The 144,179-nt window shown below is 33.7% G+C and overlaps 1 protein-coding gene across 3 annotated transcripts; it reads left to right on the top strand.

Annotated features, from left to right (window-relative positions):
* Positions 1-58,243: 58,243 nt before the first annotated feature.
* MSR1 (macrophage scavenger receptor 1) lies at positions 58,244-128,123 on the top strand. Of its 3 annotated transcripts, XM_019738014.2 has the most exons (10): positions 58,244-58,390; positions 67,877-67,983; positions 70,456-70,569; positions 76,154-76,563; positions 81,037-81,223; positions 87,875-87,955; positions 96,004-96,093; positions 99,910-99,963; positions 116,721-116,909; positions 127,031-128,123. In XM_019738014.2, exons 2-10 carry the CDS (start codon positions 67,881-67,883, stop codon positions 127,162-127,164), a joined length of 1,362 nt encoding a protein of 453 aa, XP_019593573.1. In that variant the 5' UTR covers positions 58,244-58,390; positions 67,877-67,880; the 3' UTR covers positions 127,165-128,123. The 3 variants fall into 3 exon arrangements, with proteins under 3 accessions (XP_019593573.1, XP_019593575.1, XP_019593574.1); XM_019738016.2 differs by lacking the exons at positions 116,721-116,909; positions 127,031-128,123 and adding an exon at positions 110,110-112,413; XM_019738015.2 differs by lacking the exons at positions 116,721-116,909; positions 127,031-128,123 and adding an exon at positions 110,115-112,412.
* Positions 128,124-144,179: the final 16,056 nt, after the last annotated feature.

Below are 144,179 nucleotides of genomic sequence, written 5' to 3'. Positions count from 1 at the left end.
TATTTATTGAAACAGCAGTCTGCTATGCACAGTCTCCTCATGCTCTGTCATTTCCCTCTACATTCTCAGAAACTATTTCTTACTTCTCCATCCAAAACAGTAAACTTATCTAATAATCTTTCTCATGCTCCCTTTCAAAATATGTGTTATGAATGAACATAGGATAAATTTTCATGTCCACTTATAGCCTCCCTCCTTCAGTTTCAGAGGATGGGCTATTTAAACACTTGCAAGTCATTTACCATAAATTCTCTGGCAGCAAGATCACATTTAACCTCTCCCCTTTCCTCCTTATTCACTAATCAATTTTCAACTTTTATTAAAGCACGTACCTAATTTCCTTGATTTTAATGGAAAGGCAAAAACTGCAAAAATAGCTCTTGAAAATCTATGTGTTTTTGTTGTTGTTGTTGTTTGTTTGTTTGTTTTTTAGAAAGAAAAGATTTGCTAAAAGAGATTTCTTGCATGCAGTCTCCTCTGCCTAAGAAGTATAAGAGCAACTAAGTGGCTGATCAGAGATATACCTGAGAAATGTGAACTCCAGTTAGTAACTCAGATAGGTCAAAAGCTTCAGTCTAAATTGGCGGCTCAGGCTATTAGAGAAGGTCAGGCTATTTCTTTGATTTATCAAAGGAATTTTCTCTCAGTTTACTATAATTTGGAAAACTGGTATAGCACATGATTTATAACAGATTTGAAAGAAATGATGAAACTTGGATAAGTTTCTTTCTTAGACTAAAGAATCTATGTATTTCCTCCTTTAACAATCCTTTTGATTTCTCCTAAACAAGGATATTTCATAAAATAAGTAATAAGGGAGATTTTATATCCTATAAATCTTGGGGAGATAACAATGGCAATTTTTGTGGAAATTATGCTTGAATAGACTATTCAATCACATCAATCTAATAGTTAAAACAGAAAAAGAAGACAGCTATTTCCCCACTAATAATGTTTTTTTCACTCTTAGTTTTTTTTTTCCATTTTTCCTCCCCCTGCATAAGTATTTCAGTTTTTCTCAGTAAATGTTTAATATTGTTACACTGATATTAATAGATTGATTTTAAATCCTGGTTTTCTGTTTTTGTTCTCCTGGCCCTTCCACCAAAATAGACCTTTAAGTTGAAAGGACTGATGATGAATAATATTTTTGTCTTTGAGAACCAAAATAAATTCTTGAAATTCATAGCAGAGGAAGTAATCTTTAAATTACAAGACTTTAACTTTCAAGAGTACTACATTAAATCACAATAGCGTAAGCTAAAGAAAAATCAAGGAATCATGTGGACCACATAATCAATAGGTCCAAAAGGGTATGAATATGGAAAGAATAGTAGTCATTAAATTCTAACCACTAACTGGTTGTATATTTACTTGAAAAGTGCCCCCACACTAAATAAAGGGATGGCAAAAGATGTTCCTTAGCTGTGAAAGGTAGAGAAAGAGACCAGAGAAAGGATGTATTGGATTTCTTTTCTTATGGGTGAATCTATAACAAAACCAATCTTATTTTCTTTATGAAAGATAGTTTCTTCTGTTCACTATGTGAATATTAAATGGTTGTATTTACATGCTATATAGTTGAATTTTGTTGAAACCCAACTTGACAAAATACAGTTTTTGGTTAAACCAACTAGTGCAATCATTCTGTGTAACTGGAATCTCTTTCCATCACTTGTCAAAAGCACAAGTGTTTGATTTTATTTAAATAAATCCACTTGGAGCTATTTTAAAATGCTTTAATTATAAATGATTTAAGTATATCATGAATGAGAACTGAACAAATTAAATTGTAAAAAATAATTTTCAATGATTTCTGCTTTGTGATTCCCTTGAAGCTAGGTATTTTCCTTGAAATTAGGACCCTGAACATAAGAGATTACATATCCTGAGATTCTTTGCTTTCTCTCTGAACAATTGTGAAGAGGAGACGACCTATTTTAACCAGATACTTAAATTCTTTCACAGAATAAGATCTCTGATCCTCATGAACTATGAGAAGTGATCTCAATGTTATGAGATTATAAATGTCCTTCACAATTAGGTTAACATTCAATTAATCAAGTGCTGTTCTCATTTTCTTTTAAACTATTATGCTAGAAAATGCATTGAACTCTGCCAATAATTTTCCAAGTATTTAAGAGTAATCAAACTTATAAAGTGCACTTAGGATGCTCTAATCTATACTATCTCAAAAATAGCTGCATGAAAATGAAGTGTGAGGATCCATTTTTATATTATATAGGATTTCATAATTTATCATACTATAGATAGGTTAGCATCTATCTTAAAAATATATTAAATATTTGAAAGATGGAAAAATATTTTTTGCTAAGTGATAAGTATATGCTTAGAAAATTAGGCTCAACTTGCTTCATAATGTTTTCCAAATTAGTAACTGAGCTAGATTTTTCAAGGATATAATTGTCACTTTATAAACTCTAAACTAAAGGGCCTCCTGAAAGAGTTAAAACAGCTTCTAAAACTGACTAATTTACTCCCAAGTTACAGCTTCTGCCTTGGGAAAAGGCTGCACCACGATGCACCCTAGTCACTAAGTTACACATTACAGAGCCAATGATGAGTAGTTCAAGTTCCCTGTCTTTTCTCAGCATGGCTATGTGGAAAGAAAACTGGGAGAAAAAACTATCAATGACTCAAAGATTGCTTTTTTACAAACAATAAAAAGGTAAAAATATCTACTGACCCATTTTCCGTGTCCAATGTAATAAAATCAGATTTCATCATTCTTACTATATTCTGCTGATCCTTATAATTGAAGTGTCTATAACTGTCTATTTTGTTGAGAATTTATGTGATGCCTTATACAATAGTGAAAACAGTGTGTAAAAGAATTTCATTTCTGGTTTCACATTTCATGGTAAAGGATCACCGCAGTAAATTATAGTTAAAGTTGTAATTCCAAGTGTACAGTTGTCAACTGCCGTTACATTTTGATGGTGATGATTATAATGATAGAGAACTATTTTACAGATATTGTCTTATCTTATAAGATTTAAGTTAAATTCACCTCTAATTTAAATGTATAGTAATTAGCTATGATATATAATAGAATATAATACTCACAAGTAAATGAAGTCTTTACCACTTGAATCAACTGTTTGTAACTAATTAGGAGAATTCAGATTCAAAATATATTCATAAAAACATTATGGATTAACCAGAAACTGAGAGCTGAAAATATGGATACATTTTTAAAGAGTACCTTTTACAACAGTAATCAAACACACACACACACACACACACACACATTAATACCTAGGAATAAATTTAATAAGATATATGCATTTAATAAATACCTTTATGGAGAGAGAGAGAGAGAGAGAGAGAGAGAGAGAGAGAGAGAGAGAGAGAGAGAGAGAGAGAATATTATTTATTTTACTCATGGAATATACTAAAACAATTATAAATATATTAAATGTTCTGTGCAGGACCTGAAGCAACACTGTGTAATATTCTGGGGGAGAAAATATTCCCATCTAAGGACAGGGCTTCAGGTAGCAGCTTTGTATGGATTTTGCTGCCAGAGAGATTTTGATATCATCCATGTTCTGGCATATTACAGCTATATGACATTGAGCAAATTAACTGCCTTTTCTGAGCATTATAGTTCATCAGTACAATGAGAATATCCTATCTTCTTTCTAGGTTCCTTGTGGGAAAGAACTGAGCTAGCAGATACAATGTGCCTAATACAGTACTTGGGACACAGTAATACTGAGTTGTAATTAGTGCCAATCCTCTTCTTTTTAGCCTCATAAGACCAATGTGAGTTTTCTATGTCATTTGAGAAAATGCAATTCTGGTAGGAAAAAACTGGAAAACAAACCGAGACAGATACAAAATGTTAAATATCCTAAGTAAGTAAATAGCACGTGAGGGTAGATGGGATTCATGACAGATGATATATAAACAAAATAATGTTGTAGCTGGTAAGATATACTAAAGATAGAATACATGAGCAAATTAACCTGAAAATTAATAAATATCCTGAAAATTCTAAAATGTATACATTAGAACAAACAAAACTTTCATTCCAGATCAAAAGAGATAAAAGACTAAATTACAACTATGTCACCTCTGGGTCTCTAAATCAATCACCTGTTGGTAACAAAGAACATGGTTCCTTTTGGCTCCGTATGTGCTTTGCCCAAAAAGTGTAGATAAAATACCTGCCTGTTCTGCAGGTCAATTAGCAACTCTGCACTTTTATTAAGTAGAATTGCCCCTATAAATTCTCTGATAGAGAGAGGGCAAGTGTGTTTTGGCCACATGCATGTTCCTTCTGTTGGGTCCGCTTCCTCAATTCTGGCCCCTGCAGAGCATATTCTTCGATGTATTAATGGTGGAGAAATGCAAGATCAGACCATGGCCTCTTTCTGCTCCAAGCCCTAAGAACCACAGGGCATGCCTGAATGAGGGAAATGGTTAGAGCTTTAAATATGATACCACATTTCTAAAATTTAATCTGAGAAATTTAAAATGGAGTATTTATGGGATTGAAACTACCGGGGATGCCCCAAAAAATTGTATACACGTGACTTGTATTCATCTTTTGCTATTGGTATATATTTAATATTACAATTTTGATACAGTTTTTTTCCCTTTCTTAAAATGTGTGTACATTTTTTTTGGCACCCTCTGTATATGCTGTTCAGAGACCAAATATCCAGCAGTGAAGGGAGTATCAACATTACACATTTGAAAATAGCAACTGAGAAATAAATAGAACCTTTTCTTCTTTATACGTAAGGAGCTGAGTCTCCTCTAATCACCAGTTATGCAGGTAATAAAACCATGATTAACCAAAGAATTAACAATAACTGTAAATGTTCTCAGAAGCTTGTGAATAAAAGCAACAAAAGCTATGCACCATAAATAAATTCAGACAAAATTTTCCCAGCTTTTGTTGAAAATGAAGTAGCTGTTTTTGTTTTTTTTTTCGTTTGTTTGTTTTTCTTTAATATTGCTGATCCAGTTCGGAAGAAAGAAGAAAAGTTAAAATATTATTGATTATTGGATTCTTTAGTTTCTATTCATTTTCCTGTACATCTAAAACTAGTTTTACCAACTTTTAACAACATGATTTTTAAAAGTATTTATAAACTTGGTAAGGAATAACAGTGCTTGAAGGCAAGAAGAGATCTTGTAGGCAAGAAAAAAGCTCTTACTGATTCTCAAAGCTGATTATTTCTGGGAAACTTGTTCTTTGAGCATTCCAGCTGCCCTGCTGTTTGTTCTTTTCTGTCTGTATACCAATTCCATCATTTATATTGAAGATAGGGTTTATCAGAAAATATAATAGGCACATCTTTTATAGATTTGTTTTCTAACCACCAAATATCGCAACATTATACTGAAAATTCTAGGATGTTTTAGAAAAGTACAGATTGTCTGATGTCATAATAGATTTTTTTTTTTTTAAACCATATGTCCTGTGTTCACTTGTTATTTGGCAAAAGTAATTTCAAAGTGCCCATGATATAGATAAAGCTTTTTGATGGATTTAAAAACCTAATTCCAGGCATATAGAGGAAGGCTGTAAAATAAAATATTATTTATTATTAATGGATAACCTAAGCAGGTTTTTTTTCGTTTGTTTTTGTTTTGATTTTTAAATGGCATTTTTTCTTTATCTAACTGTACATGTGTTCTGTCCTAACTCTATAAAGAACAAAAATGTAGTAGTAGTTTGTGGTTAATTTCTCAGTGTTTATCAAAGTCAACATGAATTAGACGAGACTTTAGCTCATGTAGCATTTTTACCTATAAGGTACAGCGTATGGGTTTGTAGGTCAGAAGTAATTAAATATTAAAAAACTCCAAAGTTGCTGCTTCTGAGGAACTATAGTAGCATCCATGTTTGCATTTAAGGGGAATCTTTTTTGCGACTTCAATTTAATGCAAAATCTACTCTCCAGTCATAGGGAAGAGAACATTCTACTTTTATTATCACCAAAAAAAAACTAGGGAGTAGTGTAATGGTGGCAAGCAGAGAAAACTCAAGACTGTGCTAGATTTAAGGGCCTCATAAAGAACACACCTCCTGCTTTACTGAAAAGTGAGAAAAACAGTAGTGGATTTTGCAGGCCATATTGAAATAAAGCTAACCTCATTCAGAACTTGATTGATGGTATCTCAGTTGCTTATGATCTGAGCTTTCAGTAATTACAAAATGTAAGATGCTGTGAGGTGGTAAGGAAAAGAACAGAATGAAACATACAAAACAGCCTCAATGAGAGACAAACTGTCAAAACACACTTGGCACAATGAAAATGGTCTTGCCTTACACCCCACTCCCACTCTATCCCCAAAATGACAGTAGGCCCAGCATAAGAAAATACTTTCTATTTTGTTCTAAATCCTCAGGAAAACTTTCCTAGTTATCTTAATGAAATGGCTTACTATCCCATCACTTCTCATCTGGTTTCTTTTCTTGAGCCAGTTCGTTTGCATACTTTGTCTCTGGTTCTTTATCCTATTTTTGCCTTTGTATTCTTTTCTTTCCACTCTCACTTTTTGCCCTCAGAAAATATATTCTCCATTCCTCATGACCAGTTCTCTCACATATCTCTCAATCCATACTTGGCATCTAGAGAGTGAAAGCTCCGGAATTCATATAGAGCAAGGGTTCAAACACTGCTTGCTAGAGAGAGATTGACCAGTAGCGACATTGTTGTGGGTCAAATTCTGGACTAGAGATGAGACAGTTTTTGTCTTTCACCTAAGGTTTTCATAAATTTCAGGTCTACTTACCTTATAGATGTTTATATGCACTTATGCCTAAAATAAATGGATAATAATTTTAAAGAAATAAATGTATATATCAACTCTTTTAAAGCTTTTGTTTATTGTAAAATATAACATAAAGAAATGCACAAAATAAAAATGCGTTTAACTCCCCACAAACTCTTTCAGAGAACAGAAAGTGAGGAATTATTCCACAACTCATTTATGAGGCAAGCATACATTTGATACTAAAACCAGACAAATAGAAATAAAAGGGAACATCATTAATACGGTAAATAATATGAACAAAAAAATCCTCAACAAATATAATGTTTAGTGGTGAAATATGAAAAGCTTACCACTGAGACTGGGAATAGACCAAGACTGTGTTGTTTCACCACTTCTATTCTTCATTGTATCAGAGATCCTCAGAAGCACGATTTTTTGTTTTGTTTTTTTGTTATGTTTTGTTTTGTTTTAATATAAGGATGGGAAAGAAAGAAATTAAACTGTCATTACTGCACACAGTATCACTGTGTTATATAGAAAACTCAAAATATTCATTAGGCTTATTTCTCTTATTCCTATTTTGCCAAGAAGTTAAAGGTTTGAGATAGTATTATTCATTATTATTATCCACAAATGTATGTGGTGGATCATACCTAACTATTACAGCTAAGAATCTGATGCCCAGAGGGGTTAAGCAATACTCATTTATATTATTTAAATGCTAATCTTATTTTTGCTTTGGAATGCAAACCATTTTGAAATCTTGTGACAACAAATGGTTTCATTTAGTTTTTATCCCTTTCGTAGGGAGAAGAAGACACTATTCTTAAGGTAGGAGAAAATTAGGCAAAGAGCAGTGACTTGATCTGCAATAGTCAGCCTGACTGAATTTATTTGTTTAACAACAAAACATTTCACTAATTCACAATGAAAAATGGAATTGTCATGGGCATTGAATGAAACAAGTCAACGTGATCAGCACATTCTGTCTTTACCAGTAGGTTATATAAATTCATTGATGAGAACAGATTTAGAACAAAGGAAGTTAGAGGGATGAAATAGTAAGTGATATAAATGATAGTTAAAATAATCATATACTCATTTTAACAGTGGGAATGATATTGCCAACAGGACGGTATATAATTGTAGTGGATTATATATCCTCTGAGTATTGCTACACCAGAGACAATCTTGCTGTTGGGTCCATAAATATCCATACTCTTACTACTAAGTTTTCTTCTCCCATAGGCAAGGCTTAGAAGCATCCAGTGTTTGTTTCTGTTGCTCATGTAGCTATACTTCTGAAGATTGAACTACAGTATTTATTATTTATCCTTAATTCTTTAACCATAACTATTATACCTTACTTGCAGACTTTGATGTAAAATGGCTTTGCATTTTAAAGTGTAGGACACAGATTCTAATTAAAGTAACAGATTTGCTTTGACTTGTGCTTCTGCTGTCATGGTTGGGACTTTCCAGTCATGATCTCTTTAAATGCAACAGGACAGGTCAGCCTACGAGAAGCTGTAACCTAAATTTAAATAGTCTATTAGAGACTGGCAGAGCCTGAGTAGAACTGGATATATTGTCAATATTGGGGAAAAATGTTGTTGTGATACTTAGAACATGATACCAGAGGCACATGAGTTGATGATCAATCCATTGGAGTTGGTCACAACTGATGAAATTTCTGTAAATGACTCAATCTGAAAATGACTCTTCCTCATTTTTGATGAGAGAATGCTAAAAGTACACTTGCTCTCCAAACGTGAATGCCACCAAGCCCAAAGAAAAGTATTAAGGAACAGGTTCAAAATGAAGAACAGGTATCCTAATAGGAATAGGACACCATCAAGGGCTATATGGGAATATATTTGTGGCAAATAGGAACTCCAGGGCAAGACATTTTTTGAGTTGATAGCTAGAAGGAAAGGAGTAGAGTCCATGGGATGCCAAATTTGCCAAATCACTCCAAAAACCCAGTATAAATACCTGAGAAAAATATTCCAAGACTAAAGCAGCAAAACCTTTCAGCATCTCAGTTATCAAAACTGACTCCAAATGGAACTGGAACCCTGCATGGTGACTTGGTAATAGCCCCTAGAACATTAACCTAAATTTAAATGTCAACTGAGCAGGGTTTAGTTTGCATGTTTGGATTAGACCCCATCTGTTTTTTTTAAGAAGGCTTTATAGGAATTTTGTAGTATAGCTGTGCAACTAAATAATTCATTTCTGTGACAAAGCACAAATATCAGCCAGTTTCCTTAACCTAGTAAATAAGTATGAATTGATCCAAACCAAATATCATGTGGAGAGAATACAAATCTAAAATACATCATCAAACAAAACAAAATAGTAACTAAACAAATGTCTGGAAAGCATCTACCTCCTCTCACTATAAATATGTTTTTCTGAAAATATTAAAATATTGGATGAATTCCATTATATATTTTAAAAACATTTTTTAGTGAAGACTTCACTATAGAATATTAAAAATTCGTATGTGAAAACAAAACAGTATTAAATAAAGAAACAAGTTTATAATTAGGTGGCATTCATGTGGCAGGTGTATTTTGAACAGAAAATACCCTTCATAATCAGAAGTATTTGTCCTAAACAAAGGAAAAAAATTGGAAATTTGTGCCATGTATATAATGTCCAATATCTTAATGTACATAATAAAAAAAGCAAATACCAAATTAGAAATATCATCAAAGAACTCTGAAAGGCTATTTTAAGCAAATCACAAATAACAAAGAATATATTAAAGATTTTGAACTGGATTAGTTATAAGATATATAGAATAGAAAGAGTACCATCAGGAATATAAAATTAGCAAATATAAGGAATAATGATAATACCCATGTCAAGGTTTGGGCTTCTGGAAAATTCTTAGCACAACCTTTCCATTTGGCAATTTGGAAATGAGTATCCCAAGTTAATAAAATAAATTAAAGCAATTGAACATCTGTAAATGTATACTAAGAAAATAATTAAAATAAAAATAGGACTACTCACCACAGATTTTTTAAATTATATGATTTTCAATTACTTGAACATTGAATAAATTGTGGATTGGTTAAATAGAATATTTTCTTTCAATCGAATACTATGCAAGTAATACAAACGATATTATAGAAGTTTATTTTGCTATAGAAATACTTGATTAGAATGTGTTTTTTTTTAAAAAAATAAATGTATTATGATTTTATTCTATGTTAATCTGCATAGTAGTCTCAACATATTAGAGTGATTATTTTTTTGGTGGTAAAATTATAAGTAATTATTGTTTTCTTCTTTCTATGTAACTGTGCCTGATTTGGGTTTTTATAAAATGTAAATCATTCTTTTCCCCATTAATTTTTTACATGTTCTATCACATACCAAATTTTTACCCTTAAATAGTTTTTAGGCTTTCTATTCTAATTTTTAAAATTTCTTGTCTATTTCTGAGCAAATAATATCAAGTAAAAAAAAGACTTCATTATTTTTCATTTTAAAATATGTTTTAAATGGTTTGAGGTTCTTAATCTTCCAGATAACTTTATGATTACTTCGTGAAGTTTTAAGGAAAACAAAATATACAAACAAAACTTTCCATTTCTAATCTGATTAGAAAAGCATTATAAGTATTGGCATCTTTGCAATATTTAATCTTTTCATCTAAGTACATGGAATACCTCCCTAATAATTCAATCCCTCTTTGAATAAATTTTGTGACTTTTCATATTTTTTCTAGAATATTTCTTATAATTTTATCATTAATTAAAAAATTGTTTCATTGAATTGTGAATGAAATAATTTGCTTTAACATTTCTAACTCATCATAATGGGAAATAGATTTGGCTTTAGCTTAAAAAGTTAAAAGAACAGTAGTTCAGGGCATTTTCTTAAAACTGGAGGGAGGCATTATGATAATTTAGTAAATATACTCATTTTTAAAATGAAGAATTAAATCCTAGAAAGTTATTTGCCCATAGTCACATATAAGTCATTGCTCACTATCAGTAAATCCTAAACATTTGCCACTATAATGTTTTGTAAAATAAATACAATCACTAATACATAACTAGTTTGTAATTATTTTTTTAAATGCTCTAATCATGTATATTTCCATTTATATGTATTCAATAATTTTTTAAGCAAACCTTGTTAATCAAGGAAATCTTAAGGTACTATTTCTAGTTTCATTAGTCTGAGGCTGTTATAAAAATGTGAAGAATTATTGTGATATCAATTTTAGGAAAAGAGAAATGCTTGACCAGAGGGTAGAGAAACAAAAAACCAGAAAAGGCAACAAATATGTTTGGCTTTCTGGCAGGCCATCCCTTCCTCCGCACAACCGATGAGCTGCCAGCAAGTGTCATAATGAAACATGCCAATGCCTCCCAGGACCTTAAGCTGCAGACATCTTTTTCATCCAGCTTTTCATGGAATTTTCAATAGACAGTTTGCAAGACACATTGTTTGGACTTTTATGTTTCTTTTTTATTGTTAATGTGATTGTTACATTTACAGAGAAGACCTTTTATATAACATTAAGCACTTTTTTGTACTTTCAACTAATGGTCTATTTGTTTTGAAGACAATTCATCCTAAATTGAATATAGAGAGCGTAGAGTTCACTTGAAAATATAATTTTGCCCAATTGCCAATTAATCAGGAGTTAAAAGCACTTGAGCAGAGAGTTGGCCAAATCCTCCAGTCAGAGGAAAGAAGGGACCTTCTTTATCATATAAATGAAGACATTTCCCATTGAAGAAAAAAGTCAGAAAATAAATAGGCATTATTGTCACATTACCCAGATCATTTAATTTTGTTTTCTCCTCTCTCATAAAATTTGTCACAGGACAAGTAGATGACATTGGATGTATGTGCACTGCTGCTGGTAACTTAACCCTTGGCATGATTTAGCGATTCTTTTATATAGCAGGCTGTATCTTTTCCTTTGATGCTTAAAAAATTCAAGCAGATTTTATCATCACCTCTCCTGAGTCATAGTCATTTGCAGTTTAGTCTTCTCTCCTTACTTATGCGGGCTTCAATTTAACAGAGATATAATTTCCAAGTTCAAGGAGAAGCAGTCTCTGTCAGGACGTGATTTTGCATTTGCATAGAAATAAGTTGATTTTAACAATTGTTCACGAGCACAACGAAACTTTGAGTAAAATGAGATGTCATCTTATACTACGGGATGAATGTAGCCACAATCTTATTATAATTCCAAATATAATTCATATTCTGCCTTGAACAGCTAGTGTCTTATCTGCCATTAAACTCTATTCTCATATAATCAAGAAAAGTGTATCTTTCCAGTGTCACAAAGACTGGAGTGACTTCACTTGTCTCTTGGGCACTTGAAGAATGTTGTTCTATTTAACAATTTTTTTTTGGAGAAAGTCCAAAGCAATGGGATAAAGGTAGAAAGTTTAATACCTTCCATACCCATGTCTCTTGTTTTCAGATTGTATGCTATAGATAACATTGCTGAGTATTTGCAGGTTTAGTCAAAAAAGGCCAGCAAAGGATGACAGGCATTTGTTTCAGTTGCATACAAATGCAGATAAATTTTGTTCTGTTATCAAACAAGTACTTAGAGTCTCCATTCTTTTTCTTCCTCTCCAAGATTTACTCATCTTGAACATCCAAGTTCTCTGATAGTTATAGGCTGTGTTGTTCTGTCTGCTACTCTTCTGCCTTAGCTTCTTTGCATTCCTTAAAACATGAGTTCTTATGAAAGGAAACACTGTATCTTGCTTTATAGCCTTCTGGGGCTACTTTTGTCCACCCTGTCTAAAGTAATTTCATTTTACCTGCAGTACAGCAGCTGTTTATGTATACTTTTGTCATCTGTCCTCCACACATTAGCACAGTTCTATATTTCAAAGGAATAAAAAAGTGATTTTACTGCTAATAAAAAGGCTGTATTCCAGGAATTCATTTGTAGGGAATCTACTTGAAACTTAAAAATTATTAGAACTGTGCTTACAGCTTATAAAAGACTTCTATGTTACCCTATTTTTTGCCATCATCATCATCATCAATGACATCATAGACATGTAATAGAGCAGTTAATTTTTTTTTCTTTTTGGCAGACACTGAACTAAGACATTGAGGGCTTTACCAGAATCATCTCATGTAATTTTCTCCCTCATAAAACAAACAAACAAACAAAAACATAAAAGGTGAGCGAGGAACAATGAAAAAAGTCATGATTAGAACACGTAAGTATCTTTCCTGGAGTCATAAAAATTAGTAAGCATATGGGACAAAACTATGTGCAGAATACTGAATCATCTTTTGAGTTGTTAGAAATACAAATAAAATTACCAGTTAGAGTCATACGTGTATGTTTTGTTTTCTGTACCTAAAATTCTATACCTAAAATTATCTTCTTTAAAATGCATATAATAGTAATGCTTTCCTCATATACTTGAAGATTCAAATGAATTAATATATTTAATATGCTTATAACATTTTCTGATACATAATAAATGTCATTGAATAATAAATTTGTATAATAATAAACGTTAGCTATTTTGAGGTTTAGTTTGGAATTTATAACTATAGTGATGTAGCTATCTTTCAAAGGAGAACACAAATCACTGTAATTTTCTCTAAGTAATATTGTTGCGGAAAACGGCAGAGACCAAGAGACTCAAACCACACACAGAGATCGGGGAGAACACAGCTTTATTATGCCTGTGGGCTCAGTGAGATTGTTCCCAAAGACTGAACACTTACTGGGGTCAGGCGCTTTGTTTTATAGGGTTAGGGCTTCGGGTTTGGGGGGGATTCGCGCTATTGCTATTGCGGTGCTAGGAATTGGTTAAATCTGGCCGGCATGCCAGGGAGGTCCGTCCCTAACAGCTGTGATCGCTCAATATGGGAAAGCCTCTAACTGCTGGGCTTGCAGGAAAACTGCTCCCATAAGATATCGGAGGAGGGAAGGGACGGGAAAGCTCCCAAGGCTGTGCTCGCAGGAAAAAAAACATCCCAACAATATGTTTTAAGTGTTATTATTTTTTTCCATTTGTTCATTTATTTAGTAGGCATTTTTGAGCGTCTATGATGAATTAAATATAAGTACAGAATTTTCTTATGAGTATACTAGTTTTCTACCTATCTTTGTGGTCAGGTTTATTTTCACTGTCATGAGCTCACCTGTATCTACAGAGTGGTGTATAATCTTGATAATGCTGCATTAAATAAATGCTGCAATGACCACATCAGCAACAATTGTCATATTATAGGAGAAGTTAAATGACTGATGAAAATGTGTGATCATCAAAGTCCTCATCAGGATTTAAATCAAATTACTTAGCATCTAAAGTAGCTTTGTTTTGACAGAGCACATAGATGAAATATTCTGAGCTTACATTATTCTGATTTATTTTGTTGGAAACAAAAAATGAACCAGATGTGAGTGAATTTGAATGGAGAGTAGTTTTATGATATATCAGCGTATAGCTTAGTTTCCTAGTTTGGTTACAAATTCCAGGTCTGCTGACAGCATCAAAAATTTTGATAACCCATACTGAATCAAATATGAATATTTATGTGGAAGAAAAAGTTACAATAACATAAAGAGATTATAAAACAGAACATTTTTACTGAGTAAAGATAAATTCTGTCTAATGGACAAACAATTATTCCAACAATCTTACTGTGATATATACCTTTTCTTTATAATAATGAAAATGAAATGCTAGATATTGATTCCTACAGAATCACGTCTATTAAGATTAAAATGAAAATATTACTTAAAACATTCATGGTAATCTTCCTTGCTAACCGTCATTTATGTTTTTAAACTACTTATATATTAATCTTTATACTTTGAATAAGTAATTGAGATAACAAGAATACTGCCATACTTAGATTGATGAATAATCTTTAAAATTTCATTTTTTCATGTGTTTCATCCAATAAATTGATAATTCAGATTTAGAAATAAAATTAGTTTAAACAATATGATTAAGGGACATTTCAGTGGTTTTGGAAAATTCTCAAGCATTTTCTTTTCGATATTGCCTCTTTCTGCTGAAACTTCACTAAGGTGGATGATAGACATTTTATTCTCAATAGCTATTGACATAATTTCCACTACTTTTCCACCTCATCCCCCTACTGAATTCTGCTTAATTTCTTCAGATGCATCTTTCTGTTCAATGATTCTCTGTTCAACTGTGTCTTATCCTATATTTAGTCCATCTATTGAAGTTTCATTTTTAATTTCAACAATTACATTTTTTATTTATGAAAGTTCTATTTCATTATTTTCATACATGCTTGTTCTTTCTTGATAATCTTTAATTGCAACCACATATATTACCTTTCTTTAATCATTTTATACATAGATATTCTGTGCAGCAATTGTGTATTCTTTGATATGTTCATCCTCAAAATTCTTTTGTAGGCCTAATCAGTTATTTAATAATTGTGCTGAAGCTCACTCTTGGTGACTTGCCTCACTGTGTTGTTGGGGATACCTGTGAACTCATATTTGCTTGTTCTCAACCTGTGCAAGTAATGAGTAGCTATATCAGAAATGTTCTCTTCCAGAGAAGTTTTATTGTTCTACTTTTGCTAGAAGAAAGTACAGGATACTTCAAGTCAGAATATTTGAAGGAGGATAATGGAAACACTTTATCCTTCTTCGGTGCCTTTACATAATGTGGGCTTTTAGGTTTAGTTCCCACTTCTGGCTACTGGCCCAAGGCTTGGTGTTTGGGTTGGAGCATTGTCAGCATTTGCCAACAGGTGATCTTAGTTCTCTAGCTTTCTTGTTGCTGACTGCTACCAATCCAATCTGGGCATATAGTTTGTTCCCTATTTTATTTACCATGGGAGGAGGTCTTTGGAGATTTTTTCCCTACCAATTATCTGTCTCTAAGAAGGGAGGCCAATGAAGGATTTTCTGGTCTCCATTTGTTAGGCAGCAAAATCCTTCTATAGTAACACACCCATTGGGTTAGGCCCATAAGTTCCCTGTCAACCTCTGGACACTGCACCCTCAATAAATGACTACACTGAAAAGGCAATTCCTTCTGCAGGACCAGTTTCTTCATGCCTTTTCTTGACTGTTTCCCTCTTTCTCTTTGTCCTAGCCACTCATATTTCCTTGTAACTGACACTGTGTAAGTCATGACAACAAACTATGCACTAGTAGAGACTACTATTTGCAATAATCATGGTAAAGCAGTATTTCTATTTGGTGCCATGCCATTGGTCCACCTTTCTTTGGAATTAGATTTTCAAAACGCATGTGTTATAAGCTTGATTTGCTGACATTGGCATAACATCACAATATCACCTTATAGTTCACACAAACCACATTACCTGCTCAAGAAAGTACAGGATATCTATTAATATTTAGTTTTGGAATACAGCAATACTTGAACTTTTATTTGGCTTATGCTCTGATTCAATCTGGATAGAAGGAACAGCATATATAAGGCAAGGATGAAGGGATGTTTCTAGATTTCTCATGTACCTATCTGAGAAAACTGAAATTAAATTTAATAAGAATATCATATTGATTTTCTGTTCAATCATATACATACTGATTTTATTGTTTTCTACTTTTCCATTTATTTGTAGCCCCATGGCAGAAAAAAGCAATTAATAAAATGAAAAAGCAGGCTCACTGAAGACTACCTAAAAGAAAAGCAATTATTTATAAACGTCTGTACAGATTTTCAGAATCCTCCTTTCTCTTTTTAATTTATCAAAGTTCTGAAAACATTAGTTTTGTAATATGCATAGCCTCTTGGTAAAATTAAGTTTAATAAAAAGATACATGATATATTTTTTCTGAGGAATGGTAATAAGTGGGATATAAGTTAAATGTTATCTAAGGATAAAAGAATAAATAGTTAAATACTTCTTAGAATATGAAGAAAATAAAAATATGTATTTTTGTAGTGATTCATAACAGTGTTGAATTAGTGAAAAATAGAGAATCAGCATTCTCTTTTAAAACAACATCCATGACACAGAAAGAGTGTAGACATTCATGTCTCAAATTGTCTTCTAGTATCTAAGCTATACAAATGCATCTTTTAGTCATATTCATATCCCCACTGGACATTTTCACAATTAACATCATAGCCATTTCATATTATTCACTATAAGACTGAAAGGTACTACTGGGCAAATACTATAGATTAATTTATTTCCTTGGAAAATGTGCCACCTCCCACCAAGTACACATTTCTTCCAATTACTTTTGATTTTACAGTTTAGTGGTTATTACCATGGGGAGACTGAACAATTATTGTGCTGTGAAAACCCGGAAAGCCAGAACTACATTTTATCCTTTCATCCCCAAGGAGTTTGTGGCCTGTAGATATAAGGTGACATTTTATTGTATGGATGCAGTTTAGTGCTATTAAAATGGATGAGAAATCACATGCACAGGGAAATACATAGAGAGAAAATCCTGAAAGACAGGTGCTTGAGAAACTTGAAATTGAGACATTAGATAAAGAATGGACTAGCAAAGGAGAAACACCAAAATTATTGATAAAACCATAGAGAATACAGTGTCACAGAAGTCAATAAGAGTGTTAGAAGTAGTGAACTGTGTGAAATATTCCAAAATTACAAATACAGTAATGACTAGAATGTTTAAGTAGGTTTTCGCTGAATATGGGCCACTGCTGACATTGACAAGAGGCATTGAGGTAAATGATGAGGATGAAAGCCAGGTAGCGGTGTGCTGCAGAGTGAAGTAGATGTGGGAAAGTAGAAAATGTGCCTGTGTCTTCAACTCTTCTAAGAAATTTGAATCTCAACTGAAACAGAAAAATAAGAGCATGAAAACAACAACAACAACAAAAATGCAGAGTTAACAAGAGCTTTTAATTTCATTTATACAGTCAACAAACACCACTTAGGTGTCTTCTGTTTTAGTCCCTCTTCCAGGTAATGGAAATTCAAGACTGAAAAAGGCTGTTTTCTCCTGGAGTTAATATTCTAGAGATGGGAGACAGAAAATTATGTAGATAATTGAGTAAAATATGTAATGTGTTACCTGGTGATAGGTACTAATGAGAAAAATGAAGCAGATGATCAGAGAAGGGTAATATGAAGTCACCATTGAGATTGCAATGATGTCTCACTGAGAAAGTGGCTTTTGAGGCTTTTGAGCTGAAGGATAAGTGAGAGAGATACCTGTGGATACTGGAGAGGAATATCCCAATCGCAAAAAATACAAGTACAAAGTCCCTAAAAAGGGCATTTTAGTAGGATTTAAATATTTATATTTATATGAATCAAAGACCATATTGACTTATACAATAGCCTCGTCTTAAAATTCCTCCAAATTTATGATCCTATGTAATATTTTAGGGCTTAAAAATTAAATTGTTGGCTTTACTTGAATCTGATCTCATCTCCTCATAGCAACATTGGAGTTCAAGTATGTGTATAAGTTTTTATAGACCCTGCTGAACAAAGCAGTATAATATCCATCTATCTACTCATTCATTCAACATTTCTTTGCCAAGTAACCAGGACATGGAGAGGCAGGTTAAGGGTGCCTGTGATTCAGCAGTGCACCATGCAGGCAATGGTTCTGACTTCATGAAGCCAATTTTAGAGGACAAGAGATAAAATATAAACAAATAAGTTGATGTGAAAAATACAATGAGCATTAAGTGTAGTGGAAAAAAATCAACACACAATGGGATAAATGGAGCCTGAGAAGTCACAGGTAAGGGAGTCTCTTCTGGTTGGGGTGTCAAAGATTCCTCATATTTGAGGAGACCTGAATGAGGAAAAGGAACATGCAAAAATGTGGGCGAACTTCAACTTGGACAGAAGGGATATGAAGACATGTGGCAAAGGTTAGCTTGGTAAATTCAAGAAATTGTAAGTGCCCTATGGTTAGAGCAGTTCGGGTGACAAAGTTAAGGTAAGGGAGGCACAAACAGAATGTACTGTGCTGTATAGACCTGGTTAAAAATTAGGAATATATCCCAGTTGCAGTGAGATGCCGTTGAAGAATTTTAAGTAGGGATATGATATGTGCAGAAGGAACTATTAAAGCACAAGGAAGGAAAAGAGTACTATTGTCACAGTTTGGGGAAAGAGGATCAGAGTGACAATGAATCCTGGTTTGTTAGGGGTCATCCCGGTTTTATCCATGCTGTGCCAGCAAAATTATTAGTATATTCAATGTGTTGGATAATACATTTTCTGGCCTTTACGTTATCAGTTTACATATTTATTAAAACATTGCAACACAAAATATTTTCATTTTATTCCGTTTTGCACAAGGACATGGAGGATAATTTTGATTAGGACAATTTAGGATTCACTCCACCTAGATATATAACATGATACTTTGTACTAGACCTCTTTCTCAATTTCACTTCAGCGTTAAGATTTTATGAATTACATTATCTCACATTAGGTTAGACTTATGAGACAGTTCTAAACCTGATTCAAGAAATTATTCAAATGGATTATAAATCATCTTTTTTATTATCCTCACAGTTGCTGCTAAATTGTTTAGATAGGAAAGAGGTATCAGACTTTTATTAGCTTGGACAAAAGTGGAAAAGCAATAAAATGTCCAGAAAAGTGCCACACAGGGACAATAAAGTTGTAATAAAAACGACTAAAATTTGTGTTTGCTCTTTGCCACCCAGTGCTCAGAAAGAGACAGGGGGCCTTATTTTATAGACAATAAATTATTCAAAATCATTGGGTTGTAAAAGGTTAAAGCACTGAAGTACTAAGTATTGTTTCTTTTCTGCTCCTTCTCTTCCCTACTTTCCTTCACTACTATGTAGCTAGGGCTGTAACTATTTAAAATGGAACCTGAGAAGGATGAGCAAATACAGCATTTAGTATTTGGAAGGCAACAAAACTCTAGGCATTAAAATCTAGAGTTTTAAAAAATCTCAGAAATCTAATCTAACTAAAATTTTCTAGGAACCAAGCCACATGCTTGCTCTTGGCAATTTTAGATGTTTTGCTATTATATATCTTGCAGTCAGAGTAACATAACTTTTCCTCTGAGTTTTTAATATTTTATTTATGTGGTAAAGAAGCTAAAATATAAAACTTACTGATGTAGGGACTTATACACAAGTTATATGGAAATAAATTGGAACACAATTGTAAATAAAAGGGAAGATATGAATGTCACACTCAGCTTGCACATCGTACAAATAACACCTGGATTTTACTAGAAATAGTTGTTCTATTACCACTTTTGATCCATTAGCACCACTATTTTCCTCCCAAGAAGGCACCTCTCTCATTTAAGCTCTGTGATTGCTTTACCAATAGGAAAATGACTGACTCTAAACTATTAGTTTTGGAGAAAGTTACCTGAAGTGGGAATTATCTTTATAGAACATTATCCCAATCATACTCCTTAAAAAAAAAAAAAAAAAAAAAAAAAATCCAGTTACCACAAGATAATACTTCTTAATCCATTATATATTATTAAAAATGTCATTTCACAGAACAGTCACTGTGTCTTTAACTTCCACCACTATCCCCACAATCAACTATACATTCAGAGTGCACTTTGAAAACACACTTTTGCTCATTTTATTTCTCTTGTAATGCTTGCTGTGTTTTTAAGACCATACTAAACATCCTCCTTAACCTACAAGACAGTGAACCCCAGAGGACACTGAATCTCTCTCCCTGCCATTTTTCACCAACATTCAGGGAAATGAAATAATCTGCTTTGAGCACTGTGCCTGGATGGTGGAATCTGCTCTGTGAGGGCATTAATCCTCAGAACCACTGTGTAGAGGAGATGCTGTTTCTCTGCCATACAGTTAGAGCCACTGAGACTCACAGAGACAATGAACATTCAAATAGTTAAACAGAACTGTTTGGAGGAGCCGTGATTCACCACCCGTTTCAACTGATTCCATACTCTGTCATTTCCATTGTGCAGTTCTATCCCATCACATTTTATGATGGTTGTTTTTCCAGTCACCTCAGTAGACTCATTTCATATTTGTGAGCACAAAATAAGAGGCCCACATATTTATGTCTGAAATATTTAAAATTCTAAATTATCTCCAATGTCCAGCTTAGGTTTCAACCCAAGGCCCTGAAGCCAGCTCAGCCAGCATCACCTTTGTCACCAGGCTAAAGCTAAAGTGGCCAAGTTCCATTTCTCTCCTTCCTCCAGTTCTATGCCCATGAGCCTGGGGCTGCCCATTATCTACTGGGGCAGGAGGGCTGGCCATAAATGAGCCTGGGCCCAGGACCAGATCTGCCTGAACCAGAGTGGGGGATTGGGGGTTGGGTAGTTTAAATGAGGAGCATAATGATTTGTGGAACAGTTCTGCTTAGCCACTGTGTTGGGAGATTTGGTGTGGCCAACTGTCATGCTTTCTCTGGGCCATGTTCCACACCCACCCAGGTATATCCTGATGTCCCTTCGCTCATTGCCCCATCTTCTTTCTGGGAGGGGGGTGGGGTTTGCTTTTGCTCACTTCATTTTCTCTTGGCTCCACAGATTGCTGAGCTGTCACATAACTTTCTCATAAAGCCAAATCCCAGTGGGGAAAAAGTATTCGTGTTTCAGTGTTTGTGGAAATGTGGCCTTCTAATGCAAAAGGCTCAGGGTGGGAGCCCCTGGCAACTGGCCGGATGGTGGCACTGCCCTCGGATAGACAGACATTTATTGCAAGGACTGGGCTTTCGTCATGTTTTTACAGTCCCTGGAAAAATGAGGAGCTGAAAGATTGTTTGTTAAATGAATTTTAATGAGGTAAAATATGTTTTCTATTTTAATCATCATTAACAGAGAAGCTGTATTACCTCAGGGACATATACATAACAGATGTATAATTTCAGAGAAGTGTAATAGTCAATTAAAAATTCACATGCTACTATCGCTGAATCATAGAACTTGTAAATTAATGGTATATTTTGGTCATTTCCTTCCTCTTTTTTCTATTTCTTTTCTTTTATATATCTTACCTATATGAATCTTAATTGAGATTGCACAAATCATGATTCCATATATCCAGAAATGTTTGTTACAAAGAGATATATAAGACTGGTGTACCTTTAAAAACTTTTTAAACATATGATTTCACAGCCTCCTCATACTTAGCCTTTGTTCATTTCTTCATTTAATCAATACTGAGTGCCTATTATGTGCTAGCCACTGAGAATGCACCAGTAAATAAGATAGTTTCCTAACTGATTTCTATCATTACATATTTCCCCCTACTCAGAGCAGCCAACATGGGATTTTAAAAACATAAATCAGGAAATGCCATTCCTGTATTTCAGACCTCCAATGGCTTTCTAACACATCGATGCAGGATCTTGGCCAACATTTACTAGGCCGTTCCTGATCCCTCATTCTTTCAGGCTCTGCTATATGTGTTACCATTTGTTCACCAGTGTCCAGATGCCCTGCTCTTTCTACCCTTTAATACAGCGAGTCTGTTCCTAACTGAGGGCCTCTGCATGTGAGGTTTCTCAGCCTAAGGGCTCTTCTCCCAAACTGTCACAGAACCCCAGGTCTCAGCCACAAAGTCTCCTCCTCAGAGACATAATATCTGATCCACCTTTCAAAAGTTGCTCTGCACAGAGAATCCTCGTTCCCTCAGTAACACGCCCTATGTTTTGGTAAGCAGGTATGTGTATATGACAGTATCTTATTATTTACAAATAATTTTATGTGACTGCCTTACAGTTTCTTCTATGCCTGCCTTGTTTCTAATTCCAAACAAAAGAGTCTTTGGCAGTGGAGCTATGGAATCTGCCATTGCCCTTGCTTAATAAATAAATGTTGAGGTGAAGTCCTCACATTGAGGCAAGATTAAGGGTGCCTTTTACAAAAATGTGCTATGATGCCACTACTGTAATTTCAGGTAATGACATTTTATATAGTTAAATGATTTCTGCTGATTAAAGATTCTCTGAAAATTTTTTTTTTTTTTTTTTTTTTTTTCCCTCTTGTAGTTCCTTTTGTTTTGGTCTTTGCCTTGAATTTTTAAATGCTTTTTTAGTTATTACTTGAGCAGGTGTGTGTGTGTGTGTGTGTGTGTGTGTGTGTGTGTGTGCATTTTGTATAAATACTTTTAAAATTTGTTTAGGACACAACTCAATATATATTTGAAATATCATTACCTAACATTCAAAATGCAGAACAGCCTGCGGACACTCTCTAGTATACATTTAGTGTTATCTGTTATGGTTTATTAAAGAAATACATCCTGAGGGAAGGTGGCAGAAATACTCAAAGGCACATAATGTGCTAAGATTGTAAAAGTGAAAATAGTTTCAGTGGTGTCCTCAGGAGTATGTTACATTTTTAATTTCATTGCCCTTGGTTACATTCTTTTCTTTTACTTTTTTTTTTTTCTGTTTGTAATCTTTAGCTTATGGAATGTTGTTTTTTTCTCTAAATGCTTTGCCTAAGTATTTGTAAGGAATTAGTTATGGATGATCCATATCTTCCTATCTAATCATGTCTCAAAATTTATTTTTGAATACTGGCCTTCATATTTTAGAGAAAGACATAAAAAGTAAAATAGTATATTTCAAAAAAATCGAAATATTTGCTAGCTTCCTTTTTTAACTGTTTATGTCCGAGTACTAGTGAAAATTTCTTTAAAAGAACAATATCATTTAAAACCTTCAGGTAAATGTTTATGTTGGCTGTATTAGTTTGCTAGGGCTGCAGCAACAATGGACCACAAACTGGGTGGCTTAAACAACTAAAACATATTGTCTCACAGTTCTGGAGGCTAGAAGCCTAAAATCAAGACATCCTCAGGGTTAGATCTTCCTGAAGACTGCAATGGAAGATCTGTTCCAGATCCTTGGCTCGTACATGACTGCCTTCTACCTATGTCTTGTCACATTGTTTTCCCATTTCTATCTTCAAATTTTTATTAAGGATTTCTGTCATATTGGATTAGAGCCCACCCTAATGACCTCATTTTAACCTGATTACCTCTATAAAGACTCTATCTCCAAATAAGGTCACGTTCTGAGGTACTGGGAGTGAAGACTGAGATTGTGAAATTTGGACGTACACAATATAACTCATAACATAAGCTTATTACAACGTTCTAATGTTTAACATCAGCTGACTTTTCTAATGATTACTATGATTATGCTACTTTAGAAATGTTCCAAATTAATTCATATTTTATTCCCTTCATAGCCTCAATTTGAAAATAGACACAAAATTTCTGCTAACACACTAAGTTTCTCTCTGGTTCTATGTGGAAAGAACCTTTGTTGAAATAAGAAATGTGATATGAACAGTTTAATCAGTGAGAAGTTAAGGTGTCCTTTCCGCTACTCAGATTGTTTCACTTCATTGCCCTTGTCTGTTCTTATAGTTATCTTGTCTGTTTTCATATAATGTCTTTCCTATCTACTTAGATTATGAAAATTCATGTGCTAGCTAAATTTTGTACAAAAAAAAGGTCTTATCAGTGACTGGTCGATGTTTAAAGATTTGGCATCAAATTCCTTTAATCAATTCACAAGGTTTTGTTTGGTTTTGTTTTTTTAATCACAAACTGAAGAAGTTTAATTTATTAGAAGGCAGAGCAAGCAACTTTAGATCTAACAGTTATGGTTCACCTAAAGTCATCTTACATCTCTTTTCAGGTTTTAACTCTTTCACAGAAAGACCTAATAAACACAATTTAATTTATTATTAGTTTTTAAAATTATTTTTATATATTATATGTTATTACGAATTATATATAAAATATGTATTTTTTTCTGGAATATTTTTCCTCTTTCAACATTTTACAGTCAATTTATAATTTAAAGGAATTATTTTGTTCTCTATCTTCTTTTCACTTAGAAACCTTCTCTGGTTTCTTAATTTATATTTTAATATTTTTAATGAAGCTGACTTAAATTTTATTTCCAAATGTAAAGGACAATATTAATGATGAAAGTTCACCCTACAAGTAAAAGAAGAAAGTTAAAATCATTCTAAATTAACTACCCAGAGGCAAATACTATTAACATTTGGATGAACATTAGTGCAGATATTATCTACTTATCTATTCTCTCTCTCTCTTTCTCTAGCTATATATCTAGTAAACTATAATAGCTAAGAATATGCTTTTGTAACTAGGCTTTTTCCCCTAACAATGTTCCATGAAAAATGTTGCATGTCAATAAATGTACACGCACATGCAAACATGTAGATAAATACATACATAAAGATATCTATTTTTATTTTAACAATTGCTATATATGTATATATACATATATGTACACACATACATATACAGACACACATATGTACACAGAGGCATATGTTAATAATTGGATAACTTATGAAATATAAAATAAATATGTAATATACATAATGAATAGAGTATAAGTAATAATAAATTATTTATATGCCCACACTCAATAACATAATAATTCATAATTGTCAAAAGTTGGAAGCAACCAAGGTGTTCTTCAATAGATGGATGAACAACTATAGTACATTCATACATTGGACTATTATTCAGTGATAAAAACAAATGGGCTATCAAGCAAAAAGCCATGGAGGAACTAGAAATGTATATTGCTAAGTGAAAGAAGCCAGTTTGAAAAAGTCATGTACTGTGATTCTAACTGTATGACATTCTGGAAAAGGCAAGACTATGTAAATGGTAAAATGTGTAGTAGTTCAGGGAGAAGAAGGAGGGATAAATAGGTGGAGCACACAGGATTCTTAGAGTAGCAAAGCCGTTCTGCATGACTGTGATGGTGGATACATGTCTTTATATTTTGTGAAAGCTCATAGAATGCACAACACAGAGTGAACCCTCGTGTAAACTTACGGACTTTACTTAATAATTCTGCATCAAAATTAGCTAATCAATTCCAACAAGTGTACTACACTAATGCAAGATGTAGGTAATGGGGGAAACTGAGGCAGTATAGCAGGAAGAGGGGCTTTATGAGAACTCTGTGCTTTCTTTTCAATATTCTATAAACCTAAAACCTGTTTTTAATAAAACCTATTAATGCAAAAAATGTGTATCACTATTATCTTTGAAATTCTCTTGTGTTTCCCAAGATAGCATGCTGAACTTGATCCATTTGTGATCCTGAATTTCGAGTTTAATTCACCTGTTTTACTTCATGGTTTTGCCAGTATCCTCCACAATAAATATTTAGTTTTTCCAGGCTTTAAAAGTTTTCGTAATTGAATCTATTTATATGTATCCATCTAGAATGAACATTTTTTTGCCTTACATATTCCTGAAATTAATTTATGCAGATTAGCTCTTGCTTATTCATTTTGTCCTTTTATAATAAACCATTAAGTCAATAGAGTCAATTTAGATATCCATTCTAATGTAATTGTGTTCCCACAGGCAGAAAAAATGGGGCTGAGGGGAGAGAAGGGAAGAAAAGGAAGGAGGAAGTGAGGGGAGACAAAGGAGGGAGGAGATGAGATCATCCTTAAGAAAAAGTGTTGCTACCATACCAGCCAGAACTAGGTACCAGCAGCCAAGAGTGGACCCAGAATGCCATCTTGTCACGTTAGGTGAACTTTAGCTAATTATAATGGACTATAATATTATTAGCATGGCAGCCAAGAAAAATCTCCACTCTCTGTGTCTCCATGACAGTTCCGATGAGAGCCAGATAATGACAAAAATCCCTCCTCTGGATAGGAAGGATTTATCAGCAAGGACCTGCCTAGGAACACCTATAATACCACCCCTAAGTCTTGACTATTTCATGCCCTTATTTTAGGAGTAATCAATTCCTAAGCGTCTTTGTTCTTTGGGATGGCTTGCTTGGCTAATTTGTTGCGTCCTTGAATTCTATCCTGCAACAAACTCTAAGAATCCATGTTTTGTCAGTTATCAATTAGATATTTGGATTTGTTGTTGTTTGTTTTATTTTAATGGATAATGCTACTTTTAGTAGAATTATGTATGCTTCTTCCTATCTGTCATGTTTTATATTTTCCTAACACTGTCTTTCAAAGCACAAACATTTCTAATTGTGATAAATTCCAGTTTGATAATTTGTTACTTTATGAACTGTTTTAGTTATCACATCTTAGAAACCTTTACCTCCCCCAAAATGTTAACAAACTAATTCAGCTACCTAATGACAAGTAAATTATTAGGAACAAAGTTTGGTTTACTCTAGGATTGCAAGGTTCTTTATCCTGAGAAAATTCATTAAACAAATTAATCAATTAAAAATTAAAGTGATAAATTCTATTATGTCAATAGACCCAGAATAATACCATTTGATACAGTTCAACACAGTGATGATAAAGACCATTTGCAAACTAGACACAGAGCTGAAACTTCTTAATTTCATCAAAGATATCTACAGATGCTCAGATAAAACATAAGTGTGAGATATCAAAATCATCCCCTCTAATACCAGGCACAAGTAAGGGTGCCTTCTATAACTACTTATGTTCAACATTGCACTTGTAGACATTGACGGTTCCCCAAACAGGATAAATGTATGCATTCTAAAATATTTTAAAAGAAGTAATGAAATTCTCATTATCCACAATCAATAAGATTTTACATAGAAAATCCAAAGAGAAAGAAGTAACAAAAAAATTTATTAAATCATTGGATATAAGTTCAGTACGTAAAAATTGATTTCATTTCTATACCAGGAAACTTGGTTACAAATGCTGTGGTTAAGGTTTTACTTGCAGTAACAAAAACTCAGATATGTTACTTAGGAATAAATCTAATGAAAGATGTGCCGTTTTCTATGGGGAAAATGAAAAGTTGGCTTAAAGACACTAAATAATTCCTAAGTAAATAAATGGAGAGGCATAGGAAGGCATGGGATTTTGAATGTGTTAATTTTTTCACTAATTGATCTATAAATTTAACGAGATTCTAGTTAAATTACCAATAAACCTTTTTTTTTTTTCCTAAGAACTTAACTCTAAAATGTATATCAGTGGGTAAAGAGCCAAAAAACAGCTACAATTTTCTTAAATATGCATCAAACTCAAAATAATTATGCTGAGTAAAAGAAGCCTAAAAAAATTCCATTTATATAAAATTCTAGAAAATGTTAGCTAAATTTAGTGACAGAAATCAGATCACTCTTGCCTGGTAACCAGAGACGGAGTAGGGAGTATGGAACAGGGCAGGAGGGAGGGATTCGCTAGGGACATGAGGATGTTCTGAAAGATGAATGATATGTTCCTTATCTTTATTGTGGTCATGATTTCATGGCTGTATATACAGGTCAAACATATCAATTTTGCACTTTATGTATTTGGAGTTTATTATATGTCAGTTATGCCTGATCAACATTGTTAACATAACTAACCATATATGTATGTTAAAGTGGATGCCCTCTTTTGCTCTTTGGCCTTTTTCTGTACAAAACCAATGGTCATGGAGTCATTAAAGCAATGCAAAAATTTTTAATGGCACACTAAACATACACCCCACTCTCATCCTCACAAGCTTGAAATGTGACTAACAGCACTTCTGTTTTTCAACAAGACCATCAAGAACTAAAAGCAACTACAGTTACCTGCTGAGCAGAGCCAGACCAAACTATAGGTAGCAGGGGAATCCATTGACCCATTGCTGATAGATCTGTATAAATATCAATGGGTAGTGACTGGAATCGATTTGCATTCTTATTTTGGATTTGCTAAGAGTTTTTATAGTAAGAAAAGTACATTCTTGAGAAAAACAGTCCTGCATTCTTAGCCTCTGCATTGGTTCAAGAAGGTAATCTGCTAGATGGCTGGTAGTCTGGATAATGGGTGTCAGGCAGTCTGGATACATGGACATTCTTTCCTTCATTCTTTGGGGGGTTAATCAGAAGATCATGGAGATTGATGTATATCCAGGCATTGACACAAGACTGGAAAGTTCAAAGGTTTACATTCTCAGGCTAGCTGAAACAAGAATAAAATTGTTTCCTCATGCCTCAACCTACTTGATTTTAGTAATTTAGCAGCTTGGCTATAGCGGCTTCATATTATTTCTTCGCTCTTTGCCTCAGGGTAAAAATTAACAACAAATGGAAAGAAGGGAGAAGTGACTGCTCTTGGAAAGAAAACCAATAAATAAAACGCCTACATTTACTTTATTTCTTGTGAGAGGCTGAAAATAAGAGACTGCTGTTATATTTACTGATATATTAACTTCACTGGGATGAAGGGAATTGCTTAAAAAAAACACACAAAAAACACCTGATTTTTTTGGGGGGCTGAAGTTTCAGCCTGGGCTCCAAATTATCTAAGAGGCATTCCATCTGGAGGCATCTATCTTTATGTGTCAATAACACTAACAACACCTTGTGAAAGAATGTTTGAAATAATTCTAATGTTGCTTCATCTACTCAAGGTCAATGGCCTGGGGTCACAGCAGCAAAAGCACAAGGAATGACTTTATTAGAGACTTATGGTCCTTCTAGCCTATACAAATTCATAATTTGACAATGTAATTTGCATAGGTGCTCTCAAGTTCTAGTCATTATATATATTCATATTCAATAGGGCAGTTAGTTGGAATTAGCAATCTATCAAACTTGACTAGGATTTACAAATGAGGAGAAATGGGCATTATTTAAAGATAAGGCCCATTGGCAATCCTTATTCCTACAACTTCATAGCATAAAACACAACAAATATCTATGCCCGTAAGAGATTTGCAATTCAAAATTAGCTGAAATTTCACTTTTGATTTATATCCTAATCCATGACATTTCTTAATGGGCAAAGGTTGCTTTTGTTGGGAAGGTTGATGAAACGCTATTACATTTAAAACTTACTAATTTTCTGATCTTATTTTCAATCATAATGCAACTGCTTTTTACCATAATATTAGTTTAGTTGATACAATTATATTGGATTGATAATATTGATATCAATGATCAGATGTAATGGAAGATTGAATTAAAACTTCTACATAATGTTCTTCTGTTAGAAGCTGGTTTGACAGAGGAGCAACTAGTCTTAGTTAATAATTAAATAATTATTTCTTAGTTAATCTATTTAAACCTTGGTCAAAATTCAAATTTTGATGGCAAAAAGAAGTAAAAAAGTTGTTAAATTTTGCAAGATTACAAACAAGTTTGGATTGAAATATTGGAAACAGAAATGTTTCTTTGAAGGAACTACAATTCATTGAGTAATATAAATACGTATTTTGGTTGTTCTTTGTCTTTTCTATTTTACAAAAGGTGCCCCAAAATGCAGAGAATATAATGAACAGTTTATAATTTTAAAAGTTTGAACATAAGTCAGAAATGGGGGATGTGTAAGGTGAAGTTATGTTACAGCTGGAATGAGGTAGCTCTATGCTCATCTTTGGAGATGCCTGGAATTCCGGTACTGCCCCTGGGACAAGATTAGGATGAGATGTGCTAACACGTGATTGAGGATGGGCAGTTTAAAGTTCAAAACGATCCTTGAGACACCAGGGACTAGCTTTTTTGTATTATGTTGGGATATGTGAAATAATGACTTAACCTTGTTTTACCAGTTTTACAGCATGGCTTGGCAATGTGACCCATGGGACATAAAGATCCCATTGGATAATTTTTGTCCAGGTGCTTCTGAAGCTAAGATTCCCAAGGCGTATCTTGGTGTTTCACAACCTGGCAATGAATCACATCTTGCGTGCCTAAGAAAGGACCCTGTGGGGCTGCGCATAAAAATCTCTCTGATTCCCATGTTGCCTTCACTCTTTTTCTTCTCCTCAGATCTATCTTTTGCCTTTATTAAGAGCCGTATATGGCTCAATACACACTGAGAAATCTGTGAGTCCTTTCAGTTATCCCGTCCGCTGTAATGAACACACTTCAGTACAACTATCTCTATGAAATTTTCTTTTTGTACTATATACAACTACATCCATCAACATCTTACAGTTTCTGATTTTGTTAATACTAGTCATAGCTCATATTTATTGAATATGAGAACTGTGTCAGACACAGTTCTAGACACTTTAAAAGACATTCATTTATTTGATCTTTAAAACAACATTGCATTCAGGTAAAAAAAAAAAATGTTTTATCATTCCCAATTTTCACATGAAGAAACTGAAGTGCCAACGTCCTGGGAGGTTAGTTCTCCCAGGACACTTTTTAGGTAAGATATGAACCAATGCCATTGGGCCCTAAAGTTTATGTACATCCCCTACATTTTTTTGCCTAATATGGTATTCTGGTATCAGAATTTGAAAGTTTTTCTCAATCCAACATTATAAAAATTATTTGTATATACATATATATTTTTTTCTCTTGTCCTCATTTATTTCATACTAAATTATTAGAAATTTTTTTAACATTTCGTATTTTTTATCACCACCTTATTTTGATTTTTTCTTTCCTTCTACACAGAAAACCTTTTTCTATCCCACAATTTCCTCTAATTTAATTCTGCTTGCTAATTAGTACTCTCCTCTCCCCATAGCAGTCTGAGCTGAGTGCACTCACTCTGCACTCCTATGCTTTAGAATTCTTAATGATAGATTTTAACCTTTTTTCTTGATATGGATATATATTTTCCTAAGGTGTACTTGAACCTCAAAATATAAGCTTCTGCAGTCGGGATTAGGCCTTACTTTTTACATCTGCATGGCCCAAAAAATTTCTGAGATTATAATAGTTCAATAAATAAGTAGGCCAAGGTTTATATTTTTGTGAAAAACAATTCTGTCCTTACCACAAGTTTTGCTGTTTACATTTATTTTTTTGCTCATTTGCTTTCCCTGACTTATACTCAATCAAATAATACCACTAGTTTATATCTGCTTTTCTTTATGAAGTTACAAACCACTGAACCGTAAACATTCACTTCATTTTTGTTTAGTAGAAACAAATGTGGTATACAATAATATATAAAAACGATTATCCTAAAAGGTTAATAAAAAAAAGCGGGACATTAATTCGTATCTAGTATATATTAAAATTGAAAGTTTTTAAGAGGTAAAAAGAGTCCACATGTCCTCCTTTGGAGGGAATGCTGAGCTTCTTTTTCTGTTCTAAACTCTCAGACGTATCTCTTTTAGTTCATTCCAAGAACATACACTTTGAATTTCCCAAAGAATATTGCCAGTGATCTCTTCTTTCAGAAAGGTAAAATGAGACTCTTAATGAATATAATTAGTGATATTAAGTACGTTTGATTTAGAATGCAAATTCTTGAAGAAATAAGTTAGAGATAATTTTGGACTGAGTTTAATCAATCAGGAAGCTAAAGCAATTTTAAACTTGTTTAGGAAGAAATAACCAGTGAGATTTTAGACCCTGCTGTCTTCCATAACATCCTTGCAGTAAATGGGCCATTTAACATGGAGTAGTCTCAATTTGGGGTAGGATTGCAGTTCTTACTGTACTATATTCATTCTGTTTGGGTACGACCCAATCCTAGTCTGCTAGCTTTGACTCTAATGGAAGCCACAAATTGGCCAAGGGAGCATGGCCAAGTCATGTTCAAGAGGACATTAGCATCACACTTGTCATTCTTATTTGGGTCAACAGGAAAAAATAAAAATAAAAAAAATGATTAGATCATAAGAGTTCTTTTGTCCTGTTCCAGGTGGGAGAATAGTGCTGCCTCTCTTATCCTTTGTACTCATACATAATAGGTGCCTTTGTTTTTTTACTCTTATTTACTTATTTTTTAACCCTGATTGCTCCTTAGTAAATATTAGCTATTATAGGAGCCATCCTTAGAATTTGGTAACTTCAATTTTAGTATGTCTTTCTTTTTAAAATTCCTCTCACTCTGTTTTCCTGACGCAGTGTTGGTCCCTAAATCAATGAGACTTCTCTGGACATACATGTTTGGATTCTTCCAAGCTGTGTCAGGATGCCTGGTCTCTCTTATGGGAGGGAGAGAGCCACACCATTAAATATCCCTGCTCATGAAATCTAGGAGCATTGGAGGCTCTGCCCTCAGTAAATACAGGATTCCATGGTGCAGCTTAACTTTCACCTACAAAAAATCCATCATAGAGCTGGGCTTCTTTTCTCCTGTGATCCAAAGTGCTTTTGCTCTTAATCCCTTCTGAAACATTTCTAAAGTTTCTGACTCCACTGGCTTCACTTTTAAAATCACTTCTGCCCATCTGTCAATGTACATCTCTTTCAAGAACACTTTCTTTTCTTGCCAGAGGTTCAAATCTTTGACTCTCGGTCTTCCTCTGAACTTGTTCACCCAGGCTGTCCCCTGCCACCATTGTGGTCATACCAATATCTGGATCCTCAGAGGCAGTGTAGCAAAATCCTCCTTGTAAGCTACTTCCCATCATTATCCCACCTCTTTCTGTGCTCATCTGACCTCATACAGCAGTAACACATATTTCTGGATTTTTTTTTATATACTCTTTGGACTCATTCACTTCTAGATAGACGAATTGCAAGAAACACCAGGGGAAGAAGGCTCTTTCTCTGTTCCGCCATCACTCTTAAGTGCCCCTCAAAGGATATCTAAAAAAGTGAGTCTAGCACAACTCCCATTATCTAGGAAATGGTAGAGTTTCAGATCAACTGAGACTTGAATTTATTTGCTCAAATGTATTTCTCTGTGACTTTTCCTCTGAACTAATACACAAGAGGAGAGTTTTAATCTTTCATTGCATTTCTTGCTAAGATGGGACTATGAAAGAAGCTTCACTAAAATTCCCACAGCTATTCAGAAGTTAATAATTTATAAGTAGGTCTAGAGTCACCATATCCCTGTTCCCCAAGCCATGTTGTTGTCTATGGGGTCCTTTCAGAAGTACATGTAGGACTTTAGGGAGTCACTGTAGGAACAAGGAAGATTTATTCTGATGAAAGCTCATTCCCTGAAGTCCTTGTCACAATTCCAAGGAGAGAGTTCTAGAAAACTTGCTCCTCAATCTAGAGATTGGAATGAAATTAACTCAGTTTTTCTGTGATAGGAATACATTACTTTATTAATGCTTGCTTTCTCTCCTGATCTTCCCCGCCCTACTCCTCCCTTCCCCGATCCAACCCAAGTAGGCGTTTGTATAGACTTACTTGTATGTTCAGGAACTATGTTAAACCCTCTATAGACAAAGTTCTAAAGGCCTCCTCCAAAAACTATTTGACTGATATTTTTAATACCTCTGTTTTAAAGATGAGGAAACTAATGCTTATAGAAAGAGTGTCTCCATTTTTTTAAATTCTAATTTCAAGTATAAAACATCATCACCAAGATATTAGAAGTGGACTGCATAATAGACTTTGTTTTTTCATTTTAGGGCACTAAACAGTACTACATTAGATGTGAGAAAAAATTACCATTATGAAAGAATTATGGATCATGAGATAAATTTCACTTTTTGCTTGCTCTTTTTAAGCTCTTGTCCTAGCAAATATTTGGGTTCCAGTAAACAGACTTGAAAGAAATTTATAAAATTTTACTTGATTAGTAAACTTTCCAGGAAAGGGATAGGATCAAATTTTTTTCTTCAATAATGGTAAAAATTTACACAAAGAGGGAGGTAAGACATCCAGATTTATTGACTACTTATGACTCAGAAATTTCATCAGTATTAATCCTGAAAACAACCATATTCCCTGCTCCCTGTCCATGTCTATAAGTCAGGAGAACCATTTGCCAAAATTTAGGGAAATTCAGTCCATGAATATCATTACCTCTGTTAGAGATGGCTGCATCGTGCCCAGCAGAAAATGCCATTGAGTGAGATGAAGAGATGATGGTTTTATTCTACTTACCAAAGTGTTTCGCAATGAGAAATCCAGTGATTGGGAAACCCAGTCTTCCTTGCCATCACCTTGATCTTTTGTTCAATTTTGTTTGTCTATTCCATAGGCACACATCACAACATGAACTCCCATATACCGAGAGAGACCTGGGCTTCCCTCTTACACGGCAGGGACACTGAGGCCAACATTTTCAGTCAGAATTACAAAAATAACTAGTCAAGGTTTTAATTACCCTTGAAAAGTAATCCTTATTTCAAATGATGCCATATCTTCTACAGAATTCAATGAAACTTTTTTTCCCCACATCTTCATTCATATAATCTAAAATATTCCCTCATTTTGATTTAACGTCAGATGGAGTTCAGCATTCTATAGACAGAAAATGTGGACTGATTGGCATCATTTAATGTGAGAAATACATCCATTTAGTTAGATTTTCTCATTTATCCTTAACATAAACTATATTTTCTTAAAGCTACAAATTTGAATAAATACTCAATTGATGAAATAATAGAAAGTCAAATTATGCTGCATATTTCCATTTTAATAAAAGTATGAAGGAGCAAATCCAGATTCTTCTATTCTTTGGATCACTTCGTTTTCCCAAATCAATTCTCTCAATCACCAATTGCTTGTTCTTGATGATAATGGGAAGTGAACATATAAAGTATATAATCCCACAAGATTGTCATTTTCTATGAACATGAAATAAAATTGCATTATAATTCACTTTTATTTGCTTCTTTGTATTTAGACCATCACACTAATAGTTTTCTAAATTATGAGGCAAAAACCTTGATGACCTAATCAAACATTAGAAGTTACAAAAAAAATTTAAATTGTGTATTCTGAAATTTAAAAAAAAAATGCATTCATTATTATGCAAAATAAATTGTCATTGTAAATTGGAATGAGATATTAGCAGTGAAAACCTCATGATTAACAATACATTTAAAGAGTATGATAAAAAGTCCAGTAAGATAGAACAAGAGCCCAGAAGCAGAACCATGCCTAGAGGGTCATTTGATTTGTGACATAGGTTACATTGCAATGCTGTTGGGAAAGGAGTGCCTTTTTTAATAAATTGTGCTAGGTTAATTAGGTATCTACTGAAAATGTTTAAAATCTTCAGAGAGATATAAGGAATAACATTCATAAAAATAAGATAGACAAGAAAATATGAAAAAAAAAATCCCAAATAAGGCCCATATGTATTTGTTTACTTATTTATCCCAGACTTAGTAAGGAGATAAATAAGTATGAAAAAAAGAATTAAAATTATATGAAAGATAGATTTAGAAATTCCAGTATAAGTTTAAAAATAGTTCCAGGAACAGGAACACGGAGTTTGAAGAGCTAAGTTAGAGAGTTCCAGAAAGAAGGATGTGAGTTTTACAAGAACACACCAAGTAATAAGAAGGATAAAAGAAAAAAAAATCATATCTAGATACATATCATCATCTACAAAACATCTAGAAAAAAAGAGAATGGTAAAAAAGCTATCAAGGACAAATTAAGATAACACCCCCCACCCCCCACTCCCCCAAAAAAGACTATGTATTAGTTGTTTGCATCATGGTCTCCTGTGATAACAAAATACAACAAACATTTATTTTTCACGGTTATCGAGGCCGAAAGTCTGAGATCAGGTGCCAGCATGGTGTGGGTTCTTGGTGACGGCCTGCTTCCAGGCTTGCAGATGGTTACCTTCTTTCTGTATCCTCACATGATGGAGAGAACAAGGTCTAGTGTTTCTTCTCCCTATTTAAGGACTCTAATCCCGTCTTGGCGATTAAACCAAACTCTTCCTATTGCTTTAGAACTTCCAGATTTGGAATAAGGGGAGGAGCAGTATACATTCTTCTAATTGCCTTTTTGAATAATTTGAGTTTTAAGACTAGGAATGAAATAAAATAAATTTTATATAGTTGATATATGTGAACTTTAAAAGTCTACTTTGAATCTTTACAAAGAAGTTAATTTTATAAAACAGTAGGCACAATGTGTAAGAAATCCAAAATGTATAAGAGAAACCTGGAAAAAACAAATAACCATTAATACGTGAGCAAAAATCAGAGCTTAACAATTCTATGACATAAAAGCAGGCTAAGCCAAAGCAATCCCAGAAGCTAGGGAATTAAAACCTGACTTTTGTCTTTTAATCTATGTGCACACATCTGCTAAATGTTGAGCAAATGCTATGGTGGTACCATGGGACACTGTCAATATTGATATTGCTTATAGATAAAGGGAACCCACACAGTAAAAACAGACTAAGCAAACCAATTTAACTATGTCAAAGAACTCCTTTTAAATCATTTTTGAGAATTACCCCACATGAATATCTCTTCACCATAAGTGTATTAAAAATCTGTCATTTTAATGTAATTATAAATTGTTTGATTTAAAAAAAAATATGTGTTTGCATTTAGGTTTTTGATCATGCTATTTCAGATCACAACTTATAAAATAATGCAATCTTACTGACACAGTTCAAACACTGTGAGTGTTTAAATAGAGTTTTCTTTCTATCATAGTCTGATATTTTAGAAGGAAATTGTCTGCAAATAATGTTTTCTTTGTGTAAATTGTCATTATCATAGCTTAATTTCTTTTATTTTTTCACAATATGTACAGATGACCAATTGGGTAAAACAGCATTTTACTGTCTTATAAAAACAGACACTTTAAATATAGGCAGTTCTCACTTTGAACGATAGTGTGGGACAATGAAAATGACTATGCCAGTTGAAAATAAGACAAGCAAATTTAGGCAATGATAAAAATTACAATCGTGTCAGTAACTTCATTAACTTAACAATTAACTTTTGTCCAAACGTTAGGAACTCTTTTACCATAAGTTATAAATGTATTGGTAAATGAAAAATAGTAAAGCTGTTATTTCTTTAATATACTGTAATTGAAAACATTAAAAACATTGAAGATTTAAATGTTTTACTTCTTTGTCAAAACATTACTTCTTTGCCAAAAAAATATATCAAGAGTAGATTCCATTAGTGCTTGCCTCCCTGCTGTGTAATATCATATAGAGGGAATCTTTCTGTTTTGCCTTGGCAATTTTTCATACTCTTTTCTACAATTAAATCACCTTTTAAATTTTATTCTTTTGCTTTCAAGTCTTGAAATGTCTCTGAGAGTTCTTTCAATGTGGAATTTTTGCCAGTGTTAATTTCTTTAAAACATTTTAATTATTTTTGTCACAACCACTTTCTAATTTTTGTTAATAAGTTTGCTTTCACTGTGTTCCTCTAGCTCCATATCTAGAGTCTCTTGAGTAATGGTAGTTTCAACATCCCACAGTCAGCTATTTCTTCTGTAATTCCATTTACTTTTGAGTTAATGTTCACTTCTATCATTAACTTATTTTTAGGAATAAAGAATTTCTTATTCCTTGTGACACTTCCATCTTTAAAATGCGCATATATCATGTATCAAGATAGGTAATACTTGGTACCATAAATGAAATCTCAATAAATTCGAAAGTATTTAAACCATACAGATATGTCCTGTGATGACAATAGCATTGAATAAAAAACAAACTAAAAATAATGTGATTTATATTTGCAAATATTTGGAAATTAAAAGCATACTATTGCATAACCCATGTGTCAAAGAAAATACCAAGTGGAAAATTAGAGAATATTTGGAATTCAGTAAAAATGAAAACCCATATCAAAGATTCATAAAATGCAGCTAAACAATCCTTAAAAATAAATGTGTAGCATTAAACATTATATTAGAAAAGAAACGCAAACTTAACCTTAAAAAAATTTGAAAAGTAATAATCAACTGAGACTAGAAATTAATAAATTTAAAAACAGAAAAACAGAAGAAATCAATCAAACAAAAATTGTGTTCTTTGAGAAAATGAATACAAGATAGTCTCGACAGACTAATCATTATAAAAAGGAAAAACATTAATAATTGGGTGATGAGGGTCAAAGTTACAAACTTCAAGATATAAAATAAATAAGCCATGGGGATATAATGTACAGCATGGTGACTATAGTTAATAATATTGTATTACATATTTGAAAGCTGCTAAGAGAGTAAATCTTAAAAGTTCTCATTAAAAGAAAAAAGATTGTAACCAGGTATATATGGGGATGGATGATAACTTGACTTACTGTGTGATCATTTTGTAATATATACAAATATTGAATCATTCTGTTGCATACCTGAAACTTATATAATGCTATATGTCATTTGTACCTCAATATAAAATAGAATTAAAAAGTCACTGGATACTTCATAAAAATACTTAGGCAAAATAACTTCATCAATTTTGCTTACAAAAAAAAAGGAAATATAAATTATCAGATTATTAGTATCTAGCATGATAGCACTTGAGATCATAAGGACCTGAAAACAAAAGAGGGAAATATTATGTATATCTTTATAACAATATATTTGAGAACTCATGATATTCAAAAATATGAATAAATTAATAATATCATGAAAGACACAGACTAACAAATTTCACACTGGTATAAATAGATAACCTGAAAAACCTTATAACTTTTAAAGATAGTTCATTGGTAGTTCAAAGCCTTCCCATAAAGGAGACCATTCACAAGTCTATACTATTGAATTCTACCAAACATTTTAGGAAGAAATCTGTCAATATTGCTCAAATTCTGTCAGAAAATACAAAAGGAGAAAACGCTGTCTCATTCTATGAAGTCAACATTACTCAATACCAGAACCAGAAAAACACACTATCAGAAAACTACAGACTAATATTATTCAAAAACCTAATCACAAAAATCCTCAACAGAATATTAGCAAATTGAACCCAGATGTATAAATAAGTGGGATAGACATAATTACCTAGTGGAGTTTATCCTGGGAATGCAAGTTTGATTCTAATTTTAAATATTAAACAATATAATTTGTAATATTAACAGACTAAAGAAGAAAAAACATATGTCTGTTAATAAATACAGAAACAGCTTTTGATAAAATTAAACCCCCATTCCTGCTAAAAATTCTCAACAAAAGTAAGATAGAAAGGAATTACCTTAAATTGATAAAGTACAATCACAAACAAACAAAATTACCACTAAGGGCGGACTTAATGGTGAAAGACTAAATTCTCTACCCCCTAAGTTTGGTAGCAATGCTAGGTTGTCCATCCTCATTACTTCTATTCAATGTCATACTAGAGGTCATGTCTAGTAAAGTATGGCAAATATATATATATATATATATATATATATATATACATATATATACACACATGTATATATATATGTGTATATATACATGTGTGTATATATATATTAGGAAATGCAATATATTAATGCTCTCTCTCTATATATATATATGGAAAAGTTTATTTACAGGATACATAATTATCTATAGAAAAAAACAAGTAAAACATGCAAAAACAGCTAGAACTAAAAACTGTTCATGGAAGTCAGCAAGATTATAGGATACAAGGTTGATATAGAAAAATTAAATGTATTTTTGTATATTAGAATGAACAATCTGAAACTGAAATATGAAATACTGTTTATAATGAATCAAAATGTGAAATACTGAGAGAAAAATTAAGCAGAGGTCGTACAAAACCTATGCATTGAAAACTATAAAACATTGCTGAGATAAATTCTAATATACATAAATAATTTGTGATGTATACCATGCTCATGGATCAGGAGACTTGATATTATCTCTTCCAAATAGATCTCTAGATTGAACAAAATCTAAACCAAAATTCCAGCAAGCATTTTTTTTTTTACAAAATTGGCAAGCTAAAACATACATAGGAAAGCAAAGTAACTAAAATATGTAGAACAATTTTGAAAATAAAAAAACAAATTTTGAATAAATAATAACTGTTATGACAAGATAAAGAATATAGGTATCTCAATCTACTTGGGATTCTGTAAGAAAATACCATAGACTGGATAGCTTAAATACATACATTTGTTTCTCACAGTTCTGCAGGCTGGAAGTCTAAGATCAGGATACGAACATGGTCAGGTTTTGGTGAAGGCTGTCTTTGTGGCTTGTAGACAGCTGCCTTCTTGCTGTGTCTTCACATGGCAGAGAGAGAGAAAACAAACAAGCTCTCTGGTCTCTCTTCTTATCAGGTCATTAATCCGGTAATGTGGGCCCATATTTAGAATTTTATCTAAATCTATCTCTCAAAGCCCTCATCTCTACATATCATAACACTTGGGGTTAAGGGTTTTGACATATCAATTTGAAGGAAAAACAATTCAGTCCATAGCAATAGACTAAAGTAAAATGTATGTATTTTTAGAAACTGGATTTATTAACAAATGTGAATGATTCCACTTATATCACTGTTAAGCAATATTTTGATGATATAAAAAAATATGTTTCACATTATAATTATTTTAAGAGAAGTATACACAAGGATTCATTTGTTGATTTCTCTATCTAAACATATATTCAAAATCACAAACAGATGCTATGGTGTTGTATTTAAGAATCTAGTCTCTGGAGCGGAACATTCCAGGCCTGAATCCAAAATCTGCAACCTAGTAACTGAATGAAATGACCTTGGACAAGTTTTATTAACTTCTCTCTGACTCCCTTCACTAATTTATAAAGTGAAAGTAACAATAGCACCATTCTGAAAACTATAATGAGTATTAAATAAATTCATATAGAGTGTCAGCTATGTATTACATCCTCAAATGTGTTAATTGACATTATTATAATTAATTGACATTATTAAATAATTATGAACATATATGTGCCAATAACACTGTGTGACTGGACATGGACATTAAATACACGAACTTGAAGCAAACAAAATTCAGTATCATTCTGGTAAGAATTTCTTCACCATGTTTTCTTCTTTCCTGTTTGTACCACTTGGGTTGCTCATTTTTAGTTATATATATCTAATATCTTTTGACTCTCAGATATGGACCAGAATTTTTTTTGTTTCATTTAGAACACATAGGTGAGTATTGCAGGAGGTTGATAGTATTGGTTGGGGAAATGAACATATACAATTTTCTGTATCTCAAGCCTATATTTTAAGTATTTATGTCAGGCATTTTCTGAGAATATTTTTTGGTACTAAAAATGTTATCTCTAATGTAATTCAGTACATTGCTTCCTTTTGTGATTTCTGGGTTTTATTTCTTGTTTTAGAAAACCTTCCCTAATCAAGACTAAAACACATATTCCTATTTCCTTATACAGCATTTTATTGATTAGGTTGATGTTTGCATTTTTGATTCATCTATAATTTGTTTATTTAAGTGGTAAGTGATGGGTTTGACTTAGCAATTTCTTACAAATGGTTGGGTATTTAAAGATCAATGTTTTTCTCTCTTTGTCTTGAAATGAAATGCTAATGCCAATATTTGGCTAGAGCACTTCAATGAAGGATGAAAACATTTACTGAGAAGGGAAAATGAGCAAGAATAAGAATTTTTTGGAAGAAGGGATAGAAATAATGTATCTTAGAGGTGTCATATTAAAGATACTACTAATCTAATCATTCTAGTTGAAGCCATCCAGTAGGCAATTGGATCTTCAATGAGGGCAGAAATGAAAATATAATTTTTGAATAGCAGGGGTTATAGGGACAAAATCATTCTCTGATACTAGGAACAAGCCTGATGAACCCAAGAGGAAAGTATACATGTTGGAGTCAGTAACTGGAGGAAGTTCAAACTTTTTATCACATATTTCTCAAGAAGGCATGCGATTAGATATTTTGCTGAGTGTAAAGGGAGAGACAGGTTTGATAGGAGCTTGAAAAGATTACCAAAAGCTTAAATTAGATGCCTAAGGGAAAAAAGTAAAGACCAGTAAAAAGACTGGCAGGTGATGAGCATTCAACCCAATTGGAAATGATGAATTTGTAATATAGACCTGTGTATCTTATGTACCCTACACCAGCCCTCACAGCCTGGAAAGCGAGAAAATGTGTATATTATAATGTCAGTGTTATATGGATATTTTACTTATGGATGATTTAATTGTGTGTCTCACCTATTGATGCATATGCTTAGATTAGTGTGTATGCTAAACCTGGTTACTATTCACCTTCTGACTTAAGAAACTTTATATTTATTTCTAATAGTGATACACATCATTATGACAACTGGAGGATACACAGCTATTAACTTTATGACTCCCAAGGTCACAGTCAGTTACTTTTCAGTGTGTTTTTCAGTTTTAGATCAATTTACAATTTATCCTAGTAAGATTTGAGTTTACTACATTGAGGTAACAAATGTAAAATGAGTTAGTTCTTTCTATTAATGAATTGCAGACAAAGTGAAATTATAAAAAAGAAAAATTTGGATTAATTGTTAAAGTATTTTGGTCTTAACCAGATTTATTTCTATATTTTAGAATTTAATAAGAATGCACAATATTTCTCATAATTCAAACTCTACCTGATTTATGATATACAATAAAATTTAATATGGTTTGATTCAATTTGCTTCAAATGCAGAACATTTTTAAAAAATATTTTCCTACTAACTTTATTAATATTAAAATATGCTAGTTGGCGTTCAATAGAAATTTAAAATAGATTATTTTCTTTAAAAAGACTCATATCTTAGTTCACTAGCTTCAACTTTGACATAAATGTTATCTCATTGTAATGATAGCACTTTTTTCTTATATCCTGATTTATTAACATTGAAATTCTATCCTAACTTAAAGGTTCACGACTTCTAGCTGAGTTTTTATTCTCAGCAGCAGCTGATAGGTTAGTACCAAAATATTACCATGGAATTATTTAAGTGAAACCTATTTTCAAATTGTGTAATTAAAATAAGGCAATTAATTCACTCTTTTCCTTCACTTAAAATGAATTTCTTTCATGTATACTAGATAGCCTATGGTGATAAAATATTAAATAAATTAGTGAATGATTTGTTTTATGTGTCCAGAATATGTTTTCAGTGAATATCACAGAAGTATGATTTCTTGGCTCACTACGAAAGTCACAATATCTGACTTCTTCATAGCAAGCATTGCATCTCTGAAATCTTTTCTTTTCATCCTAATATTTTGATGGCTCCTTTTACGAATGTCGATAACAGCCCTTTCAAATTTAATTATTGCATTTTTTCACAGCCTTATTTCTATATTCAATGTTTTCCAACTCATTATCTCTATATCTTTGCTTCTTTAGTTTCATTCTATCTTCGACTACAGAAATTCTACCTACTATGTTAGAGTCAATTGATCACGTTTCGTTCTAGTCTAATTATCAGTGACCTCCTCCGTAGCATGCCATGTGTCAACTAACCTGGCAATAATCATATATGTGTTAATCGTATAGAAATATTTGTAATAATAATAACAATATTTGTTTACTAAGTTGTCAAGGGCATTTACATGTTTTTTCTGATTTGATCAGAAGCCACTGCTGAGTAAAAGCTGTATGACGGTATACATGAACAAATAAACTATCGATGTCATCAATATTTAGAAATCAGTAAATATATACTATTTGTCTATATTCCTGTTCTTTTAACATAAGCTACAATAATGTTTAATGCAATCTAATACATTCCAGATCTAGTACCACTCAAAAGTAAACAGAGAAACAAAAATTACAAGGTCCAGTCCCTACCCTCCAAAATATCTCAGTAACTGAGGGTGAAAATCATGGAGCTAATCTTGGATTTAAACTCACTAAGGTCACCTGAGAACTCTTATGATCAAAAAAATACATTGTTTTTCCTCTCTGAAATAAAATTTCCCATTTCTAACATGATGTTACAAAATCAAGCAAAATAAAGGATCCATTCAAAATGCAGAACAGGTCAATATTTTTTAATGTAACTGAGTATAAAAAGTTTATTATTATGGCTTCAGATTCCACATGGGAATTTACTTTAAGAAACCACCACTTGTCAAATTTGGTGTAGTATCAACAAAGAATATACACAATAATCTTAAATGGCTTTTAAAATATCGCTTACTTTTCTAAGTACATGTGTGTGAGACTGTATTTTTTTTCAAATACTTCATGTTACATATTGCATCAATTGAATACAGAAGTTGATATGAGATTCCAGATATCTTCTAATGTCAGACATTAAGAGATCTACATTTTGTACAAATATAAAGTAATGGCAGTCTTTTCTGTGTATATTAATATATTTATTATATACTTAAAAGTACTAATTTTTAAGTATAAAATAAGGTATTTATGATAATATGCATAGATTTATACTTTTAAATATTTTTTTAAATTCTTTAATTTTAATTTCTGATATGGGAAATATTGATAGACATAAGTCACATAAAGGAAGCTCTTTGGGTTGTAAAAGATTTGTAAAAAAATTTGTAAAAACATTTGTAAAATAAATTGTAAAAAAAAATTTGTAAAAAATATAAAAGATTCCTGAGATGAAAGGATTTGAGAACCAATGCACCACAATATCTATTGATACTATTTTTAATGGGCAATCGAGTTGTTTCCAATTGGGGCTGTTACTAAAACGTTTATTTGAAGATTATGGTTAAATGTCTCTTACTGCACATGTGCAAGAATTTCTCTGAGGTACTCAGTTAATTTTATGTGTCAACTTGTCTGGCCACAGGGTGCCCAGATTAAATATTATATCTAGGTGTTCAATGAGAGTGTTTCTAGATAAATTTCCCTCCCAATGTATGAGCATTAGCCAATCTATTTAGGGCCTGACTAGAACAAAAGAGAGGAAAGGGACATTCAGTCTTTTCTTGCCTCAAAGACTGAGCTGGGCCATCTCAGTTTATCTTCTCCTACCCTTAAGCAAGATTTTAAGTTATCATCTCCTCTAGTTCTCAGGCCTGCAGACTGAATTACGCAATTGTCTTTCCTGTCTCCAGTTTGTAGACAGCAGATCATGGGACTTCTCAGTCTCCAAAATCATGTGATCCATTCCTCATAATAAATATTTGTACGTATATATTCTATTGGTTCTGTTTCTCTGGTGAACCTTGACTAAAATTGGTATATACTTAGAAACAAAATTCCTCAAATATCATGTCTTCTATTTTTTCATGTCCTCTACTGTCAGCTAATTATTTGTAGGAATATTTCATATAATCTGTATATTAGGTTTTATTTTTCAAATTAGATATAAATATTTGCTCTCATTTTGTGGCTTTTATTTTTATGTCCGCACTAAAACATTGAATTGGGAAAGATTCTTTAAAAATAAAGTTAGGGAAAAACAGAACATTGATTATCTGGATGCATAAAAAGTTTTTTTAAAAATCGTATTATAAAAAATTACAACAAACATAACCAAAAAATAAAAAAGAAAGAATTACGATACTCAAAGCACAGAGTCTTTTTCTTATAAACTCTAAAAGGACAAAAACAAACTTCAATTAAAGAGATTATGTGGTGGGCAAGCAATTAATAAAATAAATGTAAATGACCAATGCACTAAGAAAACTAGGTTAAACTCAACTACAAATAAGTGCATAAAACATATTAATGAGAAAAAATCCAATTTAATAAATTGATAAAGTTAAAAATAGCAAAACAAATTTCAGAGCAATAATGGTTTAAGGGAACACGTATTTGCTTCCATGAACTGCTAATGGAAAGGCAAATTGGTGTAATTCTTCTGGAATAGAGCTCTGACATCTACCAAATTCTAATGTATTTTAACTCAATAAAAGATTCTGAATTCTTATCTGTATAAACAATATTATTAAACACATGTTTTTGTTTCATAATGTTGAAAGATATATAAAACAGTAATAATTTCACAACTTAGAAGCAACCATTACAAATGTTTTGGTATATTTACTTTAAGATAGCTAAAAGTGTCAGAATTACCTGGCATACTTTTAAGTTCACATAAATTCTCCCTTGCGCTATTTTGATCTGTTGTAAGCTATAACAAATATTTTAACTGAAAAAAAGCAATACCACAAAATATGATTGTGATGCCTACTGATGGAATATTAACATTTCAACATATTTATATGTGTGTGTGTATATGCGTATATATATATATATATATATATATATATATACGCATATACACACGGAGAGACAGAGAGACAGAGAGAGAAAAGAGTGTGTGTGTGTGTGTGTGTGTGTGTGTGTGTGTGTGTGTGTGTATATACCGGGGGTGCCAAAAAAATGTATATATATTACTTGTACTCATCTTTTTTTATCAGTACATTATTGAGTATTATAATTTTAATGCAGGTTTTTCGTTTCTTAAAATGTGTGTACATTTTTTTGCACCTTCTGTATGTGTGTGTATGTATATATGTGTGCATGCTTGTGTGTGTATGTGTGTGTGTGTGTGTGCGTGTGTACTACCTACATGTATAATCTTAGGCAGGCATTCGAAATACCCTATAATAGTCATCCTCTAATTAAATAATTTTAATGAGCATAACTGTTACTCTTATTAATTTATCAGGTGGATTCTCTAAATTGGCTCACTCAACGTCAGTCCATTCCACTCTTCTTCTAGATGGAAAGATTGAAAGCAACCAAAACAAAAAACTATATTTCACCTTTTCCAGATTCCTTTGCTGATTAAGCCTGAATGCAAATTATCCACTTAGAATGATTCTTTGGCATATTAAGGGGCAAAGTGAGATAGAGGCCATCTTCCTGGGGTCTTTACCCATTGCTCTTGACTAACAAATACATGAAGCTGTACAATTCTCCTACAGCAAAGGAGAACAGTGCTCATGCTTCAGCTCTCTGGATGAGAGAAGCAGTTGAAGAGACAGAGGCCTGGACTTGCTTCTTTGGGCCCAGATCCCTCAGAGGTAGTTAAGTCCCATGGTGGGTCAGTTCTAAATGGTCTAGGAAACATTCTAATAACCCCAAACTATATTTGGCCTCTTCTACATTTCCAACAATTTTGTGGATAACTTTGTTAACCTACAAATAAAAGGCCAAAGTGAGAGGAAATAAGTATTTATTTGAGATCCAAAAGAATAGTTATTTGCAAAGCACTAATTCAGACAGAATTCCAAATAGTGTTATGATTAGGAGGTGAAGGCAAGGGATGTTTATGAGAAAGGTGAGGGGAATAATTACATGAAGAGGAGGAAGGAATTTCTATAGATGCAGATACGATAACATAATGATGCTAATTCTATGGAATGTCATTCAATCCTGTAGTCTCAACGTTTGCTTTCTTGCTTCTTTAACAAACAGTTGTTGGTGATACAGTCTGCTTTAGGCTTAGTCTAAAGGCTATTTTGTCCAGTTTTAACATTCCAAAGATTAGAAGTGGACATCTACCCAAAATTACAGCAAATAGACATCTCAAAGGCCCATAAATGGACAGCAAAAATTAAAATAAAATGATGTTACAATGTGAATTATAATAATACCAATAATGATAATTAGCACATAAAAACACAGCTATAAACTCATTTAATTTTCACAACAAACCTATAAGATAATTCTTTTATCCTTGTTTTAGAGATGAGCAAAACTGAGGCACAGGGAGAGGTTAAATTAACTTGCCCAAAGTCACAGAATTAATCACAGTTGATCTGGAATTTGAAGCCCATTAGTTTGACTCTAGAATCTGTGATTTTTCCGATGATGTTATAATACTAGACTTCATAAGCAAATAAATCATGATTATATATATATGTATATCAAGAATCTTTCCAGTCATTATAAGATTAAAATTATTCATTTAAATGGCTAAATTATCAAGGACAAAAAATTATGTTGGGACAGAAATAAATAAGAGACTGGAAAATATAACAACCCATATAGTTTACATCAAAACAAACTCTGCAATTGAGTTTACTGAGTAAAATAGCATTCCATATTAAAAATCAGTTATTAGAAATGAAAGAATATTGCTCCTCCATTAATATTTCCTAAGAGAGTGCTCTTTAGGAAAAAAACTGTTATATTAATGAAGAGGATTCAATGTTGGTTTTAAATTTTTAAATTTCAACTTTAAATGTTAAATTTCAATATAACATTTCAATTTGCTGTTAATAATACACTTATAGAAAGCTACTAGTTGCCCAACACTGTTAAATGCCCTTTACAAATATGAATTTATTCAGTTCTAATAGGTTATTTTTGAAATTCTCATTGTATTGATGAAAAACTGAGGTAAAGTAATTTGCCTGATGTTGAAGCTGGTAAATTCCAGAGGCAAGATTCAGTCTCAGCAGCCTGTATTAGCATCTGGTACTTTATGTGCCATGCCATTTAAATAATAATCTTGTGTATAATAATGAGTAAATTATCATAAAGAAATAAAAATGTTTAGTTCCTGGAAAACACTGAGGATTCTGAATGTGTTTCTTAAATAAATAACACCATGTTTCTTTACTAAATAGTTTCTTGCTGGCTGGTTTACCCTATCATTAGAGGTCTCACCTTGCTCATTTTTCCTATGTTGTATGAATATAGTAAGTGATTTGGATGCAAGGTGTTTATTTCCAGACGTAAATATAATAATGTCAGTAATCAATTTCCTAACAATTCTTCTTGATCTGCCTTAGCTAGTGAATATTTTAAAAGGTAAGTCCTAGAATGTTTTGGGAAAAGGTGTTAGAGACAGAATGGAATATTTGATATATCAGAGTCTACCTCCGTAAAGCAAACTAAACAAACAAAATCTCTTCCCTATTATGTAAAAACAGCTAGGGGAGACTGTTCCCTTTGCTTAGGATCAATGCCATGTGAAGTCTGTGTAACTTTGTTTTAAGCAGTATGAAAGATGGGAAAGAATTCATTAAATTTCAAAAAGCTTTTGCATTGCGAAATAATTTTCTTAAGACATTTTGTTTCATATCTAAATACTAGATGACTCAAGATTAAGCATTGCAATTACTATTTATATGGCAAAGAACAATGCAATTTCGAGCAGCTTATTTTAGTTGTATCTCTTCATTTTTCAGAATCATCCTTTTCTTTAAATTATTATTCAAAAGATGGTTTACTTTTTGTCCTTTGTGGGGTATGCTTTGTGTTGACTAATGATGAAAATCGCCATTTCCTTTCATCCTTATTTTAATAATCACTGTTCTCCTTTGTTGGGTGATTTTTGGATGACACCCTTGTCCTGCAGAGAATTGCAGAACTTCGTCAGATCTGTTCAGGCACCTGAGCCTAATTAACAAAGTTTGAACTATTCTTTTTATAGTAGATTTGGTAAATTAAGGTGCATGCCTCTAAATCATTCAGGATTGAGTGAATATTTTAAAATGGAACATTACTAATGATCACAAAGCATATCTTATTTATATTACTTATCTAATGAAGAGAAGTAGATGTGACCAATTATGTAAGAACCCACTTATTCATACTGCCCATTCTTCTGTAGAGATAGCATGCCATTTATAAAGTTACCATTGGAATAGTATAAACTATTAAACTTTTACCTCTTAGCAATTAAATTGGAAAAGAAAGAAAGAATAAATCCTGGACAATGCTGGTTAGTCAGAGAGGGATAATCAGTATTCTTTTTTTTTTTTTTTTTAACAGGTTAAATTTTTTTTTTGCATATGCGACCCCATTATTTTTAAGTTTACATAGTCAGGTAATAAAGCCTTTAATACTGTATACTCTTCCTTTCAATCTTAGTTCCACAGGACAATTAGGGTCACACAATTAAGTTCGCGAACTCATCCTAGAAAAAGTGCTACATACCTCATCGCTGAATATCACTATGGTCACCTTTGAAGTCCTCCCCTTAAGAAGCTCTGCACCAACACCAGCACCTAGTCCACCCTTCTTGAGACTATCTGGTTTCTCTACATCAGCTTCTACTTGGTTACCTCAAGTGTCATCACCATCGTACTAGTAAGAACTCTGACTTATGTAAACAGCAAAGACATTTAGTGAAAGACGGTCTGGTTCCACCCAAAATCAGTGGGATGGCTCGAGAACCCAGTTTGAGAAAAGGGCAAGAAGCAAAGTAGGCTAAGCACACAGGTCCAAAGCCTCCTTCACTTCAGGATGATGATCACAGCATCTCCAGTACAGGATTCTTGATAATAAATCTTCCTTTGGACTCTTATTCTTACCACTGCTATGAATCATTTCTGACCTATCCTAACATCTTTGTCTTATGTTCTCAAGACTCAAAACTCAGGCAGGATCAAGTCATTAGCCTGGCTAAGTCATATCCTGCACTCCAGTTTTCAAGGGGCAGGAAGAGAGAGATGCTGGAGCTTGTATCTCAGGGAACTTGCCTCCCCAAAAGATACTGACAATGGAGAATTTACCAGAAAGATTCAAAAGGCCCACTTCAATCATCATGATCATATTCATGATAGTACAGTGTTGTAAATAATGATTAGTTAACAAAATAGTTGGGTTCTAATTCAAACTCAGTATTTACCATTCTCATGATCTTGGCTAAGGGAGTTACTTTTGTGAGAATTTGTTTCCTCATAAGGATGGTAAATGTTAAGTCAAGTGTAATCAGTGTGCCACCAGATGGCTGGCAGAGCCATATAAGAAGATTTCAGTTGTTGCTTCTGCTGCTGACACATTGAAAACTCATTAGCAGCAATATCCAGATCGTCCTTGTTGAGATCAGGAGTCACTTCCATCTTTATTACAAGATTACTTTGTATAAGTGGTAGCTGGGAGAAGAGACTGATTGGTTTTCACCAGAGAAGTTCATCGTGTCAACCAGATTATTGGATGAACTTGGGCCAAGACACTCTATGAGCATCCAATACGGCATGAGTTCTGAGCCTCTATTTCACAAGAGCCGATAAGTCACCTGAGGATACTGCTTCAGGCCCTCTGGAGATGGCATCACGGAGATTTACAATATAGTCCTTGTTATCAACTAAGTTGTTTTGTCCCAAAATTCATGATAAAGCCTGAAGCACTAGTACCTGAGAATGTAACTGTACTTAGACACAGAACCTTAAAAGAGATGAGTAAGGTAAATGAGGCCTTAGTCCAATCTGACAGATGTCTTTATAAGAAGAGAAAGTTTAAGTACATAAAGAGATAACGGGAGTGTGAGGACCAAGGGACAACTATGTGAAGAAGAAGCAAAAGGGCAGCCAACTGCAAGTCAAGGGAAAAGGCCTCAGGAGAAATCAAGCCTGATGATACCTACATCTTGGACTTCAGTCTCCAGAACTGTGAGAATAAATCCTTATTGTTTAAACAATCCAGTGTAGTATTTTGAATGGCTGCCATAGGAAAATAATGTAGTCCTGTGTTAGTTTTCTACTGGTACAATAACAAATTAACACAAACTTAATGGCTTAAAAGAACACAAACTTGTTTTCTTATAGTCCTATAGGTTAGATATCCAAAATGGGTCTCACTGAACTAAAATCAAGTGTTGGCAGGGCTGCATTATTTTCTGGATGCTCTAGGGGAAATCGGTGCTTGCCTTTTTCAGGTTCTAGAGGGCACCCACAGTCTTTAAGCTGTGGCCTTCTTTCTTCATTGCCAAAGCCAACAACCTTGTATCTCTTTGGCCATTCTTCCATGATCACATCAATTTTTCTGACACTTCTGCTTTCCTCTTCTACATTTAAGGATCCTGGTTATTACATTGGACCCACTCAGATAATCCAGAATAATCTTCGTATTTTAATATCAGGTGATTGGCAAATTTAATTCCATGTGCAATGTTAATTCCCCTCTGCCTTGTAATATAGCAATTGTTCTGGGAATTAAGAGATGGATATCTTTTTAGGGGAGGGCGTTATTCTGCTTGCCACAAGTCCTATCACTAGGTTTCTGGGTTGATCCTCCAGGGGCTCATCACTCAAAATGTACTGGATGGTTTAACTATCGCTGTTCTGGAACTGTGAAAGATATCGAAATCCCTGCAATGATGAGAGTTAGGTGTCTGCCTACCAGACCCAGAGATTTTCAGCTTATATAGGTTAAGTAGTTCCTCAAGAGGACCCCTAACATTCCTAGACCATAAATGTTTATTTTATATCTAGACAATTATTATGAAGAATTAACTCTCCTTCTTTCACAAATCTCCTGCTGGGCTGTCCATTTGCCAAACCAAATTGGAAGCCAGAGGTCAAGGGAGCCATTTATTTTAGTCCAAAAAGATTAGCCTCTTGGGGAAAACAGTAGGGTGGAGAGTAGGATCTGGAGTAGTCAATGAGAAAATGTCAAGCCCACCATCTGTCACCATCGAATCCATTGTCAAGTTCCATTCAATTTGCCTTTTAATATCTCTATCCACTTCTCCCTGTTACCACTGACACTGCTCTAGTCCAAATTGCCATCAACTTTTCCCTGCACTAGTGCTTTAACTTCCTAGTCTACTTGCCCTAACTCTAACGTCCCACCTCTAATTTATTCTCCACATTGCTTGGCAAACAGAGTCAACTTTCAAAGTCCAAATATGTCTCCTTCATCTCACCTCAAAATCATTGATGTCTTTCCACTGCTCTTAAGATAAAGAAAAACCTTCTCAATCCGTTGGACTCCTACCTAACTCTCCTTATCTGGAACCTGGCTTGCCACCTGTTGCTTCTTTCGCTCCAGCCACATTGCCTTGCTTTGATCTGTGATGCTGTTCATGTTCTTGCCTCCTTTAGGAATGTTCTCCACCCAAAATGTTCTCTTTCTTTTCAGCAATTCAGCTTCCAGTGCTTCTTTGTATGATGTCCTTTTCTGAGTTCCCCCACTAAGCAGGTGTGTGTGGTATTGCCTTTTCGCCTCACTGCACACACCACTCTCCTATTTTTACTGTCTTTTCTGTGCCCTTGAGTGGCTGTCAGGAGCTGCATTGCTCAGAATCACCTTCACTATATGGTTCCTGGCTAGAGTTCATCAATGAGTGGTGTTGTCAAGATATTGGGGAGGCAAAAGAGAAAGAACCTTTTAGTCTGTGAAAGCCATTACAGGCAGGTCGAACAGCAAAAGCCAGATTTGAAGTTTGGAAGCACTCCTGGAAATCATCAGCAGTAGCTTCTGAAGATATTATGAGAGAAAATAGAGAAGTATCAATAAATAATGATGTATGTTCACGAAACCTAAGTATCCACGTGGCACAGTGGAAAGAACATCATAGGATATAGATTTTAGTTCATGCTTTGTCTCTGTCCTGGTGACCCTAGATAATTTTTTGAAGAGTCTCCAAGTTCTCTCATTTTAAAATGAAGAGCTTTTGCTATGAGAAAAAAAAGAAAAAAATACAGAGCATGTGAAATTGCTCTAAAGTAAATGATATCCACTTTGCTACAATTCCCTTGGCTGAAGTGTAAGTCCTCTTCTCTTCCTGAGCCCCTAGGCTGACAGCCCGTAATGATTCCAGGAGACTTCTGGGTAGGAATCTGTTTAATGAATTTTGTTCAGGCTTAAATTAATTAACCCATTTACCACTTTTAAGCATATTTAAACTGCATGGGTCTGTCAACTTTGATTCTGAAGCCGAACTTCCCTAAACTCAGTGCAATGTGAATTCATGTTTTTAAAATACCACTTGAAAATGAGGTCACTTTTAATTTTTTCTTAACTATGTCTTTTTAGTAAGACATGGATCACAAGGGAAGGGTGAATTGTTCATGTTGCTTTGGGGAGCAGCTGAGCTTGCAAGGAAATTAGTCACTAGTATTCTGTACAAGCTCTACCCTCTCTGCCTCCCTAACTCCAAGGAGTGTGACTTTTAGGTCTTGCTGTACACTTTCCTGCCTTTTAGCATGCCTTGTAATTTTGTGGTGAAAGCTAGAAATGATATTATATATCAGGTAAATAAGAACTGTGGTAAATCGGCCTTAGGGTGAGATTTTATGAAACCTGGCTAAGAGTTAGGCTGTGTTTCATGTTTGCTGTAGCTGTGGCTGCCAGAAGCTAAAATTTCCTCCAGTGTCCTTGTTTTTGTCTCTCGTGTGGTCATTGGGGTTTCCCTACCAATTTGCCTTATAAAAGAACCTTGCAACTCTGTTAGCTCTAATCTAGTGTTACCATACTAGAGCCATGCTGATGGGATGGTAAGGGACAAGGAAAGGAAAGTGTTCGATGATTTTAGGATTAAATCCGAGTCTTTTAGTGGGCCGAGTCCCTGTACTGTGATTTTTCACAAGTGCTTCTTAGCTCCTCTTTCCTTCCCTCCACCCCCCATTAAGGAGGACGGAAATGAAGCTGGAATTGGATAATTGCCCTTCAGCTGCCTCAGTGAGATGAGTTTCTTCTGGAGAGGAAGATTTTATTATGGAGAATGCTCTGGTTATATTTTTAAAAATGATTATTTTCCCCCTACCTCTACTAGAGGTAAACTGTGATTTCTTTTTTTTTTTTCCTTTTTGGCTGTCGACTGTAAGGAGCTAGTGGGATTTCTGGAGGCAAAGCCCTCGAGAGTTTGGGGGTCCCCCTAAGACTGCAGCCCCCAGGAATCTCCAGCACTCACACTAGTCCTTACTCAGCATCCAGCAAAATGACCATTTAAGTGTTATCACCAGTGTATGCTCCGGTTCCATCCAGGCTTATGCTCAGGAAAACTGACCTCAGCTGCGAGTCTCTGTAGTCACCTCACTAAAATCTGGGTGGCAGTTTGCCCTGAGGCCTCAATTCTCTGAAGGCTCCAGGAAAAATCATCACTTTTCAGTTTGTTCAGCTAATTTTTCTTGTCGTAGGGACATGAGTGATGTCTTCCAAACTCTTTAGATGTCAGGGCTGGAATTAGAAGTCTTCCGTGCACTTTCTTTTAAAAACCAGCAGTCTAGTATTGTGCATTGATTCTCAAAGAAAAATGAATACACATATTAGTCCCTCCACTTCACCATTAATATTTTATTATAATTTTATGTTAAGACAGAGACATAAATTTAGACCTAAATTTCATAGCTCTGTAATTTTTAACCAACTTTTAAATGCATTTGTAATATATGGTAAATGGATTTTTCCTTTTTATAAGATATGTATGCCTCTATAAATTCCCATTATCTATTATTTTCTATTAATCTCATCTTATTTTGATTTTCATTATCTTCTCAAAGTTATATGCATATAAGTTTGAAGAGAAACTCCATGTTTAAGTGATTTGTTTTTTTTAATCCTTTTTTCTGCATTTCTTATCTGTAGCTTCAAACACAAAACACATGAGGGAAGGATATGTATGCTAACTAAGCACAAGTAATAATCCAATAATGCATTTGTAAAATAAATTTTTAAAATCTTACAAAAATACTAAAACTTTAATCATAAACATCAATTTAAGATTGTGTGGGTAACCAAGACAGTATTGATAGACTTAATATCAGCAAGATACTGCTTAGTTCTGATACTATATTTAGTTTGTTTCTGTATTTTAACTTCAATTATATTTATGTAGGAAACTTCTGTATAAAATGTTATTGATAACATTAAGGTTTTTATTTTTTTGTGCTTACGATCATCAAACGATGCAATTTTTCATCAAACGATGCAATTTTTCAATAGCAATTTTGATGAGGTATGTTTTGATAGTTATGTAAATGCATTACATTCACCTAGATGTATCCGTTGCAACATTATTTAAACTTGTATTTTAATCACTATCTATACTTACTTTTAGCCAAAAGGCCAAGAAGATTTAAATCACTATCTAATTATTGCTTTGAGTTCAGAATATGAAAAACAAAACATTATCTTTGCAAATTTAACACATAAATATGTGGTATCATTACCTTATAACTAACAACCTATTACAATTTTAGGCATACAAAAGTATCTCTTAATGAAGGTAAATTACATCTTCCTTTGCAATCAGCATGCATGCTTTTACCACAGCGAGCCCGATGAGACTCAAGTCAGTTCTTCCATCCCATTTCTTTATTTGACTGTGACACTTATTTGAACACTTATTTAAATACTGTTATATAGCCTTCACTCTAGACATGTAGGTCCACCAACAACAAAAAAGATGTCATTGGAATCCCATGGCAGTAAATGATAGGAAAGCCACTCTGCAGATGATCTGGAATGCGCCATGTTTATAATTTGTTTTCAATATAACATTTCTGACAGAGACCCCTGATAATACACACACTGATCTAGATTGAGACAAACGTTTATTTTGCCGGGTTTTGAAAGCAGATTTAACTGGGATTGCATACCAGCTCCAATGACTCATAGCTCTTTGCTCTTGGCAAGTTTGCTTAATACCTCTAAGCCACAATTTCTTAATCAGGAAAATGATCTGGCAAAGTTGCTGTGAAATCAAATGAAACAATGAATATAAAGGACCAACTCCTTAGACATCCCCTCTGTTTTCTTTTAATTCATCATTAGCTTGACTTGAATATATTTTCTACCTGGTTGTCTAGTAAGGCATCTTACATACGAGTACAGTTAAGACCTAAGAGCTTATATCATGTAATGTAATATATACTATATTATTTATACACACATATATGAAGAGAAACAGAGGGCTTTTTTTAAAAGGAACAATTAGATTTTCAAAGGATGTGGAAGTAATCATATATAGAAGTGATTAGCATTGTGGAAGTAAAGACATATACATAACAATATTGCAGAGACATCCTAGAAATAAAGCCTACTCTGACAGAAATAAACCTCATTAGGATAGAATTTGGGAAATTTGCTGTCTTAGTTTGTTATTCCCAGTCTAACTTTTCTAATCACGTAGTGTTGACAGGGGTATTCAAATTTAAGGTTTTTAAACTCCAGATTTTTTAAAGACCTCTAAAGGACCTTGTTTTCTAAGATATATATATATATATAGTCAGAGGTACATACAAACAATTACAAAGCAAATAAATTGAGTTCTGATGTTAGTCTAAGTTCCTCTTCACCAAGAATTTGGTGATAAACTTAGCGTAGTTAAGGAATATCCTCATAGCCGTTACGCAGATGCAGCCAGGATCCACTTCAGTAATCCTCCTTCTCGTCCAAAGTTACCTGGCTGGCACTCTCACTGCTTGCTTCACTGCCCCTGTTACTATTGCTATTGCTATTAGTGTTTAAGAATGTCTGGGTGATAATGTTCTTTTCTTCCTCTCAAACACAGTGCAGAATTCCGCTTTCTTTCTACCAGGGATATTGCCTTCTGAGATACAGTGCTCTGTGGTGCTCAAGGGCATGGCAAGATTATTGTGGCCAACGATGGTATGAAATATTATCCCTCCCTGTTTAAAGCACCAAGAAGTACCTACAAGATATAAACTAAATACCTTTCCCTAGAAGAATTAACTATAAAAATTAGCTATAATATACGCTTTTTATGTGTGTCATACTGGGATTTGTTGAATGTGGTCAAATAAGTGAGATGAAAAGTGTAAACTCTGACAGGGTAGTAGAAGGTGACGGATACTTCTTTCTTCTGACTCCATGCCTCAGACTCCTTTCCTCCACTGTGTTTCTGGGGAAATAAACAGCTGGTTACTAGTTGCTCAAAAGGGATCTGTAGATAATGCTAACATCAGTATAGGTAGAGCTGCAGTGAGCATTATTGGATTATTTCTTTTGCTTAGTTAGCACACATCCTTTCCTCATGTGTTTTGTGTTTGAAGCTACAGATAAGAAATGCAGAAAAAAGGATTAAGAAAAACAAATCACTTACACATGGAGTTTCTCTTCAAACTTATATAGATATAAGTTTGAGAAGATAATGAAAATCAATATAAGATGAGATTAATAGAAAATAATAGATAATGGGAATTTATAGAGGCATACATATCTTATAAAAAGGAAAAAATCCATCTACCATATGTTATATGCCCTGTTATAATAACCCACTTCTTTTTCATCTTACTTCTCTCTTTTTTTTTTTTTTTTGTAATGTCCTAGATGGGAGGAGGAATGAGTTATCTGACAAATTTAGATTTTGCAGACTTGTACTTTGGTGAGAGTATTATTGAAATGCATTGTTAAGAAAGATTTTCAACACTCAATGTGTCATTTCCTTTCTTCATGTATCAGATGCTGAAATACTGTGTGATAAAGATTTTAAGTTTCAATTGTAAATAGAGGGAAGTGGATAAATCAGTTCAGCCGTCTTTAGGACAAACGGTAAAAGAAGTTTATTTTAATGTTCTTCAAAAAATTGCTTCTATTGTTTATATGTGTCTGCTCTGTGTGTGTATGTGATATGTGATAGATATATATTCAATAATTTCTGGTATAAATTTTTAATCTTATTACTAATAATTTGGTTTGGTTGTTAAAATGGTAAAAAATAGAGATTTTTGTTTTTGCTAGGTTTTCCATGAGTGAAAAATGTATATGTGTGCATAGATATGTATGAAACATACTAAAGGCTTTGTAGGTTTAAACTAGTGAGAAATTTTTGGCATATAATTGTGTATATTTTGATTAAAAATATTGGCTTTAATTCAAAACATGATTAAACATATTTTAATTAGTCTAATTTCCTTAATTTTCATATTAAACTTTTGGCTTTAACTTAATACCTTTTATTACCTTTACTTATCATATAGGTAATATTGGTTGTGCATCTATATATGCACATCACTGAACTAGATGTAGGGAGGGGATACAAAAAATAAAATGAAGTCACTGTCTTCAGGAAGTTCATGATCTAAAACAAATATATAATTTGAGCACCTTACTATGACATAAAATAATATGTAAATCTATAATTTGAGTACCTTAAGTAGTGTGAAAATGCTACAGTTAACTACTATGGGAATATAAGGTCAAAATTACTTCAAAGGGAGATGGGACTATTAAAAACATCTTCATGGATTTGTTCGAATTTAGGTTCATCTTGAAGAATGGGTAAGATTTACGTAGCATAGAATGGGGGTTAGCATTCTCATGGGCAATGTGAGAACAGTGACAGGAAAGTCATAGAATGGGATTGTACATGTTTTATGCAGTAGTTAGGAGCTGATATTCTGGAAGTACACTGCCCACGTTCAAATCCAAGCTTCTCCATTCCCTAGTTCTGTAACATTAACTAGTTAAACATCGCAGGTCTTGGTTCCCTAGCTGTTGTGAGGATAAAATAATTCTATATTTAAAAAAAAATTGGTATTTTAAAATAATGACTCATCTGTTGATGATTGTGTACCAGGCAATTTACAAAAAATATTTTTAACTCTTATAATAATTCTTTAAAGTGGTATTGTAATCATATTTTACATATATAAAGAATGCAATCAAATAAGTTATTTGTGAAAGGTCATGGCTAGGAAACGGCACAGACAATATTCAAACGTAGACTTCATATTCAAAAATTGATGCTCTTTCTTCTTCACTACCAAGGATTAGCATCAATAGTATCAGGCACAATATATGTTTCCATTTTTTACCTTAATCCCTTTTATGGACACAGTTTTTAACAGCAGAGCTGTTGGTTTCACAAATATGTTAATGTTATTTTCATTTATATATTTTGAACTATTCATACAAAATCAGATTTTTTTATTTTTGAATAATAAAGTTACAAAGTTATTATTTACCCCTTACAGATGAAATTAACCTTAAAAGTTTGATGACAAATTTGAAATAGGAAACAGTCTAAGAAGGAAAAATGTGCACAACATATATATTACATATAGTTTATTCATACCTATATAAAGAGGGAGCCTGTGAGGATGGATAACCAGTTGATATGAATAAACAAAACAAAAGAAGAAAAACAAATAATGGAAATATCTCAACACTAATAGCAAAAAATGCAAATAAAACTTCCTTGGAGGTATCATTTAACTCTTATCAAAATCCAAATGCTTCTAAAATAAACATTATTACTGAATAGTAGTGAATTTGGTTGAAAACTGCCATAGTCACATATGACTGGAAACTTTATAAAACTGTATGATCTTTTTGAAGAGTAGTCAGGCAGTAGACACCAAGGAATTTAAAATACTTTTCCTGTTACCTGATAATTCAACATATGGTGAATAATCCTAAAGAAATATCTCAAAATAATACAGATACATTATGAAAATGTTTACATTATCATCTATATTAGTAAGATATTTCCCTCCAAAGAAGAGGGGACAAATTTAAAAAAAAATTTACATTATAAGAAAATGGTTACATGAATAGGTACATTTATTCGATGAGTTATTATGTAGCCCATCATTTTAAATTTAAAAAATAATTAGGAGTATAAAAATAATGATATGATTTTAAGGGACATGTATAAGACCAAATAATAATATTCACTATAAATCAGCTATGTAACGTAGATATGTAGGTACAAAGACTCAAATTTCATATGAAAAATGAAAGTATTTTTACATATATTAAGGGCAATGAGATAACAGAAATTTTGCTCCAATTTATCTCTGATATTGTTATAACTTTTTTTATATAATGTTATATAATGTTTAACACAGTAAAAACATCAAGGGTATGTTTCCAAACAAATTAGCATTGAAATTCTTTCATATGGTTTTCCTATTGTAGCTTCTGTAAACTTTTCACCCACCTTATAAAAAGCTGATATTGCAGAGATGTGTTTCACTTCTCATGAGAACATGCTTTTAATAGATTGTACAAACCAAGAAGATTTTATAGTCCTCTGTCAGTGAATTGACATTTGGTTAAAATTGTAACTTATGAGAAGTTGCTTTTTCTCTTAACTTTGGAAATGACATTTAAAGGCCCATTTGAATTGTGCAAATTGTTCATTGGCTGCTGTTGAAACTTCACATGCGTATGTTCTTTAACATTACTAAAAAAATCACACTAATAATAATAATACTAGTAAAGAAGTATAGTAATCTAGTAAGTCTAATGAATGCCTTTGAGGCAAAGTAGGAACTTCAGAGATGAAACATTTTGTTTCAGTTTCCTATTTACACACAATTCAGAGAAGAAACTTTTATTTCCCAATGTATAATAGAACTAAAATTTCCACGTTAGTGAAATACAAACTTTCCTTGAGGCATAACCCCCAGTTAAGAAATCTAGTCATCTAGCAAAAAATATTGTCTTTTCATTTAAGAAATTTTTATAATGTGTTTATGTATGTAATGGGTACCTACCAAGTGTCAGGAACTTTCTAGTCATTGAACAAAAGAGATAAAAATTCCTGCATCATGGATCTAACTTGGGTGAAAGGAGACAGACAATAGACAAGATAAATAAGGAAAAATTATTTCAGATTAGTGATAAATTCTAGAGGGAAAAAAAAAAATCAAACCAGGAACAAAAACAAGAAGTGAGAAAGGTTGGTTGTAATTTTAAATTTGAGGCTTAAGAAATGTTTGTCGGAGAGAGTGAGGTTTTAATCAGGACCTGAGTGAGATAGGAAGGTGTTCACAGGTTTTCAGTACTGGAGTGACAGGATATGACTTACTTTGTAAAAGGAACACTCTAGAGGCAGTGTGGAGACTAAATAAAATGGAAGGAGTAAGAGTTAAGCTGAGAGACCAATTAGGGAGCTTTTAAAATAGTCCAGCTGAGAAAAATGATGGGGCTCGAACAAGGATGGTAGTAGGAAAAGTGATGAGAAGCAGCCAGTTTCTGATTAGGTTTGAAAACAAATCAATAAGATCTGACAATAGATTGCAAATGGAGGAAGAGACAAGAAAGGCCCTTAGGTTTGGGCCATCTATAAGAAATCCAAGTAGTGATGTCCTTAGGCAGTTGCATATACAGATCTGGAGTCAAGAGGAGAGGTCTGGGCAGGAAATACAGAAGTAAGAGTCATCAGACTTATGGATTGTATTTAAAGCAATGAGCATAAAGTTAGAAATGAGATAAGAACAGAGACTTGGCTCAATGTTAACAAGTTGGAGATAAGGAGGGAGAAGCAGAGAAAAAACTCCCTTCAATATACTTATCTTAGTGTGATGTTCTGTATCTCTTCTCAACAGAAAAGCAGGAGTGTGGCCAGATCTCTGGTATATACTCAAGGACTTTCATTTTTATACATTTACTTTTCCTTGATCTCTCAAGAATCTGCTTCTGTCTCTACCACACATGTAAAACAGCTCAAATTACCTGTAGCAGGTTATGGATGTCCTTGCACCTTGACGTTCCTTTTGCTTTCCCGTGATTCTAACCTGTTCTACCATACTGTCCAAGGTTCTTCCTTATCTTTAATATTGATTCTTCTTCCTTTACTTGCCCATTAAATATATTTGTTCCAAGTTTATGTCCCCCCATATTTTTTCCCTGATAAATATTTTCTGTTTGATTCTTTTTCTCCTGTTTATTGTTAAAGTGTTACAGTTTTATGATGCAACATAAATTCCTTTCATTTCCTTCTCTTTCTTAATACCTCTTCGATTCTCCCCTGGATTCCCAACCCCGTTGCTACTATCCAAGATACCTGGCTGGGGTAGAGAGAAATGAGCTGAAATTAAAAAAAAACACATCTGAGATAGAGTGGAAGGAATGGCTCTGAGGAAGTCAGGAGTGGCTCTGCAATCAGATGTGGGTCTAGTGGGTGAGAATGATCTAGAATAAAGCCCTTGCCTCTTGTTAAAGTGAGAATGCTTTGCCAACGTCTCTGTATTGCCTTTATATCTACTGTATCATGCATGTTTTACTACAAAAAAGAGAAAAAAATAATAAATGATTATAATGAACAGATGATATAAATGGATGATATGCCAACATCAGAAAAACCTGGAAGAGTTTGACGTGGAAAATATACCATTGTAGCTAGTTGTATTATTTAAAAAAAAAAAAAGTGTTTCCGAGACATGGGATCTTAGCTAGATATATTGGTTTGGTCAGTATGCAGTTCAAGCCGTGGAAGAGGATGAGATTCTCAGAAAGGGTATGGAAACTAAGAACACAAAACAGGAACAACAGAAAATGCCAGTAATCCTATGACAGCACCATGTATATTAACTTAATTTTTTTTTTCTGGAAAAAAGATACCAATATTTCATACAGCTCATGATTCACCAACCTCTGTTATACACTGCCCCAGTAAACAAACTAAACTTCCCATGGTACACTGAGGGGAATAGTTTTCATTCATCATCCCACTGAAGAGATTTTAGTATGCATCTTCCTTCCAAGCCCTACTCCTGTCAGGGGTTTTATACAGCCTGTATAGGGTCAGTTAGGCTAATCCACTTGTAGACATTAGAGTGTTTTCTTTTGTAAAGTTTTAATAAATCTACACAAAGAAACCATAATTTGAAATGTAGTAATCTGCAAATGTTTATTATCATCTTCATAAGTCCAAAAAAGATAGATCAAAGCTTAGAGACCTAAAGAAAAACAAATTTGAGCTTAAATTCTATTTCAGGTGAAAGGGAAATAATAAAAATATTTAATGGACAAATAAATATTTTATTACTAGTAATATAAAACAGGTCACTACTGCCAAAACAAAGAATAATTTTTTACTTAATTTGTATAGGTATATTTTCCTCATTTTTTAAAAAATTGAATATCCCTATAAGTTAAAGATCACATTCCCCAATCATTTTGGGTATTAAAGCACTTCTGCATCAAATGTTTCTAAGTGAAGAATGTAGCAAATGTTTTTTTGAGATTGTTCCCTACTATTTTCACCAGGACCTATTTGTTTAAATTGCATCACACTATTAGCTAAAACAGTCAAGATAAAACAGGAATCCAGATAGATGTTTCAAGGTACCTGGACTGTTCATTTTTGCTATTGTGCCTTTTGCCTTTGGTGTCAAAAAATCATTGCCAAGACCTGTGTCAAGGAGCTTACCACCTACGTATGTTGTTTAGGTCTTAGATTTGAGTCTTAAGTCATTTTGAGGTAATTTTGGTGTATGGTGTAATGTAGTGGTCTGTAGAGGTACATGTTCAATATTCTATTTTGGATAGGTTGGAAAAGCAAGATCAATTTATGCAATCAAAGTGAAAGAAGAAACTCATGAGTAGGACGCCTTCAGCTACATGGCTCTCTGGCCTCTGCTGGGCCCTCTGTCCAGAACTCCTTCTTCCATAATGCTAATCCTAGTTCCATGTTCTCCATGTCTTCATGCCCTTTATCATATGTTCCATCCCTGGAATGTTCTCATCCTAAATTTCTTCTCAGCTTTTAAAACTTTGATAATGTGTCATATTTTCTGTGACAACCTGACTACCCACTTTCTCACCTTGACTACCCACTTTCCCAAGTGTCCATCACTGCCTTTTGGACTATGTCTGTTTTTTGTATGTAAATATATCGTACTGTCTGGTAATAACATAAACATTTTAGTCTTCTGTATTAGTACATAAAACCTTTGGTGGTTGAGAATATTCTATGCACATTGATCTTGGCAATTTATTGAATTGCAAAATGCTTGATAAAATGGTACATAACATAAATTTCTTGGATTGGTCAAATGAAGGGATAGGTTTTCCTTTTTTAAAGTCATTGATTGAAAAATTTGAATACTTACCATCTATTTCCTTTTTTTCATGATGTGACATTCTAGCATTCTAGAACTACATTAAAACAAAACAAAACAAAAAAAACAACACAAGTGGAATTCTTTCTTTCTCCCAAGAAAATTCCTTTAAACAGAAGAGTCCATGTGGGTTCTAAATTGCAAATTTATTTGAAAGGACATGTGAAGCTTTTGAGCAAGTATATGGATAAAAATAACATTAATTTTGATTTATTGAGGCTGAGACTAGATCACTGGATTATCATTCTGGATTTACCACTCTTTTTTCTCTTTAAAATAAGATATGTAAGTTTTCTGTAAGAAGCATTCATATAAGTTTTAACAAAGTTCTGTTACATATACACACACACACATATATATATATATACACACATATATACATATATACATATATACACATACATATATAAATTTTTATATGCATATAAAATTATATATGTATATAGATATAGATATAAAGTTTTTTTAAAGGGCTAAACAAATAGTAAACACATAGGGAGTGATTTGAGAGCTATCCCAAAAAACAATTTGAGGAATTTTTATTGTTGCTGAAGCTCATAAAAAAAAAAAAAAATTGTTTTTTCTTGAAAACAAATCTTCATTAAATACATGTTAACAGATTGTTCAAGGCAAATCTTGCAGAGAAAGAGAGTTCCTGACTTTACATCCACATTAGGGATGCATGTTGAAGACGGGTTCTCAAAGAGGGTTGGGTGTTTGGAAATATGTGGGGATGACATTTTTTTGGATTTTTCTGTCAGAGGGATGTAATAATATAATGATTAGGAGACATTATTAACATTTAGTGAGTGGCAACCAGGAGTGATACACATCCTATACAACGAAGGCAGTCCTTAACAAAAAAAAGATTTGCCCCAACTAAAATGTTGGTAATGTTCCCTTGAGAACTATAACAGGATATGGCCATAGCTTCGGTAGTTGCTGTTGGACCTGACAAAATGAAAATGCATGCTGATTAGGAACAGGCTAGAGTGGCAGTATCTCAACAGTGTAACATAGTCACTTAGCCTTAAGATTTGGTTCATGTTCAAGGAAGCTATAAAAAGAGTAAGGGTAGAACAGGAAAAATAGTACCTGAATTAAGTACAAAATGTTTACCAAGAAGGTCTCTATCAGAAAAAAACGTCTTTTTGGTCCTCCCTCTCCATATATCTATCTTGTTTTAAAAACAAAAACAAAACTAATATATGAGACTAATACCTTACAAAAAACAAATCAGATCATTCATTCAACAAATATTTATTTTAAGTATATTCTATATTCCAGGTTTCTTTAAACTCTGGTAAGAAATATTGAACACAACCAGACACAGTCTCTTCTGTTTTGTGTCTTACAGTCTAGAGAGATTTATCAGATTCAAAAGGTTTTATCTCTTTTACGAAAATATTACCACTCTAGAAGATTGAACAATAGAAGAGATGTTTCCTTTCTTTTTAAATAAAAATGGAGAAATAATAACTCAAATATTAGGACTAAAGCCATAGTCAAACACATTGAGGATGGGTCAGTAAGCAGCCTGAAAAGAAATTTCTAGTTACATAGCAGGTGTATCTAAATGCATACTTTGTGAGCCCATCCTTTATAAGCTGACTTCAAAATTAAAAAAGCTTTACCATATAATCCCCATTGCTTTGAACAATAGTTTTAAAAATTACTTTAGCTCAGCTTTATTGTTATCTCAGTTTTTAAAATTATTTGTTTGTACATTTGTTTTGTTTGGCAAGTAAAACTATCATTCATTTCAAATAATAGAATGAATTAGAAAAGAGAAAATGTTAGGAGAGACTAGATCTGAATTATCCAATTTGGTTTCCTATAATGGTCAATTTTCCCAGGTAATTATTTATTTATTTTACTTTGCCTCTGCCTAATAGAAGAGGACATAAGTCCTATAGCTTCCTCCTACACTCCTTTCCTCCGCAGCAGCCAATCATTTGAGAACACACTCCTGGGTAAAATCAACAAGATTTATGGAAACTAAGATCAATTCATAGGATGATGCATGAACAAAGATTGTCATTGCAAACTCAAAATAAAGAATCTCCTCGGTAACATTTAAAAAATTATATTGACAGAAGTTGAGTCACATCCTTCCTTGTCAATACTTCTCCCCAAAGCAGGATGAATGTTTGCATGTGAATGGTTGTCCTTCATTTCCTGGACGAGATATGAATTTGGTGTCCTGGAGCTGCCAGTGCACTCAATTAAACTTTGGCTGTGCTAAATCCATAACTCAGCATTAAAGAAAATAAGAAATAATCAGAAGGTGTTGGCTTTATTCTAAATTTATCAATCAAATGAACCAAACTCTTTCCAAGAAAAGTCATATAATTTCTTTTCACGGAAAATGTTCTTAAAATGTGGTCCTCAGACTGGAAGAAGCAACATCACTAGAGAACTTGTTGGAACTGCAAATTCTTGACCTCCACCCCCATCCTAAACATCAGAAACTCTGTGGGTGAGGTCCCTCAATCTGATTTTAATCAAGGCTCAAATGATTCTGATGTATCTTAAAGAGACATAGGCATAGATTGTATCATAGTATGGATTGTGCTTAAAAAGATATAAGGACATATTTGTGATGCTGCCAATGTATAATGAGCAGCCCTGGCAGGGGTGGGTGGGGGGATACAAGGAAAACAAGATAATAAGCTAAGTTTTTCTTGTGATTTCTAGTCTAGTGACTAGATTTTATGTTTTCGAAGTGATAAACAGATGCCTTGGCAAAAGAAAAACTGACTCATGAAGCTCTGATAAAAGATCACAGGAAATATTTGCTTCAAATTTTGCACAAATATTGGTTCTAAGGGAAATTATTATTTTTTTATTTTCAGCTAAATAGTTGTTTTTTGTCACTTGGGAAATATATGTGTTTTTAGCTGAGAAATAAAAGCTACCTCTCACTCTCAGAAAACACACACCTACAAACATTTGTACATAGACACACGAATAGGTTCTATGTAAGTCTGTCTTTTACTGTTCAAATTAAAATTTATGAGTAGGTATAATATATTGATATATATGGCAGATATGTAAATGTAGCTAATTAATTATATGTGTTTCCTTGCTAAAATTGAATTTTAACCCTAAAATTCAGTTTGAATATTATGCTAAAATGTCCTAGCCATTATATGTGTAGTGTATTTTTCCATGTGTTTGATAGAAGTATGGAACGGTGGGATACCTTTCCTGACCAAGAGGAGGACGCTGATAACTTTTCAGAATCTGTGAAGTTTGATGCTCGCTCAATGACAGCTTTGCTACCTCTTAGTAAGTAGAAGGGTGGGGTTCATGGGGAGGTTGTTCTTAGCATTATTGACACTATGTAAAATTATAGCCTTGGGACTTAAATGTGTATGAATGTTAAAATAATACTCATTGGATAAATAGGTCTTTCCCTCTCTTGAGAGAGAATACAAAATAAATTTAAATTAAAGTAAGGCAGCATTACAATAGATTAAATTAATCCACAGTACTGATTGAGTTCTCTGATTTCCCAGCCACTGTAATAGGTCCTGGAAATGACAGATCCTAGTATCCTGAACTAATATTTAAAAAATCGTGGGTGGAAGGTGCTTATATTAGTTTCCTAGGGCAACTGTAACAAATTACCCAAACTGGTAGCTTAAAACAAGTGACATTGATTCTCTCACAGTTCTGAAGGCTGGAAGTCTGAAGTCAAGGTGTCAGCAAGGCCCTGCTCCCTTTGAAGGCTCTAGAGAAGAATCCTTTCTTGCCTCTTTCTAGTTTCTAGTAGCTCCTGATAATCCTTAAGACTGCTCCTTGGCTGGTCACTGCATCACTGCGATCTCTGCCTCCATCTTCACATGGTCTTCTTCTCTGGTGTCTCCATGTCCTCGTCTCATAAGGATATTAATCATTTGATTAGGGCCCATCCTAATCCAGTATGACCTCACCCTAACTTGATTATACCTGCAAAGATCCTATTTTCAAATACGGTCACATTCACAGATATCCAGTGTTAAGGTTTCTCTGCCTCCATCTTCACATGGTCTTCTTCTCTGGTATCTCCATGTCCTCTTCTCAGAAGGATATTAATCATTTGATTAGGGCCCACCCTAATCCAGTATGACCTCACCCTAACTTGATTATACCTGCAAAGATCCTATTTTCAAATACGGTCACATTCACAGATATCCGGTGTTAAGGTTTCAAAAATATATTTTTGAGAAGCACAATTGAGTACATAACAGTGCTGAAACAGACATTTGTACAGGTTACTACAAGACCTCAAAAGAAGTAGTATTTGGTTATATCTGGACAGGTTTATTTAGGGTATCAGGACAGAGGTGTCTTAGTTCTGCTAAACCTTAAATATATTTCACCAGGGGTGTAGGGTTAGGGGGAGAAGAGCCATAGACATATTTCAGTCAGAGGAAGCAACAAATGCAAAGTTACAGGATCTTATATCAATTCTTACATAGACAAACCTGAAATACAGAGCACAACCCCAAGGCGTGATGGACCCTGTGCACTGTGCTAAGGATGAATGGGAGGATGTAATACCAATGAGACAGAAGGGGAAAAGATAATGGTAAAAGCTTTTAAAGGTGGAGATGTTGAGAGATTGAGGAAGGAGGACATAGGAATTAGGAACACAAAAAAAAGGGAAACAAAACAAAACAAAAACTTTGAGAGCTATTTAAAAGTCAGCATACATTGAACTTATGATTGTAAATTAGAGATAAGGGAGAAAATGCCTCCTGGGTTTGAAGCTTAGTTAACCTGGCAGATAAAATATCCCATCTTGCTTATGCTGTGGGTTGTTCATTTTCTTTTTCCTTAGAACTTTCCATGTTTTTCCCTTTCCTTTATTTTCTTTTACTTCTTACTTTTCTTTCTGCCTTTCATAACTTCATAGAACATTACTGAATGATGTCTGAACTTTTGTTTTAAATTTAGGAGTTTATAACCTGAAAACATAATTTACTTCTTTTTTACTGAGCGATAAGAACAATGGCCATAGGAGGCTAAAAAATGTAATAGATATTTTATTTACCTAGTCAGAAATATCTTCCTCTTCTGTTGAAATTCTCTCTTCATAGAGTTATCTTTTCTACAATTAGCATCTATTACATGAATCACTGTTTATTATAAATGGATAATACTGAAATGTTAATATGTTCTGAAATATCCAGAAGATGGACTTCATTGATCCATTCCAAAGTTTAGTCAAAATGTGAATAATTTTACTTATTTCTTTTTTTACATTGTATTCTAATCATAAAAGGTGTCAAAATATAAAGTTATTGAGATGGAATTGGAAAAAAATACATAATTATCATTGAAAATAAATGTTTCTGTTATCTGACTTAAAATCAGAAAAAAAATTCATTCATTTTATAGTTACTTGAGGAATTTTATTTTCACCCAGAGTATATTACTATATGAAACAGAAAAATAAAATTTATATTTGCATATGTTGGCATAAATGTTAAAATTTACCAAATAATCCTCTGAAATGAGATAAGTACAACTTGTAGAAGATAGTCACTTTTTCATGGATGCTTAGTTAATGGTAAGTAAAGCAGATGTCCATATTGATGCCTGTGTTTTCCCTGTGATTGTCCATTTGGCTTCCTATTGAATAAACAAATACCTATGTTTTCCCTTTTTATTCCAATAGCCTTGGTAGTAATGGCATAATTGGAAAGTACAAAATTTTTAACTAAGTAAGAAGATGAAGTTTTCTAACAGTAGTTTGGGTTTTTGTTTTCTTAGATCCTAAAAATGGCCCCACCCTTCAAGAGAAACTGAAGTCCTTCAAAGCTGCACTGATTGCCCTTTATCTACTTGTGTTTATAATTCTCATACCAATCATTGGAATAGTGACAGGTACAGTATTCCAGAGTCCTGAAACCCAGGAATTTATCCTGTTAATAGGTTATTGCAGAAGCAAAAAGAAACATTCAGTTTTTGTATATGGGAGCTTCAATAAGGGAAACTTCATATCACAAAATGCTCCTCAAATTTACTAAGTGAAAAAGATGTATTCTTCAAAGGTATTAAGTGAAAAAGAGGGAAAAAAAGAAATAAAATACAAAATTAAGATAAAATATAGATATGTGAGGTAAGATGGAAAGAGTAGACCATTTTGAAAATATATTATCCTCTGAAGTCCTATAGATATCTAGTAGTGGTATTCTTTGTTGCCAATGTAAACATATAAACATAGTCATTTACATTAACAATGCCTAAAATATGAAAACAAGTCAGTTGTTCAGGTAAAGCTCTTCTACTCCTAGTATTAAAAGCAGAAAGAAACATTCCTGTAAGCCTTCAAAAGGAGGAGGACTTGTAAAGTAATGGCCTTCACTTCAGTAATATCTTTAGTTTATATGGCCACATGTTTAATAAAACCATATTTAAAACATTTCTAAAAATAACCTGATAGCATCTCCTCAAAAAAAAAAAAAAAAAGGAATTCAAATACTTTACTTGGGCTCAACATGATGTTTTCCAGGTATATATTTCTGTGGAGAGTCTGACTTGAACTTGGGATAGATTTGAGAGTTTCCACAGGAGTGGCTTGCATGTAACTCAGTCAAATCTATAAAGATTTTTGCCTGCAGTGGCATTTTTTGATGGATTTGATTTGTTTGAATTTATATATCTTGTTGCTCTCTTCTTCTCTATGCCTGGCAAAATATCTGGACATATGATCTAACAAGAGGTAGGCTGGGAATAAGATACATTTTTATGTGCATACTAATCACCTTAACAAGCAAATGGTTCTAAATACAAAGTCACACATCCACTGCTAAGAGGAAACCTACAGGAATATTCCAAAACAGAGCGAAATTCTCTTAAGAAAGAAATGATAATAAAACAACAACAATAATTGTAACAATAACTATTAATAACATTTTTGAGCATTTACTATGTTTAGGCAGTGAGCTATAGATTTTCCATAGATTACCTTATACACCTTTACAATTATCACTGAGCAGACATACTTGTCCTCATTATCCACAAAAGGAAACTAGGACTGATCAGTAATAACCCTTGACTCCTAAATTCTAACGTCTACTATCTCCCAGTGTAACTGGTTTTTAAAACAAAATATAGTTGACCAATGAAAAAGAAACAAAACAGACTTGCCATAATTTTAGCCAGGAAAATATTTTACACAAACAAATATTAAATCTTACTTTGGCCATTATAAACAAACAAAAAACAAAATCTAACCACAACTAACAAAACCAATCAATCAATAACAGCCATCTCAGTAAAAGAACCTGATGTGTCTGTCATGAAACTAACTTCCTGATGAACTGAGATTATCTGTATGTTGTTTATGTATATGCTTATTTATAGTTTGAAATGCAAAACTGGAAGATGCTTTATTGTTTGGGATTATTAGCTATAAACCAGTTCAAATCTGGGTAAATTTCATAACCTTTATACAAACCATGGCCTGCAGAGCAAATCCAACGGAGTACAACTTCTTTCTAATAGGCCCATGCAGAATGTGGACTGAAGTCAGAAAATAATTGAGGGATCTAAGTTTAAAATCTCTGAGCTATCAGAAAATTTCGATCAAGTCAACACATTTGTTCAAGGCTTGACAATGATTGATCTGAAAAGGTTTCGTTTCCTAAAACAACAGATATCTATTAAGACTGACAAGAAGTTAAAAATGTGCAAATCTTACAAGTTCATATTCGCACCCAAATTCACCAGAATTTGGAGTAGCTCTTACCTATCATATTTGAATAATGAACAATTGACAATCCATTTGTAACTTTAATTAAGTTGTAAATCAGAATATTTTTCCAAAAAGGAACTAAAAGCCAATACATATCTCTATTAAACTATAGACAGAAATATAATCCCTAAATGAGAGTAATCACTCTGTTTTGGCAAATATGAATTAATGGGTGAAGTCAAATATTGCACATAACAACTCTACTTAAAGTGTCATGCATTGAAAGATATTTCTTAATTATAAAATCTGCTCTATATAAGACCTTTGTTAAAAAAAAGCTGCTGGATCACTGTCATAGATAACAACAAAATAATGACTCCGGACAATAAAGTATGATCTAGTATTAATTTACATAAACTGTTACTGAAATACTTAAGAGTCTTTAGCTCCAAAATAATATAAAATTTTGGTAGGAGAAGATACTAAAAGATAGTAACTACATGAAAGAATAAATGTGATCGATAGAATCAGATATAACTCCTTAGGTCTTTGCACAGGCCATAAAAGCTTGTCTTCTTACAAATATTAAATAGAAAAAAAATATGCCATTATCTCTCAAATAATAATGAACAAAATGAACATTTGGAAATATGAACGCTGGCATTCTTTACCTAGATTTATGATACAGAGTTAAACATTTTTAACAGAAGTAAATTTTCATTCAGAATTTGGGAAAACATGCAATGTGGTGTTTTTAAATCTATAAGTAAAATGTAGCGTTTATTGTCAATTCATGTTGAACTTAATGTCAAATTAAAAAATCCTTGGCCTTTTGACATTTTGTCAAATCAGGTCTTCTATTTTATGCTGTGAAAAAGAGTTGCTTTACCCATATAAAATAGAAATTATTTCTAGTAAAAGTAAAATTAAATGGTTGAGCAATTAGATCAGTATACCTAGTAAAATAAAGCACAGAGACTATGGAGCTCATCAGAATACCCAACTTCTCCCAATTTTTTATATTACACAATATTAATTTACTCTAGTTATCAATGTTGGGCAAACAGATAGTAAATCCAAAATATGAATAGCAAAAAAGCTGAAAGTTGTCAAATGCTTATTATGTGCCAGGAAGTGATCTAAGCACTTTACATATATTAGTTCATTTAATTATTTAAACACTATTAGTATCCCATTTATACAGAAGTGAAATAGAAACAGACAGATTAGCTTGTCCAAGGTCACAGTTTATACAGGAAAGAGTAAGAATTGCTAATCCAGGCCATTCTAATCCAGAACCTGGATTCTTAACTGCTAAATAGAAATAGCGATAATCATCATAAAAGGAAAAAAAAAATTAAGAACAACTCTGAGATAATTTTATAAGAATTGATAGTTTGGGTTAGACAGTTAAAGTCAAAATGCATTTTCAATTGGTCTTGTATTTCTAGAGTTGCACAAACAGTGCTTTGTACATAGTAAGTGCTTAATAAATAAATAATAGAATCAAAGAATGCATGAATAAAGTTGTTAATCCAAAATTTGCTCCTCACAATTTAATAAATGTGATGAGATCCAACTAAGAAATATGCTTTTTTGTCCAATTTATTTATAAATTAAGAAGTATAAAATAGTACACAGTGAATATGGCCTCTGTTGTGGATCATATCAAAATTCAGTCACACATATTTTGTTAATTTAAATAAGCTAATTTTAAAGAGATTATAACTAGGAAAATATAATTTATTTTTAAATTGAGATTTAATTGCATATATCTTTAAATACTAATTCTTTATATAATAATGTCTATAATAACAGCCATCATCAACAGTTTCTTTAAGCAAAGGTGGTAAAAATAGTTTTCTCTATAACAAGATAATATCTTTCACGGATAAGGCACTTAAATATGAATGGAGTTTGTGCCATCTGTGAGCTATGGGATTTACATGCCTTATCGCATTCATCCTCAGTACCACCCCTAAGGTAGTTACTACTTTTACATCTTTGAGAAAACCTAAGCAAGGAGAAGATAAATAACTTGCCCAGGGATCCAGCTAATAGTGAGGAGTAGAGCTAGATTCCAGAATCAGGCAACTTGATCCTGTGTAGAAAACAATGTCTCATTTATGTAATAGGTACCTTGACCTAAGAGCGGAAACTAAATGTTTTTCATGTGTTATGTCATTTAATTCTCAAAACCTATAAAGCTGGTACTATTGCCATATCACCTTTACTCAGAAAACTAACAGATCAGGTTTAGCTGATTACATAGATATATTTTTAATGGTATGAAGTTATTTTTATTGCTTAATAGTGATCAAATGTGGAAAATCTTATACATTCAAACTAATATGAATGAGACTGATATATATGTAGCTAAAAGTATAAATAATAGAGATAAACATATAGAGAAATATGGAAAGACAACAAAATTTTAACCATCACTGGTTAGTGGTAAAGTAGTGTTTAATATTTTTTTCGTTGTGTATAATTTTGTACTATTTTTATCTGCAAAGTTAATGTTAACATTTTTTTTAATTGCTCTAGATGCTTTCAGAAGGATAATTAGCTTGTTTAGAGGACCTATGTTTATATATATATATATATATATATATATATATATATATATATATATATATATATATATGTCATCCATTCTGTATATCTCCCAAAATACCATTTAACAGAATTTTTTTCTTCAGGAAATAATTACTCACAAGGTTGTTTATCAATACATTGAATATATTAGTGAAAACAGAAGCAATCTCTGTGTAGAGGTATTGTTAAATAAATCTGGTAGGTTCATACATAGAATACATGTAGTTATTAAAATTAGTTTTGTAAAACAATACTAAATAATATACAAAAGTCTTTATGATATAGTATTAATTAAAAAATAGTTTCCAGATAGTACGTAAAATATAATCTTGCTTTTGTAATAATAATATGGCAGTGCAAACAGAGCCAGATCATATATATATATATATGATATGATATATATATGATATGATATATATATATATATGTCCCAAAATGTTAGTCTTTAACTCATAACTCAGGATGAAGAGATTAATGGTAAATTATGTTTCCTTATTATCCGCATTTTCTGAATTTTCTGCTATGAATATATATTTTATATTAGGCAAAGAGGAATCTTATAAAAACAATAGTTTTAAGGTAAAAATTATTTGCCCAAATTTTTGCTCCAGCAACTACAAATTAGGCCTGTGCAAACTGAAAACGACAGTTCTCTGCCAGCTTAGTATAGGATGAGGAAGATGACCCAACAATGCATTCATACAGTGGGTAACACTAATACTTCCACTTTTACTACATATTTTTTGTCATTATCATCATTTATCTTGATAATAGCTAGCATATTCAACATGCTAACTTCAGACACTGTGTTAAGCATTCTCTCTTTTTATCCTAACAGTAGACCGGAGCGATAGGATACAATGCACTTTATAATCTAGAATTTCTCTTAGTGGGAAAGCCAAATGCAATGGCCCAGAAGATTTATATAGACAGCAAATCAGAAAGAATGACTTAATTCTGGAATAAATTCTAATGTAAAGTGGGAAGAGGAAATGTGACCTTTTCAGCAATATGCCTACTGTGGTTCATATATTGTATATTTAAAATAAATACCTGATATAGAATAGCATTCCAAATGTTAAAGTGGAATGGAATGGAATGATACAGAATGGAATGGCGTATGCATTTAAGGTGACAGGCTGTGACTCTGCTTGTTTTTACTTAAATGTACAGCTCAATTCCTAACGTGGGACATGAAGAATTGCACCGTTGGTTCAATTTATGCCAATGGCATATCTCAAAGTCTCATCAGAAAAGAAAATGGCAGTGAAGAAGAAATGAAATTTCAAGTTGTTACAGAAAACCTGAGGAACATGGAGAAGAGAATCCAGTATATTTCAGATACACAAGCCGATCTCATAGATTCACAGCATTTCCAGAATTTCAGTGTAATGACTGATCAGAGATTTAATGATGTTCTTCTCCAGCTGAGCACCTTGGTTTCATCATTCCAGGAACATGGAAATACAATAGATGAAATCTCCAAATCATTAATAACTCTGAATACCACATTGCTTGCTTTGCAGCTCAACATTGCAACACTGAATGACAAAGTCCAACACAATACATTAAAACAGCAAGAGGTAAGAGTTTTTGTAATGGATCGCATGCTGGCATTGAATTCATTTAGATCCTATATCCTCAGATCATCAGGGGGAAAATCAAACAAACAAAAAGCATTGCAAACCCTGTGTGAATATCATCCTATCTACCCTGATTCGTCTGGTAATCTTACCAGAAAGTTTGAAATGGATTTACACAGTGCGTTCTCCAGATTCCCAGTAAGAGGGGGATGTTTTTTTTCCCATTTGATGTAGTGTCTCTTAAGGTATTTTAAGTTTGTAAATCCTGGTTGAGGAGCTCTTGAGACTGTCTAAACCAATACCGATTTTTAGATTATCTTAGCAGATATTGAGAGGTGATCATTCTGTATTTGTAAATTTTACAACACACCCAAAACTTTTTTTTTATCATTAAAGGAATGGAAAGTTTGCATGAAAAAATAATCTACAAAATCTAAATTTTAAAATAGTTTATTTTGTCATTCCCGAGAAATATACGTAAGTTTTTATGTGTAAATGTAATTTTAAAATTAAATTTTGAATAATGTGTAGAATGTCCTATTATCATCATAGGATCAGATATACAAGATAACAGAGCAAAACGTATTCGAGATCAATTGTCAGCAAAAGTTTATTTTTAAAGGTTCAGCTGAATATTTTAGGCTTTGGGGTCCCCTGTGGTCTCTGTCACAACTACTCAATTCTCTCAACTCTGCCATGTGTAGTGCAAAAGCAGACATAGACAATACGTAGACAAACGAGTGTAGCTGTGAATCAATAAATCTCTATTTACAAAAACAGACTTTGGCTCATGGATCAAAATTTTCTTACTTCTGCTCTATACTGTTCTGTGGCCAACCCTCGGGATTACTTTGTATTGATGAGAAAGAAATTAAGAAGAAAGTAACTTATTTCAAAATTGTATTTTTTGGTTGAGTAACTATAATTCGTTTCCATAAAAAAATAAACATATGACTAAAACTTCACTATGCATGTGAACAAATAATCTTCATATTATTAAATATCTAACATCTAGGATATTAATTAATGTAAAGTCTATAAAATTTCCATCATTAGCTAACTACCGCTAGCATCTTTGTCATAGATTTCACTTGAATAGACCCATTCTTAATTAATGACGTTGTTTTCTGTATAGATACACTATCACACAATAGTGACTTTTTTTTAAATGGATGTCACTTATAGAAAGCAAAGAGAATCTTCTAAAGTTATAAAATCAGATGGAAATTAACTAAATTATTGACTAGACAATAGACTAAACAGGTTAATAAAGAATACTCTACATATTTATTATTTGTAAGGTGCAATCCCTCAGAACTTTAGAAGTTTACATGGTCCTTGTGTTAAGGTATTAGAAGATGATGACATTGCTATTTAGATGTGAGGACTCCATTGAACCTCATTTCAACACCAATCTTGATATTCTGTTTCTATTCCATGTAAAATTTTTCAAAACCTAACAGTTAGTGTTTGCCACATGGTTAATAAGTATCTAAGCATATCAAATGCTATGGGACTATCAAGGACTCAGGCTATGGAGGGCTTAGAGAAAATGCACACACACACACACACACACACACACCAAAACAAAACAAAACAAAACAAAAGAAACCTGTTCGTAGGAACTGAGGAATATGGGAAACACAGGAAAATACAATGTTAATTATAAGAGTAGAAACTGATTAAGTTGGAGGGAAAGAGGCAGATACATATTACTATAAGTGCAAACAGAATCAGTGGAGCAGTGAGACAGGGTGAGAAGAGAGAAGATGCACAAGATGGACGAACAAGGATATATTTGATATTAGTAATACCCCAAATCCAGGAGAGACTATCAAATATCTATGAATCCACATAAATGAGGGTTTGAAACCAAATTGGAAACATGATAATTAATGGAAATAATTAAAATATGGTGATCAACGAACTGTTTGAGTTTGGATAGATTGCACTTGTGTTTTGTGGGTGGGGGGGGCAACATTAGAAATGGAGGTACAAGGGAATGGAGAAACTTCCAATGTTAATTTTTTAAAAAGCAATAGTGGCTTTTAGAGATTTAGAAACTAGATGAGTGCTAGTGTATGCATGTGTATTATATGTGTGCGTGTGTGTGCAAGCATGGGCTCACTACAAACAACATTTGAAAGCTCATCCCCATTGCTTAAAGAATTTTATTCATCATTGAATCCTTAGCTAAATATAGGAATATGTAAATTAAATGAATGTGTGAGTCAGTAAATGATGTTTGAGGAAAAGGCTTATAAGTAATATTAGTTTAATATTTATCAAAATCAGACAAAACATTAATTTAAAAAATTGGCACAAAATAAAAGAGATAAAAAATAAATAAAAGAGAGATATGGAAATGTGTTATTTTCATTGTACATAGAAAAAACTGTAAGACCACAAAATTAAATGCCTGGTTCCAGGAGGGCTACTGGTGGTAGAATGTGGAAATTGTGTGTGTGTGTGCTGTATGGATTTAGGGGGGAAAAAAAAAATCAGATGTACTTTTTCTTCTCCCAATAAAAGTTCTCTCAAGTGAAATATGGCTAATATGAGCACCAAATGCAGTTTTCAAAGAGGGGAATAAAAAGGCAGCCTCAATTTTAGGTAAGAAAAACACGGGTGATTCCTGGGTTTTGAAGTAGCAAAATCACCTGCTAGTCCCCTGACCTGTGTTCTGTGGATATCTGGAACTACCCGACATACCTGCAGCAATTTGTAACCACCTAAGTTAAGTTCAGCAAATTTGTTATGTTGAGATGTTCTGCAAACATCTATGATCACTAGTCACCTTTATACCATATTGTAAGGAAAATGTCAAATAGGAGAAGAGGTGATAGAGGGTAGAGATATTCTAATCTATAACGAGATTTGGGGTGAGGGAAGGCACAGTAAGAGCAGTGAAAATGATAAGCTTCTTTGCTTGAGTATAGAGCCACTGAAGAGGCAAATCTGGATACATGTTTATATCTTTTCAAAGGTTTTTATATCCTGACTGTCTTGAGTCTCTCATCTCAACTTGTCCTTGGTCAAGGAAAGTGTAGTTTTCTTTTCATACCTGGATTAAGGAACAATACACCACTGGTTTGTTTCTATGTGCAAATGTGAAATGAGAATCTATCACCAGTTAAACATAGAAGTACTTAGAAAAGTATTAAGCATACCATGAAGGCAGAACATGTGATTAAAGTAGAACAGAGAAACAGAAAATATTACCAGAATAGAGGAAAAGGTTTGTTATATCAGAAAAAGAAAAGCCTACACCCAAAGGAAAACCAGGCAAAGGACTTGAAAGGAAAAGTAATAAAGAAAAATATCAAAAACTTTACTATTGGATACTTAACCTTATCATAATTACAAAAGCAAATTAAATAACAAGAATTTATTATGTGTCTACTCTTACCCTGCAAACTTAAATATATTAATGGTACCTAGTATTTGGGTGCATAAAGTAGGCACTAATGTACAATTAGTAAGATTTGAAAACTGGTAGCCTATATTTGGAGGGCAGTGTGGCAGTATTGAACAAAAATTTGAATAGTTGGTCCCTTTGATCAGATTCACTGGTAGAAGCTGTCCTATAGAAGTACTTATATAAATATATAAACGTATATAAAATGCTGTTCATTACAGCATTATTTAAAGTTGTAAAATATGTACAGCTCAAAACTCTATCAATAGAAATCAAATAAATTATGAAAATACAAATAATCCCACTAAATTATTAAAAATAAGGCAGTCTCTACGTATTTAATAAGTAAATATATTCTTAATATATTATTGAGAAAAAATAAAGGCATATTCCAGATCAAACAAGTATGATCTCTTTTGTTCCCAATCCCTCTCTGTATATGCATGCATGTATATAAATGCACACAAAATATATATGTATTTAAAAACATAAAGTAATAATGAAACCTCAAATACAGAGTCAATAAAAATTGAAAGTAAAATATTGTTAATATACTAGTTGAGATTTCATTGAATATTAAAAGCTGTCCTGAATCTTTGTTACCACTGGGAAATATGGCATTAAATTTTGTTATTACTATAAAACAATTTAATATACGGATCTATCAAATTCACAGAATTGGAATATTATGGTTCTACTCTAAGTACAGTATAAGAAATTTTACTTCAGATAAATTTAAAACCATACCCCAAGTTGTTTTTTGTTTTTTATTAGCATTTTGTTATCTATACATTTGGAAATAGAAGCATATATTAAATATATTAAAGTAATTGGGGCAGAGCATGTGAAAATTGAGCCATTCTGTCAAAAGAGGAAATGCTTCAAAACGGAAGAATTATTGTACTTTGAAACAGTTCTCTAATTTCAATATTCTTATTTCATAATAGTCACGTAATAGTATGTTTTTTAAACCCGGTTTCCAAGGTTTCTTAAACTTACATTTTTGATTATTGTGTGTATAACAAAAATTGCGGATGCTTGCTTATGCTTCACAGGAGATGAGTAAGTTAGAGGAGCGTGTGTACAATGCATCAGCAGAAATTATGTCTACGAAAGAAAAACAAGTGCATTTGGAACAGGAAATAAAAGGAGAAGTGAAATTATTGAACAACATCACTAATGATCTCAGACTGAAAGATTGGGAACATTCTCAGACATTGAAAAATATCACTTTAATTCAAGGTAAAATATCTGTACATTCCTCTGGAAAATGATATATTAAAATGTACTGATATAAGCAGAGATTTAATATTTAAAAATCCTATGGTTTAAAATAGTTTTTGAGCTTACTTTTACTACAAATATCTAGAGGAAGGAATGTTGGGATCATGTCAAGACATGGTAAGATAACAGTATCCTGGTATCTTTTAAATAGGAAGGGATAAAAAAAAATGAAATCTCTCTTAAGGTCTAGTATTGTTCCAAATATCCCACATTACTAAAGACCAGTACAGTATTTCTGTAGGAGACAAAATTGTCTATGTGTCCTTAAACCAAGCTTGTTAATTCTCTTTTTCACAACTTCCAGATACTTTCATGCTTCTTACTCTATTGTATTATTAATTAGGAAAGTCTATGAACTCTCCAAAATAACAATGAATTTGCCAATTTCTTTTTCAGTTGTTTGTAAAACAAAGTGAATTGCATCTTACTGGTTTTTTAATTAATATGTGCATCAAATATTTTCATACCAGCTTTTAATTATTTACATTTTAAATATTTTCCATATTTACTTTAAACTTTTGGTATCCTTTATTTTAGGTTTGTCTCTTGTAAAGAACACTTTAATGATGATGATGATGATGATGAAATCTGTCTCTTTTCACTGTATTTATTTTTAGCATCTCATTTTATGTTCTGTTTTTGTCCAGTTTTATGTCCCTTTGCTTTCTTTTCTTGTCAGCTTTTGGACTGATTGAGATTTTTCTCACTGGATTTTTCTTTCCACTAAAGGTACACAAAAGATTTTGGAAACTTTACAGTCTATTCCTATTTTGTTGATGGTTGCCCACAAAATTTATCTTAAAGTCTAAAGTTGATCAGTATCTTCACTTTTATCCTTAAATATAAAAGGTACTTAAAGTTGATCAGTATCTTCACTTTTATCCTTAAATATAAAAGGTACTTGACCCCCATCCCTGGTATCTTGTTATTTTTGAGAACAGTTCATTTATATTTTATGAATTTTTTAACCAACACTGTAGTCAATATATTTTTTTTTTAGTTATACAGATAATATTTATTTAGACTTGCCCACGAGTTTATCAGTTTTTCCCCTTTGTAAATGCATCTCTTCTGGGATTATCATCCTTGTTCTTGACGTATAGCTTTTGGAAGTTCATGTAGTGAAAGTCTACTTGGGATAAGAGACTTTTTTATTTAATTTTCTTTATTTTGTCTTTAATCTCTAAAGTTGTTTTATGCATACATGTTTCTCAGGTTAACAGTTATTTTGGTTATCACTATCAGTAGTTTCTTCTGGTTTTTTACTTTCCTTGTGCTTTTAAAATGACTGCTACCAAACTGCTTATCATTCTCTTTGTCATTAATACCTGCATTTTCACAAATCTGTGTTAGTATATTGACAATTCATCCATTTGGCGTTTGGTTTACTTTCTAAATCCAATTATACTTGTGGATCTATCATAAATTTGGGAATGCTTCAATCTCTTTGAATATCTCTTCTTCATAATTCTCTTTATTTTTTCCTCTATAACCAATTCAATTCATGTTAGGTCATCTCATTCTAGCTTCCATGTCTCTTAAGCTCTGCTTTATATTTTGATGTTTTCACCTTATTAGTATTAAGAGAAACAGAAATCCATGAGATTTCATTTTACATAACACTAGTTTAGGATAATGAAGAAATCTAATATTCAAGTGTTTACAAAAAATTAAAAACAAGTGTCAAAAGACTATCTATAGCACATTTTTATTTCTAATGCTCACATTTTAGTAAAAGTAAATAATGTATGTTTACAGATACATACTTATGTAGTAAAAATGGTTGTTTTTAAAATGCAGGAAAATAAGAAGCACAAAATTCAGATTAATATTTATCTCTGAAAAGGAAGTAGATGAATGAAATCTGGGAGCACCTAGGTATATACCTATTTTTTGGGTTGCAATGTTTCAGGGGTATTCTCTTTATTATTATGTCTTATAGTTTACTTATATAGAACACATTGCATGTATTCTTTAATCATTACAGTAAAACAGATGATAAAGAAACATTGAATTAACCAGTTTTCCCTCCAACAGTTAGACAACTCCACTTTGTATTTCAAATAAATATCCAAAACTTTACAAATCCAAAACCAAACCCTTGATTCTTGAGCACCCCACCCCCATTCAATCCATTTTAATAATTGTTTATTAAACTATAACCCAACTGAGAAATATTGTATAAATTAATGAGTGCTTTATCATTTGTGGGTTGTAGAATCAGGATCATTACTTTGTGTTCCTTGTATTTATATTAACACTTGTTAAATAATTATGAAGATAAAACAGATAAAGCTATTTTAATACAGTTCTCAAGTAATTATAATAATTACTCTAGAGGACTAAATTGTGAAGTGGTGACGTAGAATTTGGTGGGGAGTGGGGGATAACATGATTTAAAGAAACAAAGTTGGTGAACATTGAGGAAGGAAGTTAAGGGATATAAAATATAATATGGCTCAGCGGTGATAAGAGATAACATGTTTATTTGGGAAATTTTTAATATTTTTTCTAGTATCTGAAAGCACCAAAAAAAAAAAAGATATGTTAATTTCTGTGGTAAAGAAAAAGAATAAATGATTGATGGAATTTGCATTTGAAGATTTCTGTGCTTAATTATTGGGATTAAAAAATAGATTGTGTTTTTAACCACTATAAAGGAAGAACTCATCTCAGGAATAATGGAAGAACAGATGCCAAAAATAAAGTCAATTAAGTTTGGAATAGTATAGCCTAGGATGTGAGGAAAGAAGAGTTCTAGGTCTGCTTTCACCCATTGTCTCTGACCCTCTATAAGTATGCTTTACTAAGCAATCTTTAAGGCATCTGCCAGATTAAATTTATCTAAGTCAGTGAGCATGGAAACTGGAAGAAAAAGAAAGAAAAAAAAAGGAGCAGATTTAAGCATAAATACCCTAGAAGATTTGGCAGGTTTTTTAAGGATCTATATATGAGGCAAAATTGAGAAAAAAGTGAAAAAAAAATATATCATATATATATATATATATATATATATGATCATAATAAATAAGACATTGAGCATAGCCCTGTAAAATTAAGCAGATATTATTAGTTCTATGTTATCTCAAGATTTTAAATAATATAATATGCCTGGGTTTGCTTTTCCAGTAAACTGGATAATTTTGATCTATGATATTTATGATTACTAAGTATTCTAAATCATTGTATTTCTTGGGGCTATGTAGAAATATTTTTTAAAAATCATGGGGCGAGAACTAAATAGTGGATTTTGTATGTGTGTTTTATAGAGGGAGTTGTTCATGGAAAATTTTTGCTATAGCATCAAATGAATTATTCCTGTAACTTTGCAGTTTGAAGTTATTAAAGTTGAAGGGAAAATAGTATGAATTCATATGGCTTCTTGAACTAGAGCAAATCATACATTTTGGCCAATGTTAATCTAGTTTCTTTTGACATACGTATGTTAGCAACGGAGCTGACAGGTAGCAGTAGGTGCATTTATTGATGCACAGAGGTGGTTATTAATGTGGTTATGGAGCAATATTTTGAGAGGCTAAATCATAACTTGGAACAAAGAAGGTGACTACAATAGACTCTAAGTGTCCTGACTTAAAGTTCGTCCTTCTTTTTTCCATAGCATAGCAGAATAGATTGCTACATTTCTTTACAGTTGATGGATATGTGTGTGTATATATATATATATATATATATATATATATATATATATATATGCATATATGTATATATATGCATATATATGTATATATATGTGTGTATATATATATATATATATATATATATATACATATATATATATATACACACACACACACACTGAAGGAAATCTGAGAGTGGAATAGACAAAATACTTTCAGACCAGATTAAAAAAAAAAGAAGAAAACTCTAGAATCATTCAATTGCAAGATGATGAGCATATGAGCTACAGTAGGGATGGAGAGGAAGCAGTTTTGGAAGGTAGCGTGATAACACTGTTTACAATGTTCTCAAACGTTCTAGGCAAGAAACTAATAGAAGAGTGGTTTCTGATCTGTATACTTCCATCCCCTGTCAAAATATCTAAAAGACACTAAAAACACGTATTGAGATACTTCCCACATTTTGCTATAGGCAGTAAGAGAGATATAACAGTGAATAAAAATAAAATATAACGTAATAGCTGAGATTAATGTTAGATGAAGAATAAAATAATGATGAAAATGTAACATCCAACACATCTAGTTAGAACTCTTTAAGGAAAAACTTTACCTCATTTTCTGACTCTGGGATTCAGATACCTGGTCTCAGTATTTTTTTATATAAAAATAGAGGGGGATTTTTAAACTCAGAATTTTATAAAATCACAGATGTATTTGTTATGATTGAACTAATGCTCCAACATTAGAGCTGTATACAGTTACTATACATGCTTACATGCCAAATAACTAAAAGACTAGTTAGTGATTATGAAAGAGTTTTGTTTTTTACTTACTAAAGACGTGGTGAAAACTCTTGATCTCAAATGCTAGGAGCCTAGATCTAGTCAGTGTGTCCCTTGTTTCTTGTCTCACACATTCTAGGTTTTCTGGAATGTCTGTCTTGCTTTAGAGTCCTAATTACTAAATCAAAGTCTTCGCTGGTCTATATTTTAACAAAACACCATTTTTGGGTACTGTGAATTTTCTTCCCTTCAATTTCCTCAGCAAAATTCAGGTTGCAAATTGAGTTCCTCTGTCCTGCTTGCACCCTCTTTCACCACTGTGTAGAGAATGAACTGCTGCTGTGTTCATGGTTGTGGAAGTTAAACTCCCTTTGTTGGGAAGAACTACATTCTGCATGGAATAAGAGATGCATACAGATTCCCACTGATATAGAACCGTGGCATTTCTTGTGTAACAGCTAAATATATGTCACCGACATTAAGCGATAGCAAATTTGCTGTTTAATTACTTAATGTCTGATAGTCTGCAGTTTGTGTGATGATTATGTGAAAAAAAGTATGCAACAAAAATATACACATACACACCCAAAAATAACAGGAAATAAATGTTACTGATTATTCTCTTATGATGATAGAATTATAAATGATATTTTTTCTCATATCTTTTCTAGGCTTTTATATTTCCTATAACTAGAGCTGTTTTTATAATGAAAATGAAATAAAACATTACTGTTTAATATTACATATGAAGAGAAAGGGACAATGTACATTGAGAAGAAAAATGATATCTTACAATTTGAGTAACCAGGACAGAAAGGTTTTAAAAACCAGCTTGAATCCTTAAAAAATGTCACAGATTAGGAAAAAAAAAAAAATGGAGAAAAGCAGGGATAAGGACTTTAAAAGAAACAAAGAAAATAGGTAGAATATACTTATTTCTGAGATAATCTTTATTTATGTGGCCCCCTCATAGAATTTTCAGGTGTTACAGCTCCCACCTGATTAAAATTTGTAAACAAGTGCTCTCTAACCAGGGATGGTAAATATACTTGTGTATTGTCCTTGGGCTATGTTTGTGGCTGAACCACAGCAATTGAAAACTGCCTCTTTTAAAACATTGCTATTTGATTATTCTATGATGCATCCAGGTTTGTTTCTTTCTTTCACAGCAGAAAAGAAAATTGCTAAGTGTTTTGCTTTAAATGAAGGGAGTAATACTTGGCCTGTGCACTCTGTATAGAAGGGGGAATACTAGCAGAATTACCTTTAAGTTCTAAAGACACGCTCAGTGCCATCATTCTAAAGAAGTGATCACCATCTATTTGTTTTCTTGATCACAGGAAATTCAAATTACTAAATTAGTGTTTATCCAACTCAGAACTCAGGGAGACCTGACAAACTGTGAGGACAAGTAGTCAAACTTTTCCCTGTAAGCCCTCTCTAATAGATAGATTTTATAATATCTATAACTATCTGGGGATTTATTAATATTTTACTTGAAAAAATATTCCTTTACTTATTATCACCTGCCTGCCTTTACCCACATCTCTCCCACTTATCCAGAATTTTCTTTCTTCTCATTCTACCCAATGTTCAAAGTACCCTTCAAATCCCACTCCCTCAATGAAGTCTTTTCTGCCATTGCTACTCGTGCCTGCTCTGCATCTCGCTAACAAATATATGTAGGTCTGCTACTTTCAACTAGATGGTTTTTGGTTGTCTACTACGCATACTTTTGTTTCCCTTGACAGTATCACACGTGACTTATGATTTTTATACATGTATAAGGATTTTTATACACCCTTACACATTTTTCACACAGCGTCTAACTCAATCTAGTGACATCTACCTGGTGTGTACACAATACTAATGTGGGTTTGTGCCATCATTGACTCATATCTCTTCTCTGCCCCCAGGTTCTGGGAACCGAGAAAAGTGCTAGGCACACATAAATATTTATACGTAATTAGGTTGTCTGGTTTAGGGCTATCACAGCTTTATCAGTATAAGGTATTTCAAGGTATGCCTCTATTCAGAAAGGTCAATCTTATGTATTCTGTGTTATTTTGTAACAACAACAACAAAAAAGACTTTGGATTTACTTATATAACTGCCTTAACAAATAACTAATCCATTTTACCCCTGCTTTAAAAGTATGGTTAGTAATTGTAATTTATTTATTTTTAAAGGTCCTCCTGGACGTCCAGGTGAAAAAGGAGACAGAGGTCTCCCTGGAGCAGATGGTCCACAAGGCATTCCAGGTCCAATAGGTATGGTAGTAGGAAGTACTTAATCATATACTACACGGTTAGGTAATATACACCCAGGTATGTGTGTAGGGGGAAAGAGCTATGTGATTTGTCCCGTGTGTGTGTGTGTGTAGGGGATGTTACCTGTTCCAGCAGCCTAATTACTATAATGTGCTGAGTGACAAGCATTGACTCGGGGTTTCTGAAGACAGTTAAATGCTTTATCCAGAGTACCACATGGGGTTGTTCCTAAATCTGCGGAGTGCCATCTATATCAGGGGTTGCAAACAGTATAAGGCAGACCTAGCTTTAGGAGAATATAAAGGAGAACATAAAAATCATCTTCACGCTGAATGTATTTGCAAGCTATCTGTTTTTTAAGATACAAAAATAATACATTAATATGAGTCAGAGGCAAATTGGATTATATTCCTTTTATTGTCCGTACCTGGAATATATCTGCATAAACCAATGAAATCTGACGGTAAATATTGACTAGAACACAGTTGACTTTTACCTTTGCTGTCAACTCTTCTCTGTTTTTCACTTAGAGCAAAATTGTTTCAAATTATTTTCCTCTGTGTTGTAATCTTGAAAGCAATATTTTGAAAGAAGATTAATAGAAGACGGAAAAGGAGAAAGAGCATGAACTTTCTTTGCTCTCTAGAAAATAAAGAAGACAATAACAATAACATGACTGTCATGTGACTTTTGGCTAGAAATCAAGTACCACCCACTTTTTGAAAAAGAAGAGCATATTGCATGGTCTAATTAGAACTAGAATGGTTTCTGCTGACAAAAAAATGTCTAAATACCATGAACTTCTTATTATTTTTCTGTATTTTGATTATGTAAAATATTCTTCTTTCTGATCAATAATGTCTTGATTAGCCCAGGTTACATCAGAAAAACAATTTTAAAAAATGAAAAGCATGAATTTTGTACCTGCCTGACCTTTACATCATTGTGTTTAAAAAGCCAATGTGCAAAGTTTACATTAATTTTTTAAAATTATTTTAAAGAAAAAAATACTGGGGGTGCCAAAAAAATGTATACAAGTGGACACTTTGGTCAGTGTTGCTCAAGCAGTGGTTCGCCATATTCAGAAGTGTCTGGACACCGATGGTAACCACTTTGAGCACCTCTTGTAATTGCAGAAGTCAAACGTGACTTGATTCATCTTTTGTTATCAGTATATGTTGAATATTACAATTTTAATAGTTTTTTTTCCCTTTCTTAAAATGTGTATCCTTTTTTTTTGGCACCCCCTATGTATCTATCAAGTGGATAGTTTAGTATGTATACCTTTGAAAATACTACCAGGTAAGATCCCTTATTCATAAAAGTCATTATAGTTCACTGGCATTCAGCAGAACTTGGTAATACTGCTTCAATGTCCTAAGCAGGTGAGGTAACCAGTATTATATCAACTGCCAGAGCTGCTATTGTTGAAGGTCTGTCAGCTCCTGCATTACAAACTGCGGTTGTCAAAGCTTTATAATTGAGACATAGCAATTCGGACTGGGCTAAAACTTGCCCTACAAAGCCTCATCTTGGGAGCATCTTTTGCAGCTATTTCTGAACTATGGATGTATGGAATAAAAAGAGGTATTGAAAAGTTTTAGATTTTGTTAATACCCTAAACAGATGCCATTGCAAAGCTGCTTGATTCCTGTAGTGAGGGGTTAGTGTGTTGCTGTTGGAACCGCTCATTTACACAAATAGGCATCCCACCCCTCCTTCCAGTCTGGCCTAGAAAAACCTCTCCCCATGCTTCACGAAGGACAGTGCAGGCTAAAATACACATTTGAGTAAGGAATGTTGTGCTAATGAGTCCAACAATGTCACCGCTAACTATGTACGTATCATTAAATAAAAGTAAATTTAGCAGCCTTCACAAAAGTCTGGTGAAAGTAATGATTGTATTGCTATGAAGAAGGAGGAGGAAAAGAGCTAATAAAAAGCATTTATCATATAGCGGTCACTGTTCCTGTGTTTTAAATTTATTAGCTCTTTTAATCATCACATCAAACGTAGGATATAGGGAGAAACATGATACCATTTTATGGATGCACAGGGAGGTTAAATGACTTACCTAAGATCAGTCAGCAGCTGGTAAGTGGCAGAGCTGGACATGTTTGCAGAGCCCGTGCTCTTATCCAGTCTCCTAGTTCAAGAAAGAAGCCTGAACAGAGAGCTCAGGATATGTGAATAACTATCAGACCAGCCTTACATAAACGACTGGATCTCTCTGGTCTTCTGTGCCTGCTTCTATGAAATGACAGATTTGGATTGGATGAGGTGTAAGGCCCCTTGGAACTTTAACATCCCATAGCTGAGATTATGTATAAAATGTACTTGTGTGGCCTGTGGATTAGAAGCTGGTACCAGAGCCTTTCCCTTTGCCACAGGTTATTGAAGAAAATTACCTAATTGCCACCTGAAAGCCTCAGAGAATCGGATCTCTTGGAATAAAATTCAATAGTGGTGCTTATATTTAGGGGTCATGTTTTCAAACATAATTAAACAAGCAACTCACATAACTCTACAGGCTATTTAGAGTCTGCTTAAATATCTCCCGTAATAGAGGTCTAACAATTGAGTCATTTCTATCAAAGTATCATATGTACTTCACTTACCGATTCATTTTTCACCTATTCAATATGTCACATAATCCTTGGTTGAACAGCTATATTCCGAGTGTCATTATAATATACTCAATGAGCCACCATTGGAGAGGCTCTTTCTGATACCCAGGGCATTCTCTATTGCATTTCTTCGTTTTGCTAAAAATTTTAATTTCCAAAATTATCTTCTTTATTTGTATGTTAACTTTCTTACCATCTGTCTCCACACTGGAAGATCTATTTGGATAACAATCTATGTAACTCCAAGAATGTGCAGGGACTGGAACAACATGTGCACTCTCTATACTTTTGTTGAATGAATGGAGAAAATGGTAAAAATGGGAGTCACCAGTGAATGGCACTCTATAAAAGTGGAGAATGCTTTAAGATAAATAAATAAGAGGGTTTAGAGTGAATATTTTTATTTGTAAATTTGAATAACTGCAAGTGCAAAGGTCTGACTCCCTTGCTTGGATAATGAAGAAAGGTATAAATATTCACCTATCAGACTGTTTTGAGAACTGACGTGAGGTCCTTTGCAGGCTGTGAAGTCCACCCAATGTATAATACAAAGTGTGTGTGTGTGTGTGTGTGTGTGTGTGTGTGTGTGTAATATATACATATATGTGTATATGTACAATATATCAATATATATACAAAGTAGTGTATATTGAGTAATTAAATGAAGATACCCTGACTTTACTAATATTTTTAAACATAATTCTTTATTTTATTGTTTTGGATATCTGCTTAATTTCTGTTGGAATCAAAGTTTTACACTAGGTTGAAAAATATTTCTTAACCATTTAGAATTATATACTTCTTAAACTGGATATTTCTTAGAGAACATTTAGCCCAAATTTCTGTGTCTATATGAATGAACCTCAAGAAAATATTTTCTAAATGAATTAAACATGTATAAGCCCTGTCTCCTGGAACTTGTAAACCAATGGCAATATGTTAAAGATTGACATTGACGAAAGATGTAAAACCAATTTTTCATAATGTGTTTCAGAAGGAGTTAACTGAAAATTAGATTAATAAGATTCCTGTGAATTGATAATGACACCTAAAAAAAGATTGTTACAATAATTTATCTCAAACTGCCAGACTCCAGAATGAACTATTTTATTCCACAGGAAAATAGCATTTGTTTTTATATGTAGTTTTCATCGTTACCACAGTGATTTAGAGTAAAAAAAAACAGCTGCTTTCATTTAAGTATGTAAAACCCTGGTTTTGTATATTTATATAATATATACCCATAAATTAATCTTTGTATACTTTACACACACATGCTTGCACACACAGACACACACACACATGTGCACACACCACATGTATACATGAGAGATAAGTAATATATTCCAGAACTAAGATCACAATTTTTCTTAAGATTTTTATTAAAATATAGTTAACATACAGCATTGTATTAGTTTAAGGTGTACATTGTAGTTGTTCCACATTTACATATCTAAAGAAGTGATCACCATAAATCCAGTGACTATCAGACACCATACTATGCTATCACAATATTACACAATATTATTGACTATGTTTCCTATGCTGTACATTACATCCCCATAGCTTATTGGTTTTATACATGGAAATTTGAACCTCTTATTTCACTTTACCTTCCCCCCCCCTTTGTAATTTTTTAATTACAGTTGACATTCAGTATTATTTTATATTAATTTCAGGAGTACAGCATAGTGATTAGACGTTTATGTAATTTATATAATTTAAGAAGTGATCCCTCTGACTAGTACCTACCTTGCACTATACATAGTTATTAATATATTATTGACTGTATTCCCTATGCTTCACTTTACATCACCATGAATATTTTGTAACTACCAATTTGTACTTCTTGATGATCTCACCTTTTTCACCCACTCCCAACCCTCTCCCACCTAGCAGCTTCAAAATATTCTCTGTGTCTATGAGGTTGTTTCCATTTTGTTTATTTTGTTCCTTAGATTCCACTTATAAGTGAAATCATATGACATTTGATTTTCTCTGCCTGACTTACTACACTCAGCACACTACTCTCTCTATGTCTATGTTGTGGCAGATGGCAAGATTTCATTCTTTTTTTATATTTTGTTGTATATATGTACCCTCATCTTCATTCATCCATTCAGGGACAGGATGCCTTCGTATCTTGTCTATTCTAAATAATGCTGCAATCAACATATATATGCATATGTCACTTCGATGTAGCTTTTTGGGTTTCTTCAGATAAATACCTAGAAGTGGGATTACAAGGTCCTTCTTTGTCTCTTGTTATAGCCTTTATTTTAAAGTCTATTTTATCTGGTATAAGTATTGCTACCCCAGCTTTTTTTTTCTTTTTCTTCCCCTCCATTTTCATGAAATTTGTTTTTTCATCCCTTTACTTTCAATCTCTGTGGGTTTTCAGATATGAAGTGAGTCTCTTGTAGGCAGCATCTATTTAGGTGTTTTTTTATCCATTCAGTCACCCTATGTCTTTTTATTGGAGCATATCATCCATGTACATTTAAAGTAATAGTTGATAAATATGTAGTTATTGCAATTTTATTATTCATATTTTTTCTTTTCTCTCTCTCTCTCTCTCTCTCTCTCTCTCTCTTTTATCTTAAAGAAGAAGTCCTTCTAACATTCCTTGTAATATTGGTTTGGTGGTGATGAACTCCTTTAGCTTTCTCTTGTCTGGGAATTTTATCTGTCCTTAGATTTTAAATGACAGCTTTTTGGGGTAGAGCAATCTTGGTTGTAAGTCCTTGATTTTTATCATTTTGAACATTTCCTGCCAATTCCTTCTGCTCTGCAAATTTTCAGTTGAGAAAACAGCTGGGAGCTCTATGGGAGCTCCCTTGTAGGTAACTAACTGCATTTCTCTTGCTGTTTTAAGATTCTCTCTTTGCCTTTAACTTTTGGCATTTTAATTATGATGTGTCTTGGTGTGGGCCTCTCTGGGTTCATCTTCTATGGGACTCTCTGTGCTTTGTGAGTTTGAATATCCATTTTCTTTACAAGGTTAGGGAAGTTTCCATCATTATTTCTTCAAATAATTTTTCATTTCCTTGCTCTCTCTCTCTCTCTCCTTCTGGTACTTCTATGATGCAAATGTTGTTATGCTTGATCTTATCCCAGAGACCCCTTAAACTGTCTTCATTCGGGAGGGATTCTTTTTTCTTTTTGCTGTTCTGATTGGGTGTTTTCTTTTACCTTATCTTCTAAATCACTGATTTGATCCTCTGCTTCATCTAATCTACTGTTGATTCCTTCTAGTGCATTCTTCGTTTCTGACTGGTTCTTTTTTTCTGTTTTTCTATCTCAATTTTTATGTTTCCTATCTCTTTGTTGAAATTCTCCATGGGATCATTGAATATCCTTATAACCACTGTTTTGAACTCTGCATCTAGTAGCTTGCTTGTCTCCATTTTGTTTAGTTCTTTTTCTGGAGATTTGTTCAATTATTTGGGATGTGTTTCTTTGTATCCCCATTTGGCTGCCACCCTGTGTTTGTTTCTGTGTATTGGGTAGGGCTGATATGTCTCCCAGTCTTAGTAGAGTGGCCTTATATGGTAGGTGTCCTGTGGGGCCCAGTGGCAGTCTCCATAGTCACCAGAGCCAGATGCTCCAGGTGTGTCCCTTGTGTGGATTGTGTGTGACCTCCTGTTGTAGTTGAGCTTTGATGCTGTTTGTACTTCAGTGGAAGGGACTGACCCTTAGTCTGATTGGTTGTGAGCACTGGCTGTGACTACAGTGGAGGAGATATTGTGCAAGGGTTGACCCTACTGAGCCAGATTTGCTTTAGCAGGGCTCTGGTGCCTGCCCAGTCTGCCCTTTGGGTGTGTAGTCCTTAGAGGCAGCTGAATGATGCTCCAGCTCAATCCAATGCTGGACACTGGGTGTGCCAGCCCCAGGACCTCCTGGGAGAGGATCAACTGCACATCAAGTTCAGCCACAGCCTGTGTCCTGCCTGGGGCCACCTGGAATGAGCCACAAAGCAATCCACAACTGGCCACTGTCTGTGTTGTGTTTGGAGGTGCCTCAAAAGACTAAGCCACAAACCAAGGCCAGCTGCCACTAGTGCCTGGCGTAGGACTGCTTAGCCAGAGGTACAAGACATGCCAAAGCCAGATACTGCTTGTTTGGATTTTGTGAACCTTTGAGAGATTTTAGCAAAGTCTTCAGCCTGAGGCAAGGCAGGCAGTTTGTATGGAAAAGCCATTGGATGTGTCTTGGGTGTGCCTGAAAGCTGGGTGGGATGGGGTCTCAGGAAATCACCATGGCAAGGAGAACAGTGTTAGCCAGGTTGATGGAGACTCAGATATGGTGCCATCTGCATCTCCATGCCAGGATGGGGGAGGGCTCAACAAAGAAACAATGGCTTCTTCCAGCTCCTCCCTCTGGGAGAAATCTACCCCTCCAGCCCTCACCTTGAGCCAGACAACTCATGTTCCTGGCACCTTTCGAATTGCTGCCCCAGCACTGAAGCTCAGAGTGAGTGACTTCATCAGTGAATAAGTCCATGCGAAGGCCCTTTAGGAGAAGTGCCTGGGACGACAGCCACTCTAGTCTTAGTCAGCCACATCTCCACTGGTTTTCACAACCAGAAGTTGTGAGCACTTTTCTCCTCAGTACTGAATCCCTGGGGTGGGGAGCCTGGTATGGGGCTGTGACACCTCACTTCTTCAAGGGTTGGGGGACCTCTGCAGCTGAGATATCCCTTCTGATTTTCAATGATCACAAATGGGTGTGAGACCAGCCTATTCCACATCTCTGCCCCTCCTACCAGTCTCTAGGTGGCTTCTTCTGTATGTCCTTAGTTGCAGGGCTTCAGTTCAGGTAGCTTTCAGGCGATCTTCAATAATGTTTGTTCTGTAGTTAAGGTGTAAGTTTGATGTGGTCATGAAAGGAGGAGAGCATAGCATTTATCTACTTTGCCATCTTGACTGGAACTCCTCAGGATCCCAATTTTAAAAATAAATACTTTGATACTTCAAATTACTTGAGCTGTGCTTCTTCTGGGACAAATCTTAAGAATTCAATTTTCAGCTCATACTTTTCAAAGTTATCATTTCAGCTACAGCAAAATTCTGCCATTTAAGGATTCCTGATTAGATGACATAAGTTAAACCACCAACATTTTTTTCTGATATTTTACTTGTAATAACAATATTATTTATTGGAAAACTACAATGGAGTAGATACACTAATGTTTCTGCTTACTGTTTTATCTATCAATGGCATATATGAAATTTTAGGAAAGATATTATTCCTCCACTTGGAGACTCACCTATTTCCTATTCATTAATTAAATTAGAGTTTTCATTATACTCTCAAGTCTATACAAAAAATGAATTATTACCAATGTGTGTTTTTGTTTTTGTTTTTTTTTTGTTTTGTTTTTTGTTTTTTGTTTTTTGTTTTTTTTTATTAACCATGCAGGTCCTCCAGGTCCTAAAGGTGATCGGGGAGCGATTGGCTTTCCTGGAAGTCGAGGATTATCAGGACCACCGGGGAGGACTGGGAGGCCAGGTATGATGATAATGTATATTTTCTTTATAGAATATGTAAAATAAATTCCAGATCACAGATATTTTTTCAACTTCTTAGGTAACAAAAGCAATGCTCATCATAATATGAATAATAGCACTCACATGTAGTTTATTTTGTGGTCTGAAACATTTTGAAACTGATTATCATCCACCTGAGGAAAGTTTCTATGCCCCAAAGGAAAATAGTTTAAAAAACAACAACAGAGGATTTATAAACTTCACACCACCATAAATCACCATGAAGAATCGTATCTATCCTAGAACAATGAGAGTGGAAAGACTGGCAAAGAAAAACAAACAAGCAAAGTATACATAAACCCACAACACTCTGTTAAGTCACAATTAGCAAACTACGGAAATCCTATCCTACACAAGATAAAACTGCCTGCTGTTATATAGTAATACTTAATCAATATTATTCAAGCCCTTTACTATTTGCATATATGATGACATTATTTCTACATCTTATGCCAATAGCCTAAGCTTAAATTGTGAACTTTTCGTAGAACTTCTAGAATTAAGCAGGTATTTTTTCCTAATGTCCAAGTAAATTATAACCAAGATAATAGGGTCTTTACCATTGAGGGTTTTATGTGTTTGTTTGTTTGTTTATTTTTTTTTTGTTTTTGAATAGAAGGTGTTTTTTAGAATAGTTTTCGGTTTATAGAAAAAATGCACAGAAAATACAAAGTTCCCATATACTACCTATCCACAAACAATTACCCTTAGTATTAAGTCTTGCATTAGTGTGGTATATTTGTTACAGTTGATGAACCAATATTGATACATTATTATTAACTAAAGTCCACAATTTACATTAGAGTTCACTCTTGATATTGTACATTCTGTGGGTTTTGACAAATGCATAAGAACATGTATCCACCATAGAGTATCATATAGATTAGTTTCACTGCCCTAAACAACCTCTGTGGTCTGTCTACCTACTCATTTCCACCCCCCTTCTCTCCTCAACCCCTGGTAACCATTAATCTTTTTGCTATCTCCATAGTGTGCCTTTTTCAGAATGTCATATAATTGGAGTAATACTACATGCAATCTTTTCATACTGGCTTATTTCATTTGGCAATTTAAGTGAATTCATTTAAGGTCCTGCATTTCTTTTTGTTGCCCAATAGCTCATTTCTTTTTAATGTTCAGTATATTCTATTGCATGCTTGTACTACCATGTATTTATCCATTCACCTGTTGGAGGACATATTGGTCACTTCCAAGTTTTGGCAATCATGAATAAAGCTGTTTTAAGCATTCATATGCACTTTTTTGTGTGGTCTTGAGTTTACCTCAGAAGTGTGATTGCTGCATTGCATAGTAAACCTCTGTTTAGTTTTGTAAGAAACTTCCAAACTGTCTTCCAAAGTGGCTGTACCACTTTGCATTCCCACCAAAAATGAACGAGAATTCTTATTGTTCCACCTCCTCACCAGCATTTGGTATTGTCAGTGTTTTAGATTTAGTAAAAGTTCTAATAGGTGTGTTGAGGTGTTTTTAGTAGTATCAGTATTTATGGACTGTGTCAATGACAATTAGGCTTGGAGAAAAATGAGCTGGCCACAAATAAGCAACCTACACTCAGTGTCCACCAGAGACCTGATTATCTGAAGTGAATAACTGAATGGTGTATTTATGTACAATCTTTAAAACCATCCAGCTTTCATCCAGTATTTTGTGCAACATGACAAGAAGTGTTTGTTAATTTGTCTGAAATTATCTGCATCACTCAGGAATTACTCTATGGGCAATTTGTGTTCAGTAGATAAATATATTTAAAAATCTTGAACTTGACAAAATTGCAAATCTACTTATAGATTCCAAGATAATTCAAAACAATTTTGTGAAGTGAGAAACATATTTTATTCATATTCTAAGTTTAAAATGGTCTGTTAGTCTACTCTCTATCTCAAATAGCTAGTCATTTATTATCCCTGGCAAAACCATGGTGAGATTTTGTTTGGGACTCTTTCTGTTGCAGTCTCTTTGTAACTTCCTGTTTACATTAAATCATAAGGATTAATTTTATAAATGAATATCACTATAAACTATAAGTAAAATAGAGTTATCATTTGTCTTTCCAGAAAGTTAAAGGGGCAGAGATTTCAAGAATATTAAGATGGCCTCATTTTTTCTTGCAACAGTCTATTTCATACAAATTTTTTCTTTAAGTGGTCAGAGAAGAAGTTAGGAATAATCACTAGAAGACATATGTAACTATAGCACAACTTACCTGATTTAATGAGAAATAACTTACCTCATTTACTGAGTGCCTATGATGTGTTATACACTGTACTTGGAGGTGGGGATACAAGAGAAGCTAGTTCCCCACACATGAAGAATTGTCTTCAAGAAATTTTCTCACAATGACCTACCCCTCTTGTAAAGTTTGGTTAAAAAAAGATGATTCTGTAAAACTTACGTGAAGTATCGAAGGTTGTTCATTTTGGAAGATTAAACATTTGTCAAAATGGTCTGACCTTGAATTTCATGGTGGTGCATAGTTATTCTGTATATAATGTTTTCTGTGCCCTCTTGGGAAATACAGGGATAGCATGATACACATTCTATTTTGCAGAGATAGTATAGCACATGTTTGAATCCTATATCTGTATTCTACTTTTCCGCTTAGCCTCTCTGCGCCTCAGTTTTCTTACCTAAAAAACAGAGCTAATAAGAAGACCCACATTTTAGAATTTCTGTAAAAATCAAATGAATCGATACCTTGAAGTGCTTCAAACAGTTTCTGTCACAAAGCAAGCTGTATATACATGCTGGTCATTAGCAGTAGCTTATACAAGTTTTAAGTATTTTTCTACTCTCGCACTCTTAGAGTTCAACAAATGCCCACTAGTCAAAGTACTTGAGAGAGCATTCATTCATTCATTCACCCAGTCAGCACAATTTTATGAGGGCTCACTGTGTTTTGGAGATATATATAGCACAGCCACAGACCTCAAGGATCAGGTGACAGAAAAAAATGCAGAAGCAATTAGCTATAATGCAATGTGGTGAGTAATAAACATTTAGGATGCAGGACAAAATGTTATGGGAGTAGAGAATAAAGAGTGATTAATTTAGTACAGCAAGACGTGTTACACAGGAAATCGTGTTAGTGCTGGCTTGAAATAGAATTTCTTTAGAATTTCTTTAGGGTTCTCCAACTTTAGCAGGCGTCAGAATCACCTGTAGGGTCTCTTGAAACAACTTACTGGTCTCTATCCCCAGAGTTTCTGATTCAAGAGGTCGGTGATTGCACTCCCAAAAATTCATTCAGAGCCCAGGTCTTGGGATACACCACTTTAAGGAAATGAAAAACAAGATAGATTACGTGTAATGGGAATTAAAAAAAAAAAAAAAAAAAAAAAGTTTAGACTGAGGTGGAAGACACCAGGCTTCCTGGGGGAGAGAGGAAGGCACACAGTCAAAGGAAGAGAAAATAAAAACAATGAATAAATCCAAACCATGTTGCTTACACCTCAGTGAAAGGAAAATGGGACATTTAATGCCCTTATATACAATTTGCGATAATGTGTATAAAGGACCTACACAGAACAGTCCCAGCTTTAGAATATACCTTTTAAAATTATGTAATAATATGTAATGTAACCATAGTTATAATCATAAACATTATTATTATATTTGAATTTCTGTGGGTTGTTATAAGTTGATATTCTAGGTTACCTTTTGATGCTCTGTTTCCATTTAAAGCAAGCATTATGAATTGTCCTAATTTTTAAAAATTGTGTTTTGTTGTTGTTGTTGTTGTTTTGCCTCCCCCCCCAAGGAAATCCTGGACAAAAAGGCCAGAAGGGTGAAAGAGGGAGTGGAAGAATGCAAAGTAAGTTCATAGTTTCTTGTTTTTTATGTACACATTTGTAATAAACAAGCTTTGATACAGTTGTCGGGGCTTGAGGCAAATGGTGAGAAAGAACTTCAGCATTGATCCATAAAGATTCTGTGGAAGTCAGCCATAGTTTTCTCAAATAAAGTGAGTTAATCAGAGTAAAAAAATAGATTAAATTATACAAATCCTGAATCTCATTACTCATTTGTATTTTGTTTTGTGATAAGCACTATTTTCTAAAATTTCCACATAGAAAATTGTTAAATTTTCAATCCAGTTTCTGTCTGCTGAAGGAAATTGAGCTTATGAATAGAAACAATTATAACCTCCTTACTTACTAACTGAGCTAACTGAAATGTTACATTTCAGTATTCTGGACCATCTAAGAACCCTGATTCTTAGACAAATTCTCAGCTGGTTAGGATGTTTGTGTTCTGTCTTGTTTTACTAAAAACTTGATAATTAGTATTCTATATCTGAGACCTTCAAAACTGCAACAGAATAGATTTCACAAATGGGATCTCTGTTGATGGAATGCTGACCTCATATTTCAATGTACAGAATCTGTAAATTGGACATTGAAACTAAATGTTAGATGAGATGTCTTTAATATGCCATGCCATAAGGCAATTGTTATATCTAGGCTGAATCTATAGATATCATGAAATTATTATGAAAAAGAATGAGGAAGCCATACCTCACTTCTCAGAATTCAAAAATTCCTCCCCTGTATTCCCAGTAGGAGCTGTGTGTGTGTGTGTGTGTGTGTGTGTGTGTGTGTGTGTGTGTGTGTGTAGCTGATACATACACACAGTGATCATCATCTTTACCCATTAGAGGTCTGTTTTAGACAGATTATGGCAAATCCCTCAATGTACTAGAAATCTTGCTGTTTTCAGTTGTAATTGTTCAAAAAACAGTACCAATTTATCTGCCTTAGCAAACAATTATTTTCTAATACTGTGTATGGATGCCACTTGTGAATGCCAGCCATTAAGGTATGATGTAACCACATGATGCTTTCCACAAGTGTTACATTGTTGATCTGTGTTTGCCCCTAAACTGAGCAACATTGAGTACTGTGTGTCTCCTCAAAGTGTTTAGTTAGTCAATGATTATTAATGTTGTTATTATTATGTTAAGATAATAGAAACATTAGTATATCTTTTCTCCTTTGTGTCCATGTGTTCTTTAATGTGGTCACTTTGGTTTTCTGTGTTCTTCCCCCCTTCCCCCCCGCCCGCTTCTTCTCCATGCTCCTTTACACTCCATCGATTTTCAGTTGAGCTCCTTATGTTAACTCTCTCTTCCGTATCTTCATGTTTTTTTCTGTCTTTATCTTTACCTTTATCTTTGGTTCTTCTTTAGCTCCTTTTCTCCTTTCCTGAGACTTTCTCTGAGCTACTTAACTTTGATTCTGGTTAATCTTAGAAAATAAGGGACTTCTTTATTTTGTAGTCTATAAATTCAACATCCACATTGTCTTTTGTTGCTTGAGATTATCGAATGCTTTGAACATTTTTTTCACATATGTTGAGAAATGTTAGTAGTTACAAATATTTTCATGGCTGTTTGTAGTTTATGGGCATTATTTCTTTGAGAAAACATTAAGAGAGATATTTCTGTGTATAAGTGTATATAGCCTCCAAAATCCCTCTGTGAACCCCAGGGAGAGTATATAACTCTATAATGTTTCAAAAAGAGAGAAAATATCATATACACAAACATCTATACAGAATGGCCTGGTTTTTCTTTAAGTTATATGCCAGCCATCTGCCCATGTCAGTAACTATGGCTCTATCTTTTTTTCTCTCAGTGGCTACACACTATTCCATTATATAGCTATACTATAATTACCATAATATATCATTCAATCCACCAGTCATGAACACTTGATGCTTTTTGTTTGCTTTGCTTTGGCTTTAATAAACAGTGTTACATTCAGCATTGTCATATATGATCTTGTAGAAATATTTTTTAATACAGAATTTTCTAGAAGTAGAATCAATAGTTCAAAAATGACATGCATTTTTAAATTGGTGAATTCTTGCAAATGGCTCCAAAAAGATTGTACCAATCTGCTCTGTATGAAACTGCCTGATTCCCCACATCTTCAATTAATTTTGATACATGAAAATGTATGTTGAATTATTTTAATATACATTATTTTATACACATTTTTCAGACATGATTTAAATATAATAAACATAATAATTGATTTCCTCTTTTATATATATGTCAGGACAAGTACCACTCCCTGATCATATTAAGGCAGAGTCCGTTTAAGATCAGGTGGGTTGGGCGGGACACCCTCTGCTGCCATCTCATTAAAAGGCCTTTCACCTCTGGACAAGTCATCAACACAACTGACTCCAAGATCCCTTTGTGGCTCCTCCAAATGACCTTGTTTCCTGTGTGGTGTCTGGCTTCCACATGGCTTCCTCTCCTGGTCCTGGGTGCTATTTGGGCCTCAGCCCTCACACTCATACCTCTCCCCACGTTACTACTCCACCATCACTGCCAACCCCTAGCACCCTTCACCGGGATGCCTCCCATTGTACTGACTGACTTTCTGCTCCAATCAGTCCTCAGAGCCAGGCCAGGGGCCTTTTGCTACCCATTCATCTAGTGTCTTGCTGAACAAAATTAACCCATTGGGTTCTAGGAGAAATCTCATGGGTACTAACTATATGTGGGTTCTTTACATTCAAAGCACAATTCTCAACCAGCAATAGGGACAACATAAAAGAAACTCCATTCATTCATTCACTCATGCATTCATTCATTTAGCAAATGTTCATCCTATACCTCCTGGAGTTGGACTTAACAGCTAATAAGATAGCAATTGTGTTTGGCGTTAGAGAGCTAATTGTCCCCAAAGGACATAGCCATGTAAATAGGCCATTGTACAATACAGCAGATCTATAGTGGAGGAAGAACAGGGTTCTATTGGTGTTTAGAAGAAACTAAGAGTTTTAAATTCCTTAGAATATTAAAAAGGCAAATTGATTTTGACTTGCTCAGTTTACCTTCTTGTTCTTAGTCTCAAAATTACATCATTTTTTTAAAAGTTTTATAGTGAAGTAAAGCGGAGCTTGGACAGTTCATTCAACAGATTTGAACCAAAAACAAAAACAAAACAAAACAAAAAAAAACCTGTTTTCTTAAATTACCTGGCCATTACAAGCAAGAATTTTAGATAATGAAAAATATAAGGCTGATAATTTATTTTATTCTGAAAAAGCTCTTTGTATTTTGTGCTTGAAATATCCAGTATAGATCCTGGAGAAAAAATAAATATTTTAGTAGAACGGGAGATATTTTTTGTAGGTGAACAAAGGAGGACTGAAAATGAGAAACGAGAAAGGGTAAGAAAAGGCAGGCAAAAAAAAAAAAAAGAAATAGGAAGAACTTGGTATCCTATCTTATTTTTTAAAGTCTCTGTTAAGAGATCACATTTTTACAACTCTTCTTTCCTTCAAGGTTTAAACACATAGTCCCAGGATTCACAGCATGAACTTTCTAGTAGAATTCTAAGTGGTATGTGTGTATGTATCTCACCACTTCCATTCCCTTCCTTGTGGAATGGACATCTTAACACCTACCTCCTAGGATTGTTGTGAGGATCAACATAAGATACTATGTGTGTGAAGATGCTCTATGAAATCATAAAGTGCTTTGAACACGTAAGGTCTGGTTCGCATTGCTCTCTCTGAACTGTTACTGCTGTTCCTCATTGGTATAATGCAGACATTTTAAATCTGTAATCAGAAGAACTGAAAGCGCAATGAAAATTCAAGAAGCCAAATAAATGTCATGGACAAAAAGAGAGATGCTAGAGAATAAGATTTTATATTAGATAGAACAACGCAAGTGTGACCACATCATAAATCAATGAGTCTGAGCCAAGCAGAAGAGCATAAGTTATAAATAAAAGGAGCGACTAAACGGAGTACATGCCAGAGGCCAGAAGCTGTCAATAGAGGTCAGAAAAAAAATGTCAGGGGAATAAAGCAAGAGTCCACACTCTGAAAGACAAAGCATGAGCCCATGACACTACTGATGAGAAAGCTCTAAGAAGGGTTGAAATAAATTAGAGCTGTCAGTGGTATTCTAGGTCCCATACCTACATGACACCAAAGTCTCAAAAAAAAAAAAAAAAGGTGGGAGAGGAATCAGCCAGTTGTCAGATAGTCCCATAGTCCCAACTAATAATATAGTAAACTAGCAATATTGATTAGTCAGTATATGCAAACATTAACTGGAGATTAGTTGGATCTCTTTGTCCATAGTTTAATTGCGTGTGATTTCCTACCCCACTCTGCACTGGGGAATAGCTACCCTGGGCACCCTCTTCACTTGCCAGCAGGAGTTGGCCCATGTTGGCCACGGAATGGCCCTGTTCTCAGGCATCCTGGGAGACCATTTCAGGGGATTCAGTTTGCACATTATCTGACACCCCAGACTACAAATGGATAATGAAGTATGTAAAATGCTAATCCAAACTTTCTAAATTAGGGAAGAAGGACTTCTCTTTTTAGACAAAAATATCTGCTTAATGCCCAATTCAAATGCACACGTTATACCAAATTTAATCATGTGTAATGTAACGAAGGCATGTCTAAACTAAGCTCTAACGCTGGTTACAATGGTTTGTCTGCTGTATTCTTACCTTAATTTGGAAGGGTAAGTGATTCAGTCAAGCAAAAGAATTCCTACTATACAATTGAACACTGTGTGAGGCTCTGTCCTAAAAATGCCAATTACTATTTTGTGGTTTGTTAGCATTTTTACTGTGCTTTCCATCAGACTATACCTAGCATGTGAATTTATAGAATCTTATTTCAAAACTCATACGCTGACGTGAACAATCAATTTGTCTTTCATTTGATTTCTACTGAAGACTCAGCTCAATCATAAATGAACTCTGGTCTTTCCCAAAGCATTCGGTTGGCCAAAGTAAAGCCTTCTCCTCTAATCACTACATAATTATAATAATGAACATTTAGAGCATATTTACTGTTCACCAGGGGCTTTTGATGCATCATCTCATTTAATCCTCACAAGAGCCTTTGAGGTGTGATTATTACTCCCATTTTCTAGATTAGAAACTGAAGCTTACTGCTTATAAGTGGAAGAGCAGAAAGTTAAAGCCAAGTGTATCAATATCCAAAGTCCCTGTTTGTAACTGTGACTCCATTCAACACTCCCACACTGGTTTTATATATTTTTATATATAAATACTACAAATATGTAGTATGGAGAGAGAGAAGGAAGAGAGAAAGATTTGAGCAATTTGGTTTTCTAGAATGGGTCTAATAATTTGAACACCCTAAGGAGATAAACATTCTTACAGTATGACTTCCATTAGTTCAAACTCCCCCAAAAAACATTCTCTTTATTTGTTTATGTTTCCAAGTTCACATACTTCTCCAGACACTGCTTCCAGTCTCTCTCCCAAGTATATTACTCAGAAACAGTCTCCCTGGACTACTCACAAAGCTTCCATTATCAATAATGAGAATTATTTATGTGCAGGCAAGAAGCCACCTGTACTATTCTACCTTTATTTCAGTAACTGTCTCTATTTAACATTTTTCAATATAAATTGACTGCATTGATGTCCCTCTTCTTTTATCATGTCTCTGTTTTCACTCCTCATGATACTTTTTTCGGTAGCACCAGTTATGATTTAGCAGAGTGGAGTGCACTTGAGCAGTAATGGCTCCAGATAACTTACATGAAGTGCTGCTCATTCTTGACAGTTACATAATGTTTAAAGCTTTATATGAGTCCACAAATTGTTGCTAAAAACACATAGTGTTCCATTAACACAATAGATGTGTTCTTTAACAGCATGTATAACTAATATGTCTTACAAATTGAAATAGAGATTTAAATCAGTAATGGATCCAGAGATTAGCACTTGTCCTGTGTAGTACTTATCCCAGCTGAGTCTCACCAAAGCCACTTAGAAAGAAAAAAAAAAATCAATCAATCAATCAATCAATCAGTACAGCTCCAGCTAGGTCTTCTGCAAACAGCAAAATTTGAAATTCATCCAGTTACATGCTAGAATGCAGCTGGAGTGCAGAGGCCCAGCACTCCACTTCCCGTTCCTCTGCAACCTCAGAGGACCCAAGGGCTCTCCTGCCCTTCTTCAGAGAAAGCGGTCCTGCTTCCTACTCTGCAGTATATTAAATAAGATTTGTTCATTTTGTTCCAATTAAAGCACAATCCGAGTATAGGTTCACACCTATCACTTGCCCCGCTCAATCAGGCTTCTCTGGAAATGACTGCCATACAATGTGAATCTAAAGACCAATTTCCCCAGAAAGGCACAGTTACTTGTGTACACATCAAGTGACCGAGAAATATCTCCCACTGTGGCTTAACCTATAGACTCTTGGCCTTTTCCTGAGGTGCTACCGTTATTCCCACTTCCTGCTTCCCCTGAATTCTTACTCACATCTGGCTTGATCCACTGCAGAGTAAAACACCTAATCCAAGCAACCTTTCCGATGCTCATTACAAGGAACTACGTAAAGGAATCTGAATGTGAATTCTATAGCAAAATGAAAAATACCCTTCTTCCAAATGGTATTTTGTGTAATTCTGAATTTCCATTTCCTAGAAATGCTGAAAGGTAAATTCTCTTAACTGAATAAAAATATCCAGTTTCTGTGCACAGTACTTTTAAAAAAACTCCACATGGCTTACAGCATAATTCATTTATCCTCTATAAAATGACAATCTGTTCTATTCCAAAACATTTTCCACCCCAAACTCTTTCCTGGATTTTCTCATTCAATCCTGTTACTTTACCTACTATATCACCTGAACCTAGAAACACTGTTACTATACCAAAAGAACATGTAAGATATTGACCAGAGAGAGGAGTCAAATGAATAATTTTTGTTAGTGTATTGAGATAGCTAGTGGTTCCTTAATAAGTATTTTTTAAATAAGAATCTTCTAAGCCTTTAAAGTAGGTATTTCAGTGACAAAGTGATTATTTTTGTTAAAGAGAGGTTTTCAATGTGTTCAAGTCACAGCATAGCAGGTATGGTTGCTTAATTTTCATTTATAATTTAAAGAAGAAGCTTTTAATTTCAAGTTTAAACCCACTGAGGTGGTCTGCATCTCATTTCATTTGAAAATAATCAAAAACACAAAACAAAGTGAAAAAAGAAAAAGGGAAGTATATTAGTCTGCTGGAGTTGTCAAAACAGAAGAACACAGACTTCGTAGATTAAACAACAGAAACTTATTTTCTCACAATTCCAGAGGCTGGAATTTCAAGATCAAGATGGTGTTAGGATGACAGTCCTATGGGATCAGGACCTTACCCTATGACCTCATTTAACCTTAATTATCTCCATAGAGGCGCTATATCTAAATATAGTCATACTAGGGGTTAGGACTTCAAAACATGAATTTAGAGAGTGCAATAACAAGAAGATATCGAGAACTGATCTCAGTGTCTGTGGGCAGTCTCATGTCTGAATATTTGTAATACAAGGCAAGAACTGAAACAGTTCTAGCAGAGCCTAAATTGTATCATAAATACATTTGAGACACTGATGTTTCTATAGTTAGGAGAACAAATTTGGTTTTATTTGTTTCTTGCCAATGTTGTGTTTTCACATTTCAGTGATGTTCTTTTACATTTTATGGTGTTTCATGAAATAATAAAAATTGCCAGGATAATGCAGTTTAAGTAGACAGTAACCAGTGATGATGAGAGTGATGACAGAAGAACCTGGGAAATCACTTTGAATGTTTGTGTTTTTTTGTCAAATAGTCAAATCTATATATTTGTAAGAATTTTTTAAAGTAAAAAGTAACAGTAATTAGCTTGATCAAGAAACAGACTCTATTGATTCACATAGTTAAGAATTCTAAGAGATAGGGTATGCTTCAGGCATGGCAGGATCCAGGAGCTCAAATTAAGTCATTTGGATTCAGTCTCTGTCTCTGTCTGTCTTTATATATGTTCTATTCATTTTCAAGTAGGCTCTTGCTATGCTTCATTATCTCCATAGCTAGCCATGTCTGAGAAAGAATGCCATCTTCTTTCCTTCAAAAAAAACTTGTCTCTGCTTGGAGCCTGATTGTTCCCTTGACTAACAGCTGTAGTGTGTAAAGAGTGGGGCACACTCATTGCCCTACCAGCTGAGATAAATACCAAGTGATGGGTTAGACAGGCTCCCCCTTCCGAATCTCAGAGGTCAGGCTAAAGGGCCCTAAAAAAAGGCTCTGAAAACTGTTAACCTCACTGTGTTGTCTAATCATATTTAGTAATACTCTTGCTAATTGCTATTAGACAGCAATGTATTAGGTCGATTCTTCCACGATGTGAAAGTTAGACCTAAGTACCCACACTACGTTTGTATTGTTTAGCAGCTGTTCTAAGGCTGTGGAGAGCATCTAATGACCTTTAAGGCTTTTTCCATATATGGATAGTTGGAAATAGCATACATAAATTCTGATTTCAAAGGTTTGGTTGTGGTCAGATATATGTGATTTCCAAAATCTCTCGTTGGGATTCTGAAGTACAAAGTAGTTGAGACACTCTGCTTTAATATGATACTTTTGTGCTGCCATCACCCATGCCCAAAATCCAGAAATCTGAATATAGTCTATGATTTCACAGATTTCTAGAATAACTTTCAGAATAAAGTATAATTAATAATTCTATCACTACCATTTATATAGTACTTTATAGTTTAAAATACATTTATTTTCACATATTGTGATATTTGAAACCTCAATCCGAGGAAGTAGGTATTATGTTTATTTTATAAATGCTTAAATGAAGGCTGAAAGAGGTTAGATCACTTTTTAATACCTCAACAGCGTATAAAGAGGGACATGAGAACTTTTATGAGATTGGGCTCAGGCCTACATTTTCAGAAATGAGAAAAAGTGATAATGTAATTTTTGCTATTTTATGATGTGTTTTCTAAATTAGCTTTGCTTAATATCTTAATGGGTGACTTAATTATCTTATTAATATCTTAATGGATATTAAAGCTAGGGTTTTAGGTGAAGAGCAAAATTTTAAACACCCTACAAATATGTAAATAAAATTTCCCTTTATAGATTTTTAAATGTTTTCCTAAGTAACTCTAGAAACTAAGACTCACTTAGAAATGAAATATTAAATAATAAGATTGCTCTACAATTATCACAGATATCCCAATATATGAATACTTTCCCTTGAAGAAGATAATATGCTTTTTAAAATGCAAGCATTTTAATTTTATTGGCAATTTGAAAATCCAGTGGTAGAAGTGGCATTGTTATACTAATAGCTCATGACACTCCTAAGAGAACTTAAACTAACAACCATATTATGTTTGTCTTGTCTCGTTCAACTTTTCAGTTTTGTTTGTTTTTCTCACATAAACTTATTCTTAACCATCAAATCCCTGTGGAGATCTGTACAACTAGAGGGGTATTCTTTAAAACATCAAGTTTTTCTTTCATCTTAAATATTAACCTCTTTTTAAAGCAAAATTTTAAAGTCCTGTCTGATGGTTCAATTCAAAAACTGATTCTATTCAAAATACTGGAAATATAGCCTTCTACTATTTTTAACTTTCATACATTGAAGTAATTTACTCTTACTCATAATTAAGTGAGATTTACTCAGTAACTTCTGAGTTTAGTACAATTAATTTGAAGCAACAAATTTTCCATCTTTATTTTATTTCTTCAGCAGTTGAACTATGGGTGTTCAGTATAATCATGGTTGACTTTGCTAACTGATTTCTAATATAACCAAAATATCTACCACCCAACTGTTCTGCAGTCCTCAAATATTGGGGGTCAGTTTGTTCTTTAATATTGAAATAAAATTTTTTGAGCACCAGTCTCTTGTTTGAAGGTAATTCCAGTGATTCCTGTTTAAAATAGTTTGATGAAAATATAGAAAAATCTTATTCCTTTGTGTCTCCTCATCCCTGCTACCTCTGTGATAGTGGGTTTAATAGTATTTCTAAAAATCCATGTCCACCTAAAACCTCAGAATGTGACCTTATTTGGAAGTAGGGTCTTTACAGGTGTAATTAAACTAAGGTGCGGTCATACTGTGTTCAGGGGGGCTCTATATCTAATGACTGACATTTTTATAAGAGTAGGACATACAGAGACACAGTGAAGACTATGTGAAGACAGAGGCAGAAATTGGAGTGATACAACTACAAGCCGAGAAGCCACTGGAAGCTAGGAAAAGTCAAGAAAAGATTTCTTCTGAGACTTCAAAGGGAGCATCGCCCTGCCAACATTTTGATTTTCAACTTCTGGCCTCCAGAACTGTGAGAGAATAAATTTCTGTTGTTTGAAGCCATACAACTGTGATCATTTGTTACAATAGCCTTAGGAAACCAATATACGTAAGCATCGTGGGTGCTACTTTCTCTCCACACACTCTCTCCAACAATGGGCACCCATCTCTCCCTTCATTTGAGGAAGTACCCTAGCTCCACCTGGGGATCTAAGAGAATTTTACTGACAATTTAAGCCTAAGAGGAAAATATAAACACAAGCATTTACAACGTGAAGTTAAACCTTAGACTTCATTGTCTTCAAATTCCCCAGCTATGGTATCTTAGACACCAAATTTTCTTCACTGGCCAGTTTCCTCAGTCTCTCCCCTGCCATCAAAATACTTTTGCATATTCCCTCTCCACCGAAATCCCCTCCCTTTATTTTCTCCTCTTATTTTATCTCGTGATTTTCATAATACTTTTCTCTCTTGACTTCCAGAGTAACAGATTGAAAGTATTTTACATTATTTTTTCAGAGAAATTTAAACTACCAGGGATGCCAAAAAACTGTATACATAATTTAAGAGATGTTATCTTTGTATTACTTTTCAAAGTTGAATTGCACTACGGTAGCAATGTGTAGTATGACGGTCACTCAAAAGATGGCGTTAATCAAATGAATGCTAGCGTCGCCATGCGACAAGCAGGACAGTCAAAGAAAATGGCAGAAGCACGGGTGTCATTTAAGAAGCACAAGACCACCGAGACATGAGTGCTTACCTCTTTGAGAATTTGCCAGGACAATGGATAAGACAAAGAGGTGCGGATGAGTTTCCCCCATGTTCGCCGGACTTAACACCCCTTGACTTCTACCTATGGGGGATCTTAGAAGATGTGGTATACTGTAAAAAACTGGCTACACTGGTGGGAAGAAAGTGAAACGGCATGCACTGTGATACAAGTGGACACTTTGGTCAACGTTGCTCAAACAGTAGTTCACCGTAATCAGAAGTGTCTGGATGCTGATGGTAACCACTTTGAGTGCCTCTTGTAATTGCAGAAGTCAAATGTGACTTGTATTCATATTTTGTTATCGGTATGCATAGAGTATTACAATTTTAATAGTTTTTTTCCTTTCTTAAAAAGTGTATACATTTGTTTGGCACCTTCTGTATTTCTCCAAATATCTGATGTCTGTGTCACAGCTTTCATAGCTAAATACCTCATTAAGATAATTATCTTAAATAACAAAATAAATTCCCTTTAAAAAAGAATTTAACATATTGAAGGACTTCCAGGTCAACCTGCAACTAGATTTTTTTTTTTTAATTTCTTTGTTACATTTGGAACTCAAATATAATAATTACCATTGTAATATATTTAATCCTAAATACTAATTCCAATAAATGATACCAAAAATGACCATATGGTAAACAATATGATAATTGAAGTGAAATTATATTCCTTAAAAATAATATTTAACCTCAGTTCCTTATTGAAGCAACAGTGATAGACATAGGCTAAAAAGCCCTCAGAGTTCATATATTTGCTGACTTGTCTTCTCAAATTAGAATGTTGCCTGTCTAAAGAGTTTAGCAAATTCATAATATCCTTTTCCCTACTTTTAAGGAAAGATGTATATGCGGCACTTTTGTAATCTACTTAGGACTCATGTATGGCTGCATCAACATGTCTGTGAATGTGTTGACTTCTTTAGATAAAATATATTTCAAATATGAAGGAAAGAAGGAAAAACATTTATAACATATAGCTAATAAATAGTCATGTACACACCACCTGGATTTTAGAGATGTTGACATTTTACCATATTAACTATAGGTATTTGTTTTTTAATATATATGATTTTAACTAACGCAGTTGAAGCTCTATTTATGCCTGCCTCACTTGCTTTTCTAGGGTAGATCATTATCTTGGAATTTATATGCTTCTCCATTCATGTTTTTATACATTTACTTCATATATATGCATGCATACATAAACAATAGATGATATTTTTTGTGTTATTTTGCATAAATGGAACTATCTCTCATTCTGTGCTTGTCCTTTCTCCTTAATTTTATGAATTTCAGCCTTGAGTCATAGACACATTACAACAGTAAAGGTATTAGTGAATATCCAGTGACTACTTATTTTAGTAAATTAATCTTAGTTTTTAAAATAATATAATTATATAAAGAAAAATGTGTTAACCAAAGAGCTTGTTGGCCAGTCCCAGAGGCAAAATCTCCCTGCTATATCTCATTGTAAATTAATAAATTAATTAAATGAATAATTCACTTATTGTGATTTGACTTCCTATGAAGATTACCCATGGGGAGAAAATGGCCTTGTCAAGCAGATACAAATATTCTAGTTTCTGAGGCAATTACATTTCTCCTCGTAAATTGAATTGACATTTAGTCACAAGATTCTGTTAAACATTAGTCTGCCACTAAGAGATAAATCTTCCAAACCTACAAAATCAGGTTTTGGAATATGTAAGGCTTCTGATCAGACCTTCCCACCAGACCCTCCTGCCTTAGGGGATACTCAGTAGACAGCCATGTAGTTTTTTCCGTAATAAAATTCACGTTTATCTCAGTCAAATTGATCTTTTCCTTCACGATTTCCCTTATTGCTTCTACATGCAGAAACTACATTTCCTCTAGAGACATATGAAATACTGAATTATATTTCTTCTACTGTTTGATATTTTAAGCATTTGCCCATTTAAATCACTTAGGTAGTGCAATTTGCATATCAAGGAAAGCTCACCATTCATTCATTCATTCATTCATTCAACCCATAACTCTTTATCAATTGACTACTAAGTGAAAATCTACACTTTTTCAGGTGCTGAAAAGATAACTGTAAGGATCTCAGTCTAGTAGAGAAAATAAAATAGTTGACAGTGCTTTGATAGGTTAGTAATGCTATGGGTGTTGGAAGACAAAAACCTATCCAAAACCCAGGGACTGAGGGTGGAAAATGGAAGGTATGTGTGTGTGGGAAGGGAAGGTGTTGGGGGAAGTGGGGACTTAAGGGAATATTCCAGACAGGGCCAAAGCTCAAAAAATAAAGAATAGTAAGGCTTATTTGGGCAATGTGAGTAATCATATTACTGAAATAAAAAGAGCAGGAGTGCAGAGGCCGAGTGGTTCTCAAAGGGTTAGACTGGAGAAAAACAGAGATAAATTATAATCTTATTTATTTCAGGGATCATTTGGTAGGAGTATCCCTAGTGAAATCCTCTATTATTCTAGTCTATAGTTTTTTCAACTACAACGGGGGTTGGCAAGCTTTTTCTGTAAAGGGCCCAATAGTAAATATTTTTGGTTTGCATGCCAGAAGGTGTTCTGCCACAACTATTCAACTCTGCTGTTTTAGCTTGAAAGGGGTGCCTAGACAATATGCAAACAAATGGGTGTGGCTGCATTACAATAACTTTATTTCCATAACAGACAGTAGGCTGGAATTGGCCTGTGAGTCATATTTTACTTATCACTGGTGGAGAAAATTTCTTCAAAATAGTAGATAATCATATTTAGAAATAACAAAGGTCAAATAAACTCACATCTAAAATCATATTTTGTTAAGAGCTCCTCTTTGAGGAGGATAGCATTCAATATGGAATTAGTAATAGATATAGATTTTATACATATATATATCCGAGGGCCATATAATAAGGAACATCCTTGTTATTTCTAAATAAATATCACTATAGCTATCTTGTTTCTCCTGCTAAAAGATAAGATGTTTGGATATACACACACACACACACACACACACACGCACACTAATTCCATATATATATTTATATATATTATATATATATTTATAAAATACATATATTTGAATGAATAAGGTGATTAATATCACAGATAATATATTCATTCCAATACTTTCATCACAAAATAAAAACCTCAAAATTTCTAAAACTTTAAAAAAAAAGAAACCTTTTATTTGTACACCATTTTGAAGAATGCACTATTTCTGCCAACTTTCATAATGACCTCAAAAATACATGAACCTTGAAGGCAGGACATGCATTTTATTCAAATTATTCCCAGGAAAATGCCTCTCACAGAGAAGTTGTGTTAAGATGCGTTTAACTAAGAGCAAATATAATTTTCTTTTTCTTTTTAACAGTTAAAAATTTGGTCATAGAGAGGTTAAATGTTTTAATAAGGTCTCATAAACAGTGTCAGAGGCAGAACTGAAATCCAGATTAACTCCTGTAATTTTAATTTCAGTTATACTCTACTGCCACAGATATGAAAAAGAACACAGGGCTAACCATATATTAATAGTATAATTAATACTGAATAAATACACGAAGATTATTAAAATGTCTTTTATGGGGTGGATTTACTGTCTTTGCTCAAAAGTCCCCTTGAACAAGAAACTGCCTCTGGACTCCTACGCCACAAATACCATGTTAATGCAAGTGACCCTGTCATTGACCCAAGCAGGTAAGTCCACAGATGGTGGGCATCTAGCCCAAACCAAGCCATAGAAGGTCTTCATTGGGTATTTTAGAACTGTCACTGAGAAAGAGACTGCAAAATATAACTCAGGAGTTATTAACAGACGTGTTCTATCAAGTGGACCGGGAAAAAGAAATATCCAGCTTTCAACAAAAGAAAAGAATGAAGCAATTTGCAGAGAGCCCATTGGACAAAACTTGGAGAGAAAGTCCTGAGCTGATTCCAGTTGGTTCAGCTGTTGTAGATGTCTAAATATAATCTTATCCCTTGGCTCCATAGGGAATCCTGTGGTCCTTAACATACATTATCATCTCCAATTACAAAGTAATAACTAATACAAAGAGTCATTCAGTGAACATATAGTCAATGTTTATCTGTGTTTATCTTATTTGAATCTGGAAACAGTCTACATTAATAAAGTTAAGAGGACAATTGAGACAACTCCCCATAAAAAAAAATACATAAAAATTACTCTCTTCTGAAATCGTTAGGCACGAGGCAAATATCCCCCAATGGAGAAAAATCTGTCTGACTCAATATGTTAGCTTGATACCAAAGAAATCCTAGGCATTGTTTATATCCATATAACGTGCTGGCTAAATTCAGAGAAAATTCTGACCTGCAGACTTATAGAGAAAATGCTGTGATTGAGGCTGTTCAAAATGACAGAATGGACTTTTCTCAATCATCAAAAAGGCCGACCGACCCTGTTGGCCTCTTCCCCTATATTAGTTCAGAAATGGTCAAGAAACAACAAAGTGTGGTCACGTGTCAGTAATTGATTTATAATTGGAAAATATTTAATTGACAAATAGGTATAGGCACGCTCAAACATATTTAGCCCTAAAAAATTCAATGGCGGGGCTTATTCCACTTTAAGATTACACAAGGGTAGGAGATTTGGAAGAAATCTGCTGCCAATTTTTTTCTTTTTTTACAACAAATGAGGCTAAAGGATTGTATAAAAGCATTAGCAGAGAGTTCTGATTACCATGCCTGTTCTTTTAAATATTCAATATGATCTTCTAGGTTAGTAATCTTCAAAGTATTGTCCCTGGAACAACAGTACAAGCATCACTTGGGAACTCGTTAAAGGCACAAACTCAAGACCTAGTGAATCAAAAATTCTGGGTATGGGGCAGCAATGTGTGATTCTAATGCATTGTGCTATAAATTGACTTGTGTTTGTCTATTCCTCCTTCCCCACACCAGATTTATATGTTGAAGCCCAAAACCCCAATGTGATAATATTTGGAGGTGGGATCTTTAGGAGATAAGTAAGTTTAGAAGAAGTTGTGAGGATAGGGTCCTCATGATGGGATTAGCACCCTGAAGACATCAGATTACTTGTTCTCTCTTTCCTTCCAAAAATTGTCTGCTTTTTATCTCATTCAAAAAAGGAAAGATATTTGGGGACAAAATCCAGGGACTGTATAATAAGGAGCATCCTTGCTATTTCTAAATAAATGTTGTCACTATAGTTATCTTGCATCTCCTGCTGAAAGATAGGATGTTTGGTCATCTATTTTTTAGTTCATGATATTATAAAATGTCTTCTCCACCTCTGATGTCATTGAAACTCACTGGATCATGAGTTCCAGTTTGTGTGTCAATGTGTCAAGAAAATAATGAATCATTTTGTTATAAAATTTTCTAAATATTATAAAAAATCTATATAACATTGAAAGAACTCGTAAATGTTGGATTTTAAACATTGGAATATAATCCCTGAAGTGTTCTCATGTATGTAATTTATATAAATGTTAAAACAGAGGTTTTACTCTTCAGCTTTGACTAATGCAATGTTTGCAATTAAACTCTTTGCCAATAGGTGGTGCTAGAAAGTTTAAAATTTATTACAATAGTTGAACTTCCTGAAAAAAAATGTGCCAAAATCTTTTTTAAAAAACATCATGAAACTACACACACACACACACACACACACACACACACACACACCACAATTAACCCCTGCTTGTTTTTGTTACAGCTCCATCTAAGACAGTTCGACTTGTTGGTGGTAGTGGCCCTCACGAGGGGAGAGTGGAGATTTTCCATGATGGCCAGTGGGGTACAGTTTGTGATGACCACTGGGAATTGCGTGGTGGACTGGTCATTTGTAGGAGTTTGGGATTCCCAGGTGTTCGAAATGTGCATAATGGAGCTAATTTTGGACAAGGTAATGTTTTAAGATGTTATTTATTTACTTTTTATTTCATTTTATTTTAATGAAGCATAGGCATTCTCTAATAGGTAGAATCAAGTAGAGACGGGATCATATAGAATGGAAAGAAAAATTCTATGTAGGAGTTTTGTTTTTTTTCAATTGCCGTTCCTATAAAGTAGAAATGAAAAGAAAGGGATATTAAAAACAAGTGACATATGCTCTTAGACAACTTTTAATGTTTAAATTTCATTTATATTCAATTGGCTAGTTGGAGAGTACTAACACAGAGGAAAGTAGAGTGGTAAAGCAGGACCAGTGAGTTACTGACAAAGCATGACATCCTGGGAAGCTCAGTTTACATCGCTTGGTCTTGTGGGCCTGTGAGCAACTCCGGGTGCTCCCTCATATTCTCTTCTCAGTGTAACTGGAGAGGAGAGTGCCAGGTTATTTATATTTACTTCCTAGTCATGTCCTTCGGGAATGAAGTCTATCCTTGGTACATGATGGACCACCTGCATTCTGAGGGACAGCGAAAAGCCTTGAAAGGGAAAGAAGCAATTACATGGGTTTCTGTACCTACTGTTTTTTACTTCTCCTCCTTTAAGGAACATGATGGAAATAAGGAAAAGGAAAGGTTACTTTCCTTGCTGTTTGAGGTTGATAAAACATTGATTACTGGATGGCTCAGTAACCTGTTCTATGAATGTATTAAAATAACTAGGAAGAAAATTTGCAGGGGACAAAATATTTGAATGTGTACCCATGACATTTCTACTATCTCATTTTTTTTTTTGGTCTAAATTGGCACCTTAAAATAGGTTTTATGTATAATTAAACATATGCAACTGTTTCAATTCTGAATGGCAAAGAGATTAGAAAAAAAATAGCCATATATATATATATGCCATATATATATATGCATTTTAAAGTCAGTATTTCCTACTTATTTATCCTACTGTCCAAATCTGATAAATAATTGGTTTCTCTGAAGTTGATGTTACCAAACAAACAGACAAAAAAGATTTAGCCTTCTTGATTTCATAATTATTATTCCAGAGAGATATGGGCAAGAGAAAATTGTATGCAAAAGTATAAATATGAGATTATCTGATAATGGTATTTTATCTATAGTGATAAAATAGGGGAATGTGTCAAATCATATCAAAAGACTAGAACAAGATAAGATTGACTTCTTAAATTCATAAGAGATATTGTTAACTAATGTTATTATACAATTTATTGAGTAAAAACTATGTGCCACGCATTGTGATAAACACCTGAATATAAAAATAGGTCACAATTCCATCCTTTATTCCTTAACCTAAATGAATCTGCTATGTCAGATTTAAGAGACAAATTTAAATGAGAGGCCAGGTTCTAAAGTCTTTAGAGACCAGAAAGATAATACAATTTCATGAACAGCCATGACAAGACTGAAGAGTAGTGATGTTGCGAGTTTCTGTACCCAGGTTAAGCCTCTGGCCATTAGCTTTTAATTTGTGTCCTAAAGGTTTAAATAGAAGAAACAAAGTAAATAGAAAATATCCATAATTGGCCACAACCAAATAGCTCTTTGAAATTTCCAAATATTCTATCTCGATTACACTTTCAGAACTTTTCGCCCAGATTGAAAAGTGTGAGACTAAAATCATTTTAGCACCTGTAAAATTTACCTCCTAAAGTGAAAAGGTGATAAATATCAATAAACTAGATTTTTTGTTGGTGGTGTTCCAGAGAAGGGGGAAAGAAAAAATCCCCAACTCTTGGCTACTAGAGAATCGAATGAATCAGTTAATCATTTAGCAAGTTTAAGCTGCCAATCTGAGTTTCCACAATATGTATGGGGAGAGAATCCATTTCTATGGTAACTAAGATCCATAGCATGAATGGCTATTTTTAAATACATGACTGTATAAAACATTTCAAATGACAGCGTCTATGAGATGGACAGCTACAGTTTTAATAGAAGGCATATAACTCTCATCCACAGCACCTTTGGTCACTTGGTAGGTGGCTAAAAAGTCTTGTTCTATAAATAGCATGTGATGATCTGAATTCTTAGAATGTGCTTTTGTTGCCAAAATGAAATACAGTTTGCCAGTTGTCTAGATAATTTAATCAATGGGGACTAGCTGACTAGCTCAATCCAAAATGAGGAAAATACACTAAAATACCTTTTATCAAGATGAGTGATTTCATAGCTGACATCATTCAAAGAGTTGACGGCTCTGCATTTAGTTTTCTATCTTTAAGAAACAAGCCTGGTAGTACAGTTTATTAATTTCTTATATCTTGAAGTAAAACCTTTAATCTATTACAAAGAGAAAACCAGTTCAGAGCAACAGCTCTAACATATGTACCTGAATTCAGGGGAAACTGATAACGTTCGGCAAAATACAACTTGTGGTAGGAAAGAGAACAAGATATTGTACCCCCGTTTGGTTTCTTCTGTGTACATGAAGCCTTATCACAGACTTCTAAGCTGCTTTTCCATTGAAGTTCCCAAACACAGATGGTAAAAGCCACGGTTGGAGACTATTGTTTTAAGATTGCATTAACTTTAAGGCCTAGTTTTATAAGTAAAATACTCTTTGCCCCACAGCTTTTATTCATTCCTGCTCATATCCCTAGACATTTCTGGTCTAAAGCACTGGTAAAAAGGAAGAAAATAAGTATTTTAAAATACTGGCAAGAAAATGTTTTCTGTTTAAATAAGTAATGAAACAATAGAGTTTAGTCTCATGTGGTTATTTTTTTTGGCTATACGGAGGCGATTTTCTCCAGTTTTCTTCAGCTAACTGACTACTTCTCTAAGATGAATGTTCGTTTTTAGTGAGGCTCTGTATTTATGGTAATTGGTGATTCTATACATTATATTAGAGATTAATTATAACAAAACAACAAGGCATGTCAGAATTTTGTTTTTCCTTTCACATTTTCAAGTGCCTGCTGAAGTGAATTGGAAAGACTAAGTGCTTGATAACTAAGGAGATATGAGTTGAGACTTTAGATCTGGTACTTATGTCTCAGAATTTCATTTTTTTAATATAATAATAATAATAATCATCATCATCATAATAATACCAACCCAGCAGATTTATTCTGAATCTTAAGTGAGTTGTCATACAAAATATGCCCAGTACAAAGCCTTCCTCACAGCATCGCTCAAGAGTGGCAGAGATCATCACCAACGATATAATTGCAAGTGTATTTTCCATCCTCTTTGAAAGGTAGAAGAATCAGATCAGTATTGTACAGTGACAGCAGTGATGTTCCAAGGCTCTTAAAGTTGAATGGGATTTTCCACTGCACAGAGAGAGTTGTGACGGAAATGCACTGTGTAGGAACTCGGATGATCTCCCCACTGCACCCAAAGCAGATCGGTTCTCATCTCAGCTCTCTATGTAGAGTTCAGTACCACACAATTGATGGAATTATGAGAATTTTAAAATAACAAAGCAAGATGAGCAGAGAGAAAGAATAGAACTGAGGTTACTTGTTCTGAAGAAAAAGAATCTGAGAAATAAGTTTCATGATCTGCTTCATTGTACATTGTATTTTAAGAAACAGGCTAACATTGTAAGCTGATTTTGGATTAGACATGGCAAACGACCTCTTTATGGAAAGCTGTTTGAACTCCTGATTTTCCCACTCCTCCACATTAAATTTACCGTTTCACTCAGGGGTAAACAAAACAAGCCATTTGGAATGCAGAATAGAGACAGGAAAGGAAACTTAGAAATATGAGTGGAGGAAATAGGATGAGAAAGAAATGCGTTAGAATTTTAATTGTTTGTCATTTCTTAGGAAAGTAAGAAGAATCAAATCAATACTACTTTATACATTATTAGTAGAATTGAAACAAGAAGGAAAAATTTGAATTTGTTCCCATTGTATAATTCCCCCATTAAAGAAAGAATACAATTTTCTAGGCACAGTCCTCTCCCCTCCCCTTATTTTTTCTGGTTTTAAAATAGCAATCCTGGTTTACCAGAGATAATCCTTGCAGCTTGGAAAAAAAAAAAAAAGAAGATTTATAAGACTAAAGCTTAAAGCATGCTCCTTTAAATAATAGGTTCTTCCGTTTGGATGAACCTTTCACATAAAATGGAATGTTCTTTCTTTTTCCTGAGAAAAAGGTTAAATTAAGGAAGTACTGAGAGGTACCTGGTGCTTGACATTGCAGGAGCGGGAAAGGGGCAGTGAGTCGCTTCTCTCCCTATGCAGACTTTCCAGTCTCTTGTCCCAGTGGTCTCCCTGTAGCAAACTTGGATGAGCTTTATCAGGAAATGGTGGTACTCTGGGAATTTGAGTCGGGCATATCTGAACCTGTATGCTGATGCAGGAAGTGAGAGCTGGACCTGAAGCCTCTATGTCATCTCAGTTTATAGAAGTTTGTGCTGATTCACACTTGAAAGCAGAAAACAAAAGAAAATTCTAAACACGAATGTCATCATTGATTCATTATCCCTCTCACATTCCATAATCAGTTTTCTAAATGGAATTTTAAAAAATATAAGAATAAACTGAAGGAGATCAAAAAATATAACTGCACCTCTGCTTTAGTGAATGGGAGTAAAAATAATCTCAAAAATAAATAAAATTTATCAATGGGTCAGAAGTCAAATACATACTGATCCCTGCACATTTTACAATGTAGATATTTACATGTTGGACATTACAGAACCTGATACAGAGTCTATAGAGTTCTTAACATATTTGTTTGGTTACTTATGGCAACAAAGACAATGCTAAGTATGAAATAATATTGTTTGTCAAGAGCTTACTACATGATTTTATTTAGTGCACACAATGCCTGTGAAAAACATGTATTATAGCCCCAGTTTTTCAGAGAAAGTAAGTAAAGCTGTCATCTGTCACAAAAGTTGCCCAAATTTACAAAGCTATTGTTGTGGTTGGTGGGGGGAGGTCTAGATTCATTGTCTTAGCCTGTCTCTTTTCACTAGACAGAATGTCCTAAGTTCTTTATCCTTAAGAACTGGATGTCTAACGAGCTTGCTTTTTCATTTAATATAATAATAATTATTAAATCCCTAGGATTCAAACAACATTTCTATTACAAAAGCAAAGGTTTTCTTGGACTGATTGATTGTAAGAGTAGTAATAGTAACCTGGAGAGCACCAGTGTTTTTGAAATGTTTTTAACAGTGGTGAGTCTTTTCGACTTGAAATTTTAAGGCAGATAAAAAAGAAAAAGATTAAGGGGATGTGATCTCAAAATAAGAAATCTTTCCAAGAACACTTTTTGGTTCCCAAATTGCTCTTACTAGGTATAGATAGCATGGTCCCATTTGTTTGTGAGTTTTTATATGTGTGAGCATTTTAAAATCATAGAAGTTTAAAGGTAAATTAAATCTTAGAGGTATTTTAGCCACATTCTTTTATTCTGCATAGATGATAAAATGGGAAATAAGTGGCTTCTTTAGAACCACAAAACTAGAATCCAGAACTATGGTCTGTTTACGCATTCTGTATTCCAATTCCCACTCCATTTTCAACTTTGAACAACAACAACAACAACAAAAATGAAATAAAATAATAATGTTTTTCTTGAAGGAGAAGCTGTTGACAAAAGTATTTCCCAATTAGACATTTTAAGTGATACAAATTCATATCAGCCAGCCATAACTGTATTTAATAAAGATTATTCCAGAGATTTTTAACCATTTGTGATTTTTTGCTTCCCCACATATCTACTCAGCAGCTAATCTCAAACCTCATCATTTTAATACATATCTGGCTAATGTATGAAATCTGATTAACTTCACTTTTATTTTCATGAAAGTGGTGGGTTACTGAATATCAGAATACAAGAAACGCAAATCTCTTAAAGAAATAACAACATCTGTATTTTTAAAAAAGAGATTATGAGGAAATTGTATCATCTGTCAAGCATACTCTCAAGCCCATAAAATTTCAGAAGTAATGAACAACACATTGATCATTGTCTGCTTTTGGAAACAGCAAGTCGGTCAGTTTGTCCTCCCACAACCCTGAAATTCTAAAGGAAATTGTAGATATACAGATGGTTAAGTAGATAAATAGATAGATGATAGATTATAGTATAAAAACATATCTAAAATATACACATCAATTTTGCACAGGTTTCCACTAAGTAGAAAGGATAGTTCAAAGGCAAAAACTGACAATGACAGCCACAGCAAAAAAAATCCTTGAATAACGTTACCTAAGAAATAAAAACAAATTTTGTTTTTCCATCTTTGAGGTTTGCATGAAGATAAAATTTTATTAATTTTATGTACCTTTGCATTAATTTTTAATGCAGAAAACAACTTGGAAGGATATGGGAAATGCATATTAAAATTTTCCCTTAGGCTCAATAGTTTTAAATATATTAATATACAAGTAAAACAACAAATCTTCAAAAAATATTTTTATAACTCTATTTGGGCTTCGATGTAGACAATAAATATGACCAAGTTCTAAAGGAGATGATGTTCTGTTGTTTTGCTCGGCTCTCTCTGTTATTTTGAGAAAGCCATTCATCCTTCCTGAACCTCACTTTATTTACTCATGAAATGGAGATAATTTGCATTATTTTACAAAATGATTAGAAGAGTAACTTTTAAAAATCATTTGTAAAAAGACCTAGTGTGTTCCCTGTGTCTGAAAACCTGCTCACTGTGTCTGAATCTTTTCCAGTTAGCTAAAGAGCAGAGTTACAAATATATTCTTGGTGGAAAAAAACACCGGAATAAGAACTAGGTGTTCGAGATGCAAGTATCAGTTCTGCCACTTATTACATGTGCAACCTCAGTTGTTCCATGCACGTAAAACAGAAGTCCTCACTAGGAGGCCAGTCCTAGAGAGAATGGATTTTGATTTTGTTCACTCATGCAGGGACTCAAAACAGATTTGTTGAACAACCGAATCTAATAATGCAGAAGATTGCAGTAAATCATTGATTTAAAGGCTCTGGCTCTAGACAGACACAAGGTGGGAATGCTCCTTCATTCATTAGCTATGTGACCTTGGACAGTTACTTATTCTCTCTGATTTTTACTTTCCTCAACAGTAAAATGGCACTATAAAAGCACTTAATGTTTTAAGGTTATTTGAGGATTCAATGAGATAACAGATCAAAAGTACTTTGAATGTTTCCCGCCACATTGTAAATTCTTCAAAGTGTGGGCTTAAATGTTCATTATTATTTCGACAGCTTTGGTATTCTAACATCCATGAATTCCTTTACTGTGGTTTCTAAAAACTTGTGCCCACATGTCAGCACATTAACTGACTAAGTAACATCTGTCTTGTGCTGCCTCTATGGGGAAAACCTTGCTGGTATAGTAACCATTGGGAGGTCCAGCTCTTAATTCTTTTATCCTGGGTTGTAAAAAGTCTGCACTGCTAACATCTAACTCCAGTGACTAGATGTACAAAATGTAGAGTGAAAGCATCACAGTACCCTGGGTACAGAAGTCATGGAGCCATAGCATTCTCGTGTTCCCAATTATGACAGAGTCACAGCTTTCAGAAAAAGTTTTACTTGTATATATTTATACAATTTGTAAGTCTCCATAAATGTAGTAAATACAATTTATAAATGCCCCAATATTTTGACTCCCTTTCATGTTAACGTGAGAGTAGTTTTACTCTTTGTGCAATTGTTATTATTTGCCTATATTTTTGAGTAGTAGCCCTTTTGGACTTCCAAACATTTGGTGTAGACCTTATATACAGTATTTAAAAAGAAGCACATATACAAACATGCTTACACATATAAACACTCACAAACACAAATGGGACCATGCTATATACCTGGTAAGAACAGTTTGGGAACCAAAAAGTGTTCTTGGAAAGATTTCTGGTTTTGAGATCATATTCCCTTAATCTTTTTCTTTTTATCTGCCTTAAAATTTCAAGTCGAAAAAAATTCACCGCTCTTATACACATTTCAAAAAACACTGGTGCTCTCCAGGTTACTGTTCCTACTCTTACACTTAATCAGTCCAAGAAAGCCTTTGCTTTTGTAACAGAAATATTGTTTGAATCCTAATGATTTAATTATTATCATATTAAATGAAAAATGCAATATTCCTAATTACCTTCATAATGTAAACCAGAATATAATTTTGTCTCGTATTTGTATCATTCTAGTGAAGCCACAAATTATTCAAAAATTAAGTGATTGCACCAATTTATTTTATATGTGGAAATCAAAACTTCCTGTCTATTTCTAAAAGTAAATAAAAACATGAATCATCACAGAAAACATCTATATAGACATCTTAGTAACTGTTCTTCTGGCTTATGGATTCTTCTTCCATATTTCTGCCAGACACACACTTCTAAAATTTAGTTCTGAAAATATCATTTCTTTTGGTAACTCACAATATAAAAATTTTAAAAAATTATAGTATGGTCCCAGCTTTCTATCCAACCTTACTAATGTGTCCTTCCATCATTAGTATCCTTTTTGTTTCATATGCCAGGAGACTGTGAACTATTCTAATACTTCAAGTATTTTCATACTTCCCCCACTATACGGAGTGACTTCTTTTTTTATACATGGAAACCTCTATCCATTTCTTTAAGGTTTGGTCAAATGTTATTCACACTGTGATTACAAAATATCTGCTAGTTTTTTCATATATTATGTGCACATACTACTGTTCAAATGTATACATTATTAATCATGTACATATTGTTAACTTATTGAGTTCACAGAATATTTGAGAAATCATTTGAAATGTCGTTACATGTGACATTATATGTGCCTCTTTGAAAAACAAGTCTTCATTTAACACTGTTTTATAGCTACACAGAGTTCTGTTTCTAAGTTAAATTTATTTCCAAATATGTTTTATATAGTTCTTGTGACCGAGAATCTTTTAACATTGTATTGATCTAAATGAAAAATATGATTCACTGATTATGTTTACAGTATTAACATATTTATTTACCCTCCACCAGTTTTGCAAAAGTATTTGTTAAAATTTAGCTGCTAAATCATCAATTTCTTGAAATGTTCTTGAAAACTCAGTAGAATGAGTTTTTTGCAATATTATATATGTAACAAAACCCTATGAAATCATTCATTTAGAAGTTTCCAAAAGTTCTGTTTCTAAATGTTTTAAGTGTAAAAGAAATAACTTTTATATGTGATATACTTAGAAAATCTTTAGAGAATATCAGAAAAGTATTTCCAGCATTCATTTTTAAAATGTCCTTTACTAGCCATGAATTCCTTTAAAAAAAAAAAGCCATTGTTTTCTTCTTCATTGATAAAATAATGTTCTTATCTTAAACGTGGCAGTTAAGTTTGTTTATTTAGATAAATATCAGTGAGGTAGCCTACTGCAGATAGGCTAGCCTTTGTTTTTCCTTCTAATGCATCTGAGGAAGAGTTCAGACAAAGGATAAGTAAAGAATAGCTAGCATTAGTTTTGCTATTTTCTTGTTGTTTGTGTGTACTTGCGATTAATAATCCATGGTCTTCTTTTAGGACAGTCTGTAAGCCCTTTGCTGGTTGTATTAGTCTTAGTTTAATTAAAAATAGATAATACATTTGGTAAACCAGGCACATGTAAACTGAAATACACTGGAAGCAAGAACTCCAAGGTATCTTATGTTCAGATATACCTCATACAGATACATTTAGATTATCAAGTCATCGTATATATCCATTATTATTAAAGGTTATATCTTTCCTTATTTTAAAAAAATAAAACCAATTTGTTAAATGCTTAGAACAAAGCAATCATTCTTTAATCTATGATTTTGTAGAACTGTGTATGTACTTTTGTTATAGCTCTTATACTTTGTATTTTAGTATTTTACACATTGACAGAATGTAAAGTTTTCTGGGGCAGGGGATTAATTTTGGAATCATAATGGGGATCACAGGACTTGTATATACCGTGTTCCCGCAAAAATAAGACCTAACCAGAAAATAAGCCCTAGCATGATTTTTCAGGATGACATCCCCTGAACATAAGCCCTAATGCATCTTTTGAAGCAAAAATTAATATAAGACCGGGTCTATTTTTCGGGGAAACACAGTAGATAATGAACAACACATGCCTTTGTTTCACTCAAACATAAACACTAACTACACTTACTACTGCAGTTGTATCTGATTTTTGCAGGTACTGGTCCAATATGGCTGAATGAAATGTTTTGTTTTGGGAGAGAATCATCAATTGAAGAGTGTAAAATTCAAGTCTGGGGTGTGAGAGCCTGTTCACACGCCGAAGATGCTGGAGTTACATGCACTTTATAATGTATCTTTGTTTACTCACATATATGAAATCATTGCCAAATGATCTGTATTACTTTGCTCCATTGAAGTCAGTTTAACAAATATTTTAGGCATCAAGAACATTGTCCAAAGATAAAGAATATATAAAAAATTGCTGGGTAAACATCGAAGACCTTCATACTGACTATATGTATATATTTGAACCATTTTAACACTAGATTTTTAAATATAATTTTATTATATAGTGACTTATGTATTGAATTGAATACATTGAAGTTTAAGGTGTCTAGATTACAAATGCCAGTAATAATGAAAACACATTCCATCAATGTCTCCAATTTATCTTCACTGCAAGATTATAATTTTTGTCACTTGTGTCTTTGTAATCTATTTAGTCGATTTTAATTTAATTATTTTTTGAATAATGAGAGAGTTGAGAAAATTTCCTTTGTGCCAAGTTTGTAAAATCTTCAATCCATACATATTTCTAAAGAAGGACTCTTATTCAGCTATCAAGATCTCTGAATATGTAATAACTTGGCTGTTAGAGAACATGTTAATGATGTGTTTCAGCAATGATGGAAAACTCAGCAGGAGGTTTTACAGGCTCATATATTAATATGGTCAATAATAACACAATTAACAACATGGTTATTAACAATAATAACATGTTTATTTTACACGTTCACGTACTGACAGGTTTTTGTTCTTTTTTTTTAACTGATTCATAAATTTAGTTGAAAGCAGGACTTATGAGAAAAGGCACAAGCCTACCACTGCTACTATATATGTCCAAATAATTGTTGGATCAAAAATGTCATTTCAACGTGGAGCTCAGATTGCTATGCATTTAAATAAAGTTGAATAATTAGATTGTTACAATTCTGGGAGACTCTGTTTAAAATGTAAATACATCTGCTTACTCCATTTAAATTAACAGCATGCAAATGTTTTTAGTGCAAAAGGAAGTTTCAATTATCCTTCTTTGGAGTCTTTCTTGAAGTCAGTCACTGCCTCCTCCCCTGTGCTGGATCTAGAAATGTGTTAGCGTAGCTATGCTAGAACTACATTTCCCAGGATTCTCTTTCCTAAGTTGTTCTGATTTATTAGGGACCACAAAAGACATTTTGCCTGGGAATGGGAAACTGAGAGTTTAGCAGCAGCCATAGTTCTTTTTATGCTCAGAAAGTCGCTTCAGAGGCATAAAGGCACAGATACAGCATATACAGGTTGTCCCTGCTCTGCTGGCTGACTTGGTTTCCAGGACTGCAGTGCCTGTAGCTCCTGACATTCCCTCTGGAGCCTCCTTCAGTTTCTCCCACTGCTAGGCCAGGTGCACATGTAGCATCATGATCAATTAATTCACCCTCTTCTCCTGAGGCCACTTGAACTATCCAAGTCAGAGGCAGTGAGAAATTAACGCAGGTTCTAGCTCATCTTGTTGGGTTTCATTGTGTCCTTGCTCTCCCCCAGTTCATGTCCATCTTTCCTTTTAAATTGCCACCCTGCTGACTTCAGATTCTTAGACTGCTTAATCAGCAACCAGAACCCACAATTGCATAAGATCAAATATCCTGAAGGGAACGAAGCAAGAGTCACTCTGCCCTTTGAGATAGTGGTCTTGGAAAGGGCTAGGAAGTAGACAGGAGAATATAGGGTGTTTAATAATTACAGTGGTGGGCTTGATATTTAGAATCTCTTCCAGTTTATAAAGAAATGGAATTATTTTTAATTACTTTGTGTTTTTTGAAGGCAATGCTATGCTGAGACTGAAATACATGGGCCCAGGTTTTAAAAGAGTTACATAAAGTATCGAACTATTGTGCTGTTTTTATACAAAAATGTCAAGTACATAATAATTTTTATAAAGGGAATTACTATGTTATTTTTGATAACCCTAGAATTGAATGTGACCCTTAAAGCTCTTTGGGGTTCCCTGAATGAACAACTTTAGAATTATACACCTAGACTAATTTTAGTTTAAGGAGAAAAAAAAAAAGATTGCAATATATTTGTTAAACATCCATTAAGAACTTCCCTAGGGCCGAATAAGTTCAAACAAATCTATGAAACATTTTTTTAAAAAAGTCTTTGATTCTTCATGCTTAAAATATTCCCCTAAAAAGACTGATAAAATTAATGACATAAATTGTTCATTTATTTTCTCTTGTTAAATTCATAAAATAGTCTTCTTCTAAAGGTTCAATGACAGAATGAAGTGAAAACAGCTCTTATTCTGAATAAGAGCTTATTAGGGAAGTCAAGTCCTGCTTACTTTCAGAGAACTAATTGGTGATATATCCAAGTCAGCTGCCAGAGTGTTTAGAGGGGTAAAAGGAATAACCTGAGAGAGTTCAGAATACATAAAGGGAGGGAAGGAAGAAGGAAAATGAGAGGAAGGACAACAAGTAAAGATGGGCGGAGATCCAAGGAACAACAAATTTGCTAATCATCACTTCATCATTCATTGAAAATTTTGAATTAGAAGGTAGGTCGATTTGTGATATTTTTAAACATCGTATGCTAAAGAAATGAGGTAACAAATTAATTGGGAAAAAATGTCTTTGGGGACTGTAGTAGTATTAGACAATTATTTTTATCTTAATATTCATATTTTAAACATGACTTCCTACTTAAAAACAGTTTTATTCCATATTACAGGTAATAAGGGAATCAAGACATATAAGAGAACAAATTTACCATATAAAAGTTTGTTACCAGTGGCTGTGTACTCAAATTATAGTTGTGATAGATCTCTACCTGTAAACTTGACTTATGTTTAGACACAAAAGAGCATATATGTCCTATGCTAGAACACCATTTGATGTGTTTTTCATTTTAAAATAGAACTGTAATCTTTTAATCATTAACATTGAGAAAAGTTTATCTCACAATAAGATCAAGCACAAATATGTAACGTTCTCTGTCTGTGGATTATGCTCTTGCTGTAGAGTTGAAAAACTTAAATAATTCATTATTATTTCCCACGTGTCTTCTCCATGAAAAGAAGAGCGGTGTCATTTCACAGAAAGGTTAGCATTTATTAGGAGCCAGAGGATGTGGTCCGTGCACTAGGCTGGCGAGGGGAGGCCCATATTTTTGTCCTGGCTCTGCCTGTTGCTTGCTGCATGTTCTTTAGGGAAGTCGTTTCGCCTTTAATCCTCAAACCCTAGCAAACAAAAGAGGAATGATTATATGTGACTTACCTAACTCAGGGCGTGAATGTGAGGACTGCAGGTGAAAATAAATTACTGACAGGACAGAATTCATTCATTTTCTCATAACCTTAATATTTACTAGTCCCACCTAGCCCCCGCCCCCCCCACACACACACACTTAATGGTGTTAATACAAATAAAGAAATGGAACTAATTAGAAGTTGCTTTTCTTTTCTAAACTGTGTCCTTTTCGTTTTGATGTGACTTTGAGACTCCCACACCTTATAGTTTCATTAGGGTTAAAAAGGTGATAGTGTTGTATAAATTAAAATAGAAAGTTTATTGTGTATCAGGAGCTTTTAATATATTCAGATCTTTAGGCAGAGGGAAATGCTGTGTGAATCATCTTAGTCTAATTTAGTGAAGGAATTGTCTTGTAACATTAAAAAACAAACATTAAAAAACAAACCAACAAACAAAAACAATGAGGTGAACATTTCCCAGGCTGCCTGGGGTACTTGGCTTGTCCAGTGCAGGCAGCTAGCTCTATAGGCATCCAGAGAAACGGAGAGAAAGGAATTTTCACAGACTGATCCGAAATAAAGCCACAGCAGAAATCTCAGATCAAGAAGCATTGGTAAAATTATGCCCCAGATGAATTTACTTTCCTCCATCTCCCAAAGCTTCAGTCCCTTTACTGAGTAATTTTCTCTCTTTACACCAGCTCTTTCCTCTCTCCAGTTTTTCTTAACTTTCTCCTCTCCTAGAAAGGCCTGGGGTTTCATTAAAAAGCTGTTAGACTAAAACTGGCTGGTCCTAGAGAATACCAGCCAAGGTCTTAATCCAAGCCACATGCTTTTTAAGTCAGTAAACCAGCACCTGACACAGTATACATGCCAATGAGGCTGTGGAAATTGGAAAGTTCGAGAGAAGTTGGAAACAAGAAGTTGGAAAGGGAAGAATGTTGAGCCCTTCTTTGGAAGTGCTTATGATCTAAAGGAAAAGAATGTGGTTTCGCACAGAGGAAGTTTTTATAAGCAGTGCCATAAAAGGATAAAACTTGAATAACCTAAGTAGAACACTAAGGGCTGAAAACAAACCAGTTGCTCCAATTCAGTTTTTAAGTGGATTTAAGAGGCATCTGGGAGTCATTGTAAAACCATAGAATGGGAAACAGTATCTAGTGACGATGGTGGCTAGAAGAAAAGCTGGTTATCTGCAGTCTTGACAAACTGGTGATGCATGATACCAGACATCCGTTTCATTTAGCTCCATCGTGGGTTTGTTTAAGGTGAAAGGGCTACTCCTCTTTGCTTCACAGCACGTTAGAGCAGGTCACAAAATCTGGATTGAAACCTTCTGTCCATAACACGTGGTGTGAGATTAAGCAAGGCAATGCCACTTTCCATTCTAAACATTTCATCTTTAAAATAAGATATTTACACCTCGACTCTCTTACTTCACAGTGTCACTGTTGTGATAAAATTAGATTCTGAGACAATAATCTGTATAAGCTGGCTGCACAGTTCTAATAATGTTTAAATTAGCATTATTATTATTGCTATCTGGGAAGGGAAGGTGAGAGAGAGGCAGAGAAAATGTGTTTCTATTTTATACTCAGGGAGCGAGTCTGGCTTGATATAATTTTGAGTTTGGAATTATACATGTCTTTAGGATGAATTTTTAATATAGGATAATAATATAAGTTTCTTAGTAGTTCTGATTAATCATTTTAGCATAATTACCTTGCTTTATTGTATAATTCATGTTATGACATTGCCAGGTGCCAGCATCATTAGTAAGAAAGACTGTGCTTTAATTTCCATATTTTTTCTTAAAAGGCATAAGCAAGACACACCTTGCCATATAAGAGGCACAGTGTTATGTAGAAAGTTTTAGGGAAAGAATTTTGGGCCCAGACTATGATGGCTGGATTCCTCCTTCACTTCCCAGTAATTCCTGTTTTGAGGTCTCGTGGTCAGATGTGAGTTTGGTGCTGGTTCTACCACATATGAGTTTAAACTCCATAAACATCAATTCATGAGCATCAGTTTTCTCATATGTGTATATGGACATAATAAAAGTACTTACAGGCTTGTTATTAAAATCAGTAAAATAATGTGAGAGCAATTGAGGGTAACCTTAAAAGTTGGTGTTACATAAGAAGTCATTTGGAAAGGTTTTCTCAACACTGAAAGGTGATACTGAGGGGAGGGGAGGTTATTATAAGCTTTTGTAACAAGGATGATGGGCAGGGTTCTATATGTCCACTTTAATTCTTGGGTGTAGAAAGTCTAGCTCCCCACCCCGAGTCTTAAAAACTATAATTTTAGAACATGAAAATACACAATAGGGTCTAATTTAAGGAGTTCATCATTTTGAAGGATTATAAATGTGTTTTTGTAGCAATCAGAAGTTCTTTAAGTTCCAGAAGTGTGTGTGTGTGTGTGTGTGTGTGTGTGTGTGTGTGTGTATGCATGCATTCCAGGTCCATACTGAATGACAAAGTTGTAAGATAAGCTGTGTAGAGCATTTCCTTTTGTTCTCATGATCTGGCACTGGAATGGAAGTCTTGTAAAATTAACAAATCCTTTAAATTTACATTAAATGGATTTATTTCTCTCTCCCTACCAGCAGAGGGAGACCTAGGTCTCTCCAGGAACTCCACTGGAGTGAACAATCACAACTGACCCTTTACCTGGTCAACCTGAGATCTCCATTCCTCCTTCTTCTGAGTTAGTTAAATTGAGGGATCATACTGGTGTTCCAAAAGTGTGTTTCTCTTCCTGCATTACCTCCTTATGGACACCACTTGAATTCCATTATGTCCAAAATATCTCAAACACAAAGCCTGATGATTGAGAAAATCAGATAAAGTTCCCAATAACATGAACAACTCAGGACCATATATTGTGTCCTGTTGTTGATGTCCCCCACCACTGAGAAAATCTCATTAGTTGACCTTACTTCTCCTTTGCTTCTCAGCTCTGTACCTCTTTCCTCAACCCTTTTTCTATCCTACCAGGCTCTAACTTAGCACCCAGTGCCTCGTCATTGCTTGAGCATCACAGATCTTTTTTTTTTTTTTTTTTTTTTTTTCATTAAGTCCATGACTAAGAAGACTTACTTTCCTCTTTTAAATCTAAGAACAGACATTTACCGAATATAGTCATCATTCTCTCTAAGGGGATCTGTTACGAGCAGCAAAAACAATATGCACCCCCATCTTACAGGTTAGTTTCGAAAGGAGAATATCACCATACATTTACTAAGCACTCAAAATAGTCAGGTATATATCTAGGTGCTGAGGGGAAAACAACAGTGAATAAGATATAACTGTTACATAAGAGGTAGACAGGAGAATCACCCTGGATATAGATGCACCGAGTTTATTATTCATAATCTGCCGAAGGCTGTAGCAAATAAATAGGCTCTGTTATTTAATGACTCAGTCTGGCCAGTTCTTGAAATAAGACTGAATATATGTGAGAAACCCAATCCCTCACCCCACCCCCAACCAGGTATGATCTCAAATCATGAGTAAGCTGTAGTCCTGGTGTTTGTCCTGTTTCCTGAGACTGCTGAGTGGCTTTGTGCCTCAAAAAACTGCCTTCTTATTACTGCTGCTGCATACCATGGCCCAATTACTCTATGTTTGTCTCCATGATGATTATTGTATGGCTTCCCTGCCTGCCTGGAGGGCTTCCTGTGACCCTGCTCAGCTTGCTGGGATCTTAGGGTCCCATTTAGTCCAAGCCAACACCCTCTCTCTTTTGGTCCAGCTGGGTCCTCTTGTCCAGTAAATGCCAGTGTCTCTCTCTCATCAAGAGAGACTATGAAAATGACACCCCCTCCACCCTGATTTCTGTTTTTGTGACATTATTTGGATCCGATAAATATATCAATCCTCTTTATGTGCTGTAGTCAGCAATCAGAAAAGGAGAAGCTCTTTTTACCCACTCCCCATCTCTCTTAGGCATCAAACTCATTGATCCCATAGTATCTCTCCAGCTATCACTCAAAAATAGTTCAAGTCCTTTATCACTTTACTGGTAATGTAACACATAATATTACAGCCCAGTGCCTCTGAACAATGCTCCATTTAGAAGATAATGGGAATAACTACTAGTTCAGGCACAGAATTGTTAATAGACTATAAAAAGGTATTTGTTCATATAAAGTATCACTCATTGCTTGCCTATCATACCCTTTATCTAAGCACTGTGGTGAGGTGCCTGGGCAGTAATAATTTCATATTTGAACTTTAAAATAAGCTTTTAAATAACTTAAGCATCTGCTTAGCTGAGGAGGCATAACCATCCCCAAGTGTTGGTGCCCGGGCATATCAGCTGGGCTCTCTGAACATTTTCCGACTTTTCAAGGCAGAATTAAATTAAAGCTAATGGAAAACAATTTACAACTTATATAGTAGACAGAAAAATATGATAACTTAGTTATGAAACTTTTTCCTGCTGCTGAGTAGTCTCTCAAACAATAATAGTGGAATCTCAGAATTGGTAGCTTTTATAGACTGGAAACAGAACAATCTAGAAATAAAATTTAATGTTATAACACAAAGAAAACTGTTGATTTCCCAGCATTTGTTATACTCAAGAATTTATGAATAATGCAGACTAAGAAGGGAAGGTGGAAGATACCACACCTATTGTGGCCAGGGCAGGATGGGGCATAGAATGGGCCTGGCTGAGAGAGATTTGTCACATACTTTGCACTGAGACATCTGAATTCATGCCAGAAGATGACCCAACCTACAGACTGAAGACAGAAATGGGGGATTTAAGTATACACCATGGTAGGTGAAAAGGCACAGTGTAAGGGACACAGAATCTGAAGTCCAGGAAACCTGGGTTCAAATCCTGACTCTACATTTGACGAGTTTACTAGTTGTAAACTTAGGCAAATTATGCAACCCTCCTAAGACTCTGCTCTTATCTCTCATATCAATGTATTAATAATGATCATAAAGAACCATGGTCATTTCCTAGCTGATTGGGAGCCTCATTAATGTTTTACGCCATAGTCTGATTCAGTCCTTGGAAGAGCAGACCAGTGATCAGTATATTTGCTCATAAGCAATAGCATCGAGGCTTCTGGATCAAAGGGGAAGCAGAGAAGGAATGAGCAAGAGGATAGGGACTATTGAAACTGAAACTGGTGCTAACAGTGGACTAAAAGAGATGGTTCTGGACCACCTACAAGCCTTGCAAGTTGGGGCAGAATCCAAGTGAGATGAGCTAAATCACCTGAGTGAGGTGAGTAATCTGGGGTCCTAGCATTCACCTTGGGACATGACGAGCTGCTGAGCTCTGCAGTAAGGAGTGCTGGAAGCACAGAACCCCACAGAAGCCAAGAAGTTGCAACTGCTGCAGTGTCCCAAGTTAACCTAACAGATGCAGCAACTGAGTTCTAAGATATTTTTTTACTCTTCTGCCTGGAGGTTGTTCTGGAACATCTTGCCTCAAGGTTAGATTGGTGCTTAAACTAAAGACTGTTTTGTCAGCAAGAAGAGGCGATTACTCACTCTTGACTTCCCTCACAGATTTATGAACAAACTCATCCAGTATTTCTTTACCAAGCCCTTAGAAAACAGTCTTCATTACTTAGGGGCAGTTTTGAGGAGGAGTCGCCCAGACTGTGTAACCCTGCAGTGGTTTCCTGTCTAGGCAGCGAGGTATTGCTGAAGCGCCACTCCCAAAATCTCGGAGATACAATCTATAGGATCTGTCTCACTATGATAGCATCCAAACTGGGGCTGATACATTGAGAAGCTGAGAGAATGGTATTTAAATTCTAGTTTTTTAATTCCAGGTTTACAGAACCAGATTTGTGTGTCGTCACTGAGCTCAGCTGCTCTATGATTCTACTCAACTTGTTCCTTAGTCTCTTTCTGCAGGTAGGTCAGGGTCAGGAATCCTGCTACTTTTCACTTACTATCCCTCCAACCTAAATCTTAGCCATGCAGGGTGACGGAAGATGGCTGGTGTATTTCCCTTTATCCACAGGCAGTCTAACCTGGTATAGTTGTGATAGTCCCTCTTTCTGTTGCTGTTCTCCACGTTTTAGGTAGGAAATAGCATGAACAATGGGGTAGAGTTTAGACCTTGGAGTAGACTAATGTACATATTGAAGTTTGATATATGACAGGAAGTTGGAAAAGGTATTCTCTGTTATACTGAGAAAACTCATCATCCATATATGTTAAAAAATGAAATCACGTAAAAATGACTTCCTAATCAATTAAGGATTGAAATGTTTAAAGCTAACCTGTAAAACTAGGAGAAAAATAACATAGGAAGATATCTTTATAACTTCCTTGTAGGGAAATATTTCTTCAAAGAATAAAAATATAAATTATAATGAAAGGATTGATGAATTTTGCTGTATTAAAATTTTTTTCTAGGCATCTAAATATATAAAACAGAAACAAAATACAAGCAAAATAATTGTTATATGATCATATAATCAGAAAATAATCAGTTTCCAAAAAATGATATAACATCTATAATCAATAAAGAAAAAAAATAGACTCAATAGAAAGTTGAGAACAGCAACTGACAGTAAAAAAGAAGTGACTAAGAAAAGCAAACTAAACCACAATAAGACATTGTTTAACTTTGGGGAAAATTTTGAAAGTCTAACAGTTGCAAGTAGTGGCAAGAGTGTGGAGAAAAGAGAATTCTCGTAAGGGCCCAGTGGGAATATAAGTTATAATAATCTATTTGTAGAGCAAATTTTCACTGTCTAGTAAATTAGAAAACAAAACAAAACAAACAAATGAACAAACAAACAAAAACAAAACTATATATATATATATATATATATATATATATATATATATATACACATATATATATATATATATATATAAGGTTCAAAACCTAAACTGTAACAGATAGTTATAAGGAACAAACAAACAAAAACAAAACAATATATATATATATATATATAGTTTTGTTTTTGTTTGTTTGTTTGTTCCTTATAACTATCTGTTACAGTTTAGGTTTTGAACCTTTTGAAAAAAAATGGTATGTCAGCACTGTCCATAACAGCACTGGAAACAATCAATTGACAGAGGATTTTTAAAAATTGTGATAAGAATTTAAACACAATTTTATCATGCTGTGCTAAACAGTACTTTCCTACACTAGAGTTAAATAAAATGGAGCTATATTAATAATATCCCTATGTTAAACAGTATTGAAAACAAGGAAAATAAGTTTTATCCAAAAAATACCTGCTCCTGGAAATAAGCCTGTGAACCATTTAAGATATCCTGCTTTAACAATTAATAACTCTATTATCGTCAACACTATCCAACTCATCAATCTCTTCAAAATCCTTACTCCAAAGATATAATGCTGTAAAACTTGTGCAATCCCAAACTATTTCCTGCCTTGTAGGGCCCACCCTAAATCCACCCAGCACAGTTTCTAAAACTCCATAAGAATCCTTCCTTGCTTTCTACTTTCTGAAACACTTTAAAAACTGTCAATGTTATATTCTCCTTTGCTGCAGAAAGTTAATAAACTTTGCTTGATTAGGAAGTTATTCAGGTGATTTTTTTGTGCAGTCAACTAAAGCTTACCATGTTTCCCCGAAAATAAGACCTAGCCGGACAATCAGCTCTAATGCGTCTTTTGGAGCAAAAATGGTCTTATATTAATTTTTGCTCCAAAAGACGCATTAGAGCTGATTGTCCGGCTAGGTCTTATTTTTGGGGAAACACGGTAATTTAAACAATGAGTATACTATAAAAAGAAATGAATCTGTAGCTATACATATAATATAAATAAATCACACATTGTTTTGACTTAAAACAGTAATCACAAAAGTTGCTATAGAGAAATACAGTTTACCTCTATTTACATAAAATTTAAGTAAATATAAATCAATAGTATAAGTTGTTTAATGATACATACAAATGTAATCAAAGTTGAAAAAATAAACATAGATAATATATACTAAACTGGAGATTGGGGAATGAGGCGTGAGAGAGGTAAGACTGCAGTCAGGAAATGTATAGAAAATTTGAACTGTATTTGTCATGTTTTAAATCTCAAGATAGGTGGTGGCCTCATAGGTGTTCGCCAGGTTATTATTTAAACCTTTTTGCAATTACAATTATTTCATAAATAATTTTAAAGGAAAAAGTATTATAGGGCTACAGTGTTTGCAGATGATTGTTTTCAGAAAGAGAGAATGATATGAAATGCTACATAGTGTTCAAAAAAAAAAAGTGTCCTTTGGATTTTGGGACCTGCTCAATTCTTTTTCAGTTGGTGGCAAGAGAGTGGAGTGGTAGGAATGCAGGTTGAGAATAGATTGGAAATTGTGGAAGCAGAGACAGGGAATATAGACAATGTTTATGAGGGTGTATTTACTCCAACTGATCTCTGTTGTAAAATGGCCTGGGCACAGTTCAAAAGCAACATACCCTGCAAAATTTATCATGTATTCTTTTCTCTGAGTATTCTCCTGTCAGACTTTGAACCCACAGACATTGTAATGAGTTCCTCTGCTGAGAACCAGCAAAAACATAGCAAGAATTTGTGGTCTTGCATTTTGCACTTTTAGAGACCTCATTGCATTGACTAGAGGCCACTTTACATAAATAAGAAACAGCCAGAAAAGGTCAACAGGGTGGGTACAGTGGAAAAAATTTACCTAAGAATTTCCAATTGTTGTCTCACATTTAGGGACAAGAGGGAAAAGGAGAACTAGAAAAGGAAAGGAAAGATCCAGGAATCAGAAAGAGACAGGAGAAAAATAAGAGAAAGAAAGTGGTATGAGAAATGAGGATTAGGGAAAGCCTTTCTCAATTTGCAATTACTGACCCATGAGAACACATTTAATACTTCCTTCGCCTATAATAAATACAGTCACAATTAAAAACACATTATCTGTGCATAACACATTGTAAAACTACGTGCTCTCTTCTTTAAACAGCCAAGCTCAAGTATTTAACTAAATGCTTACAAAAACGTTAATCCTGTGGCAACAACATCCAGAAAATTCTGTATACCAAGTGAAGTCAGAAATAAATGATCACAAATGAAGGTTAAACCAGAGCATCATACTAAAATATAAAGGTGGGAAATAAGAATTTAACATTAATAATCAAAATAAGATATAGTCACTTATCTACTCTTAATAAAGTTGCCAGATTTCACAAAGAATGATAGAGATGACCAGTTAAATTTGAATTTCAAATAAACCAAAAAATAAATAATAATAATTGTTTTTGCGTAAGTATGTTCCATGCAATATTTAGGACATAGTTACACTAAAATCAACATTTGTGGTTTATGTAAACTTCAAATTTAACTGAGCATTCTGTATTTTATCTAGCATCCTAGTTCTTAGATCTTTCTATCGGCTTTTCAATCTGAGTTAAACATTTATGTTCTTTCTGTCTCACACTCTTAATTTCATTTTCAATTTCCCTGTCATATTTTTCTGTTTTTCCTACCTTCTACATCTTTTAGAAAAGTAACAAACTGAAAGAGGTTTCATTTCTCTGAGAGGGTCTTATATTTTACACTAATTGCTTTACTTACAACCTTTGCTAAATTATCTAGTCCTGCTGTGTTTGATGTGTTTCTGGTAATAAAGTCCATTAATCATGCTAGTTCTCCTCAAAATTAATATTGTTCAGAAACGCTGGTCCTAGATTTTATGTCTTTAAATTCAAGAGGAGGAAAATTTTTTTCCTGTACTTAATATTAGGTTCATTGGCTGAGGCCTTGCAAATTAGAGACAAAAAAACAGATTAACAAGAAAAAGAAAAAGAAAACCCCAGAAATTTATTAATGTGTGCATTGTACATAAACATGGAAGTACCCAGTGATGAGCAACTCAAAGAGGTGGTTAGAAACTGACTTATATAGCCCCTTAACAAATGAATAATATATTCGTAGAGAAGTGACAAGAAAAAGGAAAAGGACGATGAGTTTCTCAGGGTGCCAAATTGTAGAGAGGTAAACATATGGGGGAACTAATGGAATATAAGGGCTAGTTAATCAAGTTGGTCATGTAGATTCCTCTGGTACTGCTTCTTGGCAAATAAGGACCTAGATTTGTCTCTGGTGATTAACTTCTGTCCTTCCTAGTAGATAGTGGAGGAAGGAGCTTCACCAATTTTTGTCCTGCTTTTAGGAGAATATGGGTGGGGCAGAGTTTTTCTTGTATCTGCTGCTTCTGAATTGCCTTCAGTTTAAAACAATCCTTATGCCAAATGACATATTTTGTGATGGTGTATCTTTTTTCTTTTTTATTATTTTTTTTTTGGGGGGGATGGTGTATCTTGCTGTCTTCAAAATTTTGTCTTTTCGATAAACTCAGTTGAAAACCACTTCATAGTTATACCACCATTCTTTTTATTAGAGAAGCAAGAAATGTTATATTTTCAAAAACAGTAATTCAAAAAAATTAAAATAATTGTTCTGAAATCTGCTCTGGGGAGTAGACATGGATGAATATATTAATAATAATTAATTATTCAAATGTAGTACATATGAAACTATATACCAATTTCTATCAATCCCTCTTGGTAATCAAAGGTTCAGTAAAACAGAGTCAAGATATTCTGATATGGAAATCATCCTTGCAAATCTAATATATATTCCACCATTTAATATTGCAATTTGGGAATACATATGTAAAAATTGATAAAATTATTTATTTCAGAGCAATAAATTTATCTTAAGTAAATTTTAAGTATTGCAGGGGAGGAAGAAACTTCCCTCTACCCTCAAGGTTCTTTTGGATAGTCTAATAATCAAATAAACATGAGACAGATTAGCAAGAGAAAATAACCAAATGTAGTTACATTCATATGTATGGGAACCTCACATACATGAGAAATTCAGAGACAGGAAGGGAAATTGAGTTTTATGAGATATTCTGAGTTTGGGATGAGGTGAGGCACCTTGGAGCCTGAGAAGGTAATTAAAGGGAGAGCAAATGTTCAGTAATTATTAGTTTGCCCTGCCATATAGATAGGTAAGAAGACATTTCTGGTGATAACTCTTATCGTGGGCCAAGCTTCTAATTTAAATTCTTCTAGATAGTTAAGGGGGAGCAGAATCTTCTCTTGAGCCCTCAGTCAGGGTCTTGGTTGCTTTTAGCTGAAAATGATCTGCATAGTGCTGATGAACATCTTGGCGTGGCTTGTTCTAAACCCCTACAGTATATATTAAGTTTTTCTTTGTTATATGAAGAAGATGTTTCAATATGTCTTCTGGATTTTTCTAAAACTTCCTGTTATTGCACTCAAATCTTCCTATTTCCTTAGAAATTTCCTTAGAAAGTGAAACTATTTGTACTTTGATTCTTACTGAATACAACCTATTATCATTTTAAAGTTTCTTTCTTAAAATAAAGGTTTTGCTTATGATAAATAGCATTCTTTTCTTTTCCAAATGAGGTATATATCCATATTATGGATTATTTCAAGTATGATAGCTTCAATCTTCCCAATATTCCCAGAAGAAGAAATACAAGGCTATTTAGGACTAACATGACTTAGTCCTACCACCACTTAGTCCTCCTCCCTGCTGTGGGATATTATAACTCAAATTCTGAATTTCAATTTTCATTTTTATAAAAGTGGCCTAAGTAGAACTAACTCATAAAGTTGTTGTGAAAATTAAGAATACTAATGCAAGCAAAATACTTAGCATAGTGTCTGGCTCATTCTAAGTGCTCATGGTAGCTCTTATCAGTGGGGAGTCTTAAATCAGATTCTTTTTATCCATTTAAGGAAACACTGATTTTTGTCATATGGGCTTTCACAACCATTTGGGATGCCTTTCACCTGCCCTATGGAAGGGAGGGCACGTAGTAAAGCAGGAACAAAATGTTTTCAGCAAACCTTCCAATGCCCATTTTCATTCTTCTTTTTCCATTTTGCCAACCTCTTCCTCTGTCTCAGCTGTTTAATATTTCTATGTTGTCTACTTTAAATGTGTCAGAGAAGGATGGAGAAAAAGATTTTCTTAGGAGCATATCACTTCACTAATTTCCTACAAAACTTGTATCTTTGGACCTAGTTTCTTGTAAACCTTACCCCTGTTAGCATATATATGATAAATTATTTAGAATTATTTAGTGTATATATCAGATCATATTTCTCTTACCTTTCCCATTGTGACAGAGAAAAATAGCATTTATCAGGCCTACTTGCCTTCCTCCTGGAATACAGTTGCAAAAGGTATGATCATGCAACCGATTTTTGACTAAGGAAATTTGGGAAGAAACGATATATACCACTCACAGGCCTGGTCTATAGAAATCTCCATCTGTATCTTTTTTCCCTCCTCCATTTACAGTCTGGAAGATACCACCAAAGATGACCGTAGAAGCCATGTTATAGGAAGCAAAACCTCTGCCATCTTGGCATCCTACTGGATGATAGGGAACTACCAGCCAATAACATATCACGGACACTTATATGGGTGAAAAATAAACATTTATTGCATCAAGTTGCTAATATTTTGGGGTTTATCTGATACAACAGCTAGTGAGCATTTCCTTAATGAATATACCCATACAATATATTATTATGTAACATGAGCATTACATTAACCACCCAGAAGAGACACAGATAACATTTGAAACAAAACAGTGGGATTTTGAGGTAAGGGGTACTTTTAGATGATCTCATTTGTATAGTGTCTAGTTAGCTCTTTAATTCTGTGTTAGGCTGATCTAATTCAGAGGGATGAAAATTACTCTCTCTCCTTTGTGCCACAGCAATCCAGCTGATATATTACCTGTATTTTTACTATGACTATGGACATGTACATATGATATCTGGGGCTTGGGGGAATCTCATATGTTGTTAGTGGATCAGGAAGACATACTGGCTGCCTAGCATGAAAAAGGATAAATTGCTGTCCCCAATAGCATCTCTAAGCTGCCCTATTGTCTTTAAGATAGGAATCTAAAACTGAAAAGAAAGTTTATTAAAATCCTTATACTAAGCAAAAGTTGTATGAATTAAGTAAAATTAAGACTTTATGTGTATCAAATATGATTGCTGGTTTAATGTAAGAAAGGGGACACTGACCTAATTAGTCAGGGACACACGTAAGATTTTTTTTCTGGGATATCTCATCTGTATAAGCAATTTGGTTAAAAATGCATTACCAAAACAAACAAACAAACAAACAAAACAAAGGAAGACAAAAAATAAAGAATAAATAAATAAATAAAAATGTATTACAAATAAATGTGAAGGATAGTAAGTTATTGATAAAATTGTAAATAACCGGTAGGGAAGAGGTAAATATTTACTTGCTATCCAATTGGTACACGTGAAGATTCTTTTTAGCATACAGGGATCATTTTTTTTTTTTTCTTACCTGAACTCTTTATTCCACCAAAGGCATCACTACGTTCCTAAAGCATAACCTCTTTCAGTATTAACCACACCCTTGCATTTGGTGGCTAACAAGTAGGGAGTATATGTCATACACTATTACAGAGTAACAATTTAAAATTGCTCATTTCCTAAAGAAGCTTAATAATTAATAGATAAGTCAAGGTGAATAGAAGGTGTAACTGAACTCAGATGTCAGATATATTTAATATATCTGCATTTATAGTATGCAAGAGCTAAGTGTCATAGAAAATTATAAAGAAAAGAGAAAATACATAGTGGAGTTATTGAAATGGAATCACACTAGAATGATTTTCTGAAAAAGTTTAATATTTAAGAATTAGAAGGAGGAATTTTCCAGGTAGTAAAATAGTACACAGGACTAGCTTTCATATGGTATGATATATGCAGGGGTTAAGGGCACCAAAGATTAGTACAGTGTTACAGAAGGACACAAAAAAAAATGTCTTTCAAAA

This window comes from Rhinolophus sinicus, linkage group LG04 (assembly GCF_036562045.2).
Source record: "Rhinolophus sinicus isolate RSC01 linkage group LG04, ASM3656204v1, whole genome shotgun sequence".
Lineage (NCBI taxonomy): Eukaryota > Metazoa > Chordata > Mammalia > Chiroptera > Rhinolophidae > Rhinolophus > Rhinolophus sinicus.
Note: the sequence above shows the minus strand (reverse complement) of the source record. Positions and strands in the feature narration are given on the sequence as shown.

Excerpts from the sequence above, each read along its gene's own strand:
- MSR1 (XM_019738014.2), top strand. The coding sequence starts at position 67,881 with ATGGAACGGTGGGATACCTTTCCTGACCAAGAGGAGGACGCTGATAAC. Across the intron at positions 70,570-76,153 it reads AATCATTGGAATAGTGACAG|CTCAATTCCTAACGTGGGAC; the intron begins GTACAGTATTCC and ends TTAAATGTACAG. Across the intron at positions 76,564-81,036 it reads ATACATTAAAACAGCAAGAG|GAGATGAGTAAGTTAGAGGA; the intron begins GTAAGAGTTTTT and ends TATGCTTCACAG.